The sequence below is a fragment of the Heptranchias perlo genome, chromosome 28 (assembly GCF_035084215.1).
Source record: "Heptranchias perlo isolate sHepPer1 chromosome 28, sHepPer1.hap1, whole genome shotgun sequence".
NCBI classification, from domain to species: Eukaryota; Metazoa; Chordata; class Chondrichthyes; order Hexanchiformes; family Hexanchidae; genus Heptranchias; species Heptranchias perlo.
In genome coordinates this window covers 25,249,592-25,391,935 of record NC_090352.1, presented here as the reverse complement: position 1 = coordinate 25,391,935, position 142,344 = coordinate 25,249,592, and the positions used below count along the sequence as shown (strand labels likewise).

Below are 142,344 nucleotides of genomic sequence, written 5' to 3'. Positions count from 1 at the left end.
ACAGCACAGAAAACAGATCATTTGGTCCATGAAGTCTGCGCCAGTGTTTTTATCCAGTTGGTCACCTAGTCTAGTCCCCAGTTTGCTGTCCATACTCTTCAATATTCCTCTTTCTCAAGCAACTGTCAAATTCCCTTTTAAAAGGTTTGTGGCCGAGAATTTTTTAAATGCCCTTAGCTCCTCCATAGCCTCTTTATCTATATTTTCTATCATTCTTAATATTTGCTCATTTTGCCTTGGAAATTTTACTTCTGTAATCAGATACAGCCGTGGTTTCCTTCATCAACACAGACAAGTCATTTATATCTGCTAACTCTTTGTCACTTGATATTTGTCATCCTTGGGATCGATCAGGGGTCCTACTGTTTCCTCAGCCTCTACCTCAAATATTTTATAAACACCTTTCGCGTTGTATTTTATATTCCCTGTAATCTTCACCTCTTTATTTTAGCTTTCCCGACCAGTTTCTTAACCCCTCTAATTTTATTCTTATATTGATCTCTGCTCTTGGTTGTACTCATGGATTTATACTTGAGGAAAGTTTTTTTTTGTCCTCATCGCCCACATTACTTCCCGTTTTGCCCACTTCCTCTGTTGCAATTCTTTCCCAGTGGTGTGTGGTTACTTCGTTCTTTTTGTAAAGTCGCATGCAGAGATAATGGGGCCAATTTTAGCACCCGCTCTCGGGTGCGTTCTCGGCGGGGGGGCCTCGAAAATCCCGAAATGGAGCAGCGGGACCGGATCGCGCCTCGATCCCGCCCACTTCCGGGTTCCGCGCTGACGTGCGGGGGTGCGCGCGCAGCCCCCGCTGGTGGGAATCCCGCAGGCAATTAAAGCCAGCGGGATGCCACTTGAGAGTATTTACTTTGCTTGTTCAGGTCATTAACTGACCTGATTAAGGGACTGTGTGTGATTTTGGATCAACATGGGACTGTTTCACACACTGGGGGAAACACTCCCAGGTCGAATGGACGTGTTGAGCTGTCAGCCTGTGGCAGCTGCAAAGGTCCATTTGACAGGTGGGGGGGGGGGGGCGGAGACCCTCAGCCATTGCAGGAGGCCGCTCTGTCACTTGGGACAAAGTTTCGCCTCCACCACCCCCCTCCTGACGGTCAAAGTCACCAACCTGCACACTTACCCCGGGGTCCGGAGACATGTACCTACCTTGCGGACCCCCTCACATGCACATCTAGCGGATGGGGGCTGCCGTAGCTGCAGTCATGACCTCCTCGGAGGGCGAACAGCATCACCAGCCTCACCAGCCTCGCCGTCCACCTCTGACACGTGGAGCTCCACAACAGAGTGCTGTGACACATCCACCTGTACAGCAGGAGGGAGGGCTACCGCAGAGAGAGATGCGTCGCAGAGGGCACTACCCTCGCCACACGTTCCACAGACCGAGGCTCAGCCTCCTGGACCTCTCTGAGCAGCAGTGCACACGGAGGCTCAGAGTCACTCGACATGTAGTCGTGGACATCTGCAGCCTCTTTCATGCTGAGCTGTTCCTGGCTGGCCCGTGCACCATCTTCCTACCTGTCGCTGTCAACGTCACCACTGCCCTCACGAACTTCTCCTCCGCAGCCTTCCAGGGTGCAACCGGGGACATCGCCGATGTCTCTCAGTCGTCTGCGCAGAAGAGCACTGCAAAAACACCCACACCCACTCTGCAGTGACAATGGGTGGCATCAGTGGTGGGTCCTCATAGTGATACCCAGGAGCGGGCATTATTGCGCAAAACAGACAAGATTCGCGAAGACATGGCAGTAGTGGTGCCAATACAATGTGTGATGTGAGTTGTTCTGATATTCAATATAGGTAACACCCATGACAAACCCTCAAACACCCTTGTGCACCCCCTTCATGCTCACGGCACGTTTGCCTTACGCTGCCTACTGCACATATGTGATGCATGCCCTGTGGCTGCAGCACAGATGGTGGCAGGTTGAGTGAGGCTGGCCGTGAGAGAGATGCACGAGAGGGTGAGTATGGGATAGAGCCATGAGATTGTATGAGGGTTGGGTTGCGTGGTAGTGGTGGGGTGAGTAATCGCGAGGTGAGTAGGTGCAGGTAAGATGGGGATGGGGTTTGATTGGGTATGAGGGGTGATGTGACAGAGTAGTGTTGGCAGTGCCAAAGGAGATGTGGGGTGGGGGCAGTGTTGTGGCAGACGGTGTGTAAGGGAAAGACTACGTGTTCTCACTGTGGCTGACCTACTGATGTCATTGGAGCGCCTCCTGCACTGTATGCAGGTGGACGATACGTTGGTGGCGCTGGTGACCTCCTCTGCCACCTCGAGCCAGGCCTTCTTGGTGGCAGAGGCAGGCCGCTTCCTCCCGCCCGCCGGGTGGAAGATCTCTGTCCTCCCCCTCCTCCTCACCCCATGTATTGATACCTGGGGTGAGGCATCATTAAACTGGGAGCAGCCTTCCCCCTGGGCTGCTCCATGCTGTAAGTTTTCAAATTTGTTGCAGCATCTGTCAGTGGAGGACTGCCCCTTTAAATAGAGCGCCTCCAGCTGACAGATCGTACTGCGCATGCGCAGCCCGCCCGACGCGCAGATCAGCAGCGTGGAACCCGGAGGTGCAGTTAAGTGACTCCAATTAGTGTGTTGCCTGCTACGATCGCGCGGGAAACCCACTAATTTCACCGCGCCCGCTGGCCCACCCGCCGAGAACCCGCACCCCTGGTAAAATCGGGCCCAATGAATTAAACTGCATGGGAAATATTCTATCTGGTCCTTTGACATTTACAATAATAGTCATGGTGTTCTTTATTATACTGGATTTCTAAAATTAGCACTAAGCAATATGATAACACTTAAGTATGCAGATCAAATTTATTGAGGTCCTTTTCTGTTAAAATATAAATATTAGCAACATAGTTGAGAAATGGATTATATGGCTTGACAAGATCAATGGATAGATACAGGTGAGAAAGACTATTTGGCACATCATCCATGCAGAAAACACCTACAATCCCCCATCACAGTATTCAACTGTCTCATAAATGGTTCCATGAGATTTTCCTTCATTACCTAATCGGAAATCTGTTCCACGCCTTTGCGTGAAGAACTTCCTGACATCAGTTCTAAAGTTGTGCACCTTATCCCACTGTCACAGTTTACTTATACCTGTAAACAGTATTATAAAATCTTAACACCAGTGCCACTAATATATTGTAAACAATTTTACAACACCAAGTTATAGTCCAACGATTTTATTTGAAATCTACAAGCTTTTTCAAATAAAATCATTGGACTATAATTTGGTGTTGTAAAATTGTTTACAATTGTCAACCCCAGTCCATCACCGGCATCTCCACATCATGACTAATATATTGGACTGCAAAGAAGTGTTGTGCCAATAAATGGCCAAAATATGAACATGTTCAGGAGCGCTAGATGTGTGAAATGTACAGAAACTTATTGTGCTACACCAATGACATTCACCTAACTCTAGTTACTGAGAGCAAATTGACCTCCGAGTAATAACGTCATTGTTGTATCTTCAATCTTACACAGTTCTTTTCTCTCCCAATTTTCTCCTCTTCCTGAAGATGCTGGACAATTTCTGACACCTTTCTTGTCCAAATGGCCATTCTTCAAGTCTAATCCTTAACCATGAGTGTTGGCAGACTATTCAACTGTGAATTGCATCACAACCAAGCCCAATCCTGAGCTTATCCAAGGTTTATATGTACACCTTCTAAAAGTTGACACTGGGGAAGTAATCAGGAGCACAAACTCTGACTGAGTTTTCTCCTTCCTGGTTTGGAGCTTCTGAGGTTAATTGTCGGCCCCTCACTAATACCCAGGCTGACATCAGTCAACTGTGCACAGGCACATTTCTGCTGTGCTGATTAGGAAAGAATGTCACAAAGAGATTAATAAACCGCTCCCCAGCAGTCCTGCAGGTGGTGCTCTTTGTTTACCAACTTGCATTTTCCAATATATTCTTCCTACTGGTGTTCAGCATTTCCAACATCACAGCGATTGCTCTGATGGCCTTTAATAATACCATTTCACAGAAAGAGAAAGTTATTGATTATCTCATGATGATACCAGGCACAGTGAGAAACAGTAATCCTAACTTTTATGCTGAACGGACGATTCAAATGGTGCAGGTTATACAGCAGCAGGGGGTACAATTTGCACTGTGTGTGAAGAAAAAATATTTCATAAAAGTATTACTGACATTGCTCTTGGTACATTACTTTCCTCCCATTTACTTTTTTGTTTAACTTCCTTCCTTTTCAGGTCTTTCCCTATTGCATCTCAGTCCCTGTCTGAAAGGATGGGCACAAGACTTGCTCCCAGTTCTGTGTTTCTATTGCTCTTCAGATGGATGCTAGGTGATGCATTAGAGTGGTCCATGGTGGAAAGGGAGCTTCACTCATTAGTTTTCCTTCTTTTCCTGAGCTGAAGCTTCTCACCTCCATTCATGATTTTTCCTGGCTGATCAAGGGCAAGGAATAACAAGCCAACATATAGAGTACTAGACATTGAAACAGACTTTCAAAACAGTAGGAAGCACTTTTAAAAATGACCAAATCAAACATAAGACAAACTCAGACAATTGAGCAAGTCTTTGACTTCCACCAATTTCAAAAACACATATTAACCAGCTTAAAAAAACATTTCAGCACTTGAAGAGGGACCCTCTCTCGGGGCCCGATATTAGGAGGGTGGTGGGTTGGCAGCGGGGGGTTGACTGGGCGTGGGTAACGCGCCCAGTGAAATCGGTGGGTTTGGCACACGATTGTAAGTAAATTGAAGCTACTTACCTTGGCTTCCGGGTTTCGCGCTAGAAGGCTGCGCAGTGGGTGGACTGCGCACTCACATCATAGGCTGTCAGCTGGAGGAGCCCTATTTAAAGGGGCAGACCTCCACCGACTGATGCTGCAGAAAGGAGCCAAAATTACAGCATGGAGCAGCCCAGGGGGAAGGCTGCTCCCAGGTTTAATGATGCCTCACTCCAGGTCTTACTGGATGGGGTGAGGAGGAGGAGGAGGAGGAGGAGGGAGATCTTCCACACAGCGGACGGGAGGAAGTGGCCTGCCTCTGCCATCACGAAGGCCTGGCTTGTGGTGGCAGAGGAGTTCACTAACACCAACATATCACGCACCTGCATACAGTGCAGGAGGCGCTTCAATGACCTAACCAGGTCAGCCAAAGTGAGTACTCTTATTCATTCCCCTACACTCCGTCTGCCACATCACCGCCCCCACCCCACATTTCCTTCTACATTTCCAATACGACTCTATCGCATCACTCCTCACACCCACTGAACCCTCATCCTCATCTTATCTGCACTTCCTCACCTCCCCAGTACTCATCCCACCATTACCACTCAACCCAATCCTCATACAATCTCATGGCTCTGTCTCATACTCACCCTCTCGTGCATCTCTTTCACGGTCAGTCTCACCCCACCTGCCACTACCTGTGCTGCAGCCACAGGGCATGCATCACGTATGTGTAGCAGGAAGCGTAAGGCAAACGTTTCGTGAGCATGAAGGGGATGCACAAGGGTATTTGAGGGTTTGTCATGGTTTTTACTTATATTTGATTTCTGATCAACTCACATTACATATTACATTGTCACCACTACTGCCACGTCTTAGCCATTCTTGACTGACTTGTGCAATAATGCCCTTTCACGAGGTTCTCCATGAACACCCTTGATGCCAACCATTGGGTCACCCGAACAGTGGGTGTATGTGTAGTTGCACGACTACTTTGTGCAGGTGCCTGTTACGCAGCATTGTGTTGTGTAGCTCCACATGGCGGAGGTGGACGGCGTGCCTGGCGAGGCTGGTGATGTTGCTCGTCCTCCAATGGAGTGATGAATGCAGCAATGGAATCCCCCCCCCCCACCACCACATCCTGACGGTGAGAGTGTGAGGGGGTCCACAAAGTAGGTAAATGTGTTTGGACAGCAGAGTTTAGGGTATGATTTAATAATTTGGAGTGTGGAGACAACGGTGTGGCAGGCAAAACTTTGTCTGAGGTGACAGAGTGCCCTGCTGCAATGAATGAGGGTTTAGCCCGCACCTGTTAAATGGACCTTTGCAGCTGCCACTGGCTGTTGGCTGCAACACATCTGTTTAAACAGGGAGTGTTTCCCTTAGCATAGGAAACACGCTCTGGGTAGTCCAAAATCCGAATCCTCCTAAAATCTCCAACTAATGAGGTCTGTAAATGACCTGAAGTACCCAGATGATGATCTCAAGTGGGATCCCGCCGGCTTTGATTGCCAGTGGGAGTCCCGCATGCGGGGGCTGCGCATGCACCGATTCGCGTCATTGGGGAACCCGGAAGTGGGTGGGTTGGAGCCGGGCTCCGGACCCAATCGGGAATCCCCAATTATAGGAGCCCCCCCCGCCACAAACGCACCAACTCAGCCATCTGAAAATTGACCCCTAGGTTTTAAAGCTTGTCTGTACTATAAATCTATTAATCTAAGAGCTATCATTGAAGTATGCTATAAGGGCTTCAAATAAAAGTCGTAAAATAACTTGTGAAGTGGAAATAATACACCACATTTTGTGGATAAGAAGAATCATTGTAGCATTTGGATGTGAATTGTCGATTGTATTTATTTATTTTGCCAATTCACATTGAAATGGTTCAGGCTATTATTCATTATACTGATTAAAGGAACTTATACTTATCAAAATGTTTCCTAAGAACTATAAACCTAAATAAATATACATTAAAAATCAACTAAAAAATACATTGACATTATAATCACTCCTCTCCAATCTCTACAAGATATGTTGTGAACTTACCAAGGACTGCACCTCACAAGAAAATGTGTGCTCCTATAAAAGTTTCACAGATTACAGGATCTGAATTCATAACAGGATCAAAAACAAAGGCTTATGTGGGTAATGAGAAGAGCTGTAGTGCTGATTGTCTTGTTGCTGGTGTTTAGTGCTATCAAGTGAGAAGACACAGGTTCAGTCTCCTGCCGCACTCAATTCTTCATGTCAGCTATGCAGAGCAAAGGCAGTGAAAATTGTACGGGTTCATCCCAATGGCGGGGGAAGAACTACCCTTTTTGCCTCCGTGTGGCAGGCTGAAGGGGGTATTGGGGGCTCTCGGAGTGGACTGCCCGTCTGCCATCACAGCAATTGAGGCATATAGGAACAGGAATAGGCCATTCAACCCCTCGAGCCTGAGGCATGGGTCTAAGTGGATAATTTTCTGAAGGGAAAAGTTACAGGAAAAAGCAGATAATTGATACAGCACAGCTGTGGTTGTGGAATGATGAATGATCTATCTAAATCTGTTACCTGAGTACATTTTTTAAACCCTTAATCAAGGTACGTTTGGGGAGGAGAAATCAATGCAATCTCATGTTTGTTTAAAAAGATTAAGCACTGTGAGTAAAACACTTTTTAAACACTTGCTTAATGATGGAAAATGTTAAAGAACTTTTGAGTACTTTCACCTTGTTGAACTATTGTGCTTCTTGCATGGATAAAATGCTTATTATTCTCGTTTTCTTTGATAGTATTATCTTCTAGTCTGTACATAATTGTACTTTGGTTATTTGCAGTTGATCTCCCCGGAAGGTTGACATAGCCTGCATTCATGTTGCGTTGCTAATGTTCTTCAAATCAGCTCTGACACAGAATCAGTATTCTTTTGCTAAATGATTGCTTTTAATCACAACAACCTGAACCATTGTGAGAGTGTCTTGTTGCTTTAAAGCAAAATTGGATTCCTGACAGATTTGCAGTGAACTTAACTATACTGTAAATAAATCAGAGCAATAATAATTTTCTGACTAGTCATATAGGGCTCGATTTTAGGAGGGAGGTGGGTTGGCAGCGGGGGGTCAACTTGGCGCGTGGGTAACGTGCGCAGTGAATTCGGGGTGCTCTGCACGAGATCGCAGCCGAATTGAAGCCACTTACCTTGGCTTCCAGGTTTCGCGCTGGAAAGCTGTGCAGCGGGCAGACTGCGCACCCATATCACAGGCTGTCAGCTGGAGGAGCCCTGTTTAAAGGGGCAGTCCTCCACTGTCTGATGCTAAAGAAAGGAGCCAAAATTACAGCTTAGAGCAGCCCCGGGGGAAGGCTGCTCCTAGGTTTAATGATGCCTCACTCCAGGTCCTACTGGATGGGGTGAGGAGGAGGAGGACAGAGACCTTCTCCCCGGTGGACGGGAGGAAGTGGTTTGCCTCTGCCACCACGAAGGCCTGGCAGAGGAGGTCACCAGCACCGCCAACATATCACGCACCTGCATACAGTGCAGGAGGTGCTTCAATGACCTAAGTAGGTCAGCCGAAGTGAGTACACTTACACATTCCCCTACACTCCATCTGCCACATCGCCTCCCACACCCCATATCTCCTTCTGCACTGCCAACACTACTCTATCACATCACTCCTCACACCCACTCAAAGCTCATCCTCATCTTACCTGCACTTACTCACCTCACCAGTACTCATCCCACCATTACCACTCAACCCAATCCTCATACAATCTCATGGCTCTATCTCATACTCACCCTCTCACGCATCTCTTTCACGGTCAGCCGCAACCAACCTGCCACTACCTGTGCTGCAGCCACAGGGCATGCATCACATATGTGTAGTGGGAAGCGTAAGGCAAACGTGTCGTGAGCATGAAGGGGATGGACAAGGGTGTTTGAGGGTTTGTTATGGTTTTTACTTATATTTGATTTCTGATCAACTCACATCACATATTATATTGTCACCACTACTGCCACGTCTTTGCAAATCTTGTCTGATTTGTGCAATAATGCCCTTTCCTGAGGATCATCAAGAAGACCCACACCTGATACCACCCATTATGTCACTGCAGAGTGGGTGTAGGTGTATTTGCAGGGCTCTTTTGTGCAGACGACTGAGAGATGTCGGCGATGTCCCCGGTGGCACCCTGGAAGGATGCGGAGGAGAAGTTGTTGAGGGCAGTGGTGACTTTGACAGCGACAGGTAAGAAGATGGTGCTCAGGCCAGCCGGGAGCAGCTCAGCATGAAAGAGGCTGCAGATGTCCACAACTACACGTCGAGTGACTCTGAGTCTCCTTGTGCACTGCTGCTCAGAGAGGTCCAAGAATCTGAGCCTCGGCCTGTAGACCCTGAGGCGAGGGTAGTGCCTTCTGTGACACATCTCTCTCTGCCGTTGCCCTCCCTCCTGTGCAGGTGGATGTGTCACAGCACTGTGTTGTGAAGCTCCACATGTCAGAGGCGGACGGCGTGGTCGGCGAGGCTGGTGATGCTGTTCGTTCTTCGAGGATGTCATGACTGCAGCTATGGCGGCCCCGATCCGGAAGATGTACGTTTGAGGGGGTCCGCAAGGTAGGTAAATGTGTCTGCACACCGGGGTCGAGGTTGCAAGTTTGTGAATTTTATTGTTAGGAGGAAGGTGGTGGAGGCTAAACTTTGTCCAAAGTGACAGAGCGGCCTCCTGCAATGAGTGAGGGTCTCCCCCCCCCACCTGTCAAGTGGACCTTTGCAGCTGCCATAGGCTGGTGGCTGCAACACGTTCATTTCCACTGGGAGTGTTTCCCCCAGTAGGGGAAACACACTCAGTTGAGTTGAAAGTCCCACCCCTCCTAAAATATCCTACAAATCAGGTCTGCAAAAGACCCCAACTATCTAATTAATTGGTTTAAGTGGCATCGCATGTGGGGGCTGCGCGCGCATCCCTGGGGAACCCGGACGTGGGCGGGTTGAAGCCGGATTCCGGACCCGCCCCGGGAATCCCCGATTTTCGGAGCCCCCCCCCCGCCATGAACCCGCCGTCTCGGACGTCCGAAAATCGAGCCCATAAGAAGTTCATTTTTGATCTCTCATATCTACTTGTGTGCTTCAGTTTTAATTGGTGCCATCCAGTATGCATTCCTGTCACATTCTGACCCCAAATTTTATGAAAATATATGGATTTGTTTTCAAATTAATTCATATTTTGCATGCTCCCTACTACAATTCACTTACAGAATCGTTAAGTTCACTCCAAATCTTTTAGAAAATCCAACAAAATAGATTGTAATTATATTGCACCTAAATCGTACTTAATGGCAACGACCGTCTACTACCATTACATGACATAGTCCTTGGGAGACACGCAATCTGTGAGTGAATGTCCTCTAACATGGCATGAAATTTAAATGAAGAAACCGGAAACCCAGGTCCATTAGTTATAACCGAGATAGTCTTGTAATGGAGAGCCTCATCATGAGAATGCATTTTCAAAAGTTACACACCAATATAAACCTTATAATATTGTGCTTGAAATATGCTATAATTAGACAGTGTCCTTTTCTGGTTCAACTTAGGTCCGTTTTTGTTGGCGCGTTAAGAAGCCATTGGAAATACATTAAATGATCTTTACAACATCATTCATTGTCTTGACCATGTTTACCAGCACTTAAAGTTGTACAGTTATAGCCGTATGAGTGTCTATAGAACTGTGAAATATTTTTTACTGTATTCATTTGAAAGAAAGAAAAGGATATTATTAATCTATATTGATCATTCTGAAGCATCGCATCTTGTAGATTAGCGGAACAGAAGGGTGCATCTTAAAACATTTATGTTTGGAAGCATTTGTTTCCTGAGTTGTATGGAAACCATTTATGTCTTGTGTAATTAATCATTATACCTATTGTTGTGAAGCATATCTCCATTTTATCTGAATGTAATTGTGAACATTATTATTCTACAAGGTAATTTCTCACCCATTAATAGTAAGGTTTACATATATATTTATTTTTTTAAATGTGGCCTCATGCCTTAATTTACAAAATTCAGTAATACATGTTGTGTTATAAGTTCGGCATTAAGTCTGATGGCCAGTATTTTTCATTTGAAGTACTTTGGTTGAATGATATATGGAGTAATTCATTTTATTAATTTAAAAGTACAATTTGGGTTTTAAGTTCTGTTATGTATATTCACAAAGCTTTGATTTTGGAATGTTGCATTTAATTAGACTGAGGTATATCACTTATTGCTGGTTGGCCAGAAAAGATTTATCATGAAGTGCATGTATAATTATATTAATTAGAACTAATTTGGTATAAATTTTAAGGAAGTTATTACATTTTATTTTAAATATTAACATTTGCCTTGTCCCTAGGCCTTGATTCTGTTTGTGTTTTTATTAATGTTGCATGAAGTAATTTTATACAAGACATATCTTGTTAATTCCAATTGGATAAAAAGAAATTACCAAAATCTAGTGGGATTTGTAAATTATTCTGTGTTGTGTTAATATTGAAATTGGAACCACTTGCCCCCTTTCTAACTACTGTATTCAGGCACTTTTCTTGTTGGCAATGCTAACTTAAGGCCTGTAGAGGAATTGAAGAGAAAGAGCCTTTTTTTCTTCTGTAAAACATTTGATTGTTAATTTGCCAATACAAGATCTGTGTAAGTAGTCATGAAGTAAAATATTAATAATATGAAAGTGATTGATGCTGGACAGAGAATGCCAACAGGAAAATTATTCCAATCCCCAGTGAAGATCCTTCAGCTTAGTCAGCAAAAATAAAATAAAGAAATAGAAAAGAGAACATGCCAAAAACACTTCCATTTGCTTCTGTTATAATTGTTGTTACAAGATTGTTTTTGCTGATAATTCTATATTCATATAGTGGCAAAGCAGTGTCAGTGTGAAAAGAAAACGAGGCATTGTTCTGTAACAAATGCTATGTTCACACAAACATTGCATTTCACAGTAGACCCAAAATTGGCTTCAATGGAAATAAAGATCGGTAGAGATGTAAAACGGGTTGCCGACTCCTTATCACCTGTTTTACACGATCACACAAAGTCAAGATCTACCTCATTGAATTTATGTTGCAATATTAATATTTAAACTTCAGTTGAAATATGACAATGGTAAACATTGCCCTTTAATAGAATGTTTTCCTGCAGCACATAATGTTGGCTGAAAGTGAAGCTTTGACTGCAGCCTGAACTTACCAGCTGAGCTGTGATACCAATGTAAAATCGGGAAGTAATGGTGCAAATGTACAGCACTCCACCCTGTACATAAGCAAATTTTAATCTGTTTTCCAGTGGGAATCAGTATGTTCTCAGTTCCAAGCTCGTTGTCCAGTTGATGTACAATGTGAAGATTCAAGTTACAATATTTTGTGTGGAGAGAAGGGCATGGAAAAACACTTATAGTTAATTAAGGGTTGTGTTGGCAAAAGGACGCAGCCGCTTTAAAGGCAATGAAATATAAACTCCCTATACAAGCATAAACATCACTTGAGTAAGTTGATACCTCCATTAAAACCATCATAAATCAATGTAAGATTCAATTGTGGCTGCATAACAGATATTATGAGTTTATTACATTGTTCTAAAGAATCATAGCTGCAGAAGTCATCCTGAGCATCCTTAACCATTTTACCAGTTTCAGTGCTGCTAAATACATGAAAACACCTGTATAGAAATGATTATTTTCTTCCAGCACAGTCACCTCCTTTCTTTTTTAAACTAAATGAGAAAACCCCTCGTAATTAAAACTCTGCATATGCTGAGATTGGAATTCCTACCCCTATCCCAGACATAAGATTTGTTGCAGTCAATGCTTAGCAGCACAGTTATTGTACGCAGATGTCTCTGGAAATGTAAACTCATCAGTAACTGACAAACTCTATTTCCTGCATAAGTATCAGAACTCAGCTTTTGAAATGTCCCATTAGAGTAGGTACAGTGAGCCTAGTTATATAGGCTGGCTTTATATCCATGTCTTTGGGCATGTGGGGTCCAATTGCTGCTTAATTTTAGTATATTTAGTCCACTTCCACGTGTCTGAAAATGTACAAGTAACTGTTTGATTTCAGGACAAATGAGGCACTGGGAAGATGAATGACACTTTTGAATTGTTTCATTGATAACATTGATTGTCAACTTGTCCCAAATACTCCATTGGGTGGATATCCATCCATGTGTTACATTTAGCCAACTAGTAACGTCAAGTACCTACCCACTGTGACTTTATCCATGGGATCAATATAACAGATGAAGGAAATTTGAACCATGTATCTTGGTGAATTGGAGAGGGAACCTTTGTAACATGTGTGCTGCCATTGAACCATTATGGAGATGGCAGAGTGTTTTACATCTTTTATCTTTTTAATTAAAAAACAACTGACACGTGTGCTTTTCCCCATGATGCATTAACAATGGCATGAAGAAAAATGCATGTGGGAATGGATTGTGGATCTGCAGCCTTTCTCTAAAAAAAATTGAGCAAATATGACTCACATGCTGAGGCAATCAGGATTCATGTGACTCTGGTACATCATCAAGACCCATAAAAATATAATACAAGCGGAAAGTCTGCTTTATGAGAAAGGAAATCTACAACAAAATGTTGCATCCCTACTTCATTTATAAAAATAACACTCTTTCTATATTAGTGCATAGTCCACACCACCATCAGGGTGCCTCGCCTATGGAAGCACACATAGAGATACTAGGGCATGCAACAATTATCTGACCATGTAGCTTAATGGTCGGAAGATCGGGCCCAAATTTCTGATATACGCGACCGGGGGTGAAGCTTTCCACCGTAAGTGTGGACTCATAAATTTTTATCTCTATTGTCTTTCCTTAAAGCTTAAATCTCAAAGCAGAAATATCTTTTCAAGCCACGTATGTCATATTTAAGCAATATTTTTTCACTTACTACAAGTTAAGAATGTGCAAGGCCAAAAGAGATCATGGGATGGATTTTTGTCTGTACCACCTGAGTGTAAAATATCACCTGGGTGGAGTGCAAAGAGGAAAATCAGGCGGGGAGGATCATACACCTATAATGGAGCTGCCAGAGTTTCCTTCAAATGGAACAAAAATCGGGCAGGCTCCATTGGAGACCTATGATCTACCCCAACCAATTTTCCTTTCTATACTCTTGCCAGGTAATACTTTATGCCCAGGCGGTAAGCGTGAAAATTTACCCCCATTGGGGAATGTCCAGCAGAACAAAGATATACAATAGCTTAGATCTCATACTCCTCAATCATCTTCTCTGCCATATTTCTATCTGGTTCCCTCCTGAATTTTCAACTTCATCCACCTCCACTGTCTCCCTCTGTGTTCTGAACAAAACAATTGTCCCCAAAAATCTTTGGTCCCGCTCTGCCAGTGTAAGTACAGAAGAGCAGTCACCCTGACCTCTGCTCTGACCCCACCGGAGAATCTGGGTTTAGGGCAGGATGAACGAATTAGCTTTTCTTCATGGGGAGTCACACTTCCACCCATACAGCAACCAAAAGGCTAGATTCTTCCTGGCATCCAGATTGCTAGGCAGAAGAGAGGCACAAGTCAAGGAAATATCTGACATGGAATGCCTTTCCCTAGATCCTGCCTCCTCCAGTGACTTGGGCCATGTTTGGGACAAATGGAGGTTCTGCTCACCACATACTCCATCAGAAACTTCTGGCCTGGGCAAATCTGGGTCCCAGCTGAATTTCCATGGGTTACAATGTATTCCACGCTAATTAGTGTGCTTCTGATCCTGAGGAAATTCAGAGTCATTGCACCTAAATTGTTTGATCACCCTTTTTACGATCTTGAGACTGCATTCCCTTGTTTCCTGCTTTGTGAATATGTCAAACATATTATCACGGTTCAATTTGAATCTTGAACATCTCCCCTGAAACTTCTTTATTTCTGTGTAAACATTCCCGATTACTAAAGCCTGTTCTCATAGCCCTGTTGTCTATTACAAGGTACCTAATTAGATGCTCTTAACTATACCCTTTACAATACCTGCATGTTCCCACTTTAGCTCAGGAACCAGAATTGTACACAGTGCTCTAGATGGGCCAGACTACTAACTTGTACACCTTCATTATTACTTCCTAAGTTTCATTCCTCTGGCAATACACCACATCTTTTTTGCTTATTTTTATGGCTGCTGTACACAGTCATTACCACCTGTCACCAATGAAACTCTGGCCACTAACAGCGCTGCACTGGCAGCTCCATGATCGGGAAGAATTTTCAGACAGCCCCCTCCTAACACTTGACATCATTATGTATGTGCCACCGTCATAATGAAGTTGTGATGTAATTCATGTTGTTGCACTGGATGCTTTATGTGTCATGAAGTCAGAACAGCATAACAACGTGTGTGTGCAGTTGTTCTGCACAACGGGAGACTTATAGTGCAGGTTCATTTTAAATGGAAAAGAACGCACGTAGCATTCGTAACAAAATGGACGAGTTAACGGCACAAATAACTACATATGGGTATGATCTTGTGGCCATTACAGAAACATGGCTGCAGGGTGACAACGACTGGGAATTAAATATGCCAGGGTATTTAACAATCAGGAAGGACAGTAAGGAAGGAAGGGGAGGTGGGGTGGCTATGTTAATAAAGGAAGGAATCACTGTAATACAGAGAAATGATATTGGGACAAAGGATCAGGATAATGAAACAGTTTGGGTAGAGATAAGGAATAATAAGGGGAAAAAAACACTCGTGGGCGTAGTCTATCGGCCTCCTAATAGTTGCAACTCTGCTGGAAGAAGTATTAATCAGGAAATAGTCAGGGCATGTAATAAGGGAACAGCTATAATTATGGGGGATTTTAACTATCATATTAACTGGACAAATCAAATTGGGCAGGGCAGCCTTGAGGAAGAGTTTATTGAGTGTATTAGGGATGGATTTCTTGAGCAGTAAACAATTGATCCTACAAGGGGGCAAGCAACCTTGGACCTGGTCGTGTGTAATGAGCCAGGATTAATTAATAATGTCCTAGTTAAGGATCCCCTTGGAATGAGTGACCATAACATGGTTACATTCCATATTCAATTAGAGGGTGAGAAGGTTGGTTCTCAAACAAGCGTACTGAGCTTGAATAAAGCAGACTGTGATGGTATGAGAGCGGAATTGATTAAAGTGGACTGGGAAAATAGATTAAGGGTAAGACGGTACATGAGCAGTGGTGTTCATTTAAGGAGTTATTTTACAACTTTCAAAAAATACATATTCCACTGAGGAAAAAAGGGTGTAAAAGAAATGACAGCCATCCGTGGCTAAGTAAAGAAATTAAGGATAGTATCTGACTAAAAACAAGGATATATAAGGTAGCCAAACTTAGTGGGAGGATAGAAGATTGGGAAGTCTTCAAAAGACAGCAAAAAGTAACGAAAGGATTGATTAAGAAAGGGAAGATAGATTATGAAAATAAATTAGCAAAAAATATAAAAACAGATAGCAAGAGTTTCTACAGTTATATAAAAAGAAAAAGGGTGGCTAAGGCAAACGTAGATCCCTTAGAGGATGAGACTGGGAAATTAATGGTGGGAAACATGGAGATGGCAAAAATGCTGAACAAATATTTTGTTTCAGTCTTTACGGTAGAGGACACTAAGAATATCCCAACACTGGACAAACAGGGGGCTCGAGGGGGGGAGGAGCTAAATACGATTAAAATCTCTAAGGAATTGGTACTCAGTAAAATAATGGGATTCAACGCGGATAAACCCCTGGACCTGATGGCTTACATCCTGGGGTCTTGAGGGAAGTGGCAGGAGGGATTGTGGATGCTTTGGTAATAATTTTCCAAAATTCTCTGGACTCAGCAAAGGTCCCGGCAGATTGGAAAACTGCTAATGTAACACCCTTATTTAAAAAGGGTAGTAGGCAGAAGGCTGGAAATTATAGACCAGTTAGCCTAACATCTGTGGTGCGTAAAATTTTGGAGTCTATTATTAAGGAGACAGTAACGGAACATTTAGATAAACATAATTTAATAGGACAAAGTCAGCATGGCTTTATGAAGGGGAAGTCATGTCTGACAAATTTGCTTGAGTTCTTTGAGGACATAACGTACAGGGTGGATAAAGGGGAACCAGTGGACGTAGTGTATTTAGACTTCCAGAAGGCATTCGACAAGGTGCCACATAAAAGATTATTGCTCAAGATAAAGAATCACTGGATTGGGGGTAATATTCTGGCATGGATGGAGGATTGATTATCTAACAGGAAGCAGAGAGTTGGGATAAATGGTTCATTCTCGGACTGGCAACCAGTAGCCAGTGGTGTTCCGCAGGGGTCGGTGCTGGGTCCCCAACTCTTTACAATCTATATTAACGATTTGAAGAAGGAGACCGAGTGTAACATATCAAAGTTTGCAGATTATACAAAGATGGGAGGGAAAGTAGAGAGTGAGGAGGACATAAAAAACCTACAAGGGGATATAGACAGGCTGGGTGAGTGGGCGGAGATTTGGCAGATGCAATACAATATTGGAAAATGTGAGGTTATGCACTTTGGCAGGAAAAATCGGAGAGCAAGTTATTATCTTAATGGCGAGAAACTGGAAAGTACTGCAGTACAAAGGGATCTGGGGGTCCTAGTGCAAGAAAATCAAAAAGTTAGTATGCAGGTGCAGCAGGTGATCAAGAAGGCCAACGGAATGTTGGCTTTTATTGCTAGGGGGATAGAATATAAAAACAGGGAGGTATTGCTGCAGTTATATAAGGCATTGGTGAGACCGCACCTGGAATACTGCATACAGTTTTGGTCTCCATACTTAAGAAAAGACATACTTGCTCTCGAGGCAGTACAAAGAAGGTTCACTCGGTTAATCCCGGGGATGAGGGGGTGGACATATGAGGAGAGGTTGAGTAGATTGGGACTCTACCCATTGGAGTTCAGAAGAATGAGAGGCGATCTTATTGAAACATATAAGATTGTGAAGGGGCTTGATCAGGTGGATGCGGTAAGGATGTTCCCAAGGATGGGTGAAACTAGAACTAGGGGGCATAATCTTAGAATAAGGGGCTGCTCTTTCAAAACTGAGATGAGGAGAAACTTCTTCACTCAGAGGGTAGTAGGTCTGTGGAATTTGCTGCCCCAGGAAGCTGTGGAAGCTACATCATTAAATAAATGTAAAACAGAAATAGACAGTTTCCTAGAAATAAAGGGAATTAGGGGTTACGGGGAGCGGACAGGAAATTGGACATGAAGCTGAGTTCGGATCGGTCAAGGCCCTGTGGGTGGCAGAGCGGGCCCAGGGCTGAGTGGCCGGGTCGTGTTCCTACTTCTTGTGTCCTTTAGATTTGAGGTTAGGATCCGATCAGCCATATTGAATGGCGGAGCAGGCTCGAGGGGCCGATTGGCCTACTCCTGCTCCTATTTCTTATGTTCTTATGTAGTGGTGTTCCTGGCTGTTGTCCCAAGACCCAGCCTGTAATATAAAAGGGCTTTTATATCCACTTAAGAAGCTTCCCTTTTCTGTGTCTTCCAAACTTGTAGACTAATTTCCTATGTGGCACTGCATCAAAAGCTTTGCTAAATTCTGTAAGTACAACTTCCACCGAGTTCCACTTCTCCATCAGTTCTATTATTTCTTTGAAGAATTCCAATACATTTATCAGATATGACCCCCCCTCCCATAAATCCAAGTTGACTCCCTCTTAATATTCTATATTTCTCTAGGTACTTAATTATTCCATCCTTCAAATGTCCCTTAATGTTTTAATTAATGTGGGCTCATCTGTTTGTCATTCCTAGGATTATCTTATTGGCTTTATAATTCTTGGGTACCATTCCCATTTCCAATGATTTCCTGAAGATATCCACCAGGATGTGACTTATTTCATTAGTTACTTCCTTAATTACTATAGCATGCAATCCACTCAAACCAGGTGCCTTGACCTCTTATAGAATCATAGAATGTTACAGCACAGAAAACACATCATTTGGTCCATGAAGTCTGCGCCAGTGTTTTTATCCAGTTGGTCACCTAGTCTAGTCCCCAGTTTGCTGTCCATACTCTTCAATATTCCTCTTTCTCAAGCAACTGTCTAATTCCCTTTTAAAAGGTTTGTGGCAGAGAATTTTTTTAATGCCCTTAATTCCTCCATAGCCTCTTTATTTATATTTTCTATCATTCTTAATATTTGCTCATTTTGCCTTGGAAATTCTACTTTTGTAATCAGATACAGCCGTGGTTTCCTTCATCAACACAGACAAGTCATTTATATCTGCTAACTCTTTGTCACTTGATATTTGTCATCCTTGGGATCGATCAGGGGTCCTACTGTTTCCTCAGCCTCTACCTCAAATATTTTATAAACACCTTTCGCGTTGTATTTTATATTCCCTGTAATCTTCACCTCTTTATTTTAGCTTTCCTGACCAGTTTCTTAACCCCTCTAATTTTATTCTTATATTGATCTCTGCTCTTGGTTGTACTCATGGATTTATACTTGAGGAAAGTTTTTTTTTGTCCCCATCACCCACATTACTTCCCGTTTTGCCCACTTCCTCTGTTGCAATTCTTTCCCAGTGGTGTGTGGTTACTTCGTTCTTTTTGTGAAGTCGCATGCAGAGATAATGAATTAAACTGCATGGGAAATATTCTATCTGGTCCTTTGACATTTACAATAATAGTCATGGTGTTCTTTATTATACTGGATTTCTAAAATTAGCACTAAGCAATATGATAACACTGAAGTACGCAGATCAAATTTATTGAGGTCCTTTTCTGTTAAAATATAAATATTAGCAACATAGTTGAGAAATGGATTATATGGCTTTACAAGATCACCGGATAGATACAGGTGAGAAAGACTATTTGGCTCATCATCCATGCAGAAAACACCTACAATCCCCCATCACAGTATTCAACTGTCTCATAAATGGTTCCATGAGATTTTCCTTCATTACCTAATCGGAAATCTGTTCCACATGTTAGTCAGCCTTTGCGTGAAGAACTTCCTGACATCAGTTCTAAAGTTGTGCACCTTATCCCACTGTCACAGTTTACTTATACCTGTAAACAGTATTATAAAATCTTAACACCAGTGCCACTAATATATTGTAAACAATTTTACAACACCAAGTTATAGTCCAACGATTTTATTTGAAATCTACAAGCTTTTTCAAATAAAATCATTGGACTATAATTTGGTGTTGTAAAATTGTTTACAATTGTCAACCCCAGTCCATCACCGGCATCTCCACATCATGACTAATATATTGGACTGCAAAGAAGTGTTGTGCCAATAAATGGCCAAAATATGAACATGTTCAGGAGCGCTGGATGTGTGAAATGTACAGAAACCTATTGTGCCACACCAATGACATTCACCTAACTCTAGTTACTGAGAGCAAATTGATCTCTGAGTAATAACGTCCTTGATGTATCTTCAATCTTACACAGTTTTTTTCTCTCCAATTTTCTCCTCTTCCTGAAGATGCTGGACAATTTCTGACACCTTCCTTGTCGCAATGGCTATTCTTCAGGTCTGATCCTTAACCATGAGTGTTGGCAGACTATTCAACTGTCAATGGCATCACAGCCTAGCCCAATCCTGAGCTTATCCAAGGTGTATATATACACCTTCTAAACGTGGACACTGGGGAAATAATCAGGAGCACAAACTCTGACTGAGCTTTCTCCTTTCTAGTTTGGGGGTTCTGAGATCAATTGTAGGCCCCCCACTAATACCCAGGCTGACATCAGTCAACTTTGCACAGGCACATTTCTGCTGTGCTGATTAGGAAAGAATGTCACAAAGAGATTAATAAACTGCTCCTCAGCAGTCCTGCCGGTGGTGCTCTTTGTTTACCAACTTTCATTTTCCATTTATGCTTCCCACTGGTGTTCAGCATCTTCCAACATCGCAGCGATTGCTCTGATGGCCTTTGATAATACCATTTCACAGAAAGAGAAAGTTATTGATTATCTCATGATGATACCAGGCACAGTGAGAAACAGTAATCCTAACTTCTATGCCGAACAGACGATTCAAATGGTGCAGGTTATACAGCAGCAGTTGCTCTTGGTACATTACTTTCCTCCCATTTACTTTTTTTTAAACTTCCTTCCTTTTCAGGTCTTTCCCTATTGCATCCCAGTCCCTGTCTGAAAGGATGGGCACAAGACTTGCTCCCAGTTCTGTGTTTCTATTGCTCTTCAGATGGATGCTAGGTGATGCATTAGAGTGGTCCATGGTGGGAAGGGAGCTTCACTCATTAGTTTTCCTTCTTTTCCTGAGCTGAAGCTTCTCACCTCCATTCATGATTTTTCCTGGCTGATCAAGGGCAAGGAATCACAAGCCAACATATAGAGTACTAGACATTGAAACAGACTTTCAAAACAGTAGGAAGCACTTTTAAAAATGACCAAATCAAACATAAGACAAACTCAGACAATTGAGCAAGTCTTTTTGACTTCCACCAATTACAAAAACACATATTAACCAGCTAAAAAAAACACTTCAGCACTTGAAGAGGAATCCTCTCTCGGTTTTAAAGCTTGTCTGTACTATAGATCTATTAATCTAAGAGCTATCATTGAAGTATGCTATGAGGGCTTCAAATAAAAGTCGTAAAATAACTTGTGAAGTGGAAATAATACACCACATTTTGTGGATAAGAAAAATCATTGTAGCATTTGGATGTGAATTGTCAATTGTATTTTTTTATTTTGCCAATTCACATTGAAATGGTTCAGGCTATACTCATTATACTGATTAAAGGAACTTATACTTATCAAAATGTATCCTAAGAACTATAAACCTAAATAAATATACATTAAAAATCAACTAAAAAATACATTGACATTATAATCACTCCTCTCCGATCTCTACAAGATATGTTGTGAACTTACCAAGGACTGCACCCCACAAGAAAATGTGTGCTCCTATAAAAGTTTCACAGATTACAGGATCTGAATTCATAACAGGATCAAAAACAAAGGCTTATGTGGGTAATGAGAAGAGCTGTAGTGCTGATTGTCTTGTTGCTGGTGTTTAGTGCTATCAAGTGAGAAGACACAGGTTCAGTCTCCTGCCGCACTCAATTCTTCATGTCAGCTATGCAGAGCAAAGGCAGTGAAAATTGTACGGGTTCATCCCAATGGCGGGGGAAGAACGACCCTTTTTGCCTCCGTGTGGCAGGCTGAAGGGGGTATTGGGGGCTCTCGGAGTGGACTGCCCGTCTGCCATCACAGCAATTGAGGCATATAGGAACAGGAATAGGCCATTCAACCCCTCGAGCCTGAGGCATGGGTCTAAGTGGATAATTTTCTGAAGGGAAAAGTTACAGGAAAAAGCAGATAATTGATACAGCACAGCTGTGGTTGTGGAATGATGAATGATCTATCTAAATCTGTTATCTGAGTACATTTTTTAAACCCTTAATCAAGGTACGTTTGGGGAGGAGAAATCAATGCAATCTCATGTTTGTTTAAAAAGATTAAGCACTGTGAGTAAAACACTTTTTAAACACTTGCTTAAAGATAGAAAATGTTAAAGAACTTTTGAGTACTTTCACCTTGTTGAACTATTGTGCTTCTTGCATGGATAAAATGCTTGTTGTTCTCATTTTCTTTGATAGTATTATCTTCTAGTCTGTACATAATTGTACTTTGGTTATTTGCAATTGATCTCCCTGGAAGGTTGACATAGCCTGCATTCATGTTGCGTTGCTAATGTTCTTCAAATCAGCTCTTACACAGAATCAGTATTCTTTTGCTAAATGATTGTTTTTAATCACAACAACCTGAACCATTGTGAGAGTGTCATTGCTTTCATACAAATTTGGTTTCCTGACAGATTTGCAGTGAACAACTATACTGTAAATAAATCAGAGCAATGAATTTTTACACTAGTCGTTTAAGAAGTTCATTTTTAATCTCTCATATCTACTTGTGTGCTTCAGTTTTAATTGGTGCCATCCAGTATGCATTCCTGTCACATTCTGACCCCAAATTTTATGAAAATATATGGATTTGTTTTCAAATTAATTCATATTTTGCATGCTCCCTATTACAATTCACTTACAGAATCGTTAAGTTCACTCCAAATCTTTTAGAAAATCCAACAAAATAGATTGTAATTATATTGCACCTAAATCGTACTTAATGGCAACGACCGTCTACTACCATTACATGACATAGTCCTTGGGAGACACGCAATCTGTGAGTGAATGTCCTCTAACATGGCATGAAATTTAAATGAAGAAACCGGAAACCCATGTCCATTAGTTATAACCAAGATAGTCTTGTAATGGAGAGCCTCATCATGAGAATGCATTTTCAAAAGTTACACACCAATATAAACCTTATAATATTGTGCTTGAAATATGCTATAATTAGACAGTGTCCTTTTCTGGTTCAACTTAGGTCCGTTTTTGTTGGCGCGTTAAGAAGCCATTGGAAATACATTAAATGATCTTTACAACATCATTCATTGTCTTGACCATGTTTACCAGCACTTAAAGTTGTACAGTTATAGCCGTATGAGTGTCTATAGAACTGTGAAATATTTTTTACTGTATTCATTTAAAAGAAAGAAAAGGATCATTATTAATCTATATTGATCATTCTGAAGTATCACTTCTTGTAGATTAGCGGAACAGAAGGGTGCAACTTAAAACATTTATGTTTGGAAGCATTTGTTTCCTGTGTTGTATGGAAACCATTTATGTCTTGTGTAATTAATCATTGTACCTATTGTTGTGAAGCATATCTCCATTTTATCTGAATATAATTGTGAACATTGTTATTCTACAAGGTAATTTCTCACCCATTAATAGTAAAGTTTATCTATGTATTTATTTTTTTTACATGTGGCCTCATGCCTTAATTTACAAAATTCTATAATACATGTTGTGTTATAAGTTCGGCATTAAGTCTGATGGCCAGTATTTTTCATTTGAAGTACTTTGGTTGAATGATATATGGAGTAATTCATTTTATTAATTTAAAAGTACAATTTGGGTTTTAAGTTCTGTTATGTATATTCACAAAGCTTTGATTTTGGAATGTTGCATTTAATTAGACTGAGGTATATCACTTATTGCTGGTTGGCCAGAAAAGATTTATCATGAAGTGCATGTATAATTATATTAATTAGAACTAATTTGTTATAAACTTTAAGGAAGTTATTACATTTTATTTTAAATATTAACATTTGCCTTGTCCCGAGGCCTTGATTCTGTTTGTGTTTTTATTAATATTGCATGAAGTAATTTTATACAAGACATATCTTGTTAATTCCAATTGGATAAAAAGAAATTACCAAAATCTTGTGGGATTTGTAAATTATTCTGTGTTGTGATAATATTGAAATTGGAACCACTTGCCCCCTTTCTAACTACTGTATTCAGGCACTTTTCTTGTTGGCAATGCTAACTTAAGGCTTGTAGAGGAATTGAAGAGAAAGAGCCTTTTTTCCTTCTGTAAAACATTTGATTGTTAATTTGCCAATACAAGATCTGTGTAAGTCGTCATGAAGTAAAATATTAATCTTATTAATTTACTCTTCATGGCTCATGCCATGTTAGAATATTGGAGAACCTATGTACAAGGCTAGAGAATGCTGTGATGTGACTTCATGTTTATGATCTGCTGAACTCTTAGTCTCAGGCAGGCAGCTATGGGAGATAGCAAGCAGAGACCAGTGCCCCCCACACAGATCTGCAAAGGAATGGAGCATGGGTAAAAGGACAAACTGTAGCAGATTCATCACTTGGTCACCCTTGCATGTTTCCTACCTGCAAGTTCAGAATGATATTAGTTAAAACCTGGGAGTAGACTACCTGCTTCTCAGCTCTTAGATCATGAATACAATTGATTTAATTTGTATTTATTAGTCACAGTTTCCATTATACTTTTTAATCTTGGCCCCAATTCCAGAATTTTTTTTTGTTTTGGAAGAGACATAAACATTCTGTCATTGCTTGGTTATAATCACAAAGAGAATTGTTGGCTAATTAGAGTTTCATTGTTCCCCTGATGGCTCAGTGAGTTTACAAAGTGAATGGCTGAGTCATACAAACCAGCATGAGCCTGTTTTTGATCCTCAGTCTATGCTGCAGTTAGTTAACCTAACCCAGGGATGAGGTCAACTGTAACACCCAAATGGATGAATGATTAACCAGTTCTCATTTTTGGAGTTTTAAAATTTTATCCGCCAAGGTTCCAGATCCCAATTGCCATCCACAGACTGTTTCTGCACTTGCACGTGTGTAGACATTGGATGAGGCCATGATTGAGCTCAGCTGAAACACCAAATAGCCTACCGACACTGTCAAGGCTCACAAATGGCAATTGGATGAGGTACCCAATGGTGACTGGTGATCGTGAAACGACACTTCAGCAAGGAGGCAACATCTTCAAGACAGGAGGGGAAAAATTGATGAGGAAATAGATTATGGTTGTAAAATGCTGGTGGGCACCAAAGGTTTGAGATGGATTTGCAGTACCAGGCACCACAGCCCAGTGTCCAGAACAACTCTCATGTTGAATCTTCAATTTTTTTTCACTTCTCTGCTAAAAAACAGTGTACATTAATGAAGCATGACACTAACTTCCTGTTCTTTGTAATAAGTACATGTTATCCTTGATCAGCTGTTATTTCTGCCAGCTCGTAAGGACCCAGGCATATCATTTCTAATGGTGCTTGAGAGTAACAGATGTAGACCCTGACACTTTCCATGCTCAAAATTTTTATGATTATGTGATAAACATTTTACATCTTTATTGGTCTCACCATTTACTGTGCAATGTGTTCCTAGATAAATTAATAAAGCAATTTACTCAACCATATTACTGTCAATTTTAATGTTAAACTGAGTCTGCAATGTTGCTTCCACCATGATTTAAATACAGAATACATTTACTAGTTTCTATTCAGAAGTCATCAGCATTACCACTGAGTAATACTGTCCATGGTCTGAGATTATTAACCAATCAATCATGAATTTTGTGTTATATAGTGGTTCTCTTGCTATGTGCTGGTATTTATTAATACTAGGCACTAATCTTAGATAGATTAGTGCTGGAGGATGTGGAAGCTGTTGGATAAATACTCCCAGATCATCTGTTCAGGATGCCAGGTAGCATGCGTTACAGTTGTCAGTTTGCCTCAGTGGTAGCACTCTTGCTTCATAATCTAGGCTGACAGTTTAATATAGTACTGAGGGTGTGCTGCATTGTCAGAGGTGCCATTGTTTGGATGACAGTAAACTGAGGACGGGTGGACATAAAAAATCTCATGATACTGTTTGAAGAAGAGCAGTGGAGTTCTCTTGGTGTCTTGGCCAATATTTATCCCTTAACCAACATAATCAAAACAGATTAACTGGTCAGATTAACTGATCATTGCCTCTTTTTTTAGCACTTTGCTATGTGTAAAATAGCTGCCATTTTGGCCTACATAACAATAGTGACTACACTTCAAAATAATCAATTGTCTGTGAAGAGCTTTGGAACATCCTGAGGGCATAAAAGATGTTCCATAAATGCAAGTTTGTTCTTTTAATGCTCTCCACAATCCGGGGGGAGGCTGGTGGTAGTGTTCAATTTCTTTGCCTGGACCCTTTGTGAACTTCTTGAAATGGTTTGTAATGTATGGTCTGGGGCAGAACAAAGTTGTACCCATTAATTTACCTCAGTAGTTCTTCAATATTACCCCACCTTGTTGCTGAGGCGTGTATTTCTTAGGCACAGTCCTGAATTATTGTGTTATTCACTGTGTTAGCATTTCCTCTTTTGGCGCACTTAAAATCCTGCAGCTTCTACCTCTTGAAGTTCTGATCAGCTGTTTGGTCACAGTTAACTCTTCCAGCATTGCCTCACCTCCCCTGTGAGCTGCATCTGAGACATACAAGTTATTTCACTATCACCATAAGTTAACTGCTTTGACTGCCTTACTACCTTTATTGACCACTCTTGACAGCCACAATTCTTTACTGTTATTATCATCTATAATACCTGTGTCTCCAACTCGGGTCAAGTCCAACTTTTTAATTGTTGCCATTAAAATGTAATTTTAATCTCATTACTATTCTTACCATTGTTCATGCAGTTTGTTCCAAGATAAATTAAGTAATTTACTTCACTTTCAGTTTTGATGCTAAATGGAATTGGTTCTGTTCTTTTAACTTTTGGATTTAAATACAATATATATTTACTATTTTTAACTTCGAGGTTATCAGTATTATTATCAAGTTAGTACTGCCTATCACCTGAGACTACTAACCAACCTTCTGCTTAGCTTTACCCCAGTAGTCTCTGCACATAGTCTACTCCTGTTAATTCAAAATTATTTTTTCATAGAATCATAGAAATTTATGGCACAGAAGGAGGCCCTTCGGCCCATCGTGTCTGTGCTGGCCGAAGAAGAGCTATCCAACCTAATCCCACTTTCCAGCTCTTGATTCGTAGCCTTGTAGGTTGCTGCACTTCAAGTGCATATCCAAGTACCTTTTAAATGCGGTGAGGGTTTCTGCCTCTACCACCCTTTCAAACAGTGAGTTCCAGATGCCACCATCCTCTGAGCGGAAAAATTTCTCCTCAACACCCCACTAATACTTCCACTAATTACTTTAAATCTATGCCCCCTGGTTGTTGACCTCTCTGCTGAGGGAAAAAAAAATTGTATCCAGTGGTACAAATTAAGCAATTTTGATAAAGCAGCACAGGAGGCTTTTTTGCAAAGTTTCAATTTGAATTAACAAATAATTTGAATTGAACAATTTCAAATTAAGACAGGCTGGGGTAGAAATCTGTCTTGGGTGATGGTGCGAAACGGGCAGTGTTGGATCGGCCGCCTGTTTTACACACCTCCTGATATTTGGTCCTAGTGAAGGCAGTGGAACTGATTATTGGGAGGGGAGTTTTTCAGGCGGCTGATGATACCGCCTATTTAGTGCTACCACCCAACCAAGACTAATTTCTATCCCACAGATTGTGTTTTCGAAGAGTGTCTGAATACAGATTGAAAAGACAAGGTGGCACTATTGCAACTTTGTTGTACCTCTTTCCCAATTACAAATGAATCTGTTCTCCTGCCAATCTCACCAATTTGCTTTATGAAGAGCTGAATGAATGCCACAATGTATCTTGAGAAAGCCAACTCCAACAGTACAGTCATTACCTTATTGGGACTCCGAGTACGCAAAGCCCTTGCGATAGGAATCACAAACTTACAAAGGCCTATTTTTTTTTAGGATCAATGTTTATTGATATGTACTTAACGCTTGAGTGTCACCTGTTTTCTTGCTTATAAACAAATAAATTGTCAGTTACCAGTCCAATACAGTGCTTCGTCATTGTTTATAAATAACCTCAGATCCACTGCTGACCACTCCCACTAATGGCTTCAGGCTGTGGGTGACACTATTTGGTTACGACTAATATTGGACATCATAACTGCAACCTATACAGCTGTAAGAAGAGAGAACGCTGTAAATAAGAACAAGCGCAATGCAGAACAACACTCTTTAAAGAGCAGTATGCTACGATTTCTCATATCTCATTGTGAATATTCTATAGTGACAATCCATCAAATAAAGAATGTTAATAGTTTTGTAAAAAATTTAACAGCAGGATAATTCTATTTTTACAACAACGGGGCTACCTTTTTGAATGTGACTGAGCTAAAGAGATTCTATCTGCATATTCCCACTCATGTGCAACATAAGCCTATACCTGGGAGCCAAGGATAAACTTGCTAATTGAAGCAGAGACTGTACATCAAATTCGCTGCTCCTCACCTCCCAGCCACTGTACACATGCAAGTATGGCTTTGTAATTAAACTTATACATTTTGAACATTTTTTAAAACTAACAGTGGAATATCTTTCACATACAGTATATTGTCTAAAAAAACTATCCAAAAGTTGGGAGGAGGGAATCATGCAGGAATTTTGTCAAATCCAGCCAAAATCATTTGTTTGAAAATGGCACTGTCATAAATTGGTAAGAGCGCAGGAATGTACAGGCTGTGTGCCAACTGTTTTCTTGCTTTGTACAGAAATACCCAGATTAATTATTTACCTACCCAATTCAATTCAACTCTTCTTCCTGTTAGGAAGTTTAAAGCATTCATTTAGTACCTAACACTCAGGGCATGCTCGAGATTGGAAATAACAGGCACGAGCCCATGCCCAGCTGTTCTGTGACTCAATCTTTGAAGCACCAATGTGCCAAGCTAATTTTTTTTTAAATAAGGAACTGACTCCTACTAAAGTATTCGATCCAGCTTTTACCAAAGTCAAATTAATGACATTGGGAATTAATTGCTCCATCAATTAACTAGCAGCTCTCCCTCTCTTTCTTGCATTATAAACAATTATAACAGCAAAAGTTTTTATGAATGTATCAAGAGAAAGAGAGCGGTATAGGGGAATGTGGGCCCATTAAAACACGTATAGTAGAGATAATAATGGACAATAAGGAAATGGTAAACTTGTTTAATGAGTACTTTATGTCTGTTGTCACAGTGGAGAAAGAGGACAAAATATCAGCGGTACAAGGGAACCTAAAAATAAGTCAAGGGAGGAACTTAGTGGATTTAATATGAGTTAAAAAGATGGTAATGGAGAAAATAATGGAACTTAAATAGACAAATCTCCAGGACCTGATGGTTTTTGTTTGTCCCAGGGCATTAAAATTATAGGGGAGGAAATTGCAGATACGTTAGTCATAATTTTCCAAAGCACTCTAGATTCAGGAATAGTGCCTGTGGATTGGAAACTTGTAAATATCATTTCATTAATTAAGAAGGGAGGGAGAAAGAAACCAGATAACTACAGACCTGCTAGTTTAACAGCAGTTGTGGGAACATTACTGTCTAACTAATCTACCATCAGGGACATAATGGACTCGATGTTAGGAGGGAAGCGGGTCGGCAGCGGGGGGTCGACTGGGCGCGTGGGCACGCGATCGCAGCCTAATTGAAGCCACTTACCTTGGCTTCCAGGTTTCGCGCTGGAAAGCTGCGCAGCGGGCGGACTGACTGCGCACCCGCATCATAGACTGTCAGCTGGAGGAGCCCTGTTTAAAGGGGCAGTCCTCCACTGACTGATGCTGCAGAAAGGAGCCAAAATTACAGCATGGAGCAGCCCAGGGGGAAGGCTGCTCCCAGGTTTAATGATGCCTCACTCCAGGTCCTACTGGATGGGGTGAGGAGGAGGGGGAGGACAGAGAACTTCTCCCCGGCAGACGGGAGGAAGTGGCTTGCCTCTGCCACCACGAAAGCCTGGCTCAAGGTGGCAGAGGAGGTCACCAGCACCAACATATCACGCACCTGCATACAGTGCAGGAGGCGCTTCGATGACCTAAGTAGGTCAGCCGAAGTGAGTACACTTACTCATTCCCCTACACTCCGTCTGTCACATCACTGCCCCCACCCCACATCTCCTTCTGCATTGCCAACACTACTCTATCACAGCACTCCTCACACCCACTCAAAGCTCATCCTCATCTTACCTGCACTTACTCACCTCACCAGTACTCATCCCACCACTACCACTCAACCCAATCCTCATACAATCTCATGGCTCTATCTCATACTCACCCTCTCATGCATCTCTTTCACGGTCAGCCGCAACCAACCTGCCACTACCTGTGCTGCAGCCACAGGGCATGCATCACATATGTGTAGTGGGAAGCGTAAGGCAAATGTGTCGTGAGCATGAAGGGGATGCACAAGGGTGTTTGAGGGTTTGTCATGGTTTTTACTTATATTTGATTTCTGATCAACTCACATTACATATTATATTGTCACCACTACTGCCACGTCTTTGCAAATCTTGTCTGGTTTGTGCAATAATGCCCTTTCCTGAGGATCACCAAGAAGACCCACAACTGATGCCATCCATTGTGTCACTGCAGAGTGGGTGTAGGTGTATTTGCTGGGCTCTTTTGAGCAGACGACTGAGAGACATCGACGATGTCCCCGGTGGCACCCTGGAAGGATGCGGAAGAGAAGTTGTTGAGAGCAGTGGTGACTTTGACAGCGACAGGTAAGAAGATGGTGCTCGGGCCAGCCGGGAGCAGCTCGGCATGAAGGAGGCTGCAGATGTCCACGACTACATGTTGAGTGACTCTGAGCCTCTGTGTGCACTGCTGCTCAGAGAGGTCCAGGAAGCTGAGCCTCGGTCTGTGGACCCTGTGGCCAGGGTAGTGCCTTCTGCGACACATCTCTCTCTGCGGTTGCCCTCAGTCCTGCTGTGCAGGTGGATGTGTCACAGCACTGTGTTGTGGAGCTCCACGTGTCAGAGGTGGACGGCGTGGCCGGCGAGGCTGGTGATGCCGTTCATCCTCTGAGGAGGTCATGACTGCAGCTATGGCGGCCCCCATCCAGAAGATGTACGTTTGAGGGGGTCCGCAAGGTAGTTAAACGTGTCTGCACACCGGGGTTGAGGTTGCAAGTTGGTGAATTTTATTGTTAGGAGGAGGGTGGTGGAGGCCAAACTTTGTCCAAAGTGACAGAGTGGCCTCCTGCAATGAGTGAGGGTTCCCCCTCCCCCCAACCTGTCAAATGGACCTTTGCAGCTGCCACAGGCTGATGGGTGCAACACGTCCATTTCAACTGGGAGTGTTTTCCCCAGTAGGGGAAACACGCTCAGTTGAGATGAAAATCCCACCCCTCCTAAAATATCCTCCAAATCAGGTCTCCTAACGACCTGAACTATCAAATTAATTGCCTTAAGTGGGATCCCGCCGGCTTTAATTGAGTCCCGCATGCGGGGGCTGCGCGCACATCTAAGTGCGTCACTGGGGAACCCGGAAGTGGGCGGGTTGGAGCCGGGCTCCAGACCCACCCCAGGATTCCCGATTTTTGGAGCCCCCCACCCCCCGCCACAAACCCGCCGGCTCGGACGTCCAAAAATCGAGCCCAGTGACTGAGCATTTGGACAAGCATGAGCTAATCAAGGAGAGTCAGTATGAATTTATGAAAGATAGTTCATGTCTGACTGATCTCGTTGAATATTTTTTGAGGAGGTCACTGGCACGGTGGATAGGGGAGTTTCCACAGATGTTGTCTATATGGACTTCCAGAAGGCATTTGATATGGTTTTGCACAAAAGGTTCTTAACAAAAATGAAAGTGCATAGAATTGGAGGCAACCTTGTGACATGGGGTAAGAGACAGTGAGCAGGATTGGCAGGATGTGACAAGTGGTGTTCCCCAGGGATTTGTACTGGGGCCTCAGCTTTTCACCACATATATTAATGACTTGGTTTGAAAGAATAGAGAGTTGCATATCCGAGTTTGCAGATGACACTAATTTAGGAGGCACATTAAGTTGTGGCAGATGGGAGCAGGAAGTCATGAAGGAACACAGACAGACCAAGTGCTAAGCAAACCTACAGCAGATGAAGTTCATTATGGGGAAGTGTGAGATCATCCACTTCGGATTTGAGAAAGTCAAATTAGAACATGTTCTTATTGGAGAGAGACTAGGAACTGTGAATGAGCATAGGGATTTAGATGCCCATGTACACAAATCACCAAAAGCAAGTGCACAGGCACAAAAAATAAACAAAAAGGCTACTGGAATGTTGGCCTTTATCTCGTGGGTAAATAGTTAAAGGGGAAGGGGATGCGATCATGAAGTGGGTGGGGGAAAGGTAGGTAGATCAGGAGGTGGGGGGCGAACCAAGAGAAGGTCGATTTGGAGATCAGGACAGGAGACGATTGGGACATCGGCATCGGGAGGGGGTCGAGGCAACGCTGCGAATGATGTGGCGGGGGGGGGCCTGTGGTTTTAATGTGGAGTGGTTTTAATTACAAACTAACCTTTTTGGTGATGGCCTGCAGCGATCTCTAAAGGCAGGAAGAATGAAAGAAAGATAGACTTGGATTTACATGGCATCTTTCAAGACCTCAGGATGTCCCAAAATGCTTTACAGTCAATGAAGTACTTTTGAAGTGTAGTCACTGTTTTAATATAGGAAAAACGGCAGCCAATTTGCGCACAGCAAGGTCCCACAAACAGCAATGTGATAATGACCAGATAATCTGTTTTTAGTGATGTTGGTTGAGGGATAAAATTGGCCAGGACACCGGGGAGAAATCCCCTACTCTTCTTTGAAATAGTGCTGTGGCACCTTTTACGTCCACCTGAGGAGGGCAGACGGGGCCTCGGTTTAACGTCTCATCCAAGAAACAGCATCTCCGACGGTACAGCACACCCTCAGTATTGCACTAGATTTTATGCTCAAGTCGGTGGAGCAGGAATTAAACCCACAACCTTCTGACTCAGAGGCAAAAGCGCTACCAACTGAGCCGCAGCTAACACTTAAGAACCACCAGTTAGGCCGCATGTAGACCTGGTATTCCTGAATGCAATTAGCCCAGTGCTGGCTGCGTTCTGGACCACTCAATTTTGCACAGGGGGCCTCATACAGGTACTAGGCCCCTTATTTGCATGTGCGAAGTGTCCAACACCTGTTTCGGGCATGGGCCCTGCACCGGCTTCGCTCAGGGCATCCCAATTTTGCACAACTGGCCTCAGTGTTTGGGTCTTTGCAAATGAAAATAAGGGACCTAACGGCTGTTTCAAGTGCCGGCCCTGGACCCCTATTTTTTTTTACCTACACCAATACGACAGGCGGCACTATGAACACGCTCTTCCTGCCCGGCCTTGGAGGCTTAGGCACCCGTTTAGCTCCCAAAAAATGGGCTCGGCGTCATTGAATTTAAAGGCCATGGAGTCAAGAGCTGACAAAAGCATGGATAAGACTTTAGTTTTAAGAAATCAGCTAGAGTGTCACCTGTGCTTTCTGACTTGAAACTAATTTGTATAATTGTATTTAAAATAGGTTGGCGGGCTTACTAATATATCAATTTCCCTTTGGATGCAAAGGACATATGTAAAATATAATTTCTGTACAATAATTATGATTGGCAGATACAGAAGAGCATTCATTAAAACTATTTTGAATGGAAGAGGATAACCTTGTTAATATACATTATATATAGGAATTTAGGATTCAAAATTACCTAGAGAAGGAATCATACATTCTCGTACACTGCTAATTTTTTTCCTGATATTTCAACTGATCATTCAGGTACAGGTATGAGACTCAGTAGTAACAAATTCTTATTTCTCACAATATGAGATCAGCTGGGAACAAAATGATCACCAATGGTAAGAGTTCAGGTGGGTGTCTGTAAGGCCTTATGCACCACCAAATTAAGCCTTATTCCCTGCTGTTTGGCAGGGGTGGAGTTCTCACCCTGAAGACAATCTTCTAGTCATTAATGGCAAGCTATTTTTTTCTCAAAAAAAATGGAAATTGACAGGAGCTGTTTAAAAAACAGTTTTGAATTCTGTTGGTCTGAAAGCCACATATGTTCATTTAATTGACTTTACAACATTTGGAAAAAATGCCATTTCGAAAAACTTATGCTTGATCTGCTGTTGCTTCCAAACAGTTCACAGAAAACGGATAAATCGACCTGTCCTCCTAACAAAAGTTACAGTTCTCATACACTTTGTGGCATTCAGGATTGGAATTATCATGAAAGAACTAAAAGGTCCTGGGCATCAGATTCCAAGGTCAATAAGTTGGACTTTTCTATTTCATTGGATGTCATTTTTGATTTGACAAAAATGCCAATTATTCAACATACATCCCTTTAGTTTCCTTTTGGGCAAGTTGACCAATTCTACTCTTTAGATGTATGAAAGTAGCTGGGGGTGAGGAGAAGAGCTGGACTTCTCTCCTTTTTCCTTTTCTCCTTATGAGGAAGCGTTCTGTTTTCACTAAGCTTTTTTCTCTACCAATGTGATTGAGACTGGAAATGGGTCATGACAAATCTCAGATGTGGTGGCAGTGTGGCACTTATCACTAAATCTCACTTTGGTCTTTTCCCCACTCCTCTGGTACCTTTGAGCACCTCAACTTGCTCCACCCCTCTCGCCTCTCCTTTAACATCCGCGTTCTCTACAGTCCACCCAAGCATCACTCCAAGTTTCGTTGTGATATGCTCGCTGCTTTCCTCCCTCAGCCTCTGCACCGAACAACACCTCATCCTCTGATTTCAACCTCCATCTCAACTCACCTTGCCCTCTTTCCTCTGAATTCACTGCCTTCCTGTCCTCCCTTAACCTCTCCCTCCATATAAACTCTCCTACCCATATTCACTGCCACCCCCTCGACCTTGCCATTGTACATGGCCTCTCTATTTCCATCGTCTCAATCACAAACGAGAGTGTGACTGCCCTTGCATGGTTCCACTCTTATCTATCCATTCATAGCCAGATATATCCTGCAATGGCTTCTCTTCCCACCCCTGCACTGTTGCCTCTGGAGTTCTCCGTGGATCTATCCTTGGCGCCCTTCTATTTCTCATCGACATGCTGCCACTTGGCAACATCATCCACAGACATGACATCAAGTTCCAAATGTACGCTGACATCTTACTTGACCGAGCTAAGCTTCCAATGCCATATCATTTTTGAAATAAAGACCGCCAACTTCCACCACCGTAACATCATATGTCTCCTCCCAAGTCAGCCCATTTGCTGCTGAAACCCTCATCTTTGCTTTAGTTACCTCCAGAGTCGACTATTCCCACACTTTCCTGGCCTGCCTCCCATCCTCCACCCTTTATAAGATTATGCTCTGCTGCCCGTAAACGAGCAAACATCAAGTCCCGCTCACCCATCACCCATGTTCCCTGTCCTATGTTGGCTTCCGGTCCACCAACGCCTCAAATTTAAAAATCAAACCCTCTCATTCAAATCCTTCCATCCCTCACACCCCCCTCCCCCCCCCCCAAACTCCGTAACCTCCTACAACCCTCCAAAAATTCTGCGTTCCTCCAGCTCCAGCTTCTTATGCCTTCCCCACTCCCTTTGCCCTAAACCTTTCTACCTCTTTCCTCCTTTAAGATCCTGCTTAATACACTTTGACCAAACTTTTGGTCACCCCTCCTAGTATCTCCTTCTTTGGCTCAGTGTCATGTGAAATACCTTGGGACGGACGTTTTTCTATGTTAAAGGTGCTATATAAATATAAGTTATCATTGTAAACAGAGTTAGCTTTCAGTAACAGTGGCTGGATATCTGGTGTATTTTCAAAACTATGCTCTTGCTGCTTGACTAATTTAGTGGAGAAAAACATGAAACATAAAAAAAAACCTCAATGACTTCTGGCATTTTCCACTGCAGATACCCAGCCTTTGTTGTATTTAGTATGTAATGAGGATATTCATAATGTCTTTAAAATTACTATGTCCATACACCATATCAAAGAATTTAATTAAGGAATCTTACAACACCAGGTTATAGTCCCAACAAATTTATTTTAAAATCACAAGCTTTCAGAGATTATCCCCTTCGTCAGGTGAATGAGGGAAAGCTTGTGATTTTAAAATAAAATAAATTGGTGTTGTAAGATTCCTTACATTTGTCCACCCCAGTCCATCACCGGCATCTCCACATCAAAGAACTTAATTAGCAAACCTCCAAATTAAAGTCCAAAAGTGAATTTCACAAAGTAATCGGCACATTTCTGAAACCCCATGTTTGCCTTCGCGAGTCAACACAGAAACAGCAAAAAAATAATGTTGCATATCGACAAAACCGATTAGGACCAATAAATGCAAAGAACCCTTTCTAGCATAACGATCCACAACAATTCTCCAACAGCTCCAGTTTGCATTATTTGGACATTAATGTGCAATCCTCGCACCCAACTCACTTTTGTAACATTTACTACAACTCCCAGAAACCCGCGCACTTCAGGAAGCAAAACGTCATTCCTCGCAACGCGCGGTTGATATGAAGCATGCGCGGTCAGTGAGTATTTTTCGGCACAGTGCGCATGTGGAGTAAGAAGGCTGTTCTTCCCTGTCCGAACAAAGGGGGCAGTATAGAGACGAAGCATGCGCAGTGAATGAGATTTTTCGGCACAGTGCACATGCGGAGTTACAAGGTTGTCCTCCCCTGTCCGACCAAAGGGGGCAGTATCGAGGCTCGCGAGCCGAGAAAACGAATGATTGGCTGTGCTCTCCGGCGATGATCTTACGGGTTAGAGTTGGGTCTGACGTCACGCTCGCATCAGCTCAGCCATCCAACGCATGCGCCGTTCAAACCCGTAGCGATCCAGGCGAGAATGCGCAGCAGCAGATGCCGATCACAACTACCCGGAGCATGCGCATTAATATCAAATCTTGGCCTTTTCCTTGCGCATGCACGGTCGGGACTTGGCAAGAATTCTCTCGCGCGCGTGCGCAGCTGGTCTTTTTTTTTCCTCTTTCCCCTTGTGGCGCTTGCGCAGTACGTGTGATGTGTGTGGAAAGTTTGCGCCAAGTTGGAGGCAGAAAAAAATGTAAAGCGAGAAGCCTGGGCTCCGAGTGTTTGTGTATGCGCTGGCGGGCTTCAGGCAGCTCCAACACCCGGGGAAGATACCGCCTGCCACCCGCGGCCTGCACCTCCCGACCCTCCGTCCAGCCACGGGATTATCTGCTTGATGGTTGTGTCTCTGGGGTTTTTTTTCGCACGGATGGAAACCGAGCGGTTCGACACGAATATTATTGTCGCCCAGGGAAGGCTTCATGTCGGTTAGGCCCCGGCCGAGGCCTGGCTTCGCCGCCGCCGCCGCCGCCGCTGCTGCTGCTGCTGGTGGACCCCGTTGAATGCGAACGACTGGGATTATTGTGGAATTTTTTTTTAAAAAAAACATTTGTCTTTCTTTCTTCGGTTGGCGAAGAGAAGCGGATTGTGCCCTTCTCCGTGACGGATTCTGTGGGTGTTCGTGACGGCTCGGGGGGCTTCCTCCATCACCGAGCTGCTGCTGCTGCTGCCTCTTCACGTAAAAAAAAGCGGCGGTATTGAATGTGGGATAAAATGGAGACGAAGACGATTGTCTACGACTTGGATACCTCTGGAGGGTTGATGGAGGTGAGATTTGCTCGTTGTCCCTGATCGCGCCGAAACAAATCTGCAGGCCAGGTTTAAATTAAAAGGTGCAAAAACCCTCCTCAGAACAAATGGCCTCGATCTTTCCTTTATTTTCATTCGTCCTTTTGTTATACATTCTGGAAATATGCACATCATCTCGGTTATTGAACGTGGCTTGGGGAAATTAATAAACGTTTCAATTTAATCTTGGATAAATAATGGGCCGCAGATTCACCTAAATATTCGCATTGAGCCGCTTTCTTATTTTTTTTTCTCTTTTCCCTCCCCCCTTCCTCTCTCCCTCTCTCCTGTTTTTCTTTTTGATGCAGAAAATCCAAGCGTTGCTGGCCCCTCCGAAGAGTGAGGAGAGCGACAAGAAGGCGAAGAAGCTGGAGAAGGAGCCGCGGCGGAGCGGCCGGGCCACCAACCACGACACCTGCGATAGCTGCAAGGAGGGAGGAGACCTGCTCTGCTGCGATCACTGCCCGGCCGCCTTCCACCTTCAGTGCTGGTCAGTTATTCTGCAGCCGCGGCCTTCCCTTGCTGTCCTACCGTCCCCTCTCCCAGAGAGGAGCCTTTTGGTCGGGGGTTTTCATTGCCCCATCCGGTGGTGGGGTTATCCAGTGAAACCCGGTGCAACGGTCTGTTTATTCTTCTCTTCCTGTTGGCTTCCCATACTAGCAGCCCATTGCTGGTGCTTCCAGACCTTCCCTGCAGCCTTGCTACCGACGGGTTTAATGTTTAAATGTGATTTCCAAGGCTTGCACGCAGAGTACGGACCAGGGTCGTTGCTTGTGTGTCTTTATAGTGGCTGCTTTCTGTACAGCAGTAAGCTGAGGTTAAACCTCTAGTCCTGACCTGCTCCCTCCTCTAACTGGGAACTGAGCGAGGCCCGGAGCCTCTAATCTGAACTTTAGATAGGTGAAGGAAACTGTAAATGCTTAAACGTGTCGCCCCGTTAATTAAGCGAGGTCCTGCTGTCACTCGGCTCAGGCCTAGGCTGTTACCGAGCCATCTTTTTCCCCACACCCCCTCCCTTGACTTTGCAAACAGGGGCTCACGCGGACAGGTTGTGTGTGTGTGGGGGGGGGGGGGAGGAGAGGGGTATTATTGACTAAACACTCGTGTCTATGTTTTTCTTCTTCATGGCCTTGTTTGTACTCCGAGGCCGCTTCCTGTTGTGTTCACAGGCCTGGTCCCTGAACACCATTCTCTGCACCCGAGGCGGATGCCTTCCTTTCCTCCACTTTGTGTGTTTGCAAATACGCAACATGGCGACCTCCGTTTAAATTATATTTTCGATTCGCAGCGCCATTTTAGTTGACTTCTCGGTTCAGGGAGTTAGTGTCAGATTTGGACTGAGTTGGCAACGTCCTTGTTGATTTTGGAAAGAAGTGAGGGAGTTCTGAGGCAGCCCTGGGACGTTATTTTTCGTTTATTGAGATAGCTTTTTCAAGATTCCGATTTTAAAAAAGAATCTTTCCTCCTGAAAGTGCTCATATTATCCTTCTGGGTTGTGGAGCTTATTACCTTGGCATTTCATGAAAGGCATTCCATTCTGCCTGGTAATGTAAGCACATCTTAAATCTTTTTTGGCACTGATCGAGTTTTTAAAACCTTTTTTTACTTTTAAATATATTTGTGGTACTTGGATGGTCAGTATAAAGATCCAACATTGGCTTATTCTTAAAATATTAACTTGTGCCTTTTGTTCAAAATATTTATCTACATCAAGCGGAACAAGTGATACTTTTGCTAGGCATACTGGTATGTGGAACTTTAAGTTTGGGTACAAGGATATATCTTCAGTTCAATCAGTTTGGTGTCTGAATAATCTATCACATCTCCCCCCTCCTTTTTTGTTAAACTGATCTGGTAGATTCCTAGAGTCTCTCCGGTGGAAAAGGCATTAGTTCATGGCTTTATCTTGCATACATAAATGACTTAAATTCTTGTCACCCATACTATTATCTAGTTTTATCTGCCAATTTATCCAAATCAATGGTTTGCACAGGAATACACTTGAAGCATTTGACAATGTTGAATTTTAGAATTCTTGTGTTTTATTTCACCAGATAAAGCATGCTACATTATTCATAACCATATAAGTTATGTCCTCAAATTTGTGAGATTTGTATTGATTTATAGTATTTTCTGAAATCTGGAGATTTTTGAGCAACGTCCATTTGACATTGTAGACCCTTAATTAGACTGTAAATAAATAGTTAGGATTTTGTGATCATGTTTCTATTAACAATGTCCTTAGCTCATAAAAGCAATTTTAACTGAGCACCAGAAACCGTATGTTTATATTTTGGTATTAATGATGTAGAAAATTTAACTTTAGAGGGTTTTACCTATGCTTGTGATTTTTATGGCTAGTATGTAAGTAGAGCAGCTTTTTTTCAAGTAGAATAGTTTCAATATGAGCCCTGAATAATACTCTATTAAACCATCTCATTTTGGTTCGGTAATAAAGATTGAACTAAACCAAAATTTTACCTATCAATTTCCACTTTCCCTTTTAACCAACCGTGATCATTATTGTCTTTACGATATTCACTTTCCTGCTTCCTCTCCATGCTGATTGGGCAAGTAAACTTTGGATAGTATGAACAAATTAATGTCATGCAGAATAGTGGCATTTCATCAATTGCAAATGTTGGCACAGGATTAGAATTCAAGAATTTTTGTTCTTTTTGTAATAAGTAGGGGAATGTGGCAGATATCAAGAAGCGGAATCTCTTCTGTATGGATTGTATGTTCAGTTGTAAACCAAAAGTCTGTGGCCATTTTAATGAGTCAGTGGAAGCATCATTATAGGGCACTTTTCATCAGTGGTAAATTCCTAACCTATTCTGTGGTTGTTTTGTAAGATGTTAGCTTTTGCATAAATTTGTATGAGTTATTTTTGAAGTTTTCAGTCTAATTGAGCATGAAACTCGCAATTGTTTTTGAATTCAGGAAGTTGCAGAAAGCTTCTTGCTGCAGGGGATATGGTCAGTTTTACGTTTTTAAGACTCCAGATAAAATGCTCTTTGTGGAACCCTGTCAACTGGCATATACTGTAATAAAGTGTGCTAACTGGCAGATGCAGTAAATCTTAAATATGACTTTTTCAAAAAACAAATACAGTGGCTTTGTCATAATTGCCTCCATTTAATTATGGATTTTTGTACTGTAAGATTGAAATCTAACTGGATTGGAGCACGTAGATGTGAAAAAATTGTTCTGATTGTGGGCAAAGGTTGCATTTATTGCCCATCACAAGTTGCTCAGAGAAGGTGGTGGTGGGCCATCTTGAACTGCTGCAAGTTCTTGTGGTGATGGTGCTCCAAAAGTGTTAGTAACTGTTCAGTACCAGCAACATTATGCTGCTTTCACTTAATGTTAACGTGCTCATTGGGGGAATCTTCATAAGTGGGATTTTTCCAAGTTCTAGAATTCACTTTTATCAGGTCACATTCTCTAATATTGCATCATGAATTTTTAAAGGGCATTGTTTATTCTTGTTTAAAATGGATACAACTGATTAAGCCCATAAAATTGGTTTGTATCAGATGTCATCTATTGCTTTGCTTCTGTCAGTAGTCCTGGAGGAGGAGGTTTATTGTGTGTCTGTCTCATCCGCTTTGTGTGATGCTGTACCTGTATTTTAAAGCCAAACCACTGTATATAGTCTGCTTCAGCATGAGTTGTGTCTTTTTAATTGAGCTTCAGTGGACAAAATGGCCAATCCTGTCTTTTTGATTTTCTTTTATAATTTTGAATCTTTTCATTTGTTTAAACCTGTGGTTGATCCTTACATTTGTACTAAAAGAAAAATGCAGTTAAAGTAGCACATTAGGATGGAATTAAGATCATACATATGGGGTATTACCCTTGTTTAAAAAAATGTGGTCTTAACTGGACATTTGGAATTACAGCTAATAGTATAGCTGTATATGAATGTATCAGGCTGCGCATTATAGGGGCTATAATTTTGGATGGCAGGAGTCTTGCTATAGCAAATGTTCTTGAATGAGTTTTACCATTTGCAGGCTCTCCCTGTGCAATTTCAAAGCTTGCAGGTTCAAACAGGAAGATATGAGATGCTGTGCCAAAATTTGCTGGAGACACATATTTGTATGTTGGGGTTTAAGAATAGCCTGTATCCCTTTTACATGACCACACAAGATTTCAGGTATTCCTTTGGTAGATGAATAAGCCCACAGGTGATTCTCAAAGCATTGTCAAGTCATTCCAGAAACGTTAGCCTATACTGTACAATTTTCTAAGTACATACTTAGCTCGATGTGGGATTGTAAAGATTTTGATTCTTAAATTCTACCTGTTTAATGAGAGTGAACATTTTTTATGGCACAAGATACGCCCTCTTGAGAGCACAGAGTAAACTTTGAGCTCAGTGATTTAATGTTTGGAAAATTTGGCATTCTGTACTCTTGGCTGATACATTTCTCCTTGCTGTCTTTCATTGCTCCTGTTGAAGTTTGTTGGAAGCTAGAGATTAATTTTGGCAATCCTAGAGTACTGCGGAAGAAAAGTGTAAAGATTATATATACCTACAGGGCTCCCCTCAACTTTAATAAAACTAGTGTTTTGCTAATAGTAGTTGCAGAAGTTGATCTGTTCTTTAATTTCCACAGTTGGTATTTTTGAGTGGTGTAGAGCACCTTCAATTATTACATTAGCAGGGAGAATGATCTTTTGAAACCTTAGTGGTAATTTTAGTTGAGAAGTTCTTTTGAGGAAAGGTGCCAGTTGAAATGTTTGGGAAAGATATTCTGTGCAACTGACAGTTTTATCGATTTTTGTTTAGTAATAACACCTACTAATTGACAAATTTTCCAGTAAGCATCAGCAACGCAATGGGAGCAGTGATTTTTTTTCAAGACTGCAATCTGATTGCTTTGAGGACTGCAGTCTTGTTTCTGTATCAAAATTAATTAGGTAACCAGATGTTTAAGTCTTAATACCCTTGGAATAAACAAATGTTCTTATTGATTCTGTAGCTTTCTTCACTTCCATTTTAAACCTTTGCCTTTGGAAACTAATATATTTTGTGCAGAGATTTTGCAAAAGTTGTGATAAAAAGAAATGCTGAAAAGCACAGAGGAGAGATAATTTTGCAAGGTTCCCAGCATAGAGCCTCTATAGTGATGAATGTGGTAGTGGAGTCAGGCCCAGTTATAGCCCCTATGTTTCTGACCCGCAGTCACCACCAGCAAGGCACTGTGCTGAGACCCTCCTCTTGCAGAATTACCCCCTGAAGAAAAAGTACTGCAGGTCAACTAGCAAGAGAAAATGGTTAACATTTTAGCTGTGACACCTCATCACACAAAGGAATCTGTCTGAAGGCTACTTTTTCTCTTCAGACGCTGACTCACTTTCTGTGTATTTTTCTCTTATTTTATAAAAGATTGATTTTATAAAAGGTTAATTATGTAATTTGAAAGCCAAAGCTCATTTAGTACTCGAGAGTTAACATATAATGGTCCCCATATAACCTGTAGTACCATAATGTGTAATTGATGCATTGTAGCTAGTTCTGCATTATAGAACAGGGTTGTTAAAATGATAAGACAAAACCCAGAAACATCTTTGACAATGCTAGCACAAATGTGCAGACATTATAAAACTAAACGGGATTGAAAGACCCTGCTTATTAAGGATATAGCTTGTATAAATTCAGAAGTCTGCATGTTTATTCGGACACCATTAACATTTATCCCTCAGTCAAGTTCACAGTTTGATAATTTCAGGTAATGCCACAAAGGTGGTGACTATAACAGAGGTCATTGTGACCATGACTAAGATGGTGAAGACAGTTAATTGTGTTGTGAAATTACTTTGTGTTTTGCCATTTGTATCTTTTCAGTTGTGAATGGGATAGGTTTCGATGATATTTTAAACTGAATTATTTCGGGCCATTGTTTGAGGATTTTTAAAAATCTTCAGAAAATAATATTTTGTGGACCATTAATAGAGGTTTTCCAACACTTGAAAGTAATGCCACATTTGTTGAGGCTTTTTAAAAAGTATTATTTGGCTAAATATTTAATAGCTAAAGATATATTGGATCATGTAACTTGACGTTTTACTAGATTATTTTTGAAGACTGTAGGAAAAAACATAATGTTTGTGCTCTTGTGTGTTCTCATTCACCCATTTTTCAAATAGAGTACTATAGAACTCAACAGAGGAAAAACAATGCAGAATAGTTCTGTTTTCATTGAACACAATAGTACGTTATATTCTACCGTTGAAAGCTTTTTGCCTCTGTATTTCTTAAAGTTAGATAGAGTTTGGTAAGTTTAGTTGGTGTTTGAGAGATTGATCCTTAGTTTCTTTTGCATTAGCATTATTGGAGTTTAAGAAAATAAGCACTACATCGGTATCTGCCTTAATTATCAGCATGATTTAAAGTCATTTATTGGAAAATGCAGCTGCTGGTTTTAGGTTCCTTGATTATACTGGCTATTCTTGTTTTTTAAGTTTGAAGTTAAAATGAACAGGGCTAATCTGACGCGCTCAGTTCATTTGAATACTCCGCACTGACTTTATTTGGCAAGAGGTACTTTTTGTATTTGGCCAAAAAAAATGATTATGGTGTCACTGGACTGTCGCATGAACCTAGGTAATGCGTCTTGGTTTGTTAGCTAACTTTATGACTTGTAATGCAGAAAAAAAGAAACTTTGCCCCTCTGCCCAGAAATTTCCTCCAACTAAATATTGAGAAGACCGAAGCCGTTGTCTTCAGTCCCTGTTACAAACTCTGTTCCCTAGCCACCGACTCCATCCCTCTCCCTGGCCACTGCCTGAGACTGAACCAGACTGTTTGCAACCTTGGCATCCTATTTGACCCTGAGAGGAGCTTCTGACCACATATCCACTCCCATCACCAAGACCGCCTACTTCCATGTCTGTAACATTGACGGTCTCTGCCCCTGCTGAAACACTCATCCATGCCTTTGTTATCTCCAGACTTGACTTCCAATGCTTTCCTGGCCGGCTTCCCATCTTCCACTCTCCATAAACTTGAGCTCATCCAAAACTGCTGCCCGTATCCTAACTCGCACCAAGCCCCGTTCACCCATCATCCCTGTGCTCACTGACCTACATTGGCTCCCGGTCCGAGAGCGCCTCGAATTTAAAATTCTCATCCTTGTTTTCAAATCTCTCCATGACTTCACCTTTCTCTAACCTCTTCCAGCCCAACAACCCTCCGCGATCTCTGCGCTCCTCCAATTCGTTCCTGTTGTGTATCCCAGATTTTAATCACTCCACCGTTGGCGGCCGTGCCTTCAACTGCCTAGGCCCTAAGCTCTGGAATTCCCTCCCTAAACCTCTCCGCCTCTCTACCTCTCTCTCCTCCTTTAAGACGCTTCTTAAAACCTACCTCTTTGACCAATCTTTTGATCACCTGTCCTAATATTTCCTTATGTGGCTCGATGTCAGATGTTGTTTGCTAATGCTCCTGTGAAGTGCCTTGGGGCATTTTACCACTTTAAAGGTGCTATATAAATGCAAGTTGTTGCTGTTGTGTAGTACATTTCAATTAAAGACAGCCAATTAGTAAAATGCTTGTTTTAAAGGAAAATGTTTACTTTGACACCGATTCATTGAACATGCATTGAACAAACCTGCTGGATTAGAGAAATAATTCATATTTGGCCTGTTTTTTTAAAAATTATAATTCTTGATGCAATTTAATAGCTTGAGCAGATACGAGCATGTTTGTCAAAAAAGTCTTATTTATTTAGTTAACTACCCTTTTTAAGTAGGATTCTGAAACACATGATCAAAATTGAATAATTTATGAATGTTGGCATGCATTAGATTCAGAACTAAAGGAAATTAGATTTTTACTCGATACCTAAAGCAAGCTAACTGTTAATTTAATTTAGGTGCTTTCGTTTTTCTACACTTGCAGAACACCTAACAAATTTACTGATCTCGATTGGCACTTAGTGTTTCTCCCTCCCCATTGCTTTGAGAGTAAATGCACTGTTACTGAGCTGTGTAGATTACTAAGGTTTCAGATCTGATTTCTAAGTTTGCTGAAATGGTAAGGGTGCTGCAATTGGTCTCATTTCCCACACCCTTCAACCCGGCCTAGAGATTTTTCAAGTCCATATTTTCTCCTGTCTTTTTCTTCCTTCACTTTGCCTCTTTCCAACCTCTCTCCTTTATATTATAGCCTGCCTTTAGCTGCTTTTATATTGAGCGTCTTGTTGCATCCCCAGAGTAAACTTGCAAGGTTTGCTAAGGCCACCTGCCAAGAGGACCCTCTAGTGGTGCTAGCACCACATTAAGTCCAGCATAAAAGCAGCTATTATCTAGGCCATGAATTTCTAATATTTTTTTTTGTTGGCCTCATGGATCTGTGCTGTGGACTATTGGAGGCCACTTATAAAGTTTAAATCCATGTTCCCATTAACTTGCATGCATTGCAAATTGTCGATACTATAAGCTTGCTGATCTGATTTACAACTTGTCCACTAATGATGGAACAATGCTGAAAACACCACTTTCCCAACCTACAGGCCCACAAAATAAGAAACATAAGCACAAAAGGACTCTATTACCTGGGCTTTGAGGGCTGGTTTGTCAGGGATTGTGGATTATATGTTGCAGAGGATAACAGGTTAAATAGTCCTGGTGTAAGTGTGTACAAAAAAAGCTTAATCAGTGCTGGAAAATTACTGTCACTGGTGGCCCTGTGTCCCATTGAGAGACAGTGCCCTCAGTAGGAGGGGAGAAAATGGATTACAAAATATATATTCTGCGCTTAATAAAAAGTTTGTCGCAAATCAAGTATTTTTCATGTTGGCATAACTAGGTTTCCGTTAGTCAAGTGTCCCAAGACTTAGGATGCAACATAACTCTGAAACATTGGGAGCTAAAACATTTTTACACAGCGAGTGGTTAGGATCTGGAATGCACTCCCCGAGGGGGTGGTGGAGGCAGATTCAATCATGGCCTTCAAAAGGGAATTGGATAAGTACTTGAAAGGTAAAAATTTGTAGGGTTACGCGGATAGGGTGGGGGAGTGAGATTAGCTGGATTGCTCTTGCATAGAGCCGGCGTGGACTCGATGGGCTGAATGGCCTCCTTCTGTGCTGTAACATTTCTATGATTCTAGGTTCCAGAAGCCAGATAACCACATACTGAAATAATTATGATGAAATTTACTTTTCTTTAAAGATACAGAAAGTTCTTAAAGTTTATATTCACCATGATGACTTTTAGTTTATTATGTTTTTTTTTATGATTTTCATCACCTGGTAATCTTTGAACACGTTACAGCTATGATAGAAATAAGTTTTTCTTACTGAGAATATATTTATTTTCTTTGAGGTGTTAATGTAAAAAAACATATTTGGTCATGAGTCTTTTTAGCAGTATGTAGTCCAAAGCCAATCTAGACTGAGTACAAATCATGTAAAAAGAGAAATGGGTCATTACCATAAACAATTACGTTTCTTATTTTTGCACCTTTCAATGATTGAAAACACCGGCTTGGAAGAACATTCAATGTCACAAAGACCACCTACTTCCACTTCCGTATTGTCGCTTATCTCTGCCGCTGCCTCTGCCCATCAGCTACCAAAATCCTCATTGATGCCTGTGTCACCTCCAGACGTGACAATTCCAATGCTTTCCTGGCTGGACCCTCATCCTCCACACTCCATTAACTTTTGCCATGCGTTTTTCACATTGGACTATTACCCAAATGTTATCTAAAGATCACATCAGTGTTTTGCACCTATTGATTCCATGTTTGTGTGATCTATAGATTAAAAGTTATTGACTTGGAAAAGTTTGCTGCTGATTGGTTTATGTTTTAAGCTGTTATTTTAGTTCCTGAATTGATTGATTTTTGTGATGAACCATATTGAGATCTGCTGCAAGGTAGTAAAATTCTGGGAACATCTCTTCTTGCTTAATGTCAATAGCTTCCTGGTTATTTCCATTTATATTCAGTACTGAGAGTAAAAGCAGCTCGAAATTGCAAAAAATTAATGGTTGTATTCTCATACTGCCAGTCTTAAACCTATATAGAAGTTACAACATGGAAACAGGCCCTTCGGCCCAACATGTCCATGTCGCCCAGTTTATACCACTAAGCTAGTCCCAATTGCCTATAGAATCATAGAAGTTACAACAAATATAAAAGCAGTAAGTTTCTGTGTGCCAGGTTTCTATAGAACCTGGTATTGGTGCTGTGTGAACACATCTGTGACTAAATACTAGTCTTGTCACCCCACAGTCCTTCATGATGAATGGAAATGTTCTGTGATTTGATCATTTTAGAATCATTGTGAAAGAATTATATAGAGCATGTTGCAACATTACATTTGGGAGCAATACTGATCAAATGTAGGATTTATTTTTTTAGATTTCACTGTCTGAACAACCTGTGTCAAATCAGATGAAGTGTTGAGCATGGAAATGTAAGCCATGTTGATAACTATATCTGTGTTACTGTCCAGTAACTATCTACCCAATTGAATTTACCTGTTCGAGCGATTGGTGCTTCATTGTTCTGGGTTTGTGACTAATATTGTCAAGTGATAATGTTGGCTACATTGATTGGAGACTAGGAACTTCCCAGCGGACAGCGTTTTTCAGCAACTAGTCGACAATTTGAAAGCAGTGGAACTTGGGGAACATATTGCTTGTCCATCCTCTTGGTCAGTGTATCGTGCAAGGAGATGTAGAAGAAGGGAAAAACATAATTAGAGTTTTTTCAGAGGCTGTTGGGCATGGCCTCCTTTTGAAAAAAAAAATCATTTTTGACATCATTATAGATATTCAAAACCTTGCATAGGATGTTCACTTCCTGTTCACAAACCATACTTCCTTTTACAATTTTTGATCATGATTTTCTGTCGACATTTCCTATTCAATTTTGCTATGTCAACTAATGGAGTTGCAGTCTCTGGGCGCTGGGTGATTTTAGTGAGTTTCTGAAGCCTTTTGCATATATGAAAGTTATTATAACTCTGGACAACGTCACGGGCAATTTCTGGATTTCCTGTGCTGTTATGTAAAGTTTAGGTATAAGGGAATTGGACAAGTAACAAACAAAAGACATTTCCGCGAGTGGGAGAAAAATGTAATATAAGCCTGTCATAACTCCTCACAGTCCTGCGTAGTCTGGATAAGATGGCTTAGTGGTCTAAAACCAGACTCTGGTTTGCCATTTGGAAACCCTTGCTCTACACCATAAGGTTGGCAGAAAGGCAACCTTCTCGTAAATCTGCTAATGCCATTCTCAATTGTCTACAGTGCACTGTGTAAAGGTATGACATGGGATTCTATCGATTTCTGTTAAAGTTGCTTTATTTATAATTTTATTTATTTCTATTTCAGTTAAATTGACTGTTTTATTATGCTTAGTATATGTGGAACCTTAAGATTTTTTTTAAGATTCTGCTTAAAGGTACTCTGTACATTTTCATATTGTTGGAAGTATGCTTAACAGCATTGAGGCAACCAGTTCCAATAGCAGACAATGCTTAAAACAGAGTTAAATTGTGTGGATGATGTAATGGCTTATAGCAGGTGGTTAGAAAAACTGAAGCTGGTCAACTTGTGTAGTCTTAATTTATATTAAACATTTGTGTTAACTGCTAATAAGCTGAATGCTGTGTATTTTAACAGCTCTCCAAATATCTGCTGAATGGGGCTCAAAAAAACTATTGACTTACAGGAGCTGTAAGTGTAGTGAGGATGTATTCCTCTAAGGTTACAATCATGAACAAATATAGGGACGGGATATTTCACAACTAAACTTGCCATATTGTCCTAATTTCACTACTGTAACGTGAAAATGTGTTATCAACAGCTTGTATTTAATGGGTTGGCTAAACTTCAAATTGAGGGTTGATTCTAATGTATGCTCAGCTGCTTTTAAGCTGGCATAACTCATTCTGTTTCACTGGGATTCGGGCAACATAAATTACTGAGCGGCTCAAATGGAGCCCAGGTGGTGGTTTCTGATTTTACTGATCAATAAAATCAGGAGAATCAAGTTCTGTCCATAAAGACAGATGGGTGTTTCCCATCACCTGTCCTCAGAGCAGATGCTCCCACTTTCCCTTTTCAAGGAAACTCTTTATTTCTCTGCCTTCCACCCAAGGTTGCCACTTTTAACTGAAGCTCTTACTTTTTCCCTCGAACATCACAATTGCTTGCTACAACTCTACCATTTAAAAAAAAAATACAATTGAACTTGTCACAATCCTTCAAGTGCTGCAGGGTTTGTCTCTGATGCATACATTTGTGTTTTTTTTGGAACCAGAAAATCGAATACTGAAAAAGGCCGTTCTTTATAAACTACTTTCTCTGTTGTTTGTGTTTGCAATGTACTCTGATTTCTGAAAAGGAAGCTATGGTAACTTGTAGTGCAATCTTGATAACTGAAACTTCATTTATGAATCGGGGTTTCTAGATTGTGATGCCAAATGAGAAAGATGTGATGGAATTCCTTAATAAATGTGCTAAGGATTCCAAGAGCTTGTACTAAAAATAATTTTATTGTGTTCAGAGATAAACGTGGAATAATCCAGGATTGCTGAAATTTAAATAAAGGAAAGAGCGGCTAATCCAAGTTGGGCCCAACTATTGTTTCATTTACCTCTGTCAGCACTGGACCCCATAGTTAGATCCTGACCACCCACCATATGCCGTGGACTTGCCTGTTTCAGTATTCTTTGGCCACTTGATGACCATTATCTAAATGTGGTTTTATACGCAAGGTTTCAGGAGCCAGTCATATTATAGCCCCACAAAAATGTGGGTCTACAGATTTCCTGTTTAAGGTCACCTGTTCCTGTAAAGTAAACATGGGAGCTAATTCTCATGTAAATTCATCAAGATGACCCTCAAATTATTTCCTCCTTTTAAACCCCCCCCCCCCCCCCCCCATTGTAGGATGATGTGACACACTGTGTCCTGCTGGAAATGATGTATGGGTACCTAAAGCTTCATTTTTTTTTTAGAAGCAACCCTACAACTACTAAATTGCTACCCCGTGTACCTGTACAACAGCAATGCCTCATGATTCTGAATTCTGCAGTCTGTAAATGTAGCATAGATAAATAAGGATGCTATCCTAGTCCTGCCCCCTGAACGGGTCTCTGCAGCTATACCCACTGGAACCAAGCAGAATTATAAACAGGAGAGAGTGGTGCTTGGAGATCATTTTACCCAGAGTATAATACAGTTGAAGAAAAATACACTACTTTTGACCAACTGCTGCCCTTTTGACATAGAACAGTCAAGCCTAAATAATGCTTTTTAAAAGAATATATACTGGTATATCTCTTAAGGTGTTGCTCATGGTCAATGTTTCTTCTGTATTATTTTGTGTAAATTGGCTGCATTACAACAATGACTACACTTAAAGTATTGGTTGTAAAGCGCTTTGGGACGTCCTGAGACCGTGAAAGACGCGATATAAATGCAAGTTTATTTTTCTCTTTATTGTCACTGATATTTTAGTATTCCCTCCCCTTTTGAACTTGCTTGTGCATGCACAAGTAACAGAGTTGATGTTCATTCTGCTTGCAGCAACATCTTCTGCGTTACCTCACTAGAATCAATATAAACACTTCAAATGCAAACAACATTAAAATATTTAACCTTATATCATCTAATGTGTGAGATACTACTTCTGTCATGTGATTTATCATATCAGCCAACTAATGGGTTATAAATTGTAACTCATTACTGCTTGACTACCTTTTATCGATAAATGTATTTTTATGGCATTAAAAAGTTGCTATGAAACTGGTAACTGGTTTGCTTGTACAGCGGTTATTTTTGGAGGCCCTTAACTTCATCAGTATAGTCATACTATTAAATTTCCATATAATTTTGTTTTTGTACTAAGCTTTTGAATTGCAGGAAATTAGACCTCGAGACCTGAATGAATAAAAAAAATATTTTTTACAAACTGTTATCACTAAATATTTATGCTTTGTCATGATTTAGTATTTTCATCTTCAGAAATTCCAAAAGTTACAAATGTAGTCTATATTAAAGCTTAGACCGTATTCTTTCTATTCAATTGTTCACTGTTGGAAGCCAAAATTATTCAATTAAGTGATGGATAGATGAAGATCTAAATTGGGAATAAATTTCAGAGTTGACGAACCTTTGCATTTTGAGCTGTTTGCTGTTTTCATTATGTCATGATGACTTGAGCAAGTGTATATAGGGAAGAGTGAAATTGACAGGGTCAACCTTCTGCTTCCTGCTGCCTCCCCCCCCCCCCCCCCCCCCCTCCCTCCCCACCAAATCTAGTAGAGAGTAAAAATTAAAATGTTCTCCCATGCAACTGGGACTACGGTGGTTTAAAAATGATAAGATTAAAATTTAGAATTAAGATTAAAAATAAGAGACCGTAAGCTGTATTCGTTCAGTGGTGGCTTTGTGTAAGTTCACAAAGGTTGAAATTCTGTAAACTTGAAATTGTTTAAGTTTAATGGAATTTGAAATTCCAGTTTGTTTAACTGTCAAGTCCTATTTTGGAAATGGTAGGCTGACATTCGGAAAGGCTGTACTGCCGAGCACCGTAGTTTGGGATATTATTTATTAAAAGTGTAGAAATCCATTCTTCATTAATGTTTCCTTTTGTTTGCTTCCACCCCATTAAAAATAGAACCGCCCAGCTGAATGCACTGCTAAGCTCATTGATGAAAAATAATCAGCACTTCCCCCTTCCCCCACCAAGTGTACTTATTGCTGGAAAAGTGACTGAGAAAGCAGTCAGGATCTCTCTGGCCTGTCGAAGCAGATCTCTGATCATGGTGTTGTATTAATTCCAGCCGTGACACTTCCTAGCAAATGAACTGTCTTGTTTTAAATGGAAAAGTATGTCATTCTAAATCCTCCAAATTACAGTTGATGGTGGCACATTCAAGATTCACTACTAACTAGCATGCCTCACAGTGTTTGCTGCTGAGCTCCCAAGTTCATGATGTGTTCCTCTGCATGCTTACTAGTTTCAAAGTGCTCCTTAGTTTCTTCCATACTGCCCACTAATTACGGAAGAAATAAAAATTCTGCACGTGCGTACATTGTATAGCAGTACCGATATAGCCGTGTGAAAATGTTGTATCTTTTGATATGCCAAGATAAGACTGAATGAGCACCTAACATTTTTGTTCAATTATATGTATTTTTTAAAACTACTAAAACATGGATTTAAAAGTTAGGGTCCATGAAGTTTTTACTTTGGGGTGGGAGAATTTACACACATTTCTCATGGATTGCAAGGCCAGTAGATTTCATAGATGACAGACATCAAAAAGTTACAGGCAAGATTGAAGAAATTTTCAGTGTAGATCTCATGTACATTAGAGAAAGCCTTGTTTGTTACCACTCTCATTTCTTAAGACTGTTGAAGCTTCCTAGCTTTTTGAAACTGAAGCGGAGTATTAAAGGACAAGGGGAATACTAGAGCACCTACTACTTTGTTTAAAATACAGCCAAACATCAATTTTCTCACCTGGCATGGAGATCTGCTAGGTTGGGTCTTATCACTGCTAGTCTGCTTCAGCAACACTGGGGAGAACCTTGGAGATACCTTGAAAGCAATGGGAGCTATTACTTTGGGTCAATCTGGAGCTGCCTGACCCAGAGAAGCATGATTGCAACTCTGGAAAAACCTCTGTGTAAACCTATATTTGGCAGGTGAGAAAATTGCCTTTTTTTAAAAGAAAAATTGACTTTTTTGGTGATGCATTTTCTTCAATACAAAATGGGATACTATTCTTAACCAAAAGTACTTGCTCACTGCCCTTCCCAACCAATTAAGTACTTTTTGAAGTGTAGTTACAGTTGTAATGCAGGGAAATGCAGCATTTGTGCACAGCAAGGTGTCACAAACAACAACATATGATAATTGAACAGATAAGCTATTTTAGTGATGTTCATTGAGGCATTAATTTTGACCAAATCACAGGAAAACTCCCCTGCTTCTATTTGAATAGTGCCATTGCATCTTTTAAGTCCACCTGGGAGAGCAGACGGGGCTTTGGTTTACTATCTCATCCAAAAGTCAACACCCCTGACAGTGCAACACTCCTTCAGTACTACACTGAGGTGTCGGCCTAGATTATGTGCTCAAGTCTCTGAAGTGGGCCTTGAACCCACGACCTTCTGAATCAGAGGTGTGAGTGCAACCACTGAGTCAAAGCTGACATCTACCTTATAATGAAATTTTCCCCATTTATGGCAAGTGCTAAAGAAATTCCATAGGGCGGAAGAAGTTATGTCTCTTCTGTTTGGAGCTTAGCTGTGATTGGTTTGCCTATGAATGCCATTGGCTGACACACTTCATCTTGGGCTTGAGGGAGTTGTAGTGCAGGAACCAAGATGAAGAGTAGAGGGTAGTGTAAACAGATAGGGCTCCTCATTGATTTCAAACACTGAAATGTTATCTTGAACAGATTTGAGCATTTTATTTCGGGACTGCAATTTTTATGTGGGTATCATTTTTTTACCTGCAACAAATTATGGAATAATGCAAATTTTGTCTGTTAAAATACATATCTCTTGCTAAACATCAGTTTCCAAGGTATTCCATATTGTGTTGCTGTAATAAGCTATTTCTTACCTTGGATGATGGGGTGTTTCCCATTTAAGTATTGAGAGATTTGTAGTGCATCAGATTCCATGATCTCAGCATCAACATTTTCTCTCTCTCTTTTCCCTGTTCCTCTCACCCCCATGCAACTTTTGCATGTTGTTACTTGCACCATAGACTTTCAGGTGCGGACTAGTTGGGTCGAATGGCTTCCTTCCATGCTGTAACCTTTCTGCGATTCCACGTCATCAGCACTGCAGCTGAGAATCAAATTCTATGCACTGACAAATTGACGGAGAAAGTTTTGAGGGGAAGGGAAGATACTGATATGACCATAACAGTGATGCACAAGAATTCTTGCTGCGTCCACACAGACACAAACGTTCTAACACCCAGATTGGCATTGTGGAAGGCACAGCATGTTATGCAAACCTAGGAATGGAATTGAATGCGCAGTGCCTTCTAATCCTTCAACCTGCAGCGCAGCCTGAGGTTTCTTCACAATTAACTAGCTCCAGTGTTGCTCTGCAGGATTTTGACAATCAGTTCCAAAGCTTGTGAATTGCGAAGAGTTTTCACACTGCTGCTTGCGCTGCAAGTATATCTGGTTTTTATCTGTTTAGTTTAAATTTGCAAATCCCTTGTTTCACTGTGTACATAAAATCTACATATGTGGAGTTACCATATTTTCATCCAACAACTATGTTGTTAACTACAATTTTGGTCAAATGTCTCAGAAGAAACATTGACAAATGCCAGACAACTCTTAAAGTTGTAGCCTGTTACAGGAAGAGGGCTTGAGGAAAAAATTAGTCATGCATGGCTGGAGGTATAGCTTCTGATCCATTTACACAAGCATTGTTGCATCATATTTGCAAATGGGATGGTCTCCCCAGATCTGTTGGTTTCTATCGCGATTCAAAAATAATTCTTAATACAAAGACTTGAGAAATAGATTATGTGTAAACATTTATTGGTCTTTGTGGTTTCAGTTATTTGATTCCAATAAAGTAGAATTTGCTAAAACCTGAGATGCTTATAATTAGGATAACTCTGTCTTCTGATTTTCAGGTTTTTTTCCCCCTGAATTTGGTTTGAAAGCCTTGTGAAATCAGCTGCAAGCCAATTCATCCTTTTTCGGTCAAAAATGAAAGTGTTTATCATCAAGAAGTTGTTTTTTTAAGGAACGAATGAAATAAACTCTTACAGCTATCTTTGGAGTCTAATGCCAAAAGGAATTGATGTACTTGATTAATTGCAGCCTCAGCACTTCCTTCCCAATGCAAGTTTACTCAGCCATCTCCGTACCGTGCAGGCTGCTGAAGGTGCCAGCACTGCCTATTGTTGTGGAGAGAATTTGAAATGTTTCTTGTTCCAAATGGGGAAAGCAATTGTGTGCCTCACACCAGAGCTACGGTATGTCACTGACGTGTTTGTGTTTTATCTGGGGAGTGATTATCTGGCTTAACCCTAAAATCAGAATGCTTTTATAAGTCTGCTTTTTTTAAAAATAGTGCATCAATGTTATAAAGTACTTCAGTAATTTTTGTGTTCTGCAAACAGCAAGGCCCTGATATCACCAAAAGACAATATTATACTTGCTGTTAGTGATTCACATTTCCAGCAGCTGGGATAGACTTGCGTGTATCACTGTCACTGAAGGCCATTGTGCATGAAAAATCACCCACTGTAGCTTTTTGTATGAAAACTTGCTCTGTTTTCAGTATGTAATAGAATGCATATAGCATGAAGCTCAAATCTCACCGTATGTTTGTACTTCGATGAATAAATGATTTTCACTATTGTGTCCAAGACCCTATCTAGTGCAGTGGCCTAATCCTGATGGATTGGCATGTAACTGCATAAATGTGAGTACGTCTTGTATTTTTTATTGAAAATTGGTTTGTAAGGTGTTGCATTCTTCATCCATTTTGGAAATTTAACAAAAATTCTGACAACAAATGCGCACCAAACTTAAAATAGCCCAGGAATTCCTGCAGGATACTGTTGACTACCATCTTTCCTTTTTGACAAACAGGATATAATAGAGAGAAATGTAATGACGATAAATATTATGACATCAGATAATGCATCTTTCACTTTCCTGCACCTTCAAAGATTACAAGATAATTACAATTGAGGAAGGCCATTTGGCCCATATTAATTCATCCATCCAGAGAGAGACCTTGCATCCTTTTTTTTATTCATTCATGGGATGTGGGCGTCGCTGGCAAGGCCAGCATTTATTGCCCATCCCTAATTGTCCTTGAGAAGGTGGTGCTGAGCCACCGCCTTGAACCGCTGCAGTCCGTGTGGTGAAGGTTCTCCCACAGTGCTGTTAGGTAGGGAGTTCCAGGATTTTGACCCAGCGACGATGAAGGAAGGGCGATATATTTCCAAGTCGGGATGGTGTGTGACTTGGAGGGGAACGTGCAGGTGGTGTTATTTCCATGTGCCTGCTGCTTTGTCCTGCTAGGTGGTAGAGGTCGTGAGTTTGGGAGATACTGTCGAAGAAGCCTTGGCGAGTTGCTGCAGTGCATCCTGTGGATGGTGTACACACTGCAGCCACTGTGCGCCGGTGGTGGAGGGAGTGAATGTTTAGGGTGGTGGATGGGATGCCAATCAAGCAGGCTGCTTTGCTGCATCTAATTGTTTCTTAAATGATTCCAGGGTTTTCATTTCTACGACTGTCTGGAAATCTATTCCAAGTGTTGATCACTCTTTGTATGAACAACAGCTTCCTGATATCAGTCCTAAATTTGCTGTTTACTAATTTGAACTTGTGTCCTCATGTCCTACTCTTGCAATTTAATTTAAAGTAGTATTCCAGATTTACCTTTTCCACTTGCTTAACTATCTCTTGTACCTCTACGGTCACCCCTCAGATTTCTTCTTTCTAGGCTGAAAAGACCAAGATTCTGCAGCCTAGCCTCATAATTCCTATCTTTGGTACAGAGTTGATCTTCTTTGCGTTTCCTTCAGCCCTTGAATATCTTCCTTGCTTCCCAGTGACTGGGATTACGCTTTTGGCTATGTAGTTCAAAATTCTGTTGGCTTTGTTAATTGGATTTCCTGTTGGTGTTGGTTCCATTTTTCGCTTACTTTTTCACAAGGCCTTGGTAGAATATATATCTGTTGGATTTCGGGTAGGGAGCACAATCTCGATTTGCTGACAACAGAGAAGAATGAGGTTTGACAAACAGTGAGATAGACGATAAAAGACTTTGGGATTGAACAGAGTGGTGGCAGATATTATTTAAATGTCAGTCTAATGGCTGTTGCAGCTGACTTTGACATGGAATATGCTGGAAAGAAATTGGTGCCACGACACCACCTTCAAAGAAACAAAGGAATATACTTGAGAGGTTGAAGAGACAGTCAGTTTACAATGCACATGCTTGATGCGTTAAGCATCCTTTCTGTGACCCACCAAGAGAACAGATAGATCCTCATTCTTTCTCTTCCCCAGATCCATTAGCATTCTGGAAGTATGGTATGTAATTTAAAGCTTTGTTCCCATGTCTATGTGGCAAGCAGGCTTTTACAAATGTCTGTTTACTGGTTATGTGGCTACTCGTTATTTTAAAAGGAAACAAATACCATGGTAACTTTGGACCTTTCCAACAAGAACTTTCATTTAGACTGCTGGGATTTGCATCCTTTTATAATTTTGTTCCTCAAATTAGGATTTGTTTTTTTTTTACATTTTGCTTTTATAGTTGTAAATGCATTTTAATAATTATGTACTGATTTTGTCTTTTGAGTATTTTTCCAAATTATCCTGAGGCAGGTGTATTTAATTTTATACTCTACAAATTGTTTGGATGCCTTATGGTATTAACCAAAGGAATTTCAACAGCAATCTGTTACCAGGCGCATGATTTTAACATTGAAGAACGGGTGAGTTGGGGGCGGGGGTCACTCAAAATCGTAACTGTTTCAGACCTGCCTCCAGCCCTCCCATTTCCGGTTTTCATTGGGGCGGGTGACCAACCTGCTCCCAGGAGGTGGGTTGGTGATTAAAACCTTTTAAGGGGGCTGCGGGCCTTCATTTTTGCAGAAATTGCAATTTCAACCCCTGGCGGCCGTGATTCCTGGGCCTTCTTCACACCACGTGAAAGGTGGCGAGAAGGCCCGAACTGTAGGTAAGTGCCCTTCTGGCACAGCTTGTGGGCCTGGAGGCGCAGGAGTTCTTCCCCCAGGCCCAACAAGCCTCCCTGCAATGTGACCCCCCAACGATTGCAGATTGATTCCTTCTCCCCTCAGTTTTTGGAGCCAGTAGGAAATAAAAAATGTAGCCATACTCTTTGCCTAAAACTGGTTTGCACCCCGCATGCTGTTTTCTGATTTTTGGAGCAGGCTGAAGAAATTTGTTTTTTTTTAAAAATGTACTGAACAATAGCCTTTTTCCTCCTAAACTGCAAATTTCTGCAAAGTCCTTGTGCAAAAGTATAGGAAATATCTGCCCACGGTTATAATCTATCGATGGAAGGGTATACTTGCAGAGTAAATTCTGGAGGCCCTGGTTTTCAAGACCTGAAGTGACATGGACAGTCAAATGTTCTGGTTGAGTTTTGAATATTTACTATTGCAAATTGATGTCTGTTTTGAAAATATTAGTAGATGAATATGATTTCTGGAATACTAAATAGGGTATGGGAACGAGTAGATGCTTGATGTTTCAGGGCAAAAAAAGGATAGATAACTGTGTAGGTTATCCTGGGTTACTGGAAGCTTTGGTAAGGCCTGTGTTTAACCAAATAGTTTTTTGTCGAAATGAGCAATGCAGGAATTGTTAGCATATTGTTATAATGTGAAGTGAAATATGCTGTCCATTTAAATTAATATATGATGGAGGCAAAGGCTACGTTTTCCAATTGTAACACCAAATGAATGGGTTAGCGTCTACGTTATGATCAGAAAACCTGGGCCAAAGCCTCATTTGCTGTGTGCGTGAGTGCTGACTGGTGGTGGGGTGTTCTGGGAGAGCTGATTTTGTTCCAGTATGGTCATATTTATCTTTTGATTTGAGTGGTGCTCCAACATTCTCTAATAGGGCACTGTTAGAAACACAGCTCCAGTCTGTGTTTCAGGTTCAGAGAGTCTTTTGAGGTAGGACAAGTGAAGAAAAGGTGGACCAAAGCCACTTACATCCTCTGTGTTCATGCACTCAAGCCTTCGGTTTAAATCTGAATGTTTAATGTTCAAACTTACAGAATGCTTTTTCTCCATTTTTGTTACGAGAAAATTGTGCTGTGACGCACTCAAAAACTCGCCCAACAAGACTGTAATAATGCATATTACCATTATTGCAACTCTATTAAAGCACGCACTAATGAATGATCTAATATGCCCACCACTGAGGGAAAGCCTGTTTGTTTGAACATGGCAATCTGCAACTGACTGCTTAAACAGAAGAGTATTCTTTTATCCTTGGTACAGAATGTTCGGATTGCACTTGACTAAAGGTCAGTGATTCACTTTTGGTGAAGTATGTGCATTGTAATTGTGTTCACAGTACCACCTCAACTTACCCCTTTGCTGTTGCAATCTTTATTAACACTTCTGTCAATCTAATATTGAATTTAAGACCCTCCTTAAATCCCACCTGTTTGAGCTTAGGCTTGGCATCAGTTTTTTTTCCTTATACTTCTATGAAGTGTCTTTGGATGTTTTTCTGTGTTAAAGGTGCTATATAAATGCAATTTACTGTTCTTTTTGTGTCCACGTCTACATCATTTACATGTGGCAAATAAAAAGTTGCAGCACAGTACTCAACTCCTGCAATTCAAAGTTGTTTAATTTAAATTGTCTGATAATTAAATTTTCTTGGTACTATATTCCCACTTTGCTGTTGTATTTATGTTGCTTAATTTAAATTATTGGAGAATTCAAATTTTATAATAGTTTTTTTTGGTCAGGTGTAAGCTATATAGCCTGCCTGTATAAATCAATATGCAAAGTGGCACATGGAAAACTGGCTGTAACTGTTCCTGCATTGTATCAAAGGAAATTTGAGCGTAATTGATCTTTTGAGGGGGTGGGGGAAGTTGGGTGGGAGGGTTTGTCTATAAAACATAGGTTTGAGGGTTGCCGTTGAGCTAGCTGGAGTCACTTTCTTTGCTGCATTTCAAAGACTCGCCATAGAAGTGTGTAGTTTGTTACAGAACTTCAGCTTCTATTTACTTACCACCCTACCCACAGCTGTTTTTAAAAGCAGTGATTTAGGAGTGGAGTATTGTTTGCACCCAGACCCTGAGGGAGACACCGGTCATGTTACAGTAAATCCATTTTTAAGACTTCATTTCTTTCCTGCCTTCCAGTATCTTATCCAAGTTGTCTGCGAGTAAGGATGGGTTATTTGATTGTGGGAGGGATCAAAGGTGACTCTTGCCTTGTGCCACCCAACTGTGAGTACAGTTCTAAGGAGGTCACTGGATAGTGAATTCTGGCTGCCTTATTTTTCTCTCCTTATAGTTTTCCCTACTCTTTTTTTGCCCCCCTCCCTTCGCTGCACCATTGGGATGCTTCCCTGCATTTTTTAAAGGAAGTTAATAGGTTGGGATCTGTTGTATACTTGAGTAATTGATCATGCCATTGTAAAGACTTACCTGAAGTGTTTATTTTAGAACTTGCGAGCCATTTAATTAAATACCTTGATTCCAGAGGAAAAAAAGTTGCATTGCAGGAGGAGTTGAAGATGGCATCGGAAGATTTGGTTTATTTGCCTGTATTTCACCACAACAGGATTTGATGTGGTCCACCTGTAAGATGACATTCAAAATTGAGGCTAGAAAACATGTTCTAACTTGCAAACTAAAATGTTGTTTACTGTGCATTTTAGTGTATTAACCAGCAGGAGTTGCTGTTTTTGCTGTAGTGAACCTCTCAGATTTGTGCTCTATAACAGATGACTCTGCATATATAAACTGCACTTACTTTCCATGTGGAGTGTGGCAAGTAATAATTCACACTTATTTTTATAAACACCTGAGTGTTAAATTTACTGAACGTGTGTAAGTTCATCTAATTTTTATATGTAATAAGAAGGCTGTATCCATTAGAGAGCAATAAAGAGATGAAACTGTATGGACAATGAAACTTGTCAAATGATTCTTTTCAGGCTTCTGATTTTTTAAAAAGAAAACAAATTTGTTGATGGTGTATGACATATTTCCATTTCATTTACCCTGGAAGGTGGTGTGGGTGTGGTGGTGTGGATTTACGCGGGGCGCTTTTCTGTCAGCTGACTAACGGAGAAGAATTTTATCATCATTTATACATTTCTGGGTTTTATAAATTGTAGGCTGGGAACTGTGTGTCTACGAAGATTGAATAGCCAGCTCAAGAACTTCAAATGTTTCATGTGATTTAAAGCGGGTCTCAAGACATGGCTTGGGGGGCAAGTACAGCTTGTAAGCTTCTTTGATCCATACCACAAAGCCCCTGCCAGTTTGTTCTTTGCGTGCTTGTGCACAAAGCCAATTTTAACTTCATGCCTGGAACTTTAAAAAAGCTGGAAGAATGGAAAAGGGTGCTTCCTGATTGGATTTTGACAAATCAGGAAGCATCTATTCTACATGAATTTAGGATCAGCCTTTACAAGTCCTCAAGGCTTCCAAGTTTTCAATCTCAGTGGGTTTCTTTATTTTTTGTTTGAGGGGGGTGTTGCTTTTTTGTATATATGGGAATCTTTCTTTGTGTATGGAGAGAAGGTCTCGCAATGTATAATGGGAGGTTCTTGCTTTTTTTTTGCTTGTGGCAAGGTTTTGCTTTTTGTGTGTTGGTTCTTCAAGTATATCATTTATTGGTTAACCCTTAAGGGCTTACTTCTGTTTTTTAATTTGTAAATGTAATTAAAGTAGGCCTTGTAATTTTTTTCTCTGTGATTTATATTCGATCTACCGCCAGTGTTTTTGGAATTCGGTCCTTCAGCAGCAAGTGCTGAGAGGTGGTACTACTTCGATGTAAGTCCTTTCATTGTCCCACTTTATGTTGGGACTGGTTGATGTCAGCAGTAGCACATCCTGGCGGCATGTTCCTGCACTGACTTCTAAAAGGTTTGCCACATATTAGTGTTTAATTGTTACATACGAACATACGCATTAAGAACAGGAGTAGGCCATTTGGCCCCTCGAGCCTGCTCTGCCATTTGATAAGATCATGGCTGATCTGATTCTAATCTCAACCCCACTTTCCCATCTACCTACTATAACCTTTGACTTCCTTGTTGATCAGGAATCTATCTGACACGGCCTTAAAAATATTCAATGACCCTGCCTCCACCACTCTGGGGAAGAGAGTTCCACAGACTCGCGACCCTCACAGAAAAAATTTCTCCTTATCTCCGTCTTAAATGGAAGACCCCTTATTTTTAAACAGTGGCCCCAAGTTCTAGTCTCTCCCACAAGGGGAAACATCCTCTCAGGATCTTGTATGTTTCAATAAGATCACCTCTCATTCTTCTAAACTCCAATGTATACAGGCCCAACTTGTCCACCCTTTCCTCATAAGATAACCCCCTCATCCCAGGAATCAGTCGAGTGAACCTTCTCTGAACCGCCTCTAAAGCAATTTTGTCCTTTCTTAAATATGGAGACCAAAACTGCACACAGTATTCGAGATGTGATCTCACCAATGCCCTGTACAACTGTAGCAAAACATCTCTACTTTTATATTCCATTCCCCTTGCAATAAATGACAACATTCCATTTGCCTTCCTAATCACTTGCTGTACCTGCATACTTATGTTTTGTGATTCATGTACTGGGACACCCAGATCCCTCTGTCCCTCAGAGTTCTGCAACCTCTCTCCATTTAAATAATATACTACTTTTCTATTCCTCCTGCCAAAGTGGACATGTTTACATTTTCCCACATTATATTCCATCTGCCAATTTTTTGCCCACTCACTTAACCTATCTATAGTCCTTTGCAGACTCCTTACATCCTCTTCACAACTTACTTCCCTACTTACCTTGGTGTCATCAGCAAATTTAGCAACCATCCATTCGGTCCCTTCATCCAAGTCATTGATATAGATTGTAAATAATTGAGGCCCCAGCACTGATCCCTGTGGCACTCCACTTGTTAGATCTTGCCAACCTGAAAATGACCCATTTATGCCTACTCTCTATTTACTGTTTGCTAACCAATCCTTTATCCATGCTAATATGTTACCCCCTACACCATGAGCTCTTATTTTGTGTAGTAGCCTTTGATGTGGCACCTTGTCAAATGTCTTTTAGAAATCCAAGTACACCACATCCACAGGATCCCCTTTATCCACGTTGCTTGTTACTTCCTCAAAGAACTCTAATAAATTAGTCAAACACGATTTCTCTTTCACAAGGCCGTGTTGACTCTGCTAGATTGCATTGAGATTTTCTAAGTGCCCTGCAAAAACCTCAATAATAGATTCTATCATTTTCCCTATGACAGATGTTAAGCTAACTGGCTTGTAGTTTCCTGCTTTCTGTCTCCCTCCTTTCTTGAATAGAGGAGTTACATTTGCTATTTTCCAATCTGATGGGACCCTTCCAGAATCTAGGAATTTTGGTAAATTACAGTGCTTGCAGGTTGTTTGCCATGACTTGCTTCCTTTTAAAAAGAAACTCTTGTTTTCATGATGTTTGCTCAGCCTTGCTTTTCTATATGGACAGAACAAAACCAAATGCAAACTTACTGCCTGGCAGTGAATAGTTAAATAGGTACTGGGATGTATTTAGTATTGCTTTTTAGCTAGTTGAAAACTGCCAAGCAAAGAAAGGATGCATACTCTTACAGCTTGGCCACATCAATGGGCTAAGGGTTTCCCTAGAATAGACTCCAAGGCATTCGGAATAGCTTGTTTGTATTTACTGTCTTGTGCTGGCTATTCGAGATAGTAGCCTCTGCTGCTTTAAAAATAGTCAATCTTTCACCTCTGTTTTGCTGAGATTAATTTGTTTGTGGAAGTTGGACCATGTAACATGCTTTTGCTATGATTCTATCCTTTTGTCGTTCCGCCTTCATATACAAAGCATTTTCTGGCTCTTAATTCTCTGTCCGATTTGGATGGTCTGATTTGAATTACTTGGAGCTTATCATTTTTGTGGTGTCTGCCTCATTGCATTTACTACTTGATTTCTTCAGCTACCATCATCACTACTATAAAAGATATGAGGATCCAGAACAGGGCCTTATACACAACATGGCTAGGGTGACAATGCTCAGCTGTCATCAGTTTGGCTTTTTGTGGCACAGTCTGATCTTTTCATCTAAGAAGCGATGGCTGATGAACCTAAAATCTGTCTAATACATTTCCTCAGTGGTTAATTCTGTGACTAGCAATGAACTGAGAGAATTGACAAAAACAGAAAATGCTGGAAAAGTTCAGCAAGTGAGGTAGCATCTGCAGAGAAAGAAACAGAGTTAACGTTTCAAGTTGAAGACCTTTTGTCAGAACTGGACGATGTTAGAGTTAAAGTTTTTAAGCAAGTACAGAGCCAGGGAAAGGGAGGTGAAGGGAGGAAAGAACAAAAGGGAAGGTCTGTGATGGGGTAGAGGGCTAGAGTGAATAAATGTCAAAAGGGTGCAAGGCAAGGAGGGTGGTAATGGGACAAGTTAAGAAACAAAAGGCACGGCACCTTCTTGTGTGAGAGTAGGAGATGCAACATCTACCCCTTCACCACCTCCATTCACACTGTCCAGGGCCCCAAACACTCCTTCCAGGTGAAACAACGGTTTACTTGTACTTCTTTCAATTTAGTATACTGTGTTTGCTGCTCACGATGCGATCTCCTGCACGTTGGGGAGACCATACGCAGATTGGATGATTGCTTTGTTGATCACCTCCGCTCTGTCCGCAAGCATGATCCTGACCTGCTGGGCGTTTGCCATTTTAATTCCCTGTCCCACTCCCTCTCTGTCCTCAGCCTCTTACGCTGTTCCTGTCAAGCTCAACGTAAGCTCGAGGAACAGCACCTCATCTTTTGTTTAGGCACTTTACAACCTTCTGGACTCAACATTGATTTCAATAACTTCAGATCATAACCACTGCTCCCATTTTTTTCGGACAGCAAGTGCTGTTAATGGTTCTGCTGTTGCCATTTACAGCTACTCCAGACCCATCTTTTGTTTCTTTACTCGTCCCATTATCATCCTCCTTGTCTTGCACCATCATCCCTTTTGTCATTTAATCACTCTTGCCCTATCACATACCTTCCCTTTTGTTCTTTCCTACCCTCCCCCTTCCTTTCCCTGGCTCTGTACGCGCTCAAAAACTTTAACTCTTTAACATCTTCTGGTTCTGATGAAAGGTCTTCGACCTGAAACATTAACTCTCTTCCTTTCTCCACAGATGCTGCTTCACTTGCTGAGCTTTTCCAATATTTTCTGTTTTTATTTCAGATTTCCAGCATCTGCTGTATTTTGCTTTTGATTGTGGGAATTGACAATGTTTTAGCTGTACAGATTTTTTTTTTGTTATCTATACAGATTGTTTGTCTATCTTATCAAGAGTAAAATCATTCACTACATCGTATTAGGTATACTATTGAATAACTTGCCTGCCTATCAAAATTAAGTGGAAGTTTTATATTTGCCTGCAAGAAAGATGAATACTTAACAGTTAAACATATTGCTTAAATTTAACTTATCTGCCATCAGATAGCTGTTGCTCAGTTTCACAGTTTAAAAAACTTCAGGGGGCCACATGCAGTATTTCTTTCTTTAACATGCTGTGTGTGTTTAGTGGTGTAAATTAAATTCCATTATTACTGACATCTGCCCTTTTTTTATACATCGTTACACATAGATTAAAAAGATGCCTATTGCAATCAGCAACTGTAAGGATGTTTACCATAATAGAACACATCTAAACCCGAGGTGATGAATGTTTGAAATCGAAGCAGAAAAATTAGAATCTTGTTTTGCTGCAAAAAAAGTTGCAATATTTGCAATATATAACCCCGAAAAGACCAAAGCAGTTGCAAGAGAAATTCCATGAATCGTAGCAGAGGTATTGGAATTCTTGTTAAAATGTCAGTTCATGCTCCTGAGTGGCTCAGTGAGTTTATCCAGTGAGTAACTGAACCATACAGACCAGAAAGGTGCCAAGATTCATCCCTGGTCTCTGCTGAGTTAGCTGATCTCATTGATGGGGGTGCAACAACTAGTTTTGTATTTTTGTGTTGGAAAGGGAGAACTGGACCATCATTCCTGTGCCTAATTGTAGCCAGTGATTCCTGCTGGAAGTGCATGCGTGTGGATGTCCGGTAAGATTGTGATGCACTTGCAGCTGAATTTCCTGCTGATGCTCACAGTCACAACTCACAAATAAGGAGAGCAGAGAAAAAATGGCAAGAAAGTTTCAATATCATCTATGCTTATTGTGAGTTTATTCAATTTTTAGCATTGTCTCTGTGGTGGGGCTGTATTTTAGGAGTACTGCATTCTGAAAATGACTTGAATTTATATAACATTTTATCATGTCGCAGAAGTATTCCAGTTACAATTAATTATTTTGAAGTGTGGTGACTGTTGTGAAGGCAATCCCGACAGCCAATTTCCAAGCAGTAAGAACCTAGAAACATTTATTTGAGTAGTTGAACTTAGTTCATCTATTTTCTGTGATGTTGGTCAAGGGAAGAATGTTGGCCAGGACGCTAGGAGAATTTCCTGTTCCTCTTCAAATAGTGCTATGGCTAATTTTTAACACCCACATGGACCTCGACATCATGCAGGGCCTCGTCTGAAGGATAGTGCCTCAGACAGTATGCCATCCCTTCAGTATTGCATTGGAGTGTCAGCCTAGTTTTATGCGCTCAAGTTGTGGGGTGGAACCTTGTGATTCAAAAGTACGAGTGCCGTTAGTTGGCCCAAGTTAACGTGCCGAGGATGGAAGAATGAGCAGTCTATGACCTTTTTAGAACGAGAGCTCTTGTTGATCTGTTGAACTGTTTGTAATTTGCTGGGTTTCCAGTTCCAGCACTACATGGTGTCATTAACAATATTCTAATGGAAGTACTAGAATTTCCAAATTGTTTTACATTAACTACAAGGAATGCGATAATGAGTTTGATTTTAAGTTATGCTGTGTATCTATTTGACATTAAAATGTATCAAGTTCTGAATGCAACAAGCTGAACTGCTTTCTTCTTCATTACAGTAACCCTCCACTCAGTGAGGAGATGCTTCCACCTGGGGACTGGATGTGTCATAGGTGCACAGTTCGCAGAAAAGTAAGTAGGTCTGCTTTACAAAATGCACAGTGCTTTACTGGTGGGGAGAGGGAATATGAACTTTTCTCTTAACAGGTTTCTCTTCCTCTCCCAAAGGCAGTCTCATAGGAACTTGTAGCCCTCTTAATTCATACCAAGTAGCCATTCTCGTATGTGAATCTAGGCAGTGATTTTAAGTAGGCAATTATTACATTACACGAGATATTGTGGTTAAACCGTATGTGCCCATGGATGCACTTTCTGGCAGTGATCACTGGAAGATTGGTGGCTGATTCTCTTTCACTCTAGAATGCTGCCTAACTCGGGAGCACCGAGGCCACTTGTGGTGCCCACACCAAGATCAGTGCCCCATTTCAGCTGTGGTGGCATTGGAAGCTGATTTGAAGTTCAGTGCATAAAAACCACACAGATCACCCCTCCACCCCCATGCCTCAAAATAAAAATTGAGACTGCATTGTACATTAAAATTGGACTACTTGGAAAAACTTTAGCTATTTGTCTGTAATTGTAGAATGGCAGTAAATTCTTCAAAATCCACATGGTATCTAAACTACGTAATGAGTGGGAATTGGAGATAATCCATTTGTGCTGTTCACATAATTACAAGTCATTTGATCTTGGGTTCAATTCAGTTGAACCTTTCAATTTTAAAGCATTTTAACTTTCTTTTTTTGACAACTGCTTCAGTCATATATTTGTTAGCGCTCTCATACTTTTTATTCCTTAACAGTTTTGTCTCTTTTGATGAATAATTAAAACATTCTCCCTTTTTGTAGAAGCAAGAGAAAAAAGAAAGACTAGGCCAAGTAAATGGAGTTATGGATAAGCAGACGGTTAAAAGGACAGCATCCCCTACTGTGGACATGGAATTCCCTGACAAAACCCACAGTAAAGCATTGGATTGCAGGGTGGACAGTAACTGTAGATCATTTGCACAAGCAAAAAATTTGGAAAGGCGTGTTAGTCGGCCCGGCACGCCAACGTCTAATGCAAGCACTGACACACCCACTTCTGAGCAAAACGAGGTGGATGATGACATGATTGATGTGGACGATGAAAATGCTGCCATGGAGATGGACTGCTCACAATCGCAAATAAGGAATCCATTTGAAATACTTATCGCAGCAGCTATGGAGCGAAATCCAACTCAATTTCAACTTCCAAATGAACTGACATGTACCACAGCACTTCCAGGTGAGGGCGTCAGTGTAACTGCACATAATGAGTTGCTTATTATCTTAGTGAGAACCATCATGCCTTCACCTTGTAAATTCCAACACCATTCTTACAATCTGATAACAAATACAGTGCAAGCACAATAAAAATTGCAGGTTGTATACATTTGTACAAATTATAATGCTCATTAGATGATTGTTCCAAATAAGTATTTGGATATAATTGCCACATTGAGCTTTTCAGGTCTGTGAATAACTTTGCATCATTACAAGTGTTGTTTAACCACGTCTTGTATGTATATGGATTTTATTTTGGACAATTGAATCATGGCTTTTTCCCAATAACCCTGCAAATTAGTCCTCTTCATGTACATGTCCTGTTGCCTTTTGAAAGCTCCTATGGAATCTGCTTCCATCACCCTTTCTTATAGTGCGTTCCAGATTTCTGTGTGGAAAAAATGCATCCTCATTTCCCCTCTCGTTCTTTCGACAATTATTTTAAATCTATAACCTCTGGTTACCAACCCACTTGCAAGTGGAAACAGTCTCTCACTATTTACTGTATCAAAGCCCAATCTAATTTTGAATACCTCTATCAGGTCTCCCTGTAACCTTCTCTGCTCGAAGCAGGACAATCCCAGCTTCTCCAATCTCTCCACCTAACTGATGTCCATCATCCCTGGTACCATCCTAGTAAACATCCTCTGTGCCCTCTCCAAGGCCTTGACATCCTTCCAAAAGTGTGGTGCCCAGAATTACGAACGTACAAATTAAGAGCAGGAGTTGGCCATTCGGCCCCTCGAGCCTGCTCTGCCATTTGATAAGATCGTGGCTGATCTGATTCTGACCTCAACCCTACTTTCCCATCTACCTACTATAACCTTTGACTCCTTTGTTAATCAAGAATCTATCTAACTCAGCCTTAATAATATTCAATGACCCTGCCTCCACCACTCTGGGGAAGGGAGTTCCACAGACTCGCGACCCTCTGAGAGAAAAGTTCTCCTCTTCTCCGCCTTAAATGGGAGACCCCTTATTTTTAAACTGTGGGCTCTAATTCTAGTCTCTCCCACAAGGGGAAACATTCTCTCAGCATCTACCCCTTTAAGTCCCCTCAGGATCTTGTATGTTTCAATAAGATCACCTCTCATTCTTCTAAACTCCAATGTATACAGGCCCAACTTGTCCACCCTTTCCTCATAAGATAACCCCCTCATCCCAGGAATCAGTCGAGTGAACCTTCTCTGAACCGCCTCTAAAGCAATTTTGTCCTTTCTTAAATATGGAGACCAAAACTGCACACAGTATTCGAGATGTGATCTCACCAATGCCCTGTACAACTGTAGCAAAACATCTCTACTTTTATATTCCATTCCCCTTGCAATAAATGACAACATTCCATTTGCCTTCCTAATCACTTGCTGTACCTGCATACTTATGTTTTGTGATTCATGTACTGGGACACCCAGATCCCTCTGTCCCTCAGAGTTCTGCAACCTCTCTCCATTTAAATAATATACTACTTTTCTATTCCTCCTGCCAAAGTGGACAAGTTCACTTTTTCCCACATTATACTTCATCTGCCAATTTTTTGCCCACTCACTTAACCTATGGAGAGCCCTTTGCAGACTCCTTACGTCCTCTTCACAACTTACTTTCCTACCTACCTTGGTGCCATCAGCAAATTTAGCAACCATCCATTCGGTCCCTTCATCCAAGTCATTGATATAGATTGTAAATAATTGAGGCCCCAGCACTGATCCCTGTGGCACTCCACTTGTTAGATCTTGCCAACCTGAAAATGACCCATTTATGCCTACTCTCTATTTACTGTTTGCTAACCAATCCTTTATCCATGCTAATATGTTACCCCCTACACCATATGAGCTCTTTTAAGAAATCCAAGTACACCACATCCACAGGATCCCCTTAATCCACGTTGCTTGTTACTTCCTCAAAGAACTCTAATAAATTAGTCAAACACGATTTCCCTTTCACAAAGCCGTGTTGACTCTGCCAGTTACATTGCATTGAGATTTTCTAAGTGCCCTGCTATCACCTCCTTTAATAGACTCTACCATTTACCTATGTCAGATGTTAAGCTAACTGGCCTGTTTCCTGCTTTCTGTCTCCCTCCTTTCTTGAATAGAGGAGTTACATTTGCTATTTTCCAATCTGATGGGACTCTTCCAGAATTCAGGGAATTTTGGAAAATTAATACCAGTGCATCTGCTATCTTTGCAACCACTTCTTTTAAGACCCTAGGATGAAGTCCGTCAGGACCTGGGGACTTCTCAGGTTTTAGTTCTAATTTTTTCAGAACCCTTTTTCCTGGTGATTGTAAATGTTTTAAGTTCCGCCCTCCCTTTCACCTCTTGATTCACAATTATTTCTGGCATGTTATTTGATTCCACTACAGTGAAGACGGACGCAAAATATCTGCTCCGTTCATCCGCCATTTCCTTATTCATTATTAGTTCCCCAGACACACTCTCCAGAGGACCAATGCTCAACTTACTTACTCTTTTCCTTTTTAAATACCCGTAGAAACTCTTACTATCTGTTTTTATATTTCGAGCTAGCTGTCTCTCGTACTCTAATTTCTCCCTCCTTATTATTCTTTTCGTCATTCTTCGCTGTATTGTATACCATGCTCCAGCTGAGGCCTAACCTGTGATTTGTAACGGTTTAGCATGACTTCCTTGTTTTTGTATTCAATGCTGCTATTTACAAAGCCAAGTATCCCATACGCTTTCTTAACTGCTGTATGAACTTGCCCTGCCACCTTTAAAAATTTATGAATATGCACCCCCAGGACCCTCTGCTCTTGCACTCACTCAAAATGGTACCATTTAGATTATACTGCCTCTCCATGTTGTTCCTCCCAAAGTGCATTGATTTACACTTATCCGCATTAAATTGCATCTGTCATGTGTCTGCCCATTTCACCAGTCTGTCAGTCTGAAGTCTGCTGCTATCCTCCTCTCTATTTACTAAGTTGCCAAGTTTTGAATCATCTGCAAAATTTGGAATTGTACTCCCTATGCCCGTATCATTTAAATAAAACAAAAGCAAAGGTCCTGATATCGATCCCTGGGGAACCCCACTGCATACTTCTCTCCAGTCAGAAAAACATCCGTTCACCACAATTTTCTGCCTCCTATCCCTTAGCCAATTACGTATCCAAGTTGCCACTGTCCCTTTAATCCCATGTCCTTCTATTTTCTGAATAAGTCTGTTATGTGATACTTTATCTCATGCCTTTTGAAAGTCCATATATACCACATCTACTGCACTTCCTTCATCAACCTTCTCTGATACTTCATCAAAGAACTCAATTAGGTTAGTCAGACACAACTTGCCTTTAACAAATCCATGCCGGCTGTCCCTTATTAACCCATGCTTCTCCAAGTGAGAATTAATTTTGTTCTTGACACTGGTCTCCGTAGTTTTCCTACCACAGACATTAGACTGATTGGCCTGTAGTTAACAGGTTTATCCCTCTCCCCTTTTTTGAATAGGGGTGTAACCTATGTAATCCTCCAGTCCTCTGGCACCGCTCCCACGTCCAAGGAGTGGTTTCCCAAGATGTCATATTTGAGTCAGGTTTGCATTTATCCAGCCTTCCCTTGTAAAACATGCTGCGGTATAAAACTGGTATACCCACCAGTGTGTTAGAGTAGAAGTTCCTCGCAAAAATTAGTTTATATTCCAAAATAACCATGCCCTCTGTTAAATGGCATGCTAATGAGTCTCAAAAAGAACATGTAATTCCTGGCTCCTATATTCACACTGAATATTCAAAAGGAAACTTCGTCCACTTTGGATACATCCATGCTAAAGAAATGAATACTGGATTAAGTTCAGCAGCTGCAGGGTTCCTGTTTGTCACATGGAAGCTTTTAATGGGGGTAAGGAATCCCTTATCATTGTCAATGATTTGAGATGACTTGCAGTGTGTTTTCACAATGATACCTCTTTCAATTGCAGCCTGGGAAACTACACACAAGAATGGCCTTATTTATTATTTTTATAGTAATTATTTATTGGTTACTCGCCTGCACAGCATCAGCACTGATCAACTTCAGCATTGTGCAGTTGTAAGTCAGTGGGAATTGAGTCTTCCTTTATCAGAGGGAACGAATTTCAAAAGGGCTGATCCAGAATTGGTAGGGTAGTCTTCAGCTGTATGTAATGTAAGAATATTACAGAATTTCATATATATTGGTGTCACTGCAAGGTCAGATCAAAGGCCAAGAGGACAGTTTTAGTATAATACAGTTCTTGAAGCATCTACAGCAAATAAACATGACATATACTACAATATATTAAACACTTGGGAAAAACAGGTAGTGACGCTGGCATTAGACTAGCAATGTTAACTTCTGGGCATACCAGTCCAGTCAGAGTGCACTCCACACAGTGATCTTTTGCGGGTATTCAGATTACAATAGAGGTGTGCAAGGCCATGAATATAAAGCTTTGGTGCATTTTTGGGGTGTTGTAGTTATGTTCCGAAAACCCAGTAGGACCCTTTTCAGATCAGTTGCAGTTATTTGAATTTGTGTTGCTGCTGACAAGCTGGACAGTGGAGAGCAGTAAGCAGGGGAAGAGTGTTCGATGGAATTACTGACCTCATGGCGTGTATGTACTTAAATGGGTTAATAATTCTACTCTTTTTATAAAGGGATCATATGTGGCAACTAGATTCATTGAATCCAGACTCGCGCCTTCGGATACTTTTTTAGTAGCAGTCTGAACACTGGCAAACTGGCCCTATCGTGGAATGGGATTGTTGCTTATAATCTGTAATTGTTTTGTGCGTATTGATGGTCAAAATTGTTTGCAACTACCCTGCCCCCCTATTAGCTATTTTTTGATGCTGTAAAACAATTAGCAATGCTGGAGAATCCTGTTTTATACCAAAAGTGTGCACAGATTTAAAACAACAAATTTGCAATAGCAAATTGCAGCACAGTGAACATTTTTATTGGAATTACAGATATATGGATTAAACTGTAGTATTTTCCATCTCATTTCTAAACCATCTTTTCTGAAATAATATTCCTATTAAGGAATAATTCATTTACAGTGCAGCTGCAGAGAAGGAAGATGGGAATTTTTTGGCTGTGCTACAAAATGCTTGTTCAGTGCTCAGAGTTAGGAGCCCAAGTGGGTCAAATACATAACATTTTGGGAGCAGTAGTAGGATTTCTGCAGCAGATTTGTTTTATTAGACAGAGGTATTCTGTGGTTTCACTACATCCTGTGATTTTAATTCATGCAGTGATAACTTTTCTAAATGTATCATGATACCATAAGTGGCATTCTATGTTGGAGGATGTTTAGTTACAGGTTTAAAGAGTGCTATGCGATGAGACTGAGGAATGATGCATAGCACAAGGAGGCAGATGGATTGCTTTGTACCGACTTATCGTGTGCACTTGTAGCAATTCTCCCCGCCGGACCATGTTATTTCTCTGCCCGTTTTTAGTCAAGACCTCTTTTCAACTTTCCTTGATTGAGAGGGGGTATAAAGCAACATTTTTAGGCTAATGTGTCTTCGGTTGCTGGGAAATACATGGAAAAAGTATTGGCTGAATTCTCTCCCCTCTGATTAATCTTTCTCGCTGCTGCCACTATCAGGTACTTTCGTTAAACCTGCATTTTCACGAACAAAAGAATGGCTTGGAAAAACAGTAGTAGAGTAGTGTTCAGATAATCTGTATTTAAAATTTATTTTTTTTTAAATGCCCAGATTGTTTCAGCATTGGCTCATGTGGTTTTTCTGTCCTGTTGTATTGCCTGTGCAGCGATACCAAATAGTTATGTACTGTAGTGTGAATAGAGAATGATGATTTTCTATATCACCATATCTATATTTGGCAAGATGTGCTTCCCCCTTACCAAGAAAATAATTGTCTTCACCTCTGTTTGTCCTTCTCTTTTTCACCCCCCCCCCAAACCAACACAGAGATTACAGGTTAGAAGGCAACACTTCTACTGTGTTGCAAACAAAATGATCAACTAACTTTATTTGAAGCAAAACAGCTGTATTTGTCTAATACCTGTGGAAGGAAATAGCCACATGATCCCATGTTGAAATACTTCGTTCTGGTGGCGTAGCAGTAGTTGCTGACAGCCATTGAAGATAAAGAAGGACTAGTGACTAGAAAAAATAATTTATAATTCAGTTATTCCCTCTGTCAATTAACAAGATAAATGAGCCTTACTATATATTTTAGATTTTTATTGCCGTAGTCAACATATATTGGTTTTAGAATGTATTCTACCTGATTTCAACAGATTACTGTATTGAAATGCTTATTATCTCCACATGAAATAATTCAGATTAATATATCTGATTAAGCCACAGACGTTTATAGCATGGAAGGGATTATTCGGCTCATCGTGTCTGCGTTAGCTGTTAGAGCAATCCAAGAGTAATCCCACTACCCTGCTTTCTCCCCATAACCTCCAACTTCCTCTGATTCAAGCATTTATCCAAATTTCCCTTAGAACAGTGATCTCTGCCACTCCGTGGCAAAGCATTCCATGCTCCAACAACCCTCTGTGTAAAGACATTTTTCCTAACCTCTGTCCTCATTCTCAGTAATTTTAAATTGATGAGCCTTTAGTACTGATTTCCAATCAGATAAAAAAAAGTCTGCCCTATTTACTTTAACAAAACTCTTCATAATTTTAAAAGCTCTATTAAATCTCCTCTTAGCATTCTCTGTTGCAGTGGAAATAATCCCAGTATCTCAAGTCGCTCCTTATAACTGTAGCTTTCCATTCCTGGCACCATCCTGTTTAATCTGTTTATGCTCTGTATGGCGTTAATGCTCAATCTATAATGAGGCATCCAAACTGGCACACCTTATTCTAACTGGTCTAACCAATGTTTTGCATAATTTCTCATTACTTCATGACCCTTCTACTCTGGCCCTATTTATAAAACCCAACATTCTACTTGGCATTTTTATGGCTTTATCTACCTGCACTTACACTTTCAGAGAATTATATATTTGAATCCTTAAGTGTCTCTCCATTCAGTGATTGCTTCTACATTTAGTAGTGTTTTGGTTTCATGTCTGGCCTGGCTCCATTGTGAAACTGTCCTGTTGGCAACTCGATAACATAACATTTTTGAAAAAAAGGCTTCCTTGCTTTCCCAGTAGAAGTTCACTGGTTCAATTCTCAGTCTGTTTAATTAGCTCATCTCAGTCCTGTTGGTAATAGAGGTGTTAGACGTGACCTCGGGTGGGGTAGCTGGAAAGTTACCAGGGTTCCTCTTCCTGATTATTAATCAGTAGTTGAAATTATATATACTTTATGGTATCCATTGAGGGAATGGATTCAGGCTCGACTGTGATCCTCCTTCCCTACCCAGGAGATCCCATAGCCCACCAACACTTGTCAAGGCTCGCACAGTGGCCACTTGGGTGAGGTACAGGCGGACACCTGTGGAACAGTAACCCTGCAAGGAGTCAGTGCCTTGGGGAGCGGGGGGGGGGTGAGAAAATTGACAAGAAAAAGATTCAATTTTAAAAGAATCGAACTGGTGCACTTTACCAACCTTAGTGACTTTCTCTTATCAATCATTCACAGAAGGTTATGAGATCCATATGTGTCTGTAATTGATCCATACAATAACCGTGTTACCTCAGTAACTCGGGTATTTTCTAAACATTTATTTTTTGTCTGCACAGAACCATGAAAGTGTTTAACAGGCTTTTGCTTTGATGTAAAGAAAAGCACATAGTAACAAATGTGATATTTTATAGACATGCGTTTCTCAAAAGCGTACTTATCAAACAAAATACAAAAGCAAATAGAACTGCAGTCAAAAACGAAACTTTTTTTCATGAAACATAATGCACTTCACATCAAAACCTGCCAAGAATAAACCCTTCGTATCTGAGCATCCATAAACATTTAATGACCTCCTTTAAACTCCAACTCTTTCATATATTCTCAACAAATGTTGTCTTCATTGGTTTCTCTGCTTCTTTGAAAATCCAAATACTGGAAAACTAATATTTTTCCAACATCTCTAATATACCATGCAGATTTCTAACACTGACGGTATATTGGACTGTCACCAAAATCAATGTGAATTTTACTTAGACCTTGTGTTCCTTTTTGAACATACATATTTGCTTTTAGCCCATTTGTTTATGAACAGAAACTTAACTGTTGAAGTAAAACAGCCTATTGAAAGCCCCACCCCCATACCCGAAATCTAGGTCTATCTCTTTTCCTCCTCTAATGCAGTCTTTGATTTTCTTTCTTTACCTTTCACTTCCTAAAGATAGCAGCTTTTAAGGGTTACAGTTCCACGGGTGCCAACAGGGCTCTCATACCTTGCCTAAGTGTCTTTGTCCATGAGTCTGGACAGTAAGTTTCAGTGGGCTGTGCATCTGAGGGGGCTGTTGCAACAAAGCTTAATCCTATCTGCACATGTGCATTTGCACTAGATAGTGATTAGAAATAGGAATCATGATTCCTGCCCCTGGCCCAGAGCCGTGGAGAGAAATTACGGCCCTCCCCCTACTGCTGGTTGAAATATTTTAATTCTGCACAGACCAAGAATTGAATTAGGGTCCACCCTAGTCTGTACGAGCCATTTCTATAGCGTGTTTAGGCACTGGGCAATCGTTGGGGCACTCAACATTCCTTTAATCCATCTTACTCACTTTGATGTCAACAGGTGTATATATACAGTTAGAACAAAGCGGAAATTCATAAATAAAAATGACCATGTTTAAAAGTGAACTTATTTTTTGTGCTTGCCTTTTAAAACTGAGGAAAAGATTCTTCATAAATGTAAATAAGAATTTTAAGAGCATTGCTAATGTCTTAAGGACTATAGATTATTAGACAGTGCATTGAAGTATTATTGGAGGGAATTAAAATGGCTGACCACACAATCCTTTCTGGTCACTGCTCCTAAAGAACAACTAAAACTTAATATGCATGCAGTGACCTACCAGCTGTACTGGTGGTGTACTGATCTCTTCACCAGAGGCATTGGTTGGAATCACAGCCTCCATAGAATCATAGAAAGTTACGGACCAGAAGGAGGCCATTCGGCCCGTCGTGTCTGTGCCACTGGAAACGAGATATCCAGCTTAATCCCACTTTCCAGCACTTGGTCCATAGTCCTGTAGGTTACAGAACTTTAAGTGCACGTCCAAGTACTTTTTAAATCCGTTGAGGGTTTCTGCCTCCACCACCCTTTCAGGCAGTGAGTCCCAGACCCCCACCACCCTCTGGGTGAAAAAAATTCTCCTCAGCTACCCTCTAAATCCTTCTACCAGTTACTTTAAATCTATGCCCCCTGGTCATTGACTCCTCTACTAAGGGAACTAGGTCATCCCTATCCACTCTATCTAGTCCTGTCATAATTTTATGTACTTCAACTAAATCTCCCCTCAGCCTCCTTTGTTCCAAAGAAAACAACCCCAGCCTATCCAATCTTTTCTCATAGCTAAAATTCTCCAGCCCTGGCAACATCCTCATAAATCTCTTCTGTACCCTCTCTAGAGCAATCACATCTTTCCTGTAATGTGGTGACCAGAATTGTACGTAGTACTCAAGCTGTGGCCTAACCAATGTTTTATAGAGTTGGAGCATAACCTCCCTGCTCTTATATTCTATGCCTCGGCTAATAAAGGAAAGTATCCCGTATGCCTTCTTACCCACCTTATCTACCTGCCCTGCTGCCTTCAGGGATCTGTGGACATGCACTCCAAGGTCTCTTTGTTCCTCTACACCTCCCAGTATCCTCTCATTTATTGTGTACTCCCTTGCCTTGTTTGCCCTCCCCAAATGCCCTCACACTTCTCTGGATTGAATTTCATTTGCCACTTTTCTGCCCACCTGACCAGTCCATTGATATCTTCCTCCGGTCTAGAGCTTTCCTCCTCACTATCAACCACACAGCCAATTTTTGTATCATTTGCAAACTTCTTGATCAAGCCCCCCACATTCAAGTCCAAAGCCTTAACTGACATTTAAACTTTACTGTCACAAATAGGCTAGTTTCCATTAGCTCTGTGCTAATTAAGCACTTTGTGTTACTTATTAATGGACACACAGTGCTTATTTGGGGGCCAGAAAATAATAGCCCGGCCTTGCAAAAGCACTCTTTGATTGATGGCCATGCAGGGAAGCTCAGACCTAACTGTCCTGTTTGGTTGTAAGAGGGTGCCGGCAGTGGGAGCTCAAAATGAAGCGTACGGTATAAATTTGCAATTGTTTTTCATTCCAGTTTATCACTGGAACATTAATATTCCCATTAAATGTATAGTTAAGTATATTTTTTTCATTTTGGAATTCTTATAAATCAACTTTTGTTTTCCCCACCCCCATCCCCCACTCTGGAAAAAAATTCTGGATTGAGCCTGCAGGTTAAACATGCATTGCTTGTTGTATAATGGAGTGGAAAGTGCCCACTTCTGAATTGGGAGGCACTTCGTGTGCATTTCTGTGGTTTCAGGTTCAGGTCACAGCAAAGCCAGGTACTACAATTTGATTGCAAGTATGCCTGGCTGAGACACTAATTTGTGTCTGGTATCCTGCGTCACCTGTAGCAAGTCATGGATGGGAGATTCCTGCTACCTTTTAGAAGGAACAACACTGGCTGGAGAACTGTGAAGGAATCCCTACTTCCATCCACTTGCTGTCTCAACTCGGAGTTTGTGGTGTTGGAGCAAAAAAGTTAAAAGAAGTCTAACCATGGGGGCAGAAAGAGGCACGTAAATCAAAACCAATCTTTGCTGCAGATAATGACACAAACTGTATTATGCAGGTACCAGTAAAAGGAGAAGAAAAGAGGAAACAACAGGGAAGAATGTGAAGAGGGCACAGCATGAACTAGACCACAATGGCCTAGTCCCATTGCCTGTCAAAGTTTGCTTCACTTGTAACAGGTGGGGATCATTTTTCTTCTTGCATATAAACAGCTAAATCCCTAGATATAGAAATGAACATGAGCAAAAATCTTTCTGCAGTATTGTGCACGCAGACTTGACTTGTTCAACCTTGATGCCAGTAATGTTAGATAATTTAAAGTTTTGTGCAAATTTGCAAAGATCCTTTGTCAATTATAAATTATGTAGTTGTGTGTCTGCATGATGACAGCCTACCTGTTAAAGAATCTGTGGCTACTCAGTAATGCTCAGGAAACTGTATGCAGCTGGCAAACTGTAAATAGTTGACTGGTCTTATTACGATGCTAGGCAGATGCAGTTTTTTTTCTTTTGTTCCATTTCTTCCCTCTTTCCCCCCCCCCCCCAACCTTTCTCCTCTCCCTCCCCACCCCCCCAAAAAAAAAAGAAAGATGGCATTCTGAAAACTGGAACGATTGAAAGGCAACATTCTGTTTTACTTTGTCTGCTCAAAGGTGCATATAAGCAGCCATAGGTGATTCAACGGGAAACTTTTTTTTAAAAAAAGCCCTCTGGTGTGTGATGCCTGGCTTCCACACAGTATCTGTACCCCACCATTTTGCACTAGTTGCAACCTTACTGTCTTCAGAATTCCAGGTGTGACACTGCAGCCCCCAATTGGTGCTCAAGGTAAACAACATGCTGCACCATTGAGCCACCAAGAGAAACTATTTCAGTGATTGCTAGGTGCTAATTTTATATATATCCTTATTTTTAAGAAAAAATCAACTGAATGATCAAAATGTGGATAAATCAGTAACTTATGTTGCATTGAACAAAATTAAGACTTTTTACTGTGACTGTTTTTGAAATGGTAATCTTAAATACTGTATTTTGACTAATGATTTCAGTGAAGGAATTGTAATTTTATTTCAGTGGACATTAACATCGTGCCTCAGTAACTTCTAAAAGCTTTCACATTTTTATAAACTTGATAAGTGGCTTCTTCACTTCAGATACCGGGATCCCTTTTGAAACTGGGTATGCTGTGAAATACAGTTCAATAAGTGCTAACAATCTGCAAAATAATGCAACCTTTGGAGCACAATTAACGAATGATCTAATCTAGGTCTGATTGCCCTACCCAGCCCTGACCACGAGATAACTTCCTGGTCTGTTCTGGTTTGAAGTGTGACACTTTAAAGGTAAAAAAAATTGACCAGGCCACATCTGTGGCGTGACTATTTGATTTTTACAGACATGATCCCCAGTTAGCTGAAAAACCAGCCTTTGGGCTGGCTTCAACCACTTGGGTCAGTGTTTTGAAGAGATTCACCTCCAAAATGGACTTTGAGGCTTTGGAAATGTATCAAAAATACATTGTGTTCAAACTGCATAATGGGGGGTGGGCTCACAAATTTGAATAGACTACACTTTTTTGGGGAAAAAAAGGAAGAATGGGGAGAAGGAAAGACTGAGCCAACAGAAGTTTTAAAAAGTTTTATTTTTAAATTGTCTTTAATAGAGGGTTAATATTACAGGAAAAGTACTTTGGTCGTCTAGAATTATTTCAGCATCAGTGCACTGGACCAGGGAACCTGGAATTCTCAGGAGTTCCTATCAATTAAAGAGTTTCTTTTTAAAAAAAATCATCAAAATTTTCTTTGCCTGAATTTCACACGCTTTTAAGTATGTCACTTGACTTGATTATTAAACTGCCTTTAATAGAGCTCCATCTATGAATATGTGTTACTGAACTTTGACTGTCTAAACTCAGAATCCCTATTCTGTTGTCACAAAATCTGATCCTTAACTCAATTCCGATATTTAACGCTCTTTCCTGCCCTCCGCCCCCCCCCCCCCCCCACCCCACCCCCGTTCTGTAAGTCTGCAGATTCTCTTTGAACACTGGCTTGTCACCTGAGTGACTCAAAAGTTGTTTTTCCAACAAACTGTATTGTGCTGTTAATAGCCAGTATGTACATCTCCAGTTTTATATAGTGTTGCAATTTGTGCTACCAGGTGCTTAGGTAACTTCAAACAAAATAATGTAGGACAGTGTGATTGGCCTTCTGAAAACCAGTAAAATGTTCCTCAACTCTTTGACTAGTGACCATATCTTCACTGACCTATATTGGATCCCGGTCCCCAGCGTGTCAAATTTAAAATTCTTAATGTTATGTTTAAATCTCTATTTCTGTAATGACCTCCAATCTTACAACCCTGCCCCTGAATACTCCACTCCTCTGACTCCAGCCACTAATGCATCTCCCAACCGTCATCCCACCATTGTTCCTTCAGCTGCCTGGGTCCCACTCTCTGGAATTCTCTCCCTAAGCCTCTGTACCACCCTCTCCGCTTTTTAGACTCTTGCTAAAATCCACCTCTTCAACAAAGCTGTCGATCAATCATCCTAATCTTTCCTCCTTTGGTCGGTGCCTGTTTTCCTCAGGCATCTGTGTGCCTTTGGATATTTTCTACATTAAAAGGAATATAAATGCAAGTTATTGTAACAAGGCACAATCCAACCCACTCTGTCAGAACATTTAACTTGTGAGAACAAGTAAAAAGAGAACTGCATGTTGGAAATATGAAATTGGAAGAAACTAGCTGGAAATGCACTACGAGCCTGTCAGCATCTAAAAAGGAAAAGACAAAATAACATTTCAGGTTGGAATCTTCTGTCTCATCCTGAGGTATTAATCTGTTTTACCCCTTTTCAGATGCTAATGCAACTGTTTATTTGTATCATATAGTTACAGTTAACATGAGAGAAACCATACTGTCTTTACCTGCTATTAGCACATCTTTATAAAATAAATAGAAATGGAAATGCACAGCAGGTCAGTCAGCTTCTGTAGAGATAAAAGACTAGTTATGACATTTTAGATGTGTACTCCTTCATCAAGCATTTGTGTTTTAAATTTTGTGAACCTTGAGTATAGACTTAGATTGTTATTGTAACTACAAAATGCCATTACCTTAATAGGCCACAGTTTTCAAGATCTAGCAATAATGAGGTATATCTTTCCATATCTTATTTACACGCTTGTTACTATTGCCAATTTTCAGTCCTTTATTTTCAGCACCATATCAATACATACGCTTTCTTTTGGCTCCTTTTAAATTGGATCTACGCGTATTATATTATAACCCTCGTCAGTTCCCTTTCTATAGTATATTTAGTGTAGTAATTTTAGTAAATGTGCTTTAGCACTGTAATGTTTCAACACATTTCTTTAGATTATTAATAAATAATGTTTGTTTAAACTGCGTTTTGACTTTTTAAAAAAATTGAACAGCAAAATGACTTTGGATAACAATACTGTGTTGTAAGAATCACTTGAGAACATGGAGAATAGTATTGTGGTGATAAAGAGTCACTGTATATTAACTTGAGTAAGTATGTCCAGTACTGCATAAAAAGAGAATAACGCGTAGAAAGTTCTTGGACTGTAAGGTACCTACACCGTAATGTATTATAGGTTATTTATAATTGTTTCCCAAGAAATCTCTAGTTGAAGGGATCTTCTATGGAGCCTGGAAGATGTTTTTCATTGAGCTGCAGCACCTGCCCCCTCCCCCACCCAAAGCAGTGACCTGATTGTGGTTTAATTCTGGACAAAAACAGAAGGCTGTCAGACCGAAAGTGAGCCAGCTGCACTGGTGTCCGACTCTGGATAACCAAGGTGTTCCACTGAAATTCCCCTGGCAGGTTGCAGGTTGATGGTGTGTGTGCAGTACTTCCTGGACTCTGAATTAACTTTTTAATTGCATATTTCCAAGGAGCTAAAGGGACTAAAAATAATCTGCAGACATGCAAAGGAGTATGTACTTGCCCATTAAGTTGCCATCTCTTTTAACCTCATATTTAAGTTTGTGGATAAAATTTCATAGCTGTAGTAGAAGTAATATAGTGCTATAAATGATAGTCCGTTCTAACCATTTCATCAGCCAGAAATTCAAAACATGTTGCCTGATTTTCTGTAAGTATAGTAGACCAGTGAAGGGTTTAGGAAATAGCTTCATCTTTTGGAAGTAAAATATCTGAATTTAAAAACATAGCAATTTGAGATTTTGAAGGGTTTAGTAAAAAAAAATTGTAGCAATTTATAATTTGCTGTATGTTGATCTGGAATATTGCACGGCAGTAAACGAGTGAAAGTGTGCTAATTAAACACAACTGTTTAACTAGATCATTCGCATTCCAATTATGATACAATACTCTACTCCTGTTAATTCAAAGTTTTGTTTTTTCTCAAAAAAATTGAATTAAACAGTAATTCAAATTAAGCAATGCAAATAAAACAGCTTAAAGCTATTTCTGCATGATGTCAATTCAAGTTAATAGATAATTTGAATTAAGCTACTTTTAACTGAAGAATAGACTGTACTTGTGACTCATGCTAGACCAACTGTTTTGTTTAATATATGGTACTTCTGATATTTAGTAGTGGAGGGTTTTGATGCTGTTGTGCTACATTGCCTGTTGTAGGCGATGTTTGGATTTACAAGACAGAACCAGGGATATTGGAGCAGTAACAATTAGGGAAGGTGATTTTTTTGGGTTTTCCAGAACCCCTCAGAGACCATTATTTTCACTGCCTTTGGAATTTTTTAGGCAAATCTCGCCTTGTAGGAGATGTAAAAATTTATAGTTTGATTGTGCTTCACCAAATGATTTTCCCCCGTTTTGACCAAAGTCCTTGAGTAGATATTGCCAAGTGCAGAAGTTCCAATGATGCAGGAATATTTTGGTCACTACATTACCAGAAATGTACAGGCTCCTCTAAAGTCTCAGTGAGTAAATGCAAGACCAGGTAAGATAATGAGCAATACAGACCAGGAAGTTCCCAGTTTAGATTCCCAATTTATATCAACTTCTGTGGTCTCACAAATATAGTGTACAGTTAGCTTGAGAGCCTTTTTAGGCTAGAGACTGGAAAAATCAGCCACTGTTTTCATTCCCGACTGCTATCCAATAAGCTGTTTCTAGAAAGTACGTATATGTGGTAAGCCGATGATTGGGCTCAGGTGTGATGTCCATCACAGTCAAATAACCCTTCTACGCTCACTGCCTGTGGTCACACAAAAACAATGGCCACTTAGGAAGGTACTGGAGGACTTCTGATGTTCATCAACCATAGCCCAACATGAGTTGACACCTTTAGGAGACAAGGAAAGGAAAAAATAGATGTACGACAGATTTTCTGAGTGGGCACTCCTGTCAAGCAGCCTCACCTGCAGGGAATGTACAATGGGAAATTCAGGCTGTGCGACAGCAATTTCCTGATGTGTGCATTTAGTGGGTGAGGCTGCACACTGACTGCATGTAAGTGTAAAATTTATCCTTTTTTATATTTTTCTTTAATCTAATTTAACAGATGACTAAGTAGTTCACTTGCTAACCTTTGATCCAGGTACAAACCTGTATGAGTAATAAATCATTTTGAGGCATGGAATTTAAAAACAAATTTTGGGTTAGTCACAGTATTGCACATGTCCCAGCATATTATGACACATATGATGCATTATAATCAATAGCAAGTGGATTAAAAGACCTCATTGATCTCTCTCCTCCTGGACAGAGCATACATTGGGTGTAACAAGTACTTCTCTGATGTATTAAATTGATCATCGAAATAAGTGTTTTTCATTCTGATCAATTAGCTTTAATTTTTAATGACACCGCCGCATTAGTTGAAATCCACACAAAGATTTAAGTTAAACTTGATAACATCTCAGCAGATACTGGGTTAATGTATGCATTAGCCGTGCCCCACATCTGAAAGAAGAAACTAGTTTGCTCAAGCTAAGTATAGTACTTCCAAAACTAGGCAAATCCAGTCCTCCCTATCATGAGTTCCTTGTCAGCATCAGTCTGTGTGTCATATCGTTCTTGGTAAATATTCTATGATTAAAGATGAAAATGTCATCTCAGTTTTAAAATATTTTGATTATCTTCCAGCAAATTTGGTGTCATTTTTGGCTTTCTGGTATTACAGGCCAGGTCGTATAAAACGTTCATGCATGCAAACATATTTATTTGAATTTTGCACGACTGGTTCTTGCTGAATTTAAGGACCTCCATCAGACACAGTTATTTTTTAATTAAAAGATGCAAACTAGCATTAGAACATGTTTGACTGTTGCCTCATCCTCCCACATATTCTGCTGAATTGGTATTAGGCCAAAGCACTCAGACACTTCATATTGTACAATATGCAATTTAAAAAATAATATGGGAACTTTGGGATCCTAACTTTTTTTTGTCCTCACTAGCCTGGGGGATACTGCAGGCAGTTCGAGTGCCCTTCCAGCTGCCCTAGTTGAGATTTCAGTAGAAAAGGAGTAAAAATTGGAATTGCATACACTGACATTTTTTTTATTCGTTCATGGGATGTGGGCGTCGCTGGCGAGGCCATCATTTATTGCCCATCCCTAATTGCCCTTGAGAAGGTGGTGGTGAGCTGCCTTCTTGAACCTCTGCAGTCCGTGTGGTGAAAGTTCTCCCACAGTGCTGTTAGGAAGGGAGTTCCAGGATTTTGACCCAGCGACGATGAAGGAACGGCGATATATTTCCAAATCGGGATGGTGTGTGACTTGGAGGGGAACGTGCAGGTGGTGGTGTTCCCATGTGCCTGTTGACCTTGTCCTTCTAGGTGGTAGAGGTCGCGGGTTCGGGAGGTGCTGTCGAAGAAGCCTTGGCGAGTTGCTGCAGTGCATCCTGTGGATAGTACACACTTCAGCTACGGTGCGCCGGTGGTGAAGGGAGTGAATGTTTAGGGTGGTGGATGGGGTGCTAATCAAGCGGGCTGCTTTGTCCTGGATGGTGTCGAGCTTCTTGAGTGTTGTTGGAGCTGCACTCATCCAGGCAAGTGGCAAGTATTCCATCACACTCCTGACTTGTGCCTTGTCGATGGTGGAAAGGCTTTGGGGAGACAGGTGGTGAGTCACTCACCACAGAATACCCAGCCTCTGACCTGCTCTTGTAGCCACAGTATTTATATGGCTGGTCCAGTTAAGTTTCTGGTCAATGTTGACCCCCAGGATGTTGATGGTGGGGGATTCGGCGATGGTAATGCTGTTGAATGTCAAGGGGAGGTGGTTAGACTCTCTCTTGTTGGAGATGGTCATTGCCTGGCACTTGTCTGGCGCAAATGTTACTTGCCACTTATGAGCCCAAGTCTGGATGTTGTCCAGGTCTTGCTGCATGCGGGCACGGACTGCTTCATTATCTGAGGGGTTGCGAATGGAACCGAACACTGCAATCATCAGCGAACATCCCCATTTCTGACCTTATGTTGGAGGGAAGGTCATTGATGAAGCAGCTGAAGATGGTTGGGCCTTGGACACTGACCTGAGGAACTCCTGCAGCAATGTCCTGGGGCTGAGAAGATTGGCCTCCAAGAACCACTACCATCTTCCTTTGTGCTAGGTATGACTCCAGCCACTGGAGAGTTTTCCCCCTGATTCCCATTGACTTCAATTTTACTCGGGCTCCTTGGTGCCACACGTGGTCAAATGCTGCCTTGATGTCAAGGGCAGTCACTCTCACCTCACCTCTGGAATTCAGCTCTTTTGTCCATGTTTGGACCAAGGCTATAATGAGGTCTGGAACTGAGTGGTCCTGGTGGAACCCAAACTGAGCATCGGTGAGCAGGTTATTGGTGAGTAAGTGCCGCTTGATAGCACTGTCAACGATACCTTCCATCACTTTGCTGATGATTGAGAGTAGACTGATGGGGCGGTAATTAGCCGGATTGGATTTGTCCTGCTTTTTGTGGACAAGACATACCTGGGCAATTTTCCACATTGTCGGGTAGCTGTACTGGAACAGTTTGGCTAGAGGCGCTGCTAGTTCTGGAGCACAAGTCTTCAGCACTACAGCCGGGATGTTGTCTGGACCCATAGCCTTTGCTGTATCCAGTGCACTCAGCCGTTTCTTAATATCACGTGGAGTGAATCGAATTGACTGAAGACTGGCTTCTGTGATGGAGGGGATATCAGGAGGAGGCAGAGATGGATCATCCACTCGGCACTTCTGGCTGAAGGTGGTTGCCAACTTTTCAGCCTTGTCTTTTGCAATCACGTGTTGGACTCCGCCATCATTGAGGATGGGAACCTTTACAGAGCCTTCTCCCTCCCGTTAGTTGTTTAATTCACGACTGGATGTGGCAGGACTGCAGAGCTTTGATCTGATCCGTTGGTTGTGGAATGGCGTAGCTCTGTTTATAGCATGTTGCTTCCGCTGTTTAGCATGCATGTAGTCCTGAGTTGCAGCTTCACCGGGTTGGCACCTCATTTTTAGGTATGCCTGGTGCTGCTCCTGGCATGCTCTTCTACACTCCTCATTGAACCAGGGTTGATCCCCTGGCTTGTTGGTAATGATAGAGTGAGGAATATGCCAGGCCATGAGGTTACAGATTGTGCTGGAATACAATTCTGCTGCTGCTGATGGCTGTAGGGTGTTTTGGGGTTCTCACCCTATTGATCGGTGCAGACATCTGGTCCCTGGTCTAGCCAAGGAACACTTATACCTCACGGATCGGGGGTTCAGGAAAATGGGACTTATGCTAACGCACCCGGTGATGGATGACGTAGCCGAATAGCACAGAGAACACAAAACTTGGTGTTTGAATTGAATTGGAATGTTGGTTTTATTATACCGTCAACAGGAAGATAATAACGATAAAAACGGTCCTACACAGTACATTGAGTTACACACACCCACTACAGTACTTTATCCCGCTAAACTAAGAGGTTGGTGGGGACCCTGGAGACACCTAGCTCGCTCTCTCTCTCTCGCTCGCGCGCGCACGGTCGAGGCTCACCAATCCTTTGCACTTGCAGGTCTGGCTGACCGGTTCGCTCACGTAGGGTTCGTTGGTTTCGCTGGAAGCTGCTCTCCTCCCTGGAGAGCTCGGGTGAAAAAAAAAGAAACGAGCAGGAAGAGAGAGAGCTGGAAAAGAGATAAAAGCTAAGAAGCAAGGGAGCAAAACAAGAGGAAGAGGGGTTTCGAGCTTCCACTTATATACCCCTCTCTTACAATAGTTTTCTTCGTTCCATGTCTGTTTAAACAGTTCTTATAAAGTCCTTAAGAGTCCTTGATGGCTTTTGATGGTCTTGCATCATGTTGCAATTGCTTCTCTCGATGGGCCATTGTTCTTCAAATTCATTCCCATCGTCGAGCACTTGTCACACAAGGCTCCCTTTTCATCCCACTTCCTAGGTGTTGATTGGTTTTGCATCAGAACCGAGGCATGGCTCTACCATGTCTGGAGCAGTTGCCTCTCTCAATGGCCTACTGCCTCTCGAATTAGTGCTGATCATTGACCACCTGCTGTAGGTTTTGCATTAAAACAGAGACATGTCTGAAGCAGTAATTCTCCCACCTTCCACTGTGTGTGTTGTTGATCGTCTGGTGACCTCTCACCTATCCTTCCATCTTAGGATTTTGGTCAATGGCCAAAGTTTTACATACTCAGGGAAAAAGTGGAATTCCCAGAATTCTTACATTGCTCACAGCACCTCATGGAGGCCCAGTTTTGAGCTGCTAGATCTGTTCTGAATCTATCCCATTTAGCACGGTGATAGTGCCACACAGCACGTTGCAGTGCGAAGACGGGAATTCGTCTCTACGAGGACTGTGTGGTGGTCACTCCTACCAATACTGTCATGGACAGATGCATCTGCGACAGGTAGATTGGTGAGGACGAGGTCAAGTAGGTTTTTCACCCATGTTGGTTCGCTCACCGCCTGCCGCAGGCCCAGTTTGGCAGCTATGTCCTTCAGGACTCAGCCAGCTCGGTCAGTAGTGATGTTACTGAGCCACTCTTGGTGATGGACATTGAAGTCCCCCACCCAGAGTACATTCTGTGCCCTTGCTACCCTCGGTAATTCTTCCAGATGGTGCTCAACATGGAGGCGTACTGATTAATCAGCTATGGGAGGGCAGTAGGTGGTCATCAGCAGGAGGTTTTGTTGCCTATGTTTGACCTGATGCCATGAGATTTCATGGGGTCCGGAGTCAATGTTGAGGACTCCCAGGGCCATTCCCTCCTGACTGTATATCACTGTACCGCCACCCGCCGGTGGGACAGGACATACCCTGGGATGGCTGAAAGGTATGATTCTGTGAGTATGGCTATGTCAGGCTAGTTCATTGACTAGTCGGTGGGACAGCTCTCCCAATTTTGGCACAGATGTTAGTGAGGAAGACTTTGCAGGGTCGACTGGGCTTGGTTTGCCTTTGTTGTGTCCGGTGCCTAGTGGTCTGTCCGGTTTTATTCTTATGATTTTTTAGCGTGATTATACAGCTGAGTGGCTTGCTAGGCCATTTCATAGGGCAATTAAGAATCAAGCACATTGCTATGGGTCTGGAGTCACGAATAGGCCAGACCGGGTAAGGACGGCAGGTTTCCTTCCCTAAAGGGCATTAGTGAACCAGATGGGTTTTTACAACAGTCAGGTAGTTTTTTGGCCACCATTACTGATACTAGTTTTTTTTAATTCCAGATTTTATTTAATTGAATTAAAATTCCCCAGGTGCCATGGCGGGATTTAGTCCAGTAACATAACCACTATGCTATCGTATCCAAGTACATTTGAGCTTCAAAAAAAATACTATTGCAAGGCTTTGCATTTAAGCTCTTTTATACATTACAGATAAGGAAATGAGATACTTCTGGTGGTGCTTTTAAATTATTTTTCACAATTTGCAATAAATTTTATATCAGGAGTTTTGATTATTGGCCCAGTTTGTCTTTTATTTTTAATACTTCATCTTATTAGTAACAAAGAGCTTTGCATTTTCTATTTGAGTTGTTACCGTGAGAATGTAATGTTCCTGAGATTTCAATCTGACTTTTGAAGTAGCTTCATTTAAGTGTATTTTTAAATAGTACAGGGAACAAGTTTTGTCTGAACATGCTGAATTGAAATTCCATCATTAAGCTTTCATTCTTTTCCTGCATTCAAAAAAAGAGAGATGGCGTGGCCAGTTTTACACAGAACTGGTCATCCTCCCAAAGGTTTATTTCCTAAATTTGTACACCTTTTAAAATTCGTTTTGCCTCTACCCAATGAATTGTCCAAGTCCCCCTGAATTTAACCACTAGGAAGTGTGTTACAAGAAGTTTTGTTTCCTACTTTTCCATTTGGTCCAGCATCTCATCCCCAGGAGCGATTGGTATGCTAACCCAGGCCTCCAAATATACAGTGTTGTGCATTAAACTGATGCACCATTTAAATTGAAGCTTTGATTATTTAACAAATGCCAATGTTCTCTCAGTAAATGCATTTAATTGCTGAGACAGAAAGATCTGAAAGGAAACAAATCAAGTTTTTGCTTAAACACCACACAAGTATCACAATAACATTTGCATTTCCCCATTTTCCCTTTCAGTCCCATCCATAAGTAAGCTTAGCTGAGTTGGTAGCACTCTTACCTCTGGATCAGAAGGTTGTCAGTTTGAGCCACTACTCCAGGACTTAGGCACGTAATGTAGGCTGCCACTTCAGTGCATTACTGAGGGAGTGCTGCACTGTTGGCGATGCCGGCTTTCGGATGAGACGTCAAACCGAGGCCCTGTCTGCCCCCTCAGGTGGATGGCACTATTTTGCAGAAGAGCAGGGGAGTTCTTCCCCGGTGTCCTGGTCAATATTTATCCCTCTATCATCATCACTAAAATAAATTTTCTGGTCATTATCACGTTGCTGTTTATGGGACCTTGCTGTGTGCAAATTGGCTGCTGCATTTCCTACATTACAACAGTGACTACTTAAAAAGTACTTCCTTGGTTGTAAAGTGCTTTGAGAGGTCCTGAAGTCATGAAAGGTGCTATATAAATGCAAATTTTTCTTTCATGCAACAGACCGTAGGCACAGTGACTTTAAAGCTTTTGGGCTACTAGCAAAATCTGTTGACGCTTTTTAGATCCAGATAACAATGGTCCAGTGTCTCATAGAATCTGATAATAACTGAAGCTACCAAATCCAAGAAACACAAACTGAACCACCAATCTTTATATTTCCATTTGCCATTCTATAACTGAGAATATGCAGAAATTGCCCAAAAAAATGGCATGACTTACCTTTTAGGTTTGACGTATCTCTGCTGGCTGCATTGGATAAATGCACAAGCAGTAAGCATCTTGAAGAATCGTGCCCAATTAGTCTAACATGGTGTTTAGAAAGTGGCTTAATGAGACATTTGAGTTTTTTGGCACTGCAGTTTCAATGATCCCTGTTCCTGATTCTGCAGCTCTGACTGTGCTGCTGACTGCTGTTTCATGTAATTACCAAGCAATGTCTTGCCTTTTCACCATGCGAGTAAGGAATAAGATCCTAACCTGCCTCAAGTCCTTCCTCTGAACCAAACCTTTATGCTGTCCCACAGTGAAGTGAGGTGACCTGCACTGCTCTTAATTAGGCATTTGTTTAAAAGACCAACTCGCTTGCTCATCAGGTGTTTTGGAGGAATTGATCTTGGTGCCCAACCCTTGCTTGTTGGAACTCTAGTGATGGCAGGGCCGTCATCTTCAAATCGCTAAACTTGGAGGAGGATAAAAGTAAGCATTGGCCTTTAAAAGGGTCTTCCTTGACTCAGCAGCTGGTCCAGTCTGCTGGCAAATTAGAATTCACCACCAAAAGGACTATCCCTTTTTTTAAATTTTAAGTCTGGGTACTGTGGTCAGCCTTTATCAGCATAGAAGGGATGTAGTTCCCATATATAGAATCTTGAAAAGCCAAATGATATTGAATGCTGGAGTTAAGCGGCATACATAATATGGACCCCTTGATGTTTATTAAGCAGTAGCACAAAGTCCAATCGCTGCATTATGTTAGGAGTTCTGCAGACTTTGCTTCCAGATCCTACTACATATGTGGATGGCTGCAGTTATAGACATAGTGTTATGAATATAAAATTCTGTGGTCCCTCCAAGAAGCCATCATCCACTGCTAAGGTAAAGAAATCCCTCACCAAGTTCAGATCCATTGGATTAACCCCAGAGACAAGATCTTAGCTTATAAAATGGCTGAATCCATACCATTTCTTTGGTTTGCAACAAGAAAATAAAAGCTGCTGATATCTCTCTACTGTTAATTCTCCCAGTGACCCCAACGCATCCGGCTGCCTTGACTAGACAGATGAACCGATTCCTCAGATCAGTGGGAATCAATTGTACAAAGTTGGGGTGTACAAATCTTATGTAGGACTGTGGCCACATCTGGAGTTCTGCCTCAAAGGCTGTTCAACCTCATTAAAAAGGCATCACAGGTTACCTTGGAGGTACAAGATACTTTAAAGGATAGAGAAAGTAAACCCAGAACCAATGCATCAAAGCAGCAGGACAAGTACCTCAGGGTTATGAAGGGCAAGTTTAGGACAGAGGCCAGGAAATATTTCTTCATGGAGAAGCATGATCAACAGCTGAAATGTGTTGCAAGGAAAGACGTTTGAGGCTAGGACAGTTCAAGAAACAGCTGGCTGCTATAACCAGAAGACAGCAGAATTAGTATCCAGGAAAAATGAAATCAAATGCACCAAAGAGCTGCCTTCATCCAAACCTACCTTGTGATCTATACTGTACATTTAAAAGCACTGCTATCAAATTTGAGGCATTTTGTTATTTATAAGTCCATCCATGGTATATAAAATGCTTCATTTTAATGGATCACCATATGGACATATGGGAGCAGATGTTCCTTCTCTTGGTTATAGCAAGGTGGAGCACAAAACAAAAATTAGGCAAGCAAGATTGTATGCCCGTAGCAACATGCTTGATTTTCTGCCCATTTAAATTAATGGGCAAAAAATTGAGCGGGCTCTGTTACGAGCATGCTGCCCGCTCATCCAATTTTCCTCTGCTCAGGTGAGCCTCGATGCAAAGGTGGAAAATCTGTCCCCTTATTTTCATTTTCTGCCTTTTCTCCTAACTTTGTTTTGTGTTCCACACATTCTTTCTCTAAGTAAAATTGTGTAACTTGCTAACTAAATTTAAAGGACTGGCATTGATGAGTAAAATCTACTTCTGTGTCTGCTGCCTATTACTAGTTTCTGCTTACAACTAAGTGATGACTGTAGCAATGTGATATTTACTTTCTAGGAGCTGTAGAGTGGCGCCCCTTGTCCAGTGTGATTACTGCCCATTACTGTTTCACATGGACTGCCTGGACCCACCTCTTACTGCTATGCCAACGGGGAGATGGATGTGCCCCAATCACATTGAACATGTGGTGGTAAGCAATTTTGCCCTCCTGTCAAATATCTGCACCAAAATTGCCTATTTTTTATTTTATATCTTAGAAAGTTGAACTGAAAGTGATTAGCATTTGTGCTTTATATTCTTTAATTACTATATGGTTTGTGTAGGCATTGCACAAGTTTGCTAATGTTTTCCAGGGCGGAGTGTCCAAATTATTTGGGGGAAAGTTTGAGGAGAGGGGTATTAACACTTATTAACACTTATTTTAAGATGACGGTAGTGTGTAGGGAACACTTCCATTATATTTTTTTTAAAAAGCCTTAAATGTTTTTTTATTCGTTTGTGGGATGTGGGCGTCGCTGGCAAGGCCAGCATTTATTGCCCATTCCTAATTACCCTTGAGAAGGTGGTGGTGAGCTGCCGCCTTGAACCGCTGCAGCCCGTGTAGTGAAGGTTCTCCCACAGTGCTGTTAGGGAGTTCCAGGAATTCGACCCAGCGACGATGAAGGAACAGCCATATATTTCCAAGTCGGGATGATGTGTGACTTGGAGGGGAATGTGCAGGTGGTGTTGTTGCCATGTACCTGCTGCTCTTGTCCTTCTAGGTGGTAGAGGTCGTGGGTTTGGGAGGAAGCCTTGGCGAGTTGTTGCAGTGCATCTTGTAGATGGTACACACTGCAGCCATGGTGCGCTGGTGGTGAAGGGAGTGAATGTTTAGGGTGGTGGATGGGGTCCCAGTCTAGCGGGCTGCTTTGTCCTGGATAGTGTCGAGCTTCTTAAGTGTTGGAGCTGCACTCATCCAGGCAAGTGGAGAGTATTCCATCACACTCCTGACTTGTGCCTTCTAGATGGTGGAAAGGCTTTGGGGAGTCAGGAGGTGAGTCACTCGCTGCAGAATACCCAGCCTCTGACCTGTTCTTGTCGCCACAGTATTTATGTGGCTGGTCCAGTTTGGTTAATGGTGACCCCCAGGATGTTAAAGGCAGGGGATTCGGCAACGGTAATGCCGTTGAATGTCATGGGGAGGTGGTTAGACTCTCTCTTGTTAGAGATGGTCATTGCCTGGCACATGTCTGGCACGAATGTTACTTCCTGCTTATGAGCCCAAGCCTGGATGTTGTCCAGGTCTTGCTGCATGCGGACTGCTTCATTATCTGAGGGGTTGCGAATGGAACTGAACACTGTGCATTCATCAGCAAACATCCCCATTTCTGACCTTATGGAGGGAAGGTCATTGTCGAAGCAGCTGAAGATGGTTGGGCCGAGGACACTGCCCTGAGGAACTCCTGCAGCATTGTCCTGGGGTTGAGATGATTGGCCTCCAACAACCGCTACCATCTTCCTTTGTGCTAGACTCCAGCCACTGGAGGCCACTGATTCCCGTTGACTTCAATTTTGCTCGGGCTCCTTGGTGCCACTCGCGGTCAAATGCTGCCTTGATGTCAAGGGCAGTCACTCTCATCTCACCTCTGGAATTCAGCTCTTTTCTCCATGGTTGAACCAAGGCTGTAATGAGGTCTGTAGCCAAGTGGTCCTGGCAGAACCCAAACTGAGCATTGGTGAGTAAGTGCCAAGTGGCACTGTCGATGACACCTTCCATGGCTTTGCTGATGATTGAGAGTAGACTGATGGGGTGGTAATTGGCCGGATTGGATTTGTCTTGCTTTTTGTAGACCGGACATACCTGGGCAATTTTCCACACTGTCTGGTAGATGCCAGTGTTGTAGCTGTACTGGAACAGTGGCTAGAGACGCGGCTAGTTCTGGAGCACAAGTCTTCAGCCCTACAGCCGGGACATTGTCGGGGTCCATAGCCTTTGTTGTATCCAGTGCACTCAGCTGTTTCTTGATATCACGTGGAGTGAGTCGAATTGGCTGAAGACTGGCTTCTGCGATGGTGGGGAGATTTATCCTCCCTTTCAATCTTCATTTCTTCGCCCCCACCCTATTGTGGAGGCATTACATAGAACGTCTCTGACGAGCTGCAGGAGAATCCGGATTAACTCCACAGAGAAGCATGGAAGTTGGTGCTTTGAACAAGCCTGATGCTGATCTAGATATGCCCGTGCAGGAAAAGTCAGTAGCGAAAGTCGCTTTTCCTGACTTTTCCAATACTATATATGTTAGGATCAGCATCCATGCTATTACTACATGTACATTTCAAAAATTCCTTAAGGAGCCAGCTTAAAACTTTTTTTTGAAACCCAAAGGATTCTTTTTCCATGTCTTTGCAGGAGCTAATTTTTCTCCCTGGTCTTGGGCCTTTGCTACTGCTGCAGTGAACTGATCATAAGGAGGCATGGGAGAGAGAGTCTGGAATGACTCTAACTCTGATTTGTCCAGCCTCCACTTAGCACCGTAGCACCATGGATGGAATCAACAATTCAGTGACATTGAGGATTAAAAATGTATTCCCAATGGTGGTGCAATGCATCATGAGTGTCCACCTGACCCCTGAAGGTTTTTAACATCCAGTGAGTATTGTGCATGAATTAAATCATTTGCCATAAATGCACCAGAGAAAGTCTCAGTTCACAATTTTGACTTCCTGGCATTTTAGGAGTGGGGCGCTAATGAGGTAAAGTTGAAGGTTCCCATGACGACATTCTTTCTCTTTACAGTCAGAGATGAGAAATACAATTCATGAATTGTGAATGTGAATTGTTTGAGTCAAAATATCTACAGAATCTTATTTAAACGATTTAATTTCCATTTAGCTTAATCAGAAGAACATGACGTTAAGCAATAGGTGCAGGATATTTGACAAGTTTCAAGACCGAATATCACAGCATGCAATCAAGATAGACTTTCTCAACAAGATCCACAGGAAGCATCCACCCAATCGCAGACTTATAAAACCAGTGAAGAGGAAAAATATGAAGGTAAGTGATATTCTGATAGGAATCTCTTATGGTGTATTATGCAATTTGGCATTAAAAAATTAAACTGATCTACTTGGGATACTGTATTGATGCCCGTATGGGTTGGGAATTGCCTTAAGTTTCATGGAGAGAATAAAGTTGTGAGGTCAGTCATTGCTTTTCTATCCAGTTTCAGGAGGGTTTCTAAAATTTCAGCATTGTTGGTGCTGTCTGAATATGTCAGTGTTTAAGGCCTTGGATACATTCCAAGAATATGTGAAAAACCTTTTTCTATATATGTATTTGAAGTGCAGCGGTTGCAGTGTAGTACATGTATGTATTGAGCTCTGACTATTGAATGTCTAATTTGCCTTTCTAAAAGAAATCAGGCAATCATGTAAACTCAACCCTGCTTAGTTCTACTGACTCAGCACTGACCAGCAATTTAACCTGGGACTTTCTAGTGTGTATGGCTCAGTTACACAATTACTTTACTAACTTGAGCCATCTGGGAGTTAAGTCTTGAAATCTTGTTTCCTTTTTGGTATGTAAATGATGCATGCCTCAGTGGATTCATGGTGCAGTCTGACAGCATTCTTTACGGCTTTTTTTTTAATGGCAGTATTTATTTTATCTAAAACAACAAAAATTAAAAAGCTCCTCGTGTAGACTTCCTAGTTTGAACCACAATCTTCACAATATTCTTGATGGGCGTGAAAATGTTTTGTTGGGTGGCCTTTATTCACACTGTTCCCATGCTGCCCTCTGAGTGACCCGCAGTAGGATATAATGGGAGCTGGCTAAGTTTCTTAGTGAGCCCAAAACACAGTAAAGATGGGAAACCTGATTGGGAGGCTACTTACCATGTGCTCAACTTTTGAAACTTAGATTTTCATTCACATTTAGCAGTCTCTGTTTACACTCAGATTTAATTTTATTTGTGTTAAGATATCGTAACACTGCTAGCAATTAATATTCTATACCTGCTGAATGTTAGGAACCTTCAAAATAATTAAGCAAATATTGTGTTTTTGTAAAATAGGTTCAGCAATTCATTGTCAGATATCACTATTTTTATTCATTTCAAGCAGGATAATGCAGATGGCTTGCCACTTGATTTAGCGAGAAACATCTGATGGCAATAAAGAAGTACTGGATTCTTATGTATTGTTTTACCCTTTTACGGGTCCTAACATTTACAGAGGAACTAAATGCCTGAGTGGAATTCATTTTGTTGCAGTTAATATTTTCTCCATTCAGTTACTGTGAATGTTTAATTGTTGTTCCTCTGATCTAAGCGCTCTATGATCATTTATTTAGGCTGCCTGGGTTGCCATGACATTTTTCCTGCTAAGAATTATGGGTAAGTGATCAAGGACACAAAGTCCTGTGCAAGACCCCTTCCCTTCTCTTCCTCCCCCTCAAATGACAAGTAGTTTAATTAAATTAGAATGGCAGTCACAAGAGGAAGAATTTATACAATAATTGCGGGTTGGCTGTGATATGTCTAGCAGTGATTCTTAGCAAGGGTAGATATCCCAAGTCAGGTTGCCTAACCAAATGAGTGCTTTTACCAGAGGAATGCAAAATTCAGAAAGGAATTGAGGAATTTTCCCTGAAAAATGGCACATCTCTGACTTCCTAATTTATTTGTATAATTTTAACTTCTAACTACTTGATTTAACTTGCATTGGAATTTATAAATATATCAATTTCTGTTTTATATAGAGCTGTTAAAGTATCTTAAATTGAGTATTTGTAATAGTCTAAATCTTTCCCTAGTTTGTCTTCATGCCAAACATCAGTAAAATATTTGTGGGAAATAATTGAATCTCTGCCTGCATAATTATAAAACAAAGAATGCATTCACCAAGGCGCTCAGTTCCCTCTGATGTTTACTCCTCACTCGTTCCTGATCAGTGAAAACATCAGGTATTGTGATTTTGAAGGGAGGTTGCTAATCTACAAATACAATAAAGTGAAAATTGTCTCTGTGAGTTTCTACCTTTTGATATATGGATAATTTTCAAATGAAGTGCTTGTGATAGAAACTTACAGTTGGAGGTTAACCAGATTCAAACTGTAACATTGGCTGGGCTGAAAAATGATCAATGAGAGCAGAATTGTGTGTTTGGGTGAGGAATCCAGGTGGTATTATAAGCTGCCTTCTCCCCATCCCACTTGTAGAGAAGAGATCCATATTGTCTCAGTGTATTTTAGGTAAAGATTGGTCGATGTGATATTTCTGACATGGTAGCTATCCACGAGTGTTCACTGTTTGAACTTGAATTGTTTTCACTTTGGCTGCATAAATGTAAATATCTTTGTGGAGTGTGGGGGCTGGGAGGGTCATCGTAGTAAACTTGGTTTCTACTGTAGGAAGTGTTTGAATCAGGAACTTCCTGCCGTAGGCTTTGTAGCTGTTTCTTACCAGGACTGGAAAATTTGTAATTATTTTAGAAATACCTGGGTAATTTCCAATATCAGCAGCTGTTCTTGGCTCGACTAAAATAAAAATTGTCCATTGCAGCAAATTACTTTTTTTAAGTCCGTATGTTTTACAGCTTCAGTTTGGTTGCCCTTTAAACTCAATTCAACAGGTGACTGATTTTGGTTTCATTTACCTTACTTTTAAGGTTCCCGAAGCAATTAAGGCCCAGTACCAGTATCCACCTCCTCTCCTTCCACCGGCAGGAATCCGTGATGGAGAGTTGATATGTAACGAGACTCCGACTGAGTCACAAAAGCACCTTTCCAACTATGAGCACTTTGCTACTGAAGAAGAACAACAGGAGGTAATGAATGTGATGAATGAAATCAGACCGCGAGTGAAACGTGTTAGGAAACTTATTCAAGATTTTTTTTGTGTGTGTCCGATTAATGCTGAAATTAGTAAGAGATGGCATTCTCCATCCTGAAAAGTCAGTTAACAGCTTTGTGAGACATTGATTTGCAAATTAAATCAGTACAGTGTGTTATCAATTGACCGCCAGGTTTTTTTCAATTAAATCCTGAACAGTTGTCAACTAACTGCTACGCTCAACTGAACATATACTCTACATAATTTAAAAGTGCAACAGTAGAATAGAAAATTATGGCTGCTGTACAATACTCATTGTATGATGCCTACCTGTGAAGTACCAAGCAAGTACCGGTACCACGTTTTTCTTGAATCTTCCTTTTAACAAGTATTTTTTCTTTTCCTCTAGTGGCTTCGTAGTGTTGTTGCACTTCAATGCAGCATATTCAAACATTTATCTGCTAAGCAGATGCCATTATTTTGGGACACTGAACACACTGAAAAGGCTGATATTAAGCCGTGCGTCACAGCCCAGTGTTCAGCAGACAGCTCTTTAAGCAGCGCGCATCAGACAGCTGGAAAGAAACCATCGTCCTCCCCTTCTCCGACATCATGCAATGTTACATGCACCTCAGGGACCAACAGCCAGAATTCTTCAGGTTCCTCTGTATCTCAGCAGCCCGGTGCTGCCATTGCACAGGAAGAAAATGCCCGTAGTTTATATCCAGAGACCTCATGCAAGACATCAAGTAGTGGAACTTCTAACGGACCTTTGTCAGCAGAGGTAAAAGTAAATGGACCTTTCCCATGCACCATTTCACCAGAACCGTCCAGGCAGCTGGCAGACACACAGAGACCAAAGGGACCATTGACACAGGTGCCAAGCCAGATATCTGGACAAGCCTGGCTACATTCTCAGCTGAGACCAGCTACGCCACCGGCAGCCAGCAACCTCCAAAATCATTTTGTGGGAGCGCTTGTCAAATCGGAGAATGCAGCTGTTTCATGTTTGCAGCGAATTCCTGTCAGTGTGACAAGTGTGCCCGCTTCTTTATCTACTTTTTGTGCCAGTTCCGAGATCACCAGCAGCTCACAGCTTAAGAGCACCGCCTCAATGCAGATTGCTGGGCGATCTACCACGTTTATGGCAAAGGTTGTTACGGCACCCTCTGCTATTGCCAGGGCTATTACTCCTCCGAGAGCAGCGGTAGATAGTGTTTCAGCAGTGTTGGCTCTTTCAAGAAACCTGATTTCACCAGCAGTTACAGGTGGGTATCTTGTTCTTGGTTAACCAGCAAAGGTTTATATTTTGTGAAAGAAAACTTTTCTTGGCTTCAACCACAAAAAAATGATTATTTAAAAAAAAATGTAGTTCAATTACTTTCATGACATTTGGGTGGTGTTGTCTATCAAGAGATGAGGAGACATGAGTACAAGCTAAAGTTTTGAAAAATCTAGTGCGAATACTTTATGTTCAAAATACTCCACCCAATCTATGATTGAGCAACAGATCCGTAAATATATGTACGTGACAGTTAATTTTCTAGTGTAAGCGACCCGTCTCAAGACACTCGTCAGTTAATGATGGGCTGCTTGCATCTCAAACCAGCTTCATTCTCTGTTCTCAGAGCCAATCTGGAGTTGTCTATCCCCAGATGTGGTAGAGTGGCAGTATTGTGGTTTTCCATTTAATTGTTGTGCTTGATGTTTCAAATTTTAGATTTGGTTGCAGAAAGATGCTTGTTGCCTTCCAGTGTGTGTTGACCATGAGACTATATTGTGAGCACAATGTAGCTAAAAATCCTATTAATAAGTATGGGATTGCACTTTAGAACGATAGTAAGTGGGCGTCGTACAGCTTAACAAAATCCTTTGATTCAAGTTTTCAGATTATAAAGAAAACGGCTGAATAGACTAACATTATAGGTTGGTTAGTCTTTGTACAGACAATTTTTGGAATCCAGATTCAAGCACATTTTATCAGCAAACTAGCTTTATACTTGAGTTGATAAACGAGGCGTGGACAAGATAATAGAACAAATCCATGAGTTTTCCAGAATACCAGAATAAAAAGCTTGGCTATCCTAGCAGTTGTTGTTATCATTGTTTGAGTTCTAAGAGACCGTGTAATAAAAAAAAGTCAGATTAAATGTTTTATTGGTCTATTTGAATGTTGTTTGTAATTCAAGAACATTGCATTTTCATAGTGTTAAAGATATCTTTCACCTTTACAAGTAAGATAACATAGTCTGACATGGGAATGTTCAAAATGCATTTGGACACTAGGTGGGAAGGTTAGAATACTGGATTGCTGAGCTTCGTTTGGCCGAATGGCCTTTTCTCATCCTTGATTGCTATATTTAAGAGCCTAGTGCAAATTTTATGCAGAATTATGGTGTGCGGGGCCAGTTTCTTGACGTGTTGGATTGTGTTGAAGATTGATATTGAAATTGAACAGCTTCTATTCCAAATCTGGTTATGACTAATATGTACTTTTTTTCGTAGACGGTAAAGTAAGTCCAACTGTGCTGACCACAGGCGTGTCCACAGGAAGCAAACCAGTTCCCTTAACTTCTCCATCAAACACTTCAGTTATGATTGACCTTGCCAACTCTCTGCAGGCAGCTATGGAAGGAAGTGGAGGTAAGTGCTTTGAAAATTCTTCGAAGTGAAGTTATTTTCTCCAGTTGACTTACCATTTAGTAGATGGAAAGATTGAGTTTTGGGTTACAAACGCATTGCACACCATTCCTACCAATTGGTCCAAAACTTGTTACAGAAAAGTACATTGCACATTTCTTTTTATCTTGATCGACTAGGTTTCACCATGGAAATATTCATCTAAGGGTGCAGCTTATGTAATTAGTACACTCTGGTGATGTACTGTATAGAGTTATTTCCTTAAGGTGTCACCAGGCACTTAAAGCATATTGGGCTTGATACATATTGCACAGCCCACTTTTGGATTTCAAAGTACTTACGCAAGTTCCCTCTGCCACCCCTGATCTGTGGAGAAATTAATTTTGTGTAAAACACTACTATGCTCTGAAACATCAGACTGGTACGGATCTACTTCTCTCTGCCTGTCTGCCTCTTTCTCTGCTCCCCTGCCCACATTGATTTGATATTGATGGAGGCATAACAAGGTATGTTTGAATGTTAGAAGCAGATGGAAGAAACCCCAGGTAAGAGTTCAATTCCATAACTCTCAGATGCCTGCGTTACCATGGGAGAAGGTGGAAACACATACGGCTGATTTACTGCCAAACATGGTTAATATCAAACATGGTTAATATCAAACATGGTTAATATCAAACATGGTTAATATCAAACATGGTTTCTTTCCTCCTTTTCTCCCCCCTGGCCCCCCCGTCCGTCCCCTGTTGTCCCCCCTGCCACCTCAGCACAAACTTCCTGGGACTGATAGGTGACTGGTCTTTTCTGTGATTGAGTTGAATTTAGGTTTTTGGTGCCTTTCCTGCTACATCAGTGCCACTGGTAACCTTGAGTCTGATTCCAGACACTAGTCACTGTATGCATAAATGATTTGTTGGCAATTAGCTAAATTAATCTAGGGGATACCTGAGTAAAATTGGCTGTTGAAATTTATATTTAAACATGGATTTTGTATCTTTGATTGTCCAATATAGCTGCTAGGCTGTCTTTACTTTAAGTTCTAATGTTTAAGAACATGTAATTATTGATGAGTACAAAAATATCTGCAGGCACATTCTGCTTTTCAAGTTTTGCCGACAGGAAGTCAAGACATTGTTCTTCTAACCTCAGTGTGGTCTTGAACTAGTGTGTTTTGTTTTTCTGTTTTAATTCAAAAGATGGATGAATTTAGTTGTACACGTACCAAGAGCCTGAGTCATTAATTCATTAATACAAAAAAACTGTAAACTCACATTTAAAACTGAGGAATTCTATGGGAAGTATCCATCAATGCTTATGTACAGAGTTGCCTGTCTCCTCCATGTTCACTTTTTAAAAAAATAATAGGATGTCAAAACCAAATTTCATGTTATAGCATACAGATGGTTAATTTAGGGGGTGGGGGGAGCTGTGTTTAGTAAATAAACCATTTTATTCTTTGTGTGGGGGAAAAGAAACTATTAATACATTACAATTTTTATTATTTGGGGTTGGTAATTGTCAATTGAAATGACAAGGGAACACATTCATCTGTCGCTGAGGTGTTGCACCACACGTTGGGTGGGGAGGGGGAAACTGCAATCTCTATCAGAACCTTTCACAATGAAAAATGTCTAGTTACAATTTAGTTTACCTCAATAACGTAGGTAGGTCCCTAGCAATAGCATCACCTTTAACCTGAATTGCATTATATATAATAGGAAGAATGCAGTACACTTTAACCTTAATTTCCACCTGGTATCTTTTGCAAGAAACATTTAATATATATTAAAAAAAAATCCAAGTTGCTTAAAATTGGCTGCTGGTAGAAATTGGAATTTTACATGGAGAGCTGTTAGAGAAACTTCAAATTGATCTATCTCCTTCCCTTTTGTAGAGATTGAACTGAGTAAGCTTGATGAAAAGCTGATCCAGGTACTGGCTTGGCAGAGAATTCAGCAACTGTTTCCTCCCAAAGCATCCTCTTTACCATCTGCACTCAGCACCTCAAAAACCCAGACGACTGCTGCTACAACGCAGACTGAAGGTAAGCATTTATTTTTCCACCTCTAACATCGCCTACTTCAGCCCATCTGTTGCTAAAACCCTCATCCACGTCTTTGCCATCTCCGGACTTGACAGTGCTCTACTGGCCAGCATACTACCCTCCACCCTCTGTAAACTTCAGCTCATCCAAAACTTTGTTGCTCAAATCCTATCCTGCACCAATTCCCGCTCACCTACCAGCCCTGTCCTCGTTGAGGTACATTGGATCACGGACCGCTACATCTCAAATTAAAAATTTCTCATTGCGTTTAAATCCCTTCCTGGTCTCGCTGCTCCATATCTCTAAACTTCTCCAGCCCTCCGACCCCACCCTCCTGAACTCTCTGTTCCTCTGACCCTGGTCACGTGTCCATCTGCAGCCTCGGTCCGCCCCATTTTTGGTAGCCATGCCTTCAGCCACCTACACTCCACCTACCTCTCCTCCGTTAAGACCCTTCTTTATACCCACCTCTTGGACCAAGGTTTTGTTCATTCTTCCTAATATCCCCCTTCCTTGGTTCAGCTTCCTTTTTTTATTATACTTCTGTGAATTGTCTTGGAAGCTTTTCTACATTAAAGTGCTATATAAATGCAAGTTGTTCTTGTAGAAGCTGCTGTCATTCAGCACTCCACAGGACTCAATTACAATAAGTGTTTCCTTCACTCTCCTCTACCCCACAGTGGGTGAAACACCAGTTTCAATATGTTTTTTTTTAGTAGGTTATGAGTACTTTGGCGCCACGTTTTTTCTTCTTCCTTCACCCCAACCCATTCTCCAGAATCTCTGGAGAATCCTGAAATGATGGTTGTCTTTCAGATGCATTCTGTTCTCTTTTGTAATAAATTCTAATACATATTATTCAGTTATGAGACGTGCAACCCAGAGGTTGAATTCTAATCCCACCATAGCAAGTTGTGAACTTGATTGTCAATGAACCTGGTAATTTATGGGCTGGCTGGCTGGCTGCAGAAAAAAATGCCCAAGCTGCTGAGTTGCCTAAAAGCATAAATGGAAACCTCCCACTCCAATCAGGTCTGGCCTACACGTGACTCTGGTTAAGACGACATGGTTGATTCTTAATGCCCTCTGAAGTGGCCTAGCCAACCACCGATTGTACAGTACCCACCAGTGAACCTAGGACTGGGCAATAAATGTAACCTTGCCAGCATCACCCACAGAGCAGGTGCAAATTTACATAAATTTGCTGTGCTTACTAAGTATTATCACTTTTTTTAATGAAAGCATTTGTCAGTTATTAATTATAATAAAATTGTGAGGTTTCAAATGAATATCTTTGAATTTGGCATATGTTGTGCAACTTTTAACTTGTATTAACATTTCATGTTCAGTGCAAAGGCCAAAACTGCATTTATTACCACTGTAAGAATAATTTCTTTTTCTTTTTTTCTTTCTAGTCCCAGAGAAAGAGGTTCAGGCACGAGCGGTGTTTTATCCCCTTACGGGTAAAGGCCAAGCTGTTAGTATGTGCTACAGAACACTTTACATAGGAACAGGTAAGAAAAAACTACATGAAATAATTAACTGAAAATTACATGCCTTGCTGGTGGCTGATAACTGCAGTACAGGGATCTGTACTAACCTGACTTCTCCATTTTACCAGGTGCCCTTTGTAACAGTGTCTAATGTCCATTGGTTAATAAGTGCACTTGAAATGTAGAGGGGGAACTTACTGTTGTTATACGCCCCCCCTGCCCCTCCCAAAAAAAAGTGTACCTGGTTTAATTTGAAGTGGTCAACGTCTGACATGTTTTTTAAGACAACAGTCTACCAAACCCAAAATCATGAACGTTCAGAACAAAGTCTGTGAATAGTACGTTTCTCCCAGCTGTAAAGCTCAAACCAATGAGTATCAGAAAATTCCTGCAGTGCTCAGAGGCACATCATAACTTGTTACCATTTGGCTCAGGTGAACTACAGTCAAATTAAGTAAGGGTCTGGATAAACTGGTAATCCTGTCAGAAAAATCAACAAAATATGCTTTACTTTTCAAACGTTTTGGTTTGAGCGGATGCGGTTTGTCTGGTTTACCTAATTTACCCAAATAAAGCATATCTACTATAAGTGGGATACACTGTATGCTTTTAATAACTGGTTGACCTCCTGTGGCATTGCTCATGGGTGAAAATAAAAATGTCTCTTTGTAACAGTCTCTCTGCTTGTCTCCCACACTTTAATTGTTTGTGTCTCGCTCTCTCTTCTGATCTTCCTTTTCTGTCTAACTGAGGCACTTCACCTCTGTCTAGATCTGTCTCCCACTCTTTCTCACTTTGTCTCCTTCCTGCTGCATTTTCTCTGTCTCATTTATATTGTATGTGTGCTTCACGATCTGCCTGTCATAAATTTTGTGGTATACAGGGTCTTTTTTGCTTTTGATTTCCTTTGTCTGCCAGTCTGTAGATATATCACATGCTTTGTTTGCTCCTCTTTCTCATTGTTAAGCTTCTTGAACTGGCTTTTCTTTTTGTTCTGAACTTCAATTTCTCCTTTACTGCTCTTTCTGTATCTTGTAAATCCATCTCTTCAAATTTGCTGTTTAAATTCTCCCTTTTTGTATTTAATTTTCCAGCCCTGGTTCCTCAGCTGCACTCGAAGGGAAGGGGAGTCACCAGTTGGGACTGGGAGAGCCGAAGGGGCGAGTGATTCAGAACTTCGGTCACACTAAGAGCAGTGGGAAGGTTTAACTTGGGCTGCGGAGTGTGGCTGAGGGACTCGTATTGGAGGGGAATTTTTTTTAATCAGGGACAGCAGACAGGCTGTGCTGGTTGGGAGCTGGCCATGTGGGAGAAAAGATAAAAATGCAGAAATTAATTAAAAAGTAGGAAAGTGGCATAAAACTATTGGGAAGCATGGACAGTTTTTATTAAAAAAAATAACTGCACCATGTTCTCATTGACTGAGATGTGATTCGCATGTTGGAGGCACTCTGTAATCATACTTTGATATGCAAACCTTTTAATATGGATAGATTGGGTGCAAATGGTTCAATGGTGTGTTTATTAAAAAAAAAAGTAACCACATTTGGTCACTCAATCTGTGCAGCTTTGTTCATTGTGCTGATGTTCCTCAATGTTGCATGTAATTTGAGGGCATACAGTAAAATGCACACTGACTATGTAACTGAGATTTATTTTCTTGTTTTGATTTCAGGTGCCGACATGGATGTGTGCCTTACAAATTATGGACATTGTAATTATGTCTCGGGCAAACATGCCTGCATATTCTATGATGAGGTAAGGTTCATGAGTCTGAATTCTATCCTCTTCCTGATAGGGGGGGGAAAAAAATAGAAAAATAAGTTGGTGATTGTATGGCCCTCTAGCTGGGGCTCAAATTACTTGTAAGTTTTGTGTGATTGTGGTGCTTGTTGGGTTGACAGCAAACTTGTATATGCAAGCTGATGGCATTCATACTAATTTTATTTGATATAATTAAGTTTCCACAGTTTTATTATATACCTAACAGGTACCTTACCTCTCCAGTCCTTTTATGTTATCAAGGAGAAAGGTTGTAGTTGCAAATTAAAAGAACTGTATTTAGAAGAGCCTTTAAGAGCAAATTAAAAGAACTGTATTTCGTTCAAGCATGCTCTCCAGTTATCTCGATGACTGCTGTATACTCATGAAGGTACAGCTAATTGCTCATCCTGGACAATAGATACTGACTGCTGTTTTAGCAATCTGTATCTAAGTCAGGTATTTACTTCAGAATAACCATTCACCTTGATGCACAGGATCATATTTGAAGTATGATGGGTTACAAAATTTCATGTAGAAAATGCTGTTTCAAGGTTGCACTTATAGGAAAACTTTAGAGAGCATAAATAACTTAAGTATGACACTGATGTGCTAAACTCTAACTGATTAGGATTTAAAGGAGCAACCAGAACTAGGGGCCATAAATATAAGATAGTCACTAATCAGTAGGGAATTCAGGGGAAACTTCTTTACCCAGAGAGTGGTGAGAATGTGGAACTCGCTACCACAAGGAGTAGTTGAGGCAACTAGCGTAGATGCATTTAAGGGAAAGCTAGATAAACAATGAGGAGGAAAGGAATAGAAAGATATCCTGATAGGGTTAGATGAAGTAAGGCGGGAGGAGGCTTATGTGGAGCATAAAGACCTGTTGGGTTAAATGGCCTGTTTCTATGCTGTACGTTCTATATGTAACATTAGTGGCATTTGCTTGCTTGTTTAAGTGAAATTGGCCTACTACCAAGGTGGATGAAAAGAGCTGGATATATTTCATAATAGATATCTCGGGGAAAAACAAGAATTAACTGGTAGCAAAATGTAAGTAATATGAGGCCAAAAGAATTGGATAAGTGCTCAGTGGTAAAATACTGTAAAAGAAAATATTAGTGATAGAGACTCATCAATAGAATGAAATTGCACAAGCTGTCACACCAAGCAATAAATTGGCAACCCAATGGGATAAAGGGAAAACCATGGGCCGGATCTTGCTGGAGCGGGGCATCTCGCAGTGTGCCCCTTTTAGACTTTTCTCTGCACCCTTCAGCTCAAAAAATGTTTGCGCCGTATCTTGCTGCAAGTGCGAGCTGATGATGGGCAACGGGGCATCTGGGATCTCAGTGAACGGTAGGACCAACACTGTATCCCCTTAACCAATGGGATTTAAGGATTGAGAAAGAAATGGGAACGACTGAGAAGGAAGGTGAATTAGAGTCAAATTAGGTACAGAAAGAGAAATAAAGAGGGAAAGAAAGATTGAGACAGAGGAAAAGAGAGATAAAGGAAAAGTAAGAAAAGAAAATTGAAGTTTGACATTTTAAAAAGCCTCTATGAGCAATTTACCACCTGAAGGAATGAGACGTCACCGTTTTAAGTTGTTCAATTTCTGGGCCGGAGAGGTTGGTTGGCACAGCGTTAACAATTATCGTGTTGTTAAAAAGGTACTTGCACTGTTAATTATTAGACTTAACTTTCAGTGGTGAGTTTAATGGGCCACTAATGTGCAAATGCAGCAAGTTCTTAAAAGTAACGAGGAGGCTAAGGGCGAGATGCCCTTTGTGCGAAGCAAATGGCGGAGCATCATACGTCGACCAGCAAGTTCTGAAGAATCTCAACTCACGGCATATCTCTTAATCCCCCGATCTTGCTGGCCGATTTGCACATTAATAACAGCGTGTGTTCTTAACGCCCTTGTTTTTCCAACAAGATCTGTCCCCATAATTATCCTTTTAAGATACAAGATTGTAACCTGTTATGGGAAGAATCATAAAGACACTTTGGCGTGCATCAAATTATTGTCTGCCTTGTGTGTTTCATAGCACAGAAGAAAATAAAAGTGCTCATTGTAGATTGTAACCATACCCACTTATTAAAGTTACTTTTATTCTTCATTCACCAGAATGTGCTCCATATAATTAATGGAAGGAGATGTTTTGATTTTCAAAAAACTATATATGTAAACCATTATGTTTTTGGAGGTGAAGAATTTGTTTGCATCTTTGATTTTTGTAAATTGTTATTGGTAGAGGTAATGTTTCTGTCTAAATGACATGTAGTTACAACAACAACTTGCAATTATATAGCTCCTTTAACATAATAAAACATCCCAAGGCGCTTCACAGGAGCATTATCAAACAAAATTTCACATCAAGCCACATGAGATATTAGGACAGATGACCAAAAGCTTGGTCAAAGAGGTAGCCTTTAAGGCATGTCTTAAAAGAGGAGAGAGAGGTAGAAAGGCGGAGAGGTTTAGAGAGGGAATTCCAGAGCTTAGGGTCTACGCAGCTGAGAGCACTGTTGCCAATGGTGGGGCGATTAAAATCAGGGATGTGCAAAAGGCAAGAATTGGAGAAGTGCAGAGATCTCGAAGGGTTGTAGGGCTGGAGGAGGTTACAGAGATGGGGAGGGGCAAGGCCATGGAGGGATTTGAAAACAAGGATGAGAATTTTAAAATGGAGGCGTTCCTGGACCGGGAGCCAATGTAGGTCAGCGAGCACAGGGGTGATGGGTGAACGGGAATCGGTGCGAGTTGGGATATGGGCAGCAGAGTTTTGGATGAGCTCAAGTTTATGGAGGGTGGAAGATGGGAGGCCAGTCAGGAGAGCATTGGATGAGGGTTTCAGCAGCAGATGAGCTGATGCAGGGGTGGAGACTTGCAATGTTACGGAGATGGAAGTAGGCGGTCTTGGTGATGGAGCGGATAAGTGGTCGCAAACTCATCTCGGGGTTAAATAGGACGCCTGGGTTGCGAACGGTCTGGTTCAGCCTCAGATAGTGGCCAGGGAAAGGGATGGAGTCGGTGGCTAGGCAACGGAGTTTGTGGGGATCGAAGTCAATGGCTTCGGACTTCCCAATATTTAGTTGGAGGAACCAATATTTAGTTGGAGGAAGTTTCTGCTCATCCAGTACTGGATGTCAGACAAGCAGTGTGACAAGTCAGAGACAATGGGGGGTTTGAAAGTGGTGGTGGTGAGGTAGAGCTGGGTGTCATCAGCGTACGAGTGGATCCTGACATGTTTTCGGCTGATATTGCCGAGGGCTGGCATATAGCTGTGACTAGCTGTTTGCATGGCAACCTATGTTGTGCAAGTGCAATGAGAATACTTTTTTTTAAAGTAAAAGTAAGCAGAAAGACTGAATATGAACAGGAACACTTAATAGAGAACAAATTTGAATTAAGCTTTTGGTGGAAAAAATGTAAATATTTACTGTGGCAATGTTGATGCGTCTTTTTTCCTGGTGTTGCACTTTTGCTGTTAAATGAAGTTGCAAATGAAAGAGTAATAACAATCAGTGATGTCTGACTTGAAAGTATCATTCACCTTGTGCCCAGTAGTATAGAAATACCAGATTTGTTTGAGCAGAGGAAATTAGAGCTCATAATACAACATTTATAGTGCACTACATCTGGAAAGTAGATAAGTAAAGCAGCTCTTGTTTGCATAAGTTTACCTGCTATCTTTCCATTTGCTTTCCCTAAGCTGAGCCAGTTAAACAGCTTATGCTTGACCTTTTATGTATTTGTCTACATTTAACCTCTGAGACTCTGGATACATAACCCCTGAACTGTGGAATACTTTAATTGCCAATAAACTGAGCTACGGACTGTTTTAAAAAAGCTGTGGCTGAGCATGTTGTCAATTTACTGAAAATTTAAAACTATCTTCTTTGTTTTTAGAACACAAAACACTATGAATTACTAAACTACAGCGAACATGGGACAACTGTTGACAATGTTCTCTATTCGTGTGACTTCTCTGAGAAAATTTCTCCCACTCCACCAAGCAGTATTGTTGCCAAAGTTCAAAGTGTAATAAGTAAGTATACTTTTTTTAACATTTTCCAAAGTTAATTTAAACTGAATAGATAAACAATAACTGTTTCCACTTAGTACTGTAACAATATACAAAGATACCATCCAGCCATTAATCCTCTAAGCAATTTTGCAATATAATTGAGCATTTTAAACAATGAAAACGATAAAGAAACGCAAGTACAATAAAACTGCTATGCTCTGGGCAACAGAGGCTTAATTATATTGGTAAACAGTCTCACTAACAGAAGTAAGACTCTGTTACTCAGTTGAGTTCAAACTGTTAGGATGGAGAGTAGCCCATTCTTGTTCAGTGGGAGCCCATGGTGAAGGAAACAACAACAAAGACAGAGGAACCCTCCTAAAGAGTGATTGGCATCTACCACTGTGGTGTTCTTCCCCAGTAAACTTCAGTAGCAGAGCATAAACGACAGGATTGTCCACAATTAAGGTTGCCAACTTCCTATTGACCATAGCACTTAGAGACGTGCAAACGTTCTCAGTGGACAATTCAAGTTCATAAAATGGAACCCGCTTAAGTATCTTGTACCATAAGAATTTCCTAATGGATTAAAGCTGATTTTTAAGTGGGATTTTAACGTACTGTGAACTGCAGGGTAAATATTTTTGATATTTTTTGCAGAATATTGTAAGAGCAGAAAGGAGGAGGAGCAGCAGGAAGAGACAGTCATGAGTTCCCAAGGCCAGGGACTGCATGGTAAAACCTGTAACTGCAAGGCCAGCAGCTCGAGTCTAATAGGTGGCAGTGGAGCAGGCTGGGAAGGGACGGCGTTGTTGCATCATGGGAGTTACATCAAGCTTGGTTGCCTGCAGTTTGTTTTCAGCATTACAGAATTTGCAATGAAGCAGCCGAAAGAGGAGGAAACCCTAGTACACGATGCTGACTTAGAACAGAAGCATTTGATGAAACTTCATCAAGTGCCAGTGCTACGATCCAACTCTGTTCCATGAGGTTTCTGAAATGTACATAGGACTAAACGGGGAACCATGAACCGAAGAAGCTGTCTTTATATTGCATGGAATGAAGTATCTTCAGCATTTTTTTTTCTTTTTTGCTCAGATTTTGTGGGCAGTTGCACATAGAATTTGTATAATGACTTCTCTTTTAAATATGTAACTTGTCATAGTTGTAAATGTTGACTGAATGAGAAAAAGAAGCAAGGTCCTATTTGAAGGTCATGGTAAAGCCCTTTGCAGAATGAACTGGAAAAGCTTAGGATACATTCAGACTGCATCCCTAAACATGTACAAATAATCAAAGACTTGTTATATTTTGTGCCAGTGACAATAGTTTTTATAAATATGTGCAAAGTTTTCATAAAAGGATATGTTTATCTACTCTGATCATTGTTTTATTTAATGTATCTGGAATCCTATGACCCAGATGTTTTCTGCTACTTTTGCACTACAAGTAGCTGCTGTGTACTGATTAAAGAAGAGGAAAAAAAACCCTTTCAAATATCAATGGTATTTTATTTGACTGAGAAAGGAGAAGTGTTAAAGTAGAGTCTGTGTTAATGCACCTTTAATGGTGTCAGTGGTTTTTAAATGTGTAACATGCTTAAAAACTTGTGGTATGGCACCAGCTGCCGTTGTGTTGTATTGTAGCGTAAAAGTTTGTCGTAAGCTTGTTAAGGTCCTTTTTCACACAGTAGTTCAAATGTAAATAGTTAATGTATTGTTTCAGATTTTACAACAGACACTTTCATGTATTCTGTACATAAAAATTTGACTCCAAGTTCCTGTCTCTGCTTGTCTATTATGACTGTAAATACATCAGATTTTTTTAAAGAAAGACTCCTTGTTGCAGTTGAATAATTTAACATCAAGTGCTATAATCATTCTTTGCCCATTCTCTTCCACATCTGGTAGGTAATCATCTATAAAGTGAGGTGGAAAATATTTTCTGGATTCCTGTTCCTTTAAAACCACATAAGTCGATCACATGACATGTATTGTGCAATTCCATATATACTTACATCCTTGGACTTCAGGTTTTTCCTAGTCAATGTTAGTATAGTTTGATTTCCCTTGTTTGAACCACATTAACTTTCAAAATCTAAGTGTGAGAATTGTTTCTGATTTCCAGTCATTTCAAACAATTTAACTTCCTGTCAAGTCCCTTTTTTAAAAAAATAAACAGGAAGGTCTTGTCATCAAATGTGTAATGGCTGCTGCCCTCTGTGTCTGCCAGTCCATTGTGATTGTGATTGTAGTAACTCATGGAAATCAAAAAGGCATTATTAGGTTGGAAGAGATCCTAAAATCTGAGCCATAGTAGTGATGTCTGACATGTTTTTGGTTACAGTTATTCCACTGCTCTTCTTTCCAGTTGAGAATTCAGGTTGTGTTGGAACCATCACATTGGGCAAAAATATCCCAGAGTAAAGCAAAATGCAGAATGAAGCATTTTAATGGGAGTCCCATGCTTAATGCAGATTGACAATACCACACCAGCCAATTGGACTGGGTCTAAGCCAGAGATCATAGAAAATGTTGACTACACAAAGTCCTGCCCTCATCGATATCTGGAACTTGTTATTAAATTGTCACAATAGGCAGCAACAGCAGGCTTGAAGCAATTGGCTACAGCTTACCAACACACACTGTTGAAGAGCTTAAGCTCACTGGTTTGAAATATTAGAATTGATAATTGACTCAGTACCTCCTGATAATGTTGCTCAACATCAACTTGTTCCTCAGAAGCAATAGGATCGAAAACAGATGGAAAAGATGGCCAAAAGTGCTGCTGACATATCTCAGGCTACAAGCTAAGTGAATATTTAGGCCATTTTGACTTGCTAGCCCTCTGTTCCCTGGTAGGATCAGTGAATGACTTAAGTCCATCTTCAGCATAAATAGTAGAAAGGGACCCAATCTGTCTGCTTCTGGACTACAGAGAAAGCGCAGGGGAATAACCATTACCATCCAATGCCAAAGAAAATTCTGATGGAGAGGAAGGTAGAGTTTTCCCAGTTCTTAGGAAAGAAGGAAGAATCCCAAGGCATATCCAGCCCCAAATTGACCCAAATCTTACAACTTTACAGACCACCCAGACTTCTTGGACAACAGGCTAAAAAATTGCTTATTGCCTCAGTTGTCTGAAAGAAATTGAGCTAAGGGGCCTTATTAAATTCCCAAGCTAAGGGGGTGGTTCCAGTCCAGGAACAGTGTTGCTTTTATCTGTTACTTTTGTCATTCTTAGTCTATGACTGAGCAGAATCCTGAAGACTAAGAAAATTAAGACGCTACTTCAAAAAAGTGAAAGATGATTACATGTTATCATTTAGGCACTGTGGGTGGAGATTACTGTTTGGTACATCATTCTACTTAAGATATTTGTGGCTTTCTCAAAGAGCTAAGTTTTGGTTGATGGTTACTAGCAATAAGTATAATGTACTTTTGAAATTATGTCATTACCCACTTTTTTTTAAAAAATTCTTTCTGGTGGCGCTGATCCTTGTTCAGCTACAGTTCCATGGGCATTAATTACCCATGTGAGCTAAGATTCGATCTTGTCCTTACTCTCTCATCTGCTGCAACAATGGATCAGGGAATTGGATGTCTATTGGTCAGAATGAATGCCAAATATTGCCTCCCTGATAAATACAAAATTAACAATCAGATGGGCTTTTGTCCTGGAGGTCAAAAAAGACCCTACAGCCTGTGCTTCACCCCATTCTGATCAATAGGTATAACAGATTTGGAGTATAACAATATTGAGGTTTCTTTTGGTTGCGCAGATTGTTAAAATCTGTAATACTGGTTAGATGATGTGTATACAGTTTGTCACATTAATTTATTCATTTTAGTTAATTTCTTATTGATATTTGCAATCATTGTGTTTGAAGTTAGGAATGGTGTTGGAAAAAGTAAATGGTAATAACTTTTATAACTTATCAGTAAGCACTAGCCTGAGCAACATTTATATACTTCTGCCTTGGTGTCTTCAGCAGTTTAAATATTTTTGTTGAACTGACAACATTTTGACATTGAAATGATGGTCTGATCTAATGGCAATTAGGCTCCTGGCATGATTGGCATTTTTCTTTTGCTCCCATCTCTGAAAATGTGAACTGTTTTCAATTGAACAGCTATGAGATGCGTGTTGGAATTTTACAAATTAACAAAAGTTTGTTATTAAAAGAGTAATGTTTGCATATTTTGCATGTCTAGAAGCTTGGTATTCACTGACCAGCTATCTAACGGTTGTGTTATTCAGAGCCACAAGACAATGTACCTCTGACTATCAGCGTCTTCCCTCTCGGTGAAGTGTTACTCCAACGTTTAACCCTTTTTTAGAAAGTTGTAATAAAATGTAGAAGGTGATCACTGTTGCAGAAGCTTTTAGCCAAGCAACCTGCATTTTACTATAACCCGAACCCACAGGCTTTCAGAGCCAGTTAACTTCTAAAATTACTGCCTAACTGATATTTGAATATATACAATATCACTTTTTTCCTCTTAAGAATCTTGGTAGCCATTTTCTTGCAATTCACATATTGCAAATACTGATTTGGAGACTGAGTTGGGAATGTGATAAGGATTGCAAGGGAATAAATTAAAGGAAAGATAAACAAGAGGGAGAGTGATGAACCAAAGTTTTTTTAAAATGTACAAAATAAAGAGAGCGAAGAAAAGCAGGAAGATGAAATATGAACAACAAAGACTGGAAGAAAAGGAAAATGAAAAACATGTTATAAATATTACAATTAGTGCCCAAACAAATTATGGCAACATAAATTAGTTCCATAATATTTGTTGGTGTTCTTTAACTATTTTTTTTCTGTAGTCAATAAAGAAGCTCACACATTCTTTAACATCAACCCGCAGGGAGCTGCCATTCATGTTTAGCACAAAACCATAAGTGTCTTATGGGATTGGATCGCAGAAATGATGGGTAACGTTTACTCCCCTTTTTTTTAAGTACTTAAACTCGATTTCAGTGTGTTCTGCAGTAAGCCAGTCTAGGTTTTAACTGTAATGCTCTAGGTGTGGCTTCACTACATAGGGCTTAGTAACCAGTTTTTAACCAAAGTTGCAGCTATGGTTGCCTGGATAGTAGCTTCTGCAATACTGGTCGCTTTGTACATTTTAATTTATTATAACTTCTTGAAAGTGGTTCAATGTAGGAGTGAGACTTCACTGAGAGGGAAGACGGTGATAGTTACAGGTATCAAAGCAAACTTCTGATGAAAAGGTCTTGGACCTGAAACGTAAACTATTTCTTTCTCCACAGATGCTGCCTCACTTGCTGAGCTTTTCTAGCATTTTCTGTTTTTATTTCAGGTGGTCACAGGTACATTTCCCTGTGGCTCTGAATGCTGCACAACCGCGAATAGACGTTAGGTTTCTCGGTCTGGGAAAAAAAACATGCAAACCGTACACTTTTAGTAACTGAAACTTTAGTTGCTTACATTTTGTACAAATTCTAATGAAAATCTCGTAGCGATGCAACTGTAAACGGTTCAAATTTCCCAAATCGGAAGCGTTGTTTGTATTTTTTTAACAGTTTTACCCTTCCGATCCGGTTTTAACGTTGCATTAAATCCAAATGTTAATTGCATTTTTTTCTGGTGACTGTGTCAGGTGCAAACACGGGGATCGGAATGGAGACGGCGCTGGACTTGGCCCGGCGGGGAGCTCGGGTGATTCTGGCTTGTAGGAGCAAGGAGCGCGCCGAAGTGGCGGTCGACAAGATCAGGAAGGTGACCTGTGCCGCCAACACCTTGAAAGCAATAACTGCATGTGCAAGCTCTCCATTCCAGTCTTTTAAATTCATTATATTTTAGTGGGGCTTTTGAATTGAGAATGGTGTCAGTGGATTTTTTTTTAAAATATTTTAGTGGGGCTTTTGAATTAAGACAGGTTTTAGTGTATTTTTTTAGCCAAATCCTGGGTTCTCCCATCACCTCTAAATTCAGGGGTATTGTTCTTAATGTTCTGCCTTCAGGTCCCCCGACGTAAAGAAAGATTTTGAATTTTTTAGTGCCTTTAACGACCTCAGAATGTCCGAATGTGGTTTGCAGCCAATTAAGTACTTTTTTGAAGTGTAATCACTGTTGTAATGTAGGAAAACGCAACAGCTAATTTGTCCTGCAAACAGCAATGTGATGATGACTAGATAATTATGGTTTTAGATGTTGGGTGAGAGATAAATATTGGCCAGGATACTAGGGAGAATTCTCAAAAATAGTGCCATGGGATCTTTTACGCCCACCTGAAAGGGCAGACGGGGCCTCGGTTTATCATCTCATCCAAAAAAAACGGCACCTTCGACAATGCAGCACTCCCTCAGTACTGCTCGGGACTGTCAGGAACGGACCCTTCCAAACTGTTGGTGGACAAATTCAAAATCAAAAGCCTGAACCCAGTCGACTAAGAAACACAAAGCCCAAATCAAAACTGTTTGATTGGGGCTTTGTGGACTAGATGGACAGGGCATGTGTAGATGGCTCATGGGCCATGAATTGGATGCCCCCGCTTTACTGGACACTCAACAGCGGAATGTTTGATTTCTATCAACAAAATCTGTCTTTTGGCCACCAGTAACACTCCGAGTGTTTTCGAGACCTGCAGATGAGCTAGGATGGAATTCAAGGAGGCAGATCCAGTAGAAAGAAGATACAAAGCTTTCATTTATATAGAAACGGCCTTAAAGTTCAAGACCATATAGTTGCCTCAGCTGTCATCTCTTCCTCTACCCCCCCTATCCATTCCTAGCCCCTCTCCCATCCCAAACCTAACCCCATATCACTCTGCAATTTCTCCCAAAGCCTTCACCAGGCTCATCTTCTCTGATACCTCCAGCTCTCTCAACCTCTCCAGCTGTCTTGATCTCCCCACCCAACTCAAACACTTAATTGCCTCTCCTTGGCGTAATGCTTGCTGACATCGTAAATGTCGCTGAATGCTCAGGCACTATGCACCTTCTCTGCAAAACTGCTGCTATCACTCCCTCAGAATGGGAGGAACCTCAAAACCTTCTGACTGGAGTGGAGATTACTACCAACTGAGCCAAGCTGACACATACAGCAGAGAGCACCAAGAAAGTTATCCAAGGTTATATTTTAGCACAGTATCGAAAGGTGTGACATGCCCCTTCCTCCACCCACCTTTAATGGTTACCTTTGATTGACGTTTATGGATCTACTAGGAAGGCAGAGCTTTTGAGAAAGGGCATTTTTTATAACCAGTAGTGTCCCCTGGGGGGAAAAAAAGTAGTAAAAATATACTCATTGTGGCTCCTTCAATGACTCAGTTGATAAAGATAATAACCCATACTGACCACGCATATCAGAGTATACAATTAGCTGATCTCAAGCAGGGTGGCAGTCAGTGTGCCTGAGGCTAGGGAGGGGAAAACCAGCCAGTGTACCTACTTCTGTTTGCTTCCAATGGCTGCTGCTGGAAAAGGCACTTTGTACAATTCTGGTGAGGGCAGGATTGGATTTGGCTTCAACAGCTCACAAGGTTGGATAATCTTCTGTTTCTCATTGTCCATGCTCCCAGGTATTGAATGGCGACTTGGACGAGGTATTGGAGGGTTGCACCCTCCACCCCACCCCCTGATATCCAAACGATGAGTTAGCAAGTTCAGCAGAGGTGGGAAAAAACTGTGAAAACATAAAAAAGAAACACAAAATTGGTCTCCGCCCTGGGCTAGAGAGAAGAAGAATCAGACAGTGTTTCAGCTCGTGTTAATTAATCAGTGACCTCAGTATTTTGATAATGGGAAAGGACAGGATTATAATTGGCTTATGATGTTGTTCTCAGTCAAATAGCCCGCTGACACTCATTGACTCCTGTTACTCGTGAAGAATGGCATCTTGGGCTAGATAAGGGGGTGGGGAGTGCTGTTGCACCCATGGAACAGTAACCGAACACAAGTCAGCGCGGACAAGAGGGTGGAAAGTGAACAAAAATGATGGCGGAGAGACATGCAGTACGGAGAATAAGCTTTGCTTAAAAGTATTCAGCTTGCTTCCTAACCATGTTTTAAGCCCATACCAGGAATGAAAGAACAACTTTTAAATATATCTCAAACACAAAGTGTAGAGTCTTGAAAGCTGCAAGTAACGCCCAGAAGTTTGAAGAACATTTTTTTGAGTAAGTACTGTATACTAGTGATTTTCAGAATGCATTAATGCAGATATATATTTGTCATCCACAGAAGAGCGGCAACAACGAAGTGATCTTTATGCAACTTGATCTTGCGAGTCTTAAATCAATAAAGGCTTTTGCAGTGACTTTCCTGAAATCAGAACCCCAGCTGCATTTGCTCATCAATAATGCAGGCAAGAATTTAAACATTCTGTCACAAGCAATGTTTAACCAGATTGACTGCCCATATTGTTCAAACAAGTAACAGTCATTACAGTCATTTATCAGAGTCTGTATTTGATTCTCTGTGCTGGTAAATATAATCATTAAAACACCTAGGCATTCCGTAAGATGGATTTGTGTTGTTTGTAAATTGATGTGTTATTCTGTAATAATGGTTGTGTAACCATTCGGACTTCTTCCAAATACTTTTTTCTCATGCTCAATATAGAAGAAAGCTTCCTATGGAACAGAACTTAATTTTAGATGTGAAGTATACAGGTTAGTCTGCTGCAGAGTGAACAATTTACGCTTATACCACTGGGTTATACACTGTGGAGTGTCAGCGTGCATGCCTGGTGCCTCCGAAAGATGGAAAAGCACCATTCTGACAGATCATGTAGCTCAGGCTAAAAGTACTAATTCAAATTTATTGTAAAACAGAATGCTTCTTTGGGATATGTAAAGTATTAAATGGCATTGATAAGCTGAATACTGCTTTCGTCAGTCAGGCTAGCAGAACAGAGGGCCATAAATTTAAATTAGTGAAAAGTAAATTTAAAATGCAGCTTAGAAAATATTTCTTTGCTCAAATGGGTGATAAATATTTGGAATGATCTATCAGGAAAGGTAGTGGAATCAAAGACAGTAGGGAAATTTGAGATACAGTTGAACGATTGGCTGGGTGAATTGAAATTCTAGAGGATGAGCTTGATGGGCTGAATGTCCTTTTCTTAATCTTGACCTTCTCTTTTGCTCATACATTCTTTTGTTTTATTTCCTAATTTTCTGCCCACTCCGACTGAAATTGCTGGCTCTTGCTGGGGTACAGCTCTATGGGCACCAGCAGCTCTCTAGTACCTCACTTAAGGAGCTTCCTTCTATGTGAACATAGAAAGTGAATGATGGCAGGATATTCAACCATGGCAAGCATCACAGGCGAGCCCAATCTTGTTCTGACCTGATATCCACTCATGCTTTCTTTCACATCAGGAACTCTGTCTGATTTATGTTTTTCCCCCTTCTCTCAGTATCCCAGAGATGCTCAGGCCAATTGTAGCATCTCCACTTTCTTCGCCAGCTGAGATCAGCTAACTCACCACAGGCTAAGGATCACACCTGGGACTCTCCTGATCTGCACGGCTCATTCTACACCACGGGCCCGATATTAGGAGGGAGGTGGGTTGGCAGCAGGGGGTCAACTGGGCGCATGGGTAACGCGCCCAGTGAAATCGGGGTGCTCCGCACGCGATCGCAGCCTAATTGAATGTACTTACCCGTGCTTCCGGGTTTCCCATTGCATATCTGCGCAGCGGGCGCACTGTACACCCGCATCACAGGCTGTCAGCAGGAGGAGCCCTATTTAAAGGGGCAGTCCTCCAATGCTCTTCCTGCAGCAAAGAACCAAATTGACAGCATGGAGCAGCCCAGAGGAAAGGCTGCTCCAAGGTTCTCAGACTCCTCACTCCAAGTGCTGCTCGATGGGGTCAGGAGGAGGAGGGAAACGTGCAGGGCACAACTGATGACTATAATGCGTCCCACTCTGTGTGGCACGTATTGAAGCGCTCCCCCAGAAAGATCAAGGCACCTGAAGCGCATCTTGAGCAGCCCTATAGCCTGCTCAATTGTAGACCTGGTAGCGATGTGGCTGTCGTTATATCGACGCTGTGGCTCAGCGGTGGGATTCCTCAGAGGTGTCATAAGCCACGTGTGCAGGGGGTATCCCTTGTCCCTGAGGAGCCAGCCCTTGTGGGTGTTGAGTGCGTGGAAGAGGGGCGGGACGTTGGACTCCCTGAGGATGAAGGAATCATGGCAGCTGCCAGGGTATCTGGCGCACACGTGAAGAAATCTCTTGCGGTGGCCACAGATGAGCTGAGTGTTGATGGAGTGATAGCCTATCTGCCATAGGCTGGTGGCTGCAACACGTCTGTTTCAACTGGGAGTGTTTCCCCCAGTACAGGAAACACGCTCAGTTGAGATGAAATTCCCACCCCTCCAAAAATATCCTACAAATCAGGTCTCCTAACGACCTGAACTATCAAATTAATTGGTTTAAGTGGGATCCCGCGGGCTTTAATTGCCGGTGGGAGTCCCGCATGCGGGGGCTGCGCGCGCATCTAAGCTCGTCATTGGGGAACCCAGAAGTGGGCGGGTTGTAGCCGGGCTCCGCATCCGGCCTGGGAATCCCGAATTTTAGCAGCCCCCCCCCCCGCCACGAACGCACCGCTTGGCCATCCCAAAATCGACCCCCACGTGTTGCATTTCCCCACTGAGCCACCAGGGCACACTGATGCGTAATACTTATAATTACTGTATTTAATGTAAACAGCAATTGTAATCCAACGTTGAACTTTTAAAGAAATAAACCAGAAGTCGGTGTATTTATTTGTATTAACAAAAACTTGCATTTATATGTCAAGTTTCCCAAAAATATTTGAATGCTTCACAAGCAAGGAATTTCTCTGAAGTGCAGTGGCTGTTGTGTGGGCAAACAGAGCAGTGAGTTGAATAAACAATTTATCTGTTTTTGGCAGTATTGTTTAAAGGAAGAATGTTAGCAAGGAAACCCTGAACTACTTTGAATAATTCCGTAAGATCTTTAGCACTCAGCTAAACCAACAGAACAGGTCGACAGGTCCTCAGTTTAACGTCTCATTCAAAGGATGACACCTCCAGCATCTTTCGTTAAAGCTGATTGAGAAGTAATAAGATTTGTTTATCCTGCAGGTGTTGGAAGAGGCACCAAGACAGCTGATGGATACGTCACGACTTGGGAAATAAACCACTTGGGCCACTTTCTTCTCACTCACCTTCTGTTGGATCGGCTGAAGCAGTGTGCCCCTAGTCGCATTGTTGTTGTCACTTCTGCAACTTACCGCTTTGGCAAAATAGATTTCAGTAACCTGAACCCTCCTGAAGAAAGCGTGATCCAGCTTATGCAGAATTACAGCTGCAGCAAGCTGTGCAACATACTTTTTGCCAGGCAACTTGCCAGTTGTCTGGAGGGAACTAATGTTACCTGCTATTCTGTTCATCCAGGTGAGTGGAGAATTATTTAACAGATATATTTTTACATACACCTGTATTCCTCAGTGTGAATCTAGAAATAACATAGGTATGGTTTTCAATGGGGGGAAAACTGAATTTTAAAACATAGGAACAGGAGTAGGCCATTCAGCCCCTCGTGCCTGCTCCGCCAAAACATGTAAAAGAGCAGCACATTGGTCAACTTAGTCACTACACTTCTTTATCATATATGGATAATTTCTTGTAGTTAAGAATAGACTTGGGGGGGAAAGAAAACTCAAATCACCTTGCGCCACTCGTGCACAACCAACAGGTGGCTACAGAATGGCTGTGGGAGCAGGTCTCCAGCCATTCACTCAGACGCAGACGGTATGTCGAAGGTTAATGGAAACAAAGGAAAAAATAAATTAATGGGGTGGGGGAGGTTCTTTATCTGCCTGTCTGATTCTGATCGCACAGGCCTGCGTCATACCATTATGTGTTCGAACATGTTTACAACACCAGGTTATAACACCGAAAGCTTGTGATTTTCAAATAAAACTGTTGGACTATAACCTGGTGTTGTAAGATTCCTTACATTTGTCCACCCAAGTGGTCATTTTTCACCTGGGAGCCACAGTGGGCTATTTTACCATATAGGGTGTCACAACCGAGGCCAATCCTGTTGTCCCTTGACGCACGTGCTCTTTCCAATAAAAAAAAATGTTGGAATGTCGCCGTGGAGGTGGGAGACCTAAGTTTGAGGGAAAAACATAAGAAATTAGAAAAAAAAACTTGCCTACATCCCTGGTTACCACTTTCATGTTTATTCCTGATTTCCCCCCCCCCCCCCCCTGATTTCTGCTCTTTTGATGGGACAAATACAAGTAGCAGCTATCTGGTGCCTCCACCCAAGTGGCCATGATGTGGAGATGCCGGTGATGGACTGGGGTGGACAAACGTAAGGAATCTTACAACACCAGGTTATAGTCCAACAGTTTTATTTGAAAATCACAAGCTCCGAAAGCTTGTGATTTTCAAATAAAACTGTTGGACTATAACCTGGTGTTGTAAGATTCCTTACATTTGTCCACCCAAGTGGTCATTTTTCACCTGGGAGCCACAGTGGGCTATTTTACCATATAGGGTGTCACAACTGAGGCCAATCCTGTTGTCCCTTGATGCACGTGCTCTTTCCAACAAGGAGCAATTAATAGCTATATTTCCCTCTCTCTAGCCTAGGGTACTGTTGTAGTGTTTCAACTGCTGCTTTGTTTGTCGTCAGCTAGTTCAGCACTGGCTGCAGATCAAACATGGCCCTCTGGTGTGAACTGACATAGCAGTGGTGCATTTGCCCACTGAGTCATCACAGGAGCACTCTGCTTTATTATTCATTATTATTTTGGTAAAGCCACGGTGACTAAATTTGGTTTCAGGATGTCAAGACATGTAGTCACAGTCTATGGGCATTTTACATGTAACTCAATTTTTAAAACTAAGTGTTGACATAAATATAAACCGCTGGGAAAAAAATGGATGATATGAAAAGTGCAGGTAAAATTAACAAAAAAATGCAGATGTTCCAAGAGCAGACCGGCAACCACATTGTCAGGTCAAAAGTGGTTTGGAAGAGTCCATCTCAAATGTGGGGAATCATACAAAACCTCATTTTCACCTTTATTTTATTTGTGCATTTTTAATTTTCAAATTAACATTTATTTATAACATCAGTAAACTGAATAAAATAAAGCAGAGATTTTTGCTAGAAAAATAATGTGAGTACCAATAACTTTCCTGTGGAGTTGTCCACGGTCAGTTGATCAATCGAAGTTTTGTGATCCACAAGCTGGTAACGTCAGGAGACTTCAGACATGTGCTCCACAGATCCACCTGGTGGCCAGAGCCCACAACTACACTGAGACAGCTAACATAGCAACGTCGAATGGAAAATATTGAATAGCAATGTCCAATGGTAAATATCAACAGAACAGTAAAGGGAATTAGGGGTTACGGGGAGCGGGCAGGATATTGGACATGAATTTAGATTTGAGGTTAGGATCAGATCAGCCATGATCTTATTAAATGGCAGAGCAGGCTCGAAGGGCCGATTGGCCTACTCCTGCTCCTATTTCTTATGTTCTTATCATGACCAAGAGAAGTAAGATTTGTGGCCAGGAAGTGCATGCCCTACACAAGATTTTTAATAATGTATAGATAGTATAACAACCACAACTTGCATTTATATAGCGCCTTTAACTTAGTAAAATGTCCCAAGGCGCTTCACAGGAGCGTTATCAAACAAAATTTGACAACGAGCCACATGAGGTATTAGGACGGATGACCCCAAGCTTGGTCAAAGAGGTAGGTTTTAAGGAGCATCTTAAAGGAGGAGAGAGAGGTAGAGAGGCTTGGGGAGGAAATTCCAGAGCTTAGGGCCTGGGCAACTAAAGGCACGGCCGCCAATGGTGGAGCGATTAAAATCGGGGATGCGCAAAAGTTAAGAACGGGAGGAGCGCAGAGATCTTGGAGGGTTTTAGGGCTGGAGGAGGTTACAGAGATAGGGAGGGGTGAGGCCATGGAGGAATTTGAAAACAAGGATGAGAATTTTAAAATCTAGGTGTCCCCAGACTGGACACCAATGTAGGTTTAACTTGAAAAATGCGTAACAATGAAAAGAATCTGATTTTTCTGCACATTCATTTCCAAGTTAAATATTTTTATCACAGAATCTGTGTTCAAAAATATCATTTTTTTCTCTTTTACAGGGATTGTGTACACTGAAGTGTTCCGTGATTTGAAATGTTGGCACAAAGTATTCTTTGTCCCTATCGCTACCCTTTTCTTTCGAACTCCAGCTGATGGGGCTCAGACATCAATCTACTGTGCCGTGCAAGAAGGGATTGAGAAATTCAGCGGCAGGTACTTCTTTGACTGTCAAGTGCAGGAGGTCCTGCCTCACGCACGAGATGATGCGGTGGCCAAAAAGCTCTGTGAAGTCAGTGAAAGGATGGTTGGACTCTCCGGTCATTAACTGATGAGGAAACTAGTTCTACGAATGTTGATTTATTTGTGTAGGCCTGTGAGCAATCCCACCAATTTATATGCGAAAACATTTTGTTATCATTTACAGCAGAGAACCTTTTTTCACTTTTTATAGGGTCTTCCAAATTGCAGGGACAAACTTAAAAAAACACTGAAAGGAACAGTTAAAGGGTAAAAGAAATCGAGGAGGGAGTACTTTTTGTTTAAACCACTTTGTACATAATGTACTCCTCCCCTTGACATTCCTTTTCCTTTAAGATTAAAAAGTACAAACTCCACCAAAAGGCGTTCTGACAAACCAGATAGAAAAATAAATTTTAGACTAACTCTTCAATGAAGGCACTCCAAAAGATCCAGTAGAAATTAATCTAATTGGTACCTTAAAAGTTGTCAATCCTGACTTCAGAGATTATTTGATCCAGATAGTTGTAAGAAAAAAGGTGATTGTTTTTCTTGTGGCTACTTCAATAGCTGATGCAGATATTTCTTTTCCCGACTATCTAGCAATTTAAACAGCAGTTTACTTGTACTTTCAATTAAGTATACTGTATCCGCTGCACACAACGCGGTCTCCTCTATATTGGGGAGACCAAACGCAGACTGGGAGATCGCCTTGCTGAGAAACAGCGGTTTACTTGTACTACTTTTAATTAGTATACTGAATCTGCTGCACACAATACGGTCTCCTCTACATTGGGGAGACCAAACGCAGACTGGGTAATCGCTTTGCTAAACACCTCCATTCTGTCTGCAAGCACAACCCTGACCTGCTGGTCGCTTGCCATTTTAATTTCCCTTCCCACTCCTACTCTGACCTCTCTGTCCTCGGCTTCTTACACTGTTCCAGTGAAGCTTAGCATAAGCTCAAGGAACAGCACCTCATCTTTTGTTTAGGCATGATGTGGAGATGCCGGTGATGGACTGGGGTGGACAAATGTAAGGAATCTTACAACACCGGGTTATAGTCCAACAGTTTTATTTGAAAATCACAAGCTTTCGGAACTTACCTCCTTCGTCAGGTGAGTGAGTGAAGGGTCCTAAAATCGCATCGCATATATTAGGCTGGGAGACAATCACAGCAATCAAAGGTGTCGTTGGTGTTCAGACAGGTTAGCCACGGAAAACATTACATCCCAGTATACTGAATACACAATGGGTCAGATTACACAGACAGAGAGAGAAAGGGACCCGAAAGGCAGAGAGAGAGAGAGAATGTCCGGTTGTATTAAAAAGAGATAATTTTTTTTCCCGCTGGTGGGGTTACGTGTAGCTGGTGGGGTTACGCTACATGTAACCCCACCTGCGGGAAAAAAAAAGTTATCTGTTTTTAATACAACTGGACATTCTCTCTCTCTCTCTGCCTTTCGGGTCTCTTTCTCTCTCTGTCTGTGTAATCTGACCCATTGTGTATTCAGTATACTGGGATGTAATGTTTTCCGTGGCTAACCTGTCTGAACACCAACGACACCTTTGATTGCTGTGATTGTCTCCCAGCCTAATATATGCGATGCGATTTTAGGACCCTTCACTCACTCACCTGACGAAGGAGGTAAGTTCCGAAAGCTTGTGATTTTCAAATAAAACTGTTGGACTATAACCTGGTGTTGTAAGATTCCTTACATTTGTTTAGGCATTTGACAACCTTCTGGACTCAACATTGATTTCAATAACTTCAGATCATAACCATTGCTCCCATTTTTTTCAGATATCAAGTGCTGTTAATGGCTCTGCTGTTGCCATTTACAGCTACTTTAGACCAATCTTTTGTTTCTTTACTTGTCCCATTACCACCCTCCTTGTCTTGCACCATCATCCCTTTTGTCATTTAATCACTCCTGCCCTATCACAGACCTTCCCTTTTGTTCCTTCCTCCTCCCTCTCCCCCTTTCCTTGGCTGTGTACTTGCTCAAAAACTTTAACTCTTTTAACATCTTCCAGTCCTGATGAAAGGTCTTCGACCTGAAACGTTAACTCTGTTTCTTTCTCCACAGACGCTGCCCGACTTGCGGAGCTTCTCCAGCATTTTCTGTTTTTATTTCAGATTTCCAGCATCCGCAGTATTTTGCTTTTGATTTTTTTAAATCTATTTCTCCCTCTTTTCTGAAGGTACTGCCTTAAGCTGTGGTATGATTCAACAGGCAACAGTAGTCCTTCAGTACCTCGCCAAAGTGGCCATTCTTCTCCTGTAAGCCTCTGAGCCAGTGTTAGCAGGCTTGCGGGGGTATCACTACTCAGTCCATTTCAGTCCTCACTCTGTAATCCCACCTGCTTTTCTTCAGCAAGATCACTGCATAGTGACAAAGGGTGAAAATCCCGCTTTTTTTTGTTTAATCCCCCTTGCCTCTCTAGCCCAGGGAAATTGTGCCAAATATAATGCTCCACCAGCACTTTGGCTAACATCAGCTAGCTCAGCACAGAACAGCAGTTGAGCCACATGTATATGTGTGTGTACATATATCACTTTTAAAATCTCTAATTGACATATTTTTATCTTTCATGGTCACTCCTTCAATTTTTATTTCTTTTCCATTTTTAAAATTTCCCAGTTCTGTGTTTTCTTTTTGAAATTCGTTTGCGTTGACATTTAATGCTTTCATTTTGGTTGCTTTGTGTCTGCACAGTATTACAACGTGGCTGGAATGTGATGCAGCTGCGGAAGGCACTGTGGTAATTAAGGGTTGAAGTTTGTTACAGCACCATTGAATGGTCAGTCTTCAGTACTACAGCCATATAAGAGAATTGTCTTGAAGAAGCTTGTTTTCTGATCCAGACCAATAAAAGCAAAATAAAACTTGAACCAATGGCACTTACTACCCATGTTTTCCTTCATGAAGGTTTTATCTGATTCTTCAATACATTTGGTATAGGTCCATTTTTATACTACAGTAGAGTTTTCTATTTGAGTTTATTGAGTGCGTCAATAACATACTTCTTCTGACTGTTAGAGTAACTGGTTGATAATTCATTATTGTAAATCACGTCTTATGGCTAATCTAAATGACATGCACAGTAACTGTTGCTACGTTGATAAAAATGATTTATATTGCGATGTATGGACTATTCAGATTCAAACAGACCTTTCTTTTCTGTAGATACATCTTTATCTACAGTAAGTTTGCTATCTGTTATAATACACTGGACTCTTAAGTATGTTGCATTCTAAAATAAATGACTTGTTTCTCTCTAATTTATCCTGTGACCTCTGGTTCAGCTGTGCTGTGATTTAAATACACGGATACATTGCCAAACAGGGAGGCAGCTGCGTGTTTTGCAACAATACTGCAATATGCTGATATTAACATTTCCAGCTTTAATTGGATTTAACCCTAAATTTGGGAATTCATTTTGTGGGGATAATTACTGGATTAAGTTGGATTTAATCCTGAAATTAGATGGTTTATATCGCAACATATCCTCCAGCTTTAGTGAAAATGGGACTTTTTAAAAAAAAAACTATATAGAGGAAAGTCCCATTTACCAGGACCAGTAAATGAGCACGGTTAGGGAAAACACACTTAAGATTGTGATACTACACCATAAGTTCAATCACTTTTCAGACCTCTGGAAAGTTCGCGCCCCCAAACAATGAGAAGCAGCAGTTCTTGGCTGCTGATCGGAGCGCATGCGCAGAGAGGTCGAGCAGCTTGGAAAGGGGGAGGGGCGGAACGGTGTCACAGATCCGGGCATTTAACTCGACACCGGAACCAAACGGGGCGGAACGTTTTCTGTAGTTCCCTCGTTCAAGGGAACGTTGCGGGGGAGAACGACTGGGCCATCGTGCGCTACCTGACGCACAAGAAGCAGCCCGGCACCACCGAGCACACTAAGCGGGCCATGTGTTCCGGGACGGGGTGCTCTTCTACCAGCGGCGTCGCAGGGACAGCGGCCGCCTGGACGAGCTGGAGGTGGTGGTGGACGAGCGGAGGCGCTGGGAGATCTTCCGGCGGTGTCACATCAGCCAGAGCGGCCTGCACTACTCGAGGGAGATCACCAGCAGCAATGTCAGCAGCGGCTACTGGTGGAGAGGTGACTGGGCTGGAAGACGGGGGAGTAATAAATAATACTGGGCTGGAGACGGGGGAGTAACACATAGTACTGGGCTGGAGACGGGGGAGTAACACATAGTACTGGGCTGGAGACGGGGGAGTAACACATGGTACTGGGCTGGAGACGGGGGAGTAACACATGGTACTGGGCTGGAGACGGGGGAGTAACACATGGTACTGGGCTGGAGACGGGGGAGTAACACATGGTACTGGGCTGGAGACGGGGGAGTAACACATGGTACTGGGCTGGAGACGGGGGAGTAACACATGGTACTGGGCTGGAGACGGGGGAGTAACACATGGTACTGGGCTGGAGACGGGGGAGTAACACATGGTACTGGGCTGGAGACGGGGGAGTAACACATGGTACTGGGCTGGAGACGGGGGAGTAACACATGGTACTGGGCTGGAGACGGGGGAGTAACACATGGTACTGGGCTGGAGACGGGGGAGTAACACATGGTACTGGGCTGGAGACGGGGGAGTAACACATGGTACTGGGCTGGAGACGGGGGAGTAACACATGGTACTGGGCTGGAGACGGGGGAGTAACACATGGTACTGGGCTGGAGACGGGGGAGTAACACATGGTACTGGGCTGGAGACGGGGGAGTAACACATGGTACTGGGCTGGAGACGGGGGAGTAACACATGGTACTGGGCTGGAGACGGGGGAGTAACACATGGTACTGGGCTGGAGACGGGGGAGTAACACATGGTACTGGGCTGGAGACGGGGGAGTAACACATGGTACTGGGCTGGAGACGGGGGAGTAACACATGGTACTGGGCTGGAGACGGGGGAGTAACACATGGTACTGGGCTGGAGACGGGGGAGTAACACATGGTACTGGGCTGGAGACGGGGGAGTAACACATGGTACTGGGCTGGAGACGGGGGAGTAACACATGGTACTGGGCTGGAGACGGGGGAGTAACACATGGTACTGGGCTGGAGACGGGGGAGTAACACATGGTACTGGGCTGGAGACGGGGGAGTAACACATGGTACTGGGCTGGAGACGGGGGAGTAACACATGGTACTGGGCTGGAGACGGGGGAGTAACACATGGTACTGGGCTGGAGACGGGGGAGTAACACATGGTACTGGGCTGGAGACGGGGGAGTAACACATGGTACTGGGCTGGAGACGGGGGAGTAACACATGGTACTGGGCTGGAGACGGGGGAGTAACACATGGTACTGGGCTGGAGACGGGGGAGTAACACATGGTACTGGGCTGGAGACGGGGGAGTAACACATGGTACTGGGCTGGAGACGGGGGAGTAACACATGGTACTGGGCTGGAGACGGGGGAGTAACACATACTAATATTTCATGGTATAAATCAATTTTAGGAATATTTAGTTTTGCTATCTAAGATAGTGATTTAGAATCTCATGATGGTAATAGTGTGTGAATTTGAACACTCTGTTTATTCAACATTTACTATTGACCTTGTTTCTTCCTGCTCCATCAGGAATAGAACATCGGAACAGGAGTAGGCCATTCAGCCCCTCGTGCCTGCTCTGCCATTTGATAAGATCATGGCTGATCTGTGATCTAACTCCATCTACCTGCCTTTGGCCCATATCCCTTAATAGCTTTTGGTTGCCAAAAAGCTATCTATCTCAGATTTAAATTTAGCAATTGAGCTAGTATCAATTGCCGTTTGCGGAAGAGAGTTCCAAACTTCTACCACCCTTTGTGTGTAGAAATGTTTTCGAATCTCGCTCCTGAAAGGTCTGGCTCTAATTTTTAGACTGGGCCCCCGACTCCTAAAATCCCCAACCAGCGGAAATAGTTTCTCTCTATCCACCCTATCTGTTCCCCTTAATATCTTATAAACTTCGATCAGATCACCCCTTAACCTTCTAAACTCTACAGAATACAACCCCCAATTTGTGTAATCTCTCCTTGTAACTTAACCCTTGAAGTCCGGGTATCATTCTAGTAAACCTACGCTGCACTCCCTCCAAGGCCAATATGTCCTTCCGAAGGTGCGGTGCCCAGAACTGCTCACAGTACTCCAAGTGCGGTCTAACCAGGGTTTTGTATAGCTGCAGCATAACTTCTGCCCCCTTGTACTCTAGTCCTCTAGATATAAAGGCCAGCATTCCATTTGCCTTCTTGATTATTTTCTGCACCTGTTCATGACACTTCAATGATCTATGTACCTGAACCCCTAAGTCCCTTTGGACGTCCACTGTTTTTAACTTTTTTTACCATTTAGAAAGTACCCTGTTCTATCCTTTTTTGATCCAAAGTGGATGACCTCACATTTGTCTACATTGAATTCCATTTGCCACAGTTTTGCCCATTCACCTAATCTATCAATATCGCTTTGTAATTTTATGTTTTCATCTACACTGCTTACAATGCCACCAATCTTTGTGTCATCGGCAAACTTAGATATGAGACTTTCTATGCCTTCATCTAAGTCGTTGTGAATAGAGAAATATATAAGAGAGTATATCAGTGCATGTGAGAAATGTTTGGAAAGCTCGGCGAAAATAAAATGCAGTACAGCCCAAGTGGATCACATGATATACCAAAAAGACAAATGGGGAAATGACTATCTTGAGATTTTGGTGTGTAAGACATGAGTTATTTAATGGAAGTTTTCCCTTGCTTACTGAACCACTTAACTCAATATTTGTTAATGTTTTTCTGATTGCTGCCATTGATCAATTATTTACTGGAATGTTAATCTTCATCGACTCTGCTTGTAAATTACATGGTAATAAAGCAGCTGGAACTTCCAGTAGTCCCATTACACTGATTCAGCTGTCAATTTCAGGTCAGTTTCCAGCATCAAGAATTAATTAACTGGTGATGCCTATGTCATTAGGCTAATTTCAGAGGGAGCACATCAGTAAATTACTTCAGGTTATTTTGGTAGCTACAGATGTGGAGTATGGATATTGTAAGGAGGTGTCCAAGGTTAAATCTCAATCTTGATCAGCAGGCCTGAACAGGAAAGACCACTCATTAGTCAATTGAGGTTAAAGTTACAGAGTCCATTGGGATCTGAGACCAATCATCCCGTTTTGACCAAGAAGAATGCATTAGTAGGATATGAGGGCTAACTTGGATGGGTGAGGTTAGCAGAGAAAAGGTAAATTATTCTGGACAAAAAGTCGTAATAATAAAATAGGGTGATTTAGTAACAAAGTCTTAAGGGAAACAGTGTTCAAGGTCATGCTGAAAACTGAAATGGTTGAACATTTGACACCAAGCTTTAAGGTCATAGGGTTCCATGTCACTTCAACTCAAATAATTTACTGTGCATTGTATGTAGGGAGAAAAAAAACTTGTGTAGTTATCATCCTCAAAGTGGTATTAGCTCTACATATGCCTGCATTCCATGTTCCTGTTTAATTTTTTTCTTTTTTTCCCCTGCTCCTCCCCTCATTAGGTGGATAGTGCTAGGATTGTGAGACAACTCTCCAGTATATATAGCAAACAACTGTTGGATGAATTGAATAGTCAGCAGAAAAGCAATCAGCCTGCCTGCTTATCAAGGGGGAAGAGTACAGAGCCCACAAATCTGTGCTGGCTGCCAGCAGCAAGTACTTCCAGGACTTATTCACTGAGAAAGGAGTCACCTCCAGTCAGGAAGCAGCGGTGGAGCTGGCAGGTGAACCCAGTAGGGAAAATCAAATGCTATAGTAACTACATTACCAAACTTATTTCCCAGAATTCTACTCCAATTTTTTTCCCTTGCTTGTCACCCCCATCCCTTTCCCCACTCCTACAATTAGAGCCTCTATTTGTCTTTTTTCCCTCTTTCAGGAAGGACAGTTTGATTTTGGTGTCCTTTAGTTATCAGTATGTTTCATCCATTGACCAGGCAAAAACAAACTTAGCCATTGAAGGCAGTGGCTTTATTTCTAGAACTAAGAGCATATCTTTTTATATTTGTTATTGAAATGTTTTGTTATAGATGAGATTTGTCGGCAGAAAATTCAACTGATGTAGTGTTTCTGTAATGAAATACTTCACATAGCACATCTGAATATATTAAATCTGATTTTAGGGATTAAATAGTTGTGTTTTGCCTTGATTTAGAAAAGTTGCCTAATTGGAGTATGCAGAGTTGATTTGGTACAATGGAATTTTATGTTTGGATCAAGATTTTTATATAAACTGATTTTAAAAAATGCAATTTCATGTAGAATATTCTTATTGGTGCTTTGTTTTACTTTAGGTTACAGCAAAAGAAGCTTGCTACCTTTTAGAGTTTGCCTACACCTCTTATCTTTGATCGTGAATTTTTAGAAGAGGTAGGCACAGTTGCGAAGCATCTTGTAATGGAAGAAGCTGTGACTATCTATGCAAACATTCAAAAGTTCACAGAGGTTCGCTGTTCTGCTGTAAAACCGAGAGAAGCTGATAAACTGAATATGTCTCATCAACTCAGTGATCTGACTGAACCCAGTGTAATATCTGCAGCAGGAAATAGTCCAACAGTCTTCCCAACCACTGGGGATGAGAATCCAACTGATCTTGTAAATGAAGCTCCTCAGACAGCCAAAGTGAAATGTCCACCTGATGAAAAATTGCTGAGTGATCAACAGGACTTGAGTTAAACAGACACTGTTCTTGCCCATAATTCTAAATCTTTGCTTAAAGTAACAGAGGAGCAGCATTCTGTACAGCCGAGCCCAAGGATGCCAACCAGGCTGAAAGGCAAGGAGATGATTTTGCAGCAAGTGACAGGTCACCGACAAAACTTTAAAAAGAAACATCCGAGTGAAAAGTCTGGAACGCAAAGTAAATAGGTGAGACAGGATAATTAAATCTGCTGAAGAGGTAAAGTTTGCATTCTCTGAGTTGTCCTTGAGATGCTGTTTTACACAACACAGTAAATATCTAGACACCCACCTTTGCAGTTATTTGATGTATCCTCAAATCAACAGCAAACCATTCTTTAAAATCAACAAGGATGATTTTGTGTTGTCACTAAAGTGAAGAGAATTATTTTCCCAAGTTATACTAGTAAACTTAATCAAAATTTTGCAGCATTGTTCAAAATGGCTGTCCTCTGCACAAAATGATGGTAAAACTCCCATGTATCTGGCAGTTATTCCAACTTTTGCACTCAGTCATGTCCATGTTGGCTTGGAATATGGATCCATTTATGAATTAGCGTAGCGTGCACCAGTTCAAATTCTCATTCGCAGGGGTCAACTCAGTGTCTGAGATGCTGTTTTGAAAACTGCAATATACTGTCTAAGTAGCTAGCCTGTTGATGGAAGCATTTATTTGGATATTTTCTGTGGTGTTTCTGCACTTTTTTCAATTCTTTCATAATCACATTTAATTTCAATAAAATAAACATTTGATCCAGAAAGTGCTACTACAGTCCTTGCATGTGGTTAACCTTCCATTGTGTAGAAATATTTGGAGTACAGTACTTAAAACTAGTGTTCTGAGAAGCCATTACCACAGCTTTAGCTTTTGTGAGCTAAGTACCTATGCTGTAACAAGGGTGAAGAGTGTATGTTATCCATGAATTTGTGAATGGGGTAACTGTTTTTAACCATTCTTTCAAAAACTCATGATTTGAAAATCTTATTTCAGGCAGCAGGAAAACTCCTGAAAGCAGAGATTGTTGAAATTGCAGGTCCAGAGTCAGGACAAGGAGCAACACATGTCTGTGCTGAATGTGGTAAACAGTTTCAAAAACGGACTGCACTGCTGCTTCATATGAAGGCACACAAAAGAGGAACACCATTGAAGTGCAAGGTAAGGTGGGCATAGGCATTTTCTGTCTGATTTGCTTCTGCAAAATAGGTTTAATACTGCTTTTACAACAAGGTATTTGACCTATATCATTGTGAATAACTTAGTGTTCCCCTTACAACAAAGAACCAAACAAAAATAGTTTTATGTTGGTGACGCACATGTAATATTTCAAAACCAGCGATTTTTTTTTGAACTATTCAGTGTGCACGCACGCGCATGTTTGCACATTAGTTTTCTAGCAGTGATAAGGATCAGAAACCTGCATTTTCTTCTTTCATTCTTCCCTCCCTCACTGGAGATTGGACCTGATGGCATTTTCCATGTTTTTAAACACTCTCTTGTATTCAGATAAGCTTCAACAACCCATAATATTACAAGGGATAATCCAATATGAGTGATTTCAAAATTATTATAAGTGGTCAAGATGAAGGATTTTTGTGACTGCTGAAATATGGGCATATGTAACCTCCAGTTATTGCTTTGATAGCAGTTGTGTAACATATCTTCTTTTCTTGCCAAGATGCAGCAATATATTGAGATCAAGTAATTTATGCTCCATGCAGTAGTAAGATGCTGGTTTTATTTCCCTCTCCCAACACATGCTGCAAAATGGCCAGACACTTCCAAACAGAGCGAGAGTCTTCCTCTGCTCTTGTGCAACTCTTCTAAATTTGCAGATGCCTGTGTACTGATCAGCCACAGTTAACGTGGTCTGAGGAGAGCAATGGAGAAAAATGGCTTGCCCACAAATAAAACAACACAACTATATGCTTTAGTTTTGCATATTGGAACTGTTGCTAATACAGTATAGTGACTCTGCCAAATACAGTGTCATTATTTTGGTTTTAAACAGAGTAGTATTTTAACTTGAGGAATATATTCTCCAATTATTTTAATGTAAAATAGAGAAACAAAAATGTTTTGTGGCTAATTTTTGAACATCTCACATTGGTAAAAATATTGTGCATGTTTTTGATGTCCTCAGCTGTGTGGAAAGTCTTTTGTTTGTTGGTGAAGTCTCAAACTTCACTTAAAATTCCACACTGGCAAGAAGGATCACATACGTGGGATATGCGGAAGGCCTTATTGACCATGCACTGTCCAGAATCTCACGAGTGTCCATTCAGGTTAGTGACCATGGGATCTGTGTGTATATGTTAAGTATATTGAACTGCACCTTATATTGGAAATGTTCTTGTTGAGTGTGTGTGTATATGCAGATCATTGTTTTGTTTCTTTTCAATTAAAAAGGTTAATTTACAGAATTAACTCAATCTGTGATTTCAGAGCAAATTTTAAAAAAAACTATGTAGAGTTTAATTTAATCTGATATAGTCTAAAACTGTTTAACAACTGTAAATTCTTAAATCAGAAAATAATATTGACTGAGCACTGCTTACTGGTTTAAATAAAAACCTTGGGGTGGAGGGGAGAATAAGGTTCAACTTTTAGGCCTTAATGTTAGAATTTCTTTCCTATAGGACATTACTGTTGGAACATTCTGCTTTTTAAACTAACAATATATTTTGGAATGTGATAATGGTACCTTATTCTGTCTTGGTAATGTGTGAAATGCTTGAGGTGAGGAATATTCTATTTTTTCAACTTCACAGCTGATCCAAAGCACCTGTGCTCTATTTGTGGAAAGTGCTTATGCTCCAACTCAGGATTCCAGAAACACATGAAAAGACACCAGTCTCCTCACATCATTCCTCATAAAATGTGTGCGTATTCGTATTCTCGTTTTGCACAGACTTATCAGATAATGCTTGTAGGTTTTTAACACAAGTCATTGGGCCGGTGCCATTACAGATGTAGGTCACAACTGAAACTTTGGCTTTGTGAGAAGCTGCAATGGCTACTAATGAATTTACTAGCCCAGAGACTGCAGGTAAGGGAGCTGCCATTGCGCAATGCACGAGGTAAGTGGTGTGCTGCTGGTGTTTTTATAAAGCTGCTCCTAAAGGTGTAGTGATCACGATAGATTCAGATGACTAACATCCTTTGGCTCATTTGCTTTAATCCTTCCAGCAACCCCACCATCTTCATTCTAGCATCTAGCTGTTTCATAAATGAGTCCAATGCCTTGGCCCAAACCATCCTTTCTGCCAAACCATTCCAGCTGTTGAACTTCACAACATCTTGAACTCATTGTAGTAGTTCTGAATGAGGCCACTTGCCATTTTCTCCCATTGCTCCTGATGGCTGGGTATGATTCCATAAACAGTAGGTATCTTACCTCATTCTTCATATGGGTGCCTCAACAGTGAGTGTTGTGATGCCTGCCCATATTCAACTATGGGCAGGCATCACAAGGAATCTCTGTTCTGCCCTTACCTGATGGACAGAGAGATGTATGTTCCAACAGAAGTCATTGATTAATAATTAGGAGGGTGAAAAGTATGCACAGTCCTGATGATGGCGTGATTAACTATCTGTATTGTGTTTGGAGAAACCATAATTCTACATCTATTAACTTTTAGAAAACAAGATTCAGAAAGGGTTAGCACTTGTAGTGTGGCAACCCAGTCAAAATGTCAATGTACCTGATGGAGTATGTTTTTTTTTTTTTCTTTTTCACCCTCCCCCTTGCAAAAGCAGATGTGACCAGAGTTTTTATGATAGGCGAGACGTAGAGCAGCACAAGTCTGTCAAACATCGTGGAATCAAACCATTTCACTGCTAGGTCTGTGGTAAAAGTTACAACTGGAAGAAGGATTATCAGGCACATATTGTATCGCACTCAATAATTGACCTTTTACAGGTGCAGTAGTTATGTCTCTCAGAACTTGCACTTAAATTGATTAACATTTTAAATGTATGAGAACCACAACTCAGTGTACTGATCAGACAATTTGAGTAGCAACACTTGCACAGGGATTTTCATTCCCATGGTGCTGGAGTATTCTGTTAGTTTTCATGTAAGTCTTAATGCAGAGTCAAAACGACTTTTTTTTGTGTGAACATATTGGTGATAACATTTTTGAAATCATTGTTCATCTGGTATAGTAGAATACAGTGGAATTATGGTAGAGCAAATATCTCATACATTCTCATTTTGGTGTAGTCCTGGTACCTAGCAATAAATTACACTGAATTTTACTTCAATATGTTGAAGTAGTTTTGGCCCGGTACCACTTTCCTGGTTTCTTCAGTGTCAGTCTTCTCTCTGACTGCCTGCATTTACTACAGTACAGTATCTATATCTGGCCAAACACTAATAATATGGTACTCCACAGCCAGTCTGCTAGTTCCTTTTTTCCGAGTCCTGGACAGCATTGATACTGAGAGTCAGAATAGTTGGTACTGTTGCTATTTTGCTGATTTTGTCTGTTTGAATTTGGTGGATGGAGCAGCATAAGGAACCTCCCTTTTCAGCACTAATCCCATATTGGTGGATCAGGGATTGAAATGGAAGTGGTTTGGTGCATTTAAAGTTTGTGACTGGATGGAGGATCTGTTCTTGTGGACTTGGCTGTAAATGATCACATCCTAATTTACTACTTCAATTTTCGCTTTCAAAGGTGTAATATATGCGGTAAAGAATTCTTTGAGCATGTACCGTGGAGGCAACATACAAGGAGAGCAAAGCATGAGAAAAGGGGGTGAACTCCGTTCGATTATAGAATATGTCTGAGCAGTGTGGGGGAAAAATTCAGGGACCGAAGAGATTTGGACAGAGATATGATCAAACATACAGGTAATGGAATTTAACCAAGTTGAAAGATATGGGGCACGATATTAACATTGAAAAACGGGTGGGTATTCAAAATCGCAACCATTTCAGACCTGCCTCCAAGCTGCACGTTTCCAGTTTTCACCGGGGCGGGATGAGGGGCAGGCAACTAACCCGCTCCCAAGAGGCGGATTGGTGACTAAAACCTCTCCAGGATGCTGCAGGCCTCCATTTTTAAAGATTTTACTATTTCAACCTCTGGGAGCTGGGATCCCCGGGCCTTATCCTTCACACCACGTGAGAGGAGGTAAGAAGGCCCGAAACTGCAGGCAAGTGCCTTTCTGGCACAGCTTGTGGGCCCAGAGGAGCAGGTGTGCTTCCCCCTGGCCCAACAAGCCTACCTGCAGGTTTCCCGTCCGCAATTTGAGGCCCCCTTCCCGGTTCGAGGTCAAAATCATGCCCATGGTTGTCTTCTCAGCACATCTCGTAAGTGCATTGGATTTTGGTTGGTTTGGAATCAGAAGTTGAAAATTCCTCAGCTGTATTAATATGCAAACCTAATATTGATTTACAAGGACAATTTGGGGAGGGAAATGAGGTCAGAAAGGGAAGAACGAATACAAATGATGTGTTTATTATTTTATCTCAGGAGAAAAACCTTTTGCTTGTGAGTATTATGGAGTCAAGGTAGCTGACCAGCGCACCCCGAAACAGCACAAGAACTCATACAGCAGAAAAGCCATACACCTGCCCCAGCTGTCAGGAATGCTTTATTGATCCTCGCCAGCACCGAAAACACATGAGGAACCATAGAGCAGCACTTAAAAGAATTATGCCAGATGATTGGAATCCCAGAATTTCTAAGAAACTACAGGATCAGATTGTAGAGCAGAACAGAGAAGAGAACAGCACAATTTATGACTATCAGTATACCTGATACAACCTCTGGAATTCATCAGCTCGTTCAGGTGGTTGAAGGCCTGTCTAATGAGATGGAGTTCATGAGTGAGATGCATGTGGTACAGCAGGACTCTGAGGTCTTGCCGGAAATGGGGTCTTCTGTGCTACAAACAAAGAACATTCAAAATGGAATAGAAGGCACAACAGAAGACTTTCAAGGACTAACTACTGTAGTGCACACTGATAATGACGTTCAGATACTTCCTGCAGGCCTACAGATAATTTAAAAACTCTCTGAGCGGCGTGAAGAGTTTGCATTGGATGAAGGGGTGCAACATGTTGTTCCGGTTTCAGGGTATTTGCATAGATCTTTGGTTATTCAGAGCTTGGCTGCTCAGAATCGTGAGGCAGCGGAAACAGGAGGAACAGTGATAGAAATTCACACAATCACTAAAGGTGGATAGAGTCGTTCACAGATCCAACATATAGCACAAATAGAAGATTATGCCCTATCTTCAGTGGGCTTGAAGATTCATCAATGTAATGGTATTTCAGTGCCTGAAGTAGGAGCAGAAGAAAAAGCTTTAGGTAATGAGTCACTGTTTCAAGGAGAACTCCACCATCTGAAGAACAGGCAATGAGTAGGGTGGTGATAGAAGTTAACACTAATGTGCATGTTGCAACAGTCACCACAGAGCTCCAATTCAAGGGTCATTGAACAAATTTTGGTTAGGAAAGATGGCCCAATGGCAGTCTGCCTGAGCAGGAAAAACTAAGCCCAGTCTGGAACAGATTCTATTAAATTCTGAAATGTTTTGTGCGTAACATTCTCCTGTAACAGAAATAAGAAAAATAATCTGTTTAAAAACAAAACTCACAAATTGCTGGGAGGGTTTGAAACTTGCCAGTATTTCCATTTTATCGAATTGATATTTGGATGCTATCATTGAAAAAGAAAAATACAAGTTGGTGACTGGAATGTTACTGGTAAAAAGTATTCTCCGTCGAGGGACAGACAGTAAATGTATGCAGTCATATAGCTAAGAATGTACGCAAACTGCATGGTGTCTTGATGCTACAGCTCATTAACACGCTGCAGTTTCATTTAGTGAGTTCCGAGCCTTAACCATGATGCAAAGGGTAACATCAAGCTCTCTCCCTTTGGAAGAGGAGAAAAGGCAGGGCTATGACCCCGCTCACTTCAAAACATTATGTTCACACACTACCTAGCAGGAAAGTCAAGAGTAACATTGCCTGTCACTTGGGAGCAGGTTGTCTGCTTGCTATCTTAGCTATAGAATAGCACATGTGGGAGATGTGTGTGTAAGAACTGAAAAAATAGTGACTAAACATGAAGGCAATCTACCAAACTTGTAAAGATGTCAAGACAGGTGTCTAATAATAATTGCTTTCTATTGTGCATTATATTAATGTCGCAGAATGAAATCCTGGAATTCGTTACCTAACACTATCATGGAAACAACTTTAGCATAAGGAATGCATCGGTTCAAGATGGCCACCATCTTGTCAGCATATCTAGGGATGGGCAATAAAATTGGCTTTATCAACATTGCTCACATCCTGAGAATTTTTTTTAAAAAGTGGTTGGTCATTGCAATTCCTGTGTTGTTTTGGATAACTTGTTTATACTTTTGATCTAGAAAAGCATCCTTCTCCAGTTTACACTAAATTAGTAGCAAAGCAAAGAATTTTTGAAATGGATTGCTATGTACAGGTACTTGTGTTGGAGATTCTTCTAATAAGGTATAGATCAATTTTGTGTACGGTCTGCAAAACTGTATACTAAGTTTAAAAACACCAACACTGCCATTCTGAATATAGTAAACAATTTTACAACACCAAGTTATAGTCCAGCAATTTTATTTTAAATTCACAAGCTTTCGGAGATTTTCTCCTTCCTCAGGCAAATGTTTCTGAATATACTTAGTTGAGGCAACAAATATCTCTTAGAAATTTGAGATTGAGGTTCAAATAAATATGATCATTCTCTGATTATGTAGCTTCTCTCTTAACGTGACTTGGACTACAACTCAATTTTGCTGAAATGCAGATGAAGTATTTAAATCACTGATTTACTCATCTGTTAAACTCTCTGGTAAATATCTTTTTTTAGATATTTCAGATTTCTGC

General features: G+C 41.2%; 2 protein-coding genes and 1 long non-coding RNA gene across 5 annotated transcripts; all 3 read left to right on the top strand.

Annotated features, from left to right (window-relative positions):
* Positions 1-37,048: 37,048 nt before the first annotated feature.
* On the top strand, positions 37,049-113,190 carry phf12b (PHD finger protein 12b). The gene is made up of 15 exons (XM_068008239.1): positions 37,049-37,679; positions 38,009-38,190; positions 67,433-67,505; positions 68,282-68,699; positions 79,497-79,617; positions 93,687-93,819; positions 96,502-96,666; positions 99,282-99,440; positions 99,855-100,713; positions 101,951-102,088; positions 103,977-104,126; positions 105,542-105,640; positions 107,295-107,377; positions 111,297-111,435; positions 112,075-113,190. The coding sequence occupies exons 1-15, from the start codon at positions 37,614-37,616 to the stop codon at positions 112,401-112,403; spliced, it is 3,114 nt and encodes a 1,037-aa protein (XP_067864340.1). The 5' UTR covers positions 37,049-37,613; the 3' UTR covers positions 112,404-113,190.
* Positions 113,191-116,498: 3,308 nt separating this feature from the next.
* LOC137344947 (dehydrogenase/reductase SDR family member 13-like) lies at positions 116,499-126,089 on the top strand. The gene is made up of 6 exons (XM_068008240.1): positions 116,499-116,625; positions 117,042-117,160; positions 119,626-119,749; positions 121,579-121,598; positions 122,522-122,813; positions 125,546-126,089. The coding sequence occupies exons 1-6, from the start codon at positions 116,499-116,501 to the stop codon at positions 125,809-125,811; spliced, it is 948 nt and encodes a 315-aa protein (XP_067864341.1). The 3' UTR covers positions 125,812-126,089.
* Positions 126,090-129,539: 3,450 nt separating this feature from the next.
* On the top strand, positions 129,540-141,766 carry LOC137344945 (uncharacterized). Of its 3 annotated transcripts, XR_010968508.1 has the most exons (9): positions 129,540-129,848; positions 133,285-133,506; positions 134,077-134,650; positions 135,453-135,617; positions 136,603-136,744; positions 137,231-137,341; positions 138,219-138,381; positions 139,142-139,317; positions 139,943-141,766. It is a non-coding gene; the product is annotated as an uncharacterized lncRNA (long non-coding RNA). The 3 variants fall into 3 exon arrangements; XR_010968507.1 differs by lacking the exon at positions 138,219-138,381; XR_010968509.1 differs by lacking the exons at positions 133,285-133,506; positions 138,219-138,381.
* Positions 141,767-142,344: the final 578 nt, after the last annotated feature.

Bases quoted from the DNA above. Each gene is read 5' to 3' on its own strand.
- phf12b (XM_068008239.1), top strand. From the start codon at position 37,614: ATGTGGGATAAAATGGAGACGAAGACGATTGTCTACGACTTGGATACC. The intron at 99,441-99,854 runs GTAATGAATGTG...CTTTTCCTCTAG, and splicing joins CTGAAGAAGAACAACAGGAG to TGGCTTCGTAGTGTTGTTGC. The intron at 102,089-103,976 runs GTAAGTGCTTTG...TCCCTTTTGTAG, and splicing joins AGCTATGGAAGGAAGTGGAG to AGATTGAACTGAGTAAGCTT.
- LOC137344947 (XM_068008240.1), top strand. From the start codon at position 116,499: ATGGTTGCCTGGATAGTAGCTTCTGCAATACTGGTCGCTTTGTACATT. The intron at 116,626-117,041 runs GTATCAAAGCAA...TGACTGTGTCAG, and splicing joins GAAGACGGTGATAGTTACAG to GTGCAAACACGGGGATCGGA. The intron at 119,750-121,578 runs GCAAGAATTTAA...CTGAGGATGAAG, and splicing joins TTTGCTCATCAATAATGCAG to GAATCATGGCAGCTGCCAGG.